The sequence below is a fragment of the Apodemus sylvaticus genome, chromosome 10 (genome assembly GCF_947179515.1).
Source record: "Apodemus sylvaticus chromosome 10, mApoSyl1.1, whole genome shotgun sequence".
Lineage (NCBI taxonomy): Eukaryota > Metazoa > Chordata > Mammalia > Rodentia > Muridae > Apodemus > Apodemus sylvaticus.
This window is the reverse complement of record NC_067481.1, coordinates 2173485-2298930: the sequence shown is the minus strand read 5'-3', so window position 1 is coordinate 2298930 and position 125446 is coordinate 2173485. Positions and strand designations below refer to the sequence as shown.

The window sequence follows — 125446 nt, the reverse complement described above, 5'->3', positions numbered from 1 at the left end:
CCTCTGCTTCCTTGTTGTCCTGGAGAGTGTGGGGCATCTGGCACACTCACGGGTCTGCACACTTGTAGGCGGTTTGTGGGATGGAGAACGGACAGCTCCATCCCCGGAGACAGGTGTCTACTTGCTGGTTGAGGATGAGCTGCAGGCAGGGGTTACAGTCATTCATGGTGAGTCCCAGAGACATTGGGGGTGTAGGGTGGCTTGGTCTCTGCCACTGGGGATCCAATTGTGTCTACTTATGTCACCTCCTTCAAGCTGTGAGTGGAAGGGCTCTGTGCCAGCTCCTCAGGGGAGGTACTCCGCCTGCCTGCCAACTTGGTCTCCCTACTGAGAGGGGCAGCACCCCTGTCCTGGGTCACACAGCAAGGCACTCTGGGCAGGCAGGGTGCAGCAATGATCCAGGACAACAAGGAAGCAGAGGTGTAACCCAGCTCAGCTGCAAAGCACTCTCCTCAGAACAGGTCTCTCTGGCCTGACACTCAGGGCTGACAACCAGCTTTCTTCGGATGTCTGTGGCTCTCGTCACACTCTCTGACTGCAGAGCTGCAGACCCCTGAGGACAGGAAGCCAGGACTTCAGAGACAGCGAGGAACTGCTGGACAATCCGCATCTCTACCGCTCGGGACCACAGGAAGCCCACCAGAACTAGAGGAGAAGCACGAGCCGTCTTTGGAAGCTGTGGGGGTGCCGATGCCAAGTCATACAACTGCCTGGGTGCTGCAGATGCCCGAGCTCTCCCATGACCAGCAGAGGCATCATGGGTGATGGAAGCCAAACTCTGCACGCCTCACACAGGATGCTACTGGTCAGAATGCTTCCTACAGTATGACCTGACCGCTTAGATACCTCACAGCCACCCCCATGGCCCCGCTCCGTCCCTTGGTCCCTTTGCCTCTCCTCCATGGGTCCAGAGACCCAAGTGGACTTTGTGGCCCCTGCATTTGGAGCCTCAGCTGCAGGACCCCTGTCCTGGCATTACTGCTGGTCCTGCCACCTAGGGCAGGCCTAGTTCCCACTCAGGCACCTAGCCTTAGCATTTGTTGGCTATAACTCCTAGGCTCTCCCTCCTCAAATGGGACAGGGTAAAAAAGGGAGGCTCTCTACAGTCTCTAGCTCCTCTGCCCAGTGCTGGGGCTCAAGAGGGTGAGCAAAACTCGGTCTGTCTCCAGCCGAGGACTCTGAACCACTTCCCAGGAGAATGTGTGGTGGGGTGGGACAGTGGACAGGCTGGGGTTTTGTCTTCTTTCCCTGGGGAAAGAGATGGAGACCTGATGCTGGGAGTCAGATACTCAAGCCCCTGGACTGGGCTGCCTCTTCTAACATGTCTCACGCAACTCCCAGGGGCTCTGGCTGGCCTGGAACTTCATATGTAATCAGGCCAGCCTCAAACTTATTGTAATCCTCCTGCCTCAGCCTTCCGGGTCTTGGCATTACCGGCTTGCTCTACCATACATAGTTCCAGCAGATGTTTTCTGCAATAAATGAAGGCTGAGGTCATCAGGAGGCCAGGAGGGTAGGGGAGGCCCTACCCCTCCAGCAGGAGAGCCCTCCCTCCCCGCTGCTGCCCCGTGGCCTGGCTAGACCTGGGCCCCAGAGAGTTGGGGGTGGCTCCACAGCCCAGGAGCCGCAAAGGGCAGAGAGAGTGCAGTGTGGCGGCCAGCCACCAGCAGGGCCGCCAACAATGTGGTTTCAATCTAATTGTCCCAAAATATTGTTACAACACAAACCACGTGTCATCCATTCACCTGCAACTGATCAGCCGCAAAGCTACCGGATAAACGGGCTGCATACTCTGGCTGGGCTCTGCATCTGGCCTGCTTTCTGCCTGGGCAAGGAGGGTCAGGACAAGGGGCTATGCTCTTCCTCTCTCTGTGGTCCACCAGCCCTGTGGTGGGATAAGAGTCAGGACTCTGGGCCTCGGAGGGTCAAGAAGGAGCCAGTGACTGCACCACAGCTAAAACCCAGTCAACAGAGGTGTGTTTGGGGGGCCCAAGAGCCTCACTGTCTTTTCTCTACCCGACCCCAGAATGGCAGTACTGGGATCTCCTCCCCCCACCCCCCGGGGGAAACATCTGCACAGCCATCACAGTAGCGGCAAGACAGGCTTCAAAGGCTCCTGGGCCTCTCTATCCATCCATCCATAAGACTCAAGTGACTATAGATGAAGTTGAAGACAGCCTGACTTAGCCATGGACTGAATCTCACAGAAGGGCCAGGTGCCCCACAGCCAACGACAGAAAGCTGTAGCAGTAAACACTAGGACCTGGCCCGGTACCTTGCTCTCCAAAGACACAGACCCCTAGAAAGAAACCTAGAGGCTTGATCTCCAGGGGGACAGGTTACAGAAGTGACCAGCAAGTGGTAGCATAGCCAGCAGCTCTCTCTATACCCTAGAGCCCAACCACAAGGCCTTTAGTGCTGATGGTGTGCTGGGAGGCGGGGAACAGGATAGCAAGGAGTCCAAGTGGGGTCATAAAGAGACCCTGATGGCTGGGGACAACCCAGCTTCTCACAGGGACTCAGAATCTTCCAGAAGGAATGCCCCATCCAACAAGGGTGCAAGGGTATACCTGATGCCACCGCAGCATGAGCAGGGGTGGCCACAAGCTCTGGAGGGCCAGCTGAAGGCAAGAGTCCACCCCACTCGGGGAGTACAGTGCTGAGAACGGGTCCACTGTGTGGACCTCGTGGCTGTAACACCTGATAACAGTCTGGGTGGCCTGAACATCATTTGTCCTCCACAAACATGAAGGACAACAAGTTAGGGTGCCACGGCTCTGGCCCCAGGGAGCTCTGGGAAGACCTGCTCTCACCTGACCCAGCAGCTGGGGCTGGGAGTCTGGAGTCCACTGGGTTCTGTCAGCATTACCGCAGCCTCAGCCTCTATCCAGCCTTTCTTTCCTGATGTGGGCCTTCTCTCATCTCTGGTCCTATTATACCATGTCCCATTGGATTTAGGGACCACTCCAACCCAGTGTGACCTCACCTCAAGATCCCTAAGTGAGGGACTAGACCAGTGTTTCCTGATGTTGTGATCCTTGTGTGGTGACCCCCCAACCATAAAATTATGTTGTTGCTACGTTAATAATTTTGCTACTGTTATGAATTGTAACAGTACAATTCATAACAATTGTAACAGTATGTTACAAAGAAAATACTGTAACATAAATATATTTTGGATACAGGTTTGCCAAAGGGATCAAGACCCACAGGTTGAGACCCACTGGGCTGGAGAGATGGTTCAGCAGTTAAGAGCACTTGCTATTCTTGCAGAGGACCGGAGTGCAGTTCTCAGAACTCATGTTAGACAATTCGCTCCCGGGGACCCGACACCCTTTTCTGGCCTCCATGGGCACCTGTGTGAGCATGAGTGCACACGCAGAGATGCAAAACAGAATGAAGTTTTGTTTTGTTTTAATTCTTAAATGGGACTCAGAGACATTAAGTAATCTAGCTTGAGGCAGCAGGGCTGTGAAAGAGCCGATTCCGTGGTCTGTGCTGTGCGGTAGAACAAAGTCTGAAAAGAATCGATGGAAGTTCAGTGCCCCCAGGTGCAGAAACATGGGCAGGGATATCTGGCAGAGAGAAGGGCAAAGTCTCTGAGTGCCGCTTCGAACCTGTGTGTCTCGTGTCTGTGTGTGTTGCTACCTCACGACTAGGGATAGCTCTTCTTGTGGCCCCAGAAGCTGTCTTGGGGGGGCAGCAATTGCCCCCAAGTGATGGACACTGTGAGAAATCAGAAGACCCATGCCCCATTTGCGCTGCTAGCAAACCCTGCTTGCTACCTACTCTGTGGCCACAGAGCAAAGTAGGCAGGGTTGCCTTGAATCTCCAGTTGAAGTAGGGCTAAATGGGGGATGAGCTAGGAGCTAGGACGACTCCTACCTATCCCTTAGAGGGACCCCAGGGGAAAGGCTCACGCAGAGCCTGCCTGCCTCTCAGGGACCTCGTACCCAGGCTTGCCTCAAACTCCCTATAGAGCTGAGGATGACCTTGGACTTCTTTTATTTTCTTTTAAAGGTTTATTTATTTATTATATGTGAGTACATTGTAGCTATCCTCAGACACTCCAGAAGGGGGAGTCAGATCCCACTAGAGATGGTTGTGAGCCACCATGTGGTTACTGGGTCCTGAACTCAGGACCTTTAGAAGAGCAACCAGTGCTCTTAACCGCTGAGCCATCTTTTCAGCCCGACCTTGAATTTCTAATCTTCTTGCTTCTACTGCGCTGGGATTACAAGCGCGCACAATCCCATCTGCCTTATACTAGGCGAGCGGTTTACCAGCTGAGCTATAAGTCAGCCCCAGGCCCTTTCCTTTTAACTCTGTCTTTCTCTGTCTCTGTCTGTCTGTCTGTCTGTCTCTGTCTGTGTCTATATCCCTGTCTCTGTCTCTCTCCCTTCCTCCCTCCACGTCCCAAGGAAGAGTTTCTCTGTGCAGTTCTGGCTGTCCTAGAACTTGCTCTGTAGACCAGGCTGGCCTTGAACTCACAGAGATCCATGTCTCTGCTGGGATTAAATACATGTGCCACCACAGCTTTAAATCCATTTGTGTGTGTGTGTGTGTGTGTGTGTATGTGAGTGTGAGTGTGTGTGTGTGTGTGTGTGTGTACCATTTGCAGAATGTCTCATCTTTCCAAACAGAAACTCAGTTACTCTTAGGCAATGGTGCTTCAGTCCTGATATCTTCTGTCTCCATGAATTTTCCTGTCTGAGATATTTCACAGGAGTGGATTCTGAGATATGCCTTTTTTTTTTTCTTCCTGTTTTCTTTCACTTAGCACAAAGATTGGCCCATATGCTAACAGGTAGCAGAATTCCTTTTCTTAAAATATTTTTTTAATTGTAATATTTTTAAAAACCAAGTGTTTCTATGTGTCTGTGCGTGGCGTGTGCGCATGAGTGCAGGGCCCGTGGAGGCCAGAACACAGCGTCAGAAACCCTGGAGCTGGAGTTACAGGCAGATGTGAGCTGTCCCATGTGGCCTGCTGGGACCCAAACTCAGGTCCTCTGCTGGAGGAGCAGTGTGTACTTCTAATCCCTGAACCATCTCTCCAGTCACGACTCCTTTCCTTTTCAAGGCTGTGTGCTATTCCGTTGTCTGGATCCACCAGTTTGCTATCCATGCCTCCTTGAACCGGCACACTCCTTAAAACAGCTCTTGGGTGTAAGGCACAACCCAGACAACAGTGTGGTCCTGGTGGTCGCATGGGAGTGGCATTTGTTAAGTTGTGATAATTCTATGTTGGACTTCTGGGTAACATCAACACCTCTCTCCCTTTGTCAACCCGGATTCTGGTTTTATTATTACGTTTTATCCTTTGCAATTTTGGGGTGGAACTCAGGGCTCCATACTCACGGGGCATGAGTTGCACCCTAGCCTGGCCCTCACTGCTTCCTTCCCTTCTCTGGCTCCAGAGGGTTCTTTAAGGTGCAGTGCTCAGGCCGGGCAGTGGTGGCGCATGCCTGTAATCCCAGCACTTGGGAGGCAGGTGGATTTCTGAGTTCAAGGACATCCTGGTCTACAAAGTGAGTTCCAGGACAGCCAGGGCTACACAGAGAAACCCTGTCTCGAAAAACCAAAAAAAAAAAAAAAAAAAAGGTGCAGTGCTCAGGAAGTAGAGTGTGCCTGTCTGCTCCACAGCTTCAAGGCCGAAGCTGGGAACTCTGCCGCTGGGCCTCAGACCAGGCCCTGCCCCTCAGGTCAGGAGCACAGGGCAGGTAAACCCAGTACTGACACAGAGAAGTGAGCATTTATGAGTGGCAGCACCTGCTGCTCATAGCCCAGGGCAGGGGAACAGACCGCAGGGTTGCCATCTTGATTTTCATTTGTCTTCTGTCTTGGTTGTTTGTGTTAGCCCCTCACAGTGTAGCCCTGGTTATCCTCAGACTTAATGTAGTCCAAGCGGGCCTTAAATTCTCTTTGTGGGGCTAGAAATGGGCTGCGTGGTTCAAAAAGCACTTGCTGCTCTTGCAGAGAGGGTCAGAGTTCAACTTCCAGAACTTACAGGGTACTATATATACATGCAGGCATAATACTTACATGCATAAAATGAAATAAACCTAAACAAATTAAAAACAAAACAAAAACATCTTTCTACTGTGTAGGTCGCACCGGGATTTTAGGCCCAGGCCGCTAGGCCTGGGTAAATTAAGATGCAGGGGGTGGGGGGTGCTCAGGCTGGACAGATGGCTCAGTGGTTAAGATCACTGGCTGCTTTCCCGAAGGTCCTGAGTTCAAATCCCAGCAACCACATGGTGGCTCACAACCCTCTGCAATGAGATCGGGTGCCCACTTTTGGAGTGTCTGAAGACAACTACCATATACTTATATATAATTAATAAATAAATCTTAAAAAAAAAGATGTGGGGGCCTCCCCTCTGGCGCAGCCCCTTTCCCATGATGCAGGGGCCTGGCTGGAGGAGGGAGAAGAGTGCCTGCCCTGAGGGAGCATCTCTGTCTTCACAGAGGAAAGAGCTGCCCAGCGCCCCCCCCCCCAGTAGATGTTCCAGGCTTAGCTCCTTCCCTCTGGTTTTGCCTGTTTCTCAGGCTAATGGAGGGATAGGAGGATGGATGAGTCACGCCTGGCCAGGCCCACTTCCCTGCATGCTTGCCCCAGGTGAGGTGAGAAGCTGAGGAGAAACCCCAGCTCAAGGCCCGAGGCAGGGCAGGTGTGGCTGGCTGTGGCCTCCCTCCCACACCCACACAGGCCCCAGGCCAGTGTCTGTCTGGGGCCAGCTTGGCTGTCTCCCAGGCCTGGAACCAGGAGTCTGGGTGGGCCTCTGGCATTCACCTCAGGCTCTGCCTTTGCTGGGAGCAGCCACTTTGACTTCTGGCCATAACCTGGGAGTCCAGCTACCTTCCACTAGAGAGCTGTGTGGCCTTGGGCAGATCGTATGGGCCTCAGCATCTTACCTCTGGATGGTTGGTTCCATGATCGCCTCTGGGCCTGAGACCCATAGCTGCTTCCTCTCGCCCCAAAATCAGAAACCAGGCACACATCCTTCACCTGCATCAGAGGGCAGGCGTACGGCGTCAGGAGACCAAGTCAATGCTGGGTGGAAGGGCCATGAACTGGAGTGCTCTCTTCCACAGCAAGTGGCAGGGGAAGGGGGAGGACCCTGGGATCCCGCAGCATAAGGACAACCGGGTTCCAGGGATCTGGAGACTTCCAAAGGAGAGTAAGACAAAGGACAAATTTCCACAGCCTCTCAGCCCAGACAAGGCCTGCTTCTGGGATCAGGGTGGGAACAGTGAGTGGTCAGTGCCTACTGGCTGACTTGGCCCAGGGATAGGGTGTCATTCATCCTCATGAGGAGGGAGGCAGGACTTGGATACTGCAAGATAGGTGTAGGTGTGTTCTGTCCCCGCCCCCACCATCACCAGAGCAGAAAGCACCCGTAACTCCGATGCTGGGTTCCAGCCGGGCCGTGGCTCCAGAGAAACACAGGCTCCTCACTGGGGAGATGAACCAATGGCTAGAATGCTTGCTGAGCAAACACGAAGGCCTGAGTGTGGCTCCTTAGTGCTCACACAGGCACCAAGCATGGCAGAACAAGTCTGTAACCCCAGCAGCACCGAGGGAGTCACACAGGGGAATACCCAGGAGCTTGCTGGCCGGACAGTCTGCTGAAATGCTGAGCTCCAGTTCCGGTCTGATCCGGTGAGAGACCCTGTCTCAAAGAATAAGGTAAAGTCAGGCGGTGGCCGGGACACAGGCATTTAATCCCAGCCAGGTGGCTCTCTGAGCTCAGCCTGGTCTACAGAGTAAGTTCCAGGACACCCAGGGCTATGCAGAGAAACCCTGAGAGAAACTCAGCCCCCATTCTCCCCTCCAAAACAACAACAACAAAAAAATGAAAGGTATGTTAATTAAGATATAAAAATGGAAGAAGAAGGGCATTTTGATATCAATAAATGTTCAAGGGAAGAAAAAGATGGAGTCAGGGTGGAGAGATAATCAGGAGTTCAAACACTTCCTGCTCTTCCTGAGGACCTGAGCTCAATTCTCAGCACCCAAGTCAGGCAGTTTACAACTGCCTGGAAGACTAGCTTCAAGGAATCTGACACCCACTTCTTGTCTCCAAGAGCACACGCGCACAAACACACATACGCACACACATGCATATACACATATGCATACACACACACACATACAAATAAATGCATATACACACACATACACACACATGATACATATTTTAAAATAAGATGCAGAGAGATAAAGGAAGGTATCTGTCATGAGCCTCTGCTACATGGGCACGCACCCTTCCATGCACACAGCATGCACACACAATACCAGGAATGTAAGCTCCCTCCTGAGCCTCCTGAGGCTGCAGGGGACACAAGAAGCAACACCTACTTGTTTAGGGCACCAACCAGGGCTTGATACCCTGGACAGCATTACCTCAACTGGACTAGAAAGAGACAGGGAGCGGTGGCTGGCCTCAAGGAAGGCCAGGCTAACAGTGTCTGTCTTTTGTTTTTGTTTTCTCTGTGTAGTCCTGGCTGTCCTGAAACTCTTTTTGTAGACCAGGCTAGCCTAAAAAGCATGCCCCACCTCCCAGCACATACATGTCTCTCTGCTTCATCACAGAAAAATATCAAAGGTAATCCTGGGATAACCAGGCCCTTCAGAAAGCTGAGGGGCTTCTCCAGGCTCTGTGGGATCCTGAGAAGCTGAAGGCCCCCAGCCCAAACCTGGGCAGTGATTTTGAGCCAAGGGGCCAAGGGCATATCACTATGGGGAAGTCCGAGCATATCCCAGAGGTTGACTGGTTCTCCTGGGGCGTGGCCCCAACTATAGTTAAGGAGTCAGGAAACACTGTCAGGGGACAGTGCTATGTGTAGTCTCACGGGACCCAAGTCAACCTGTGATTCAGCTCTGCTACCCCAGCTGTCTCCTCGCGCTGGCCATAGAAATTGTTTCCATGGCTGAGGTTTGGCTCAGCATCACGAAATACAGTGTCAGCAAAGTGGACTGGGCAGCCCCAGCAGGCCCTGGGTGAGCAGGAGATACTGTATTTGAACCAGCAGGCAGGTGCCAGTGTGTGGGGTGGCAGATGGGCTCTGGGACTTTGATGACTGGCAATGTCTCCACCTCTGTGTCCCTGGGGATACTGAGATGGAGGTGTGGGTGAGATTTACCCACATCCTCTCCCGGTGTCCCTATGCTTCCCAGCAGGCAGGTTTTGGGGTGCTGTCATCTTAGAGCATAGTATCTAGATTCCTGACATGCAAACTTTCCAGTCTTTGAATTGGGAATAATTGTGGTAAACAGATGGCCCCAGGCTAATGATGATTTGACCTAAGAATTTTGTTTTCTGCTATGCGGTGGTGGCGGTGGCGGTGGTGGTGGTGCACATCTTTGATCCCAGCACTCGGGAGACAGAGGCACATGAGTCTCTCAATTCAAAGCCAGCCTGGTCTCCAGAGTGAGTTCCAGGACAACCAGGGCTACCCAGAAAAGTCCTGTCCCAAAAAAATCAAAGAGAAAAATAATTTTGTCTTCTTGCTGGTGTGAAAGTGAGACACATTCAGAAGCTGCACTTTGAATTTTGACCTTTTCCTGATTTTTGCTAAGAGGTCTAATCCTGAGGACTGAAGAGGAGGCTCAGTGGTTAAGAGCATTTACTGCTCTTACGAAGAACACTTGTTCAATTTCCAGCACCCACATGGCAGTTCACAATTGTAACTCCATCTGTCACTCAGTTTCCCAAGCCCTAGGATCCGGCCTACTGCTGACTAAGGAGCCTCCAGGGCTCTGGCTACAGTGGCTGGTCAACAAGCCTGTTAGCATGGTGGGAGGGGCGACCTGAGCCTGTCTTCTGCTGTCCGCCTCAGCCTCGGAGTCGCCTCAAACACCCCAGCACTGCTCTCCTGTGCTTCAACATGGAAGGCTATCCCTGTGCCCAGGGTAGGTCAAAGAAGCCAGACAGGACTAAAAACTAGTAACATGTAGAGGTTTGGGGAGGGTGAAAGTCGAGGTGGGACCCCCAACCCCAGGAGGCATAAAAGACAAGGCTGAGAAGTGACCTTGACCTAAGCGAGATATCTTAGGCAAGGACAAAGGCTGGGTAAGGAAAAGGAGTTCCCAACATGGAAGAGGCTAGTCTGGGCACAGTGCTAAGATCCTCCAGTACTGGTGACTGAGGCCACTGCATCTGTAGTATCTGTCAGTGGTAAGTGTCGTTCTGGGGCTGAAGACACTGTCACCTGCAGGAACAGGATTCTCCAGACCTTGTGCAGAGGCCTTCAGCCACGCAGGAGAGAGAGTGGGAAAGAGAGCTTGAGCCAGCACTGCAAAGGACGGGACAGAGCATCTCACTCAAGCCTAAGGGCATAGCATGGAGAACGGTCACAACGCCTGTCCTACCCACAGGTCTCAGGCCCCAGAGCTGTCAGGTGGGGTGTGAGCTTTGTCCCTTGTGATGCCCTTCCTGGCCTGTCTAGCACAACTGCTTGTAACTCCAGCTCACGGAATCTGATACCCATTTCTGGTCTCCACAGGACACACACACACACACACACACCACTTATTCATCCATACACAAATAATAGGTTTTTTTTTGGTTTTGGTTTGGTTTGGTTTTTGTTGTTGACTTTTTGAGACAGGGTTTCTCTGTGTAGCCCTGGCTATCCTGGAACTCTGTAGACCAGGCTGGCCTCAGACGCATAGAGATCCATCTGCCTCTGCAACCTGAGTGCTGGGATTAAAGGCATGCGCCACCACTTCCCAGCAATACAGATTTTAATTTATTTTTTGTTTTTTGTTTTTTTGGATTTGGTTTTTTTGAGACAGGGTTTCTCTGTATAGCCCTGGCTGTCCTGGAACTCACTCTGTAAACCAGGCTGGCCTCGAACTCAGAAATCTGCCAGCCTCTGCCTCCCAGAGTGCTGGGATTACAAGAGTGCGCCACCACTGCCCGGCTCTTTTATTTTATTTTATTTTATTTTTAAGTTTTAAAAGAAGAGATATAAGGTGTAATAACTCTAATTAATCTTTAAGATCATATAATGCAAAAGACTGAATATCTCAGTTGGACAGACCTGCTTCAAATCCTACTGTGTGGCCCAGCCAAAACAATGACCTTCTCTGAATTTATGTACAGGGATAGGTCTCTGTTGCAGAATAGCCACGGGGCCCTTAGTTCTGTTGATGTAGAGATATCAAACCAGCCACTGCTCATGACAGCTTTCTCTTCCCTCTCATCTGGTATCCCTGTGGCTGAGGGATGCAGGCTTGGCACTCTCCAGAAAGCTGGCACCCTGGGCTGCCACAAACCCAGCAGATTCCAGGAAGGCTTGAGACTACCTGTGGTAGACTGACATGACCAACCTGCCTGGAGTCTGCAGACCAGAGGTCAAGCCTCTAGCCATGCCTGGAGTGATCTTCCTTCGCACCTCCATGAGCCTAGGGCCTAGGGCCAGGCACGTCCATCCCAGCTCCTCCAGGGCCGTAGTATTTGCCAGTGGGAGGCTGCACCCAGGCTGCTCACATGCCCCTGTCTGTCTGTCCCCTAAAGGTTGACTCTGCTCTCCGGGGGAGTTCCAGACGGGGCTGGAGATCAGCTTGGCTGGCAGCCAGCAAAGCAGCCTGTCAGGAGGCGAGGAGGTCATCAGAGGCCTCAGAAGCCTCCATCAGTAATCCATCCATTCATCCATCCATGCATCCACCCTTCACTCTACTGTGTGTGTGTGTGTGAGTGTGTGTATGTGTGCATGCATGCACACATGTGAGCGCACGTATGTGATTCTCTCCTCCCATCCCTCTGTGCTGGCCTATAGTCCATTCCAGGTCTTCTTGGACGGCCCTTGGACCACCTGGGTCAAAACTATTCAGGGTCTTTCGTGTCCACTCCTGTGTCTTGACGGCTAGACTGTCCAGATGTGTCCCTGAGAAACTGTCCCTGAGGATCTAAAGGTGCATCCAGGAGTCAGCAAAGCAGCTGACAGCAAACGTATGCTGGGGACTCAGCTGTGGCTCCCACAGGCACTGAGATGTGACCACCTGAGCCTTGTACGCAACCTGGTCTCTGCTGGCTACACTGAGAGGCCCAGTGGGCACTGATGTGTCAGGGATAGACCTTAAGACCTATGTGGGGCTGCACTTCCTGCAGGACAGATGCCAGGTCCTGCTCCACCTCTGAGCACTGAGGGAGTGGTCCCGTCCCAGGAAGGGGGGCTAGGGTAGTGGTGTGGTCTTGTTCCTAGCTCTCCTCAAGCTCCTCTTCTGGCGCCCAGCCCTACCAAGTCTGGGGTTTTGTAAGCCCCCCCTTTCTTATCTTGCCAGTGGAGGCGAGAAGCTTTCCAGGGTCACTGAGAGAGTCCACTGGAAGTACCCAAGATGTCCTGCTGACCCAGATCACAAGGCCAGGGACAGACCGCCTGGCCCTAGGGCAGAGAGGGCTGGACTCCGTCCCAGGCACTCCAGGCCCCGATGTTGCCGTTCCTAGCATCAGAGCTGCAGAACTGCTAAATTGCACAGGGGACTCCTCACCCCTGGAAGATCTCGTTCATATTAATGGCTTTTCCAGGGTTCTCTCAGACACTCGGGCCCCTCCCCCCAGCTGGCCTGATTAGCAATGAGTACAACACCAGGAAAATTATTAATTTTCATCCCTCAAGTTTACTTCTGGGAAAGTTTTGCCAATTAACTCAGCACACCAAGACTCCCAGAGTGGAAGGAAAAGGAGGCAGAGGCCCAGACCAGCCCCAGGGGGAGGGGTAGCAGGTGGAGGATCCATCCTCAGGAACATGGAAGGTCAGACACGGCCAAGGCCGCCGGCCAGGAGGCTGCTCCTGCTCGCAGCACACACTGAGAGGGGCCAGGCTGCCTCAATCCGGCCCTGCTCCTTCAGGGCTCTGTGGTATTCTGCAGATGTGGAGTGGGGGGGCGGGGTAGGGAAACAGAGGGGTACCAGGGTACCCTGGCTCGGACGGTTCTACAGATATTGCTGAAGCTAGGTCTGGTGCTGAGTCTATAATACTGGGACAAGCAGAGGCTGAGATGTTGCCCCCTCCGTGGCAGGATGCTTTAGGCATGGAAGGGTATCCCAGTCGATAGTCCCCAGGTTCTCTCTCGCTCTGTGGTGCTGCAATTGGAACCCAGCCCCACCCCCACCCCCAGCTAGGGAAGAGCCCAGCTCTGATACCCATCCCCCGCCCCATTTTCACCCATTTTTCTGTGCACACCTGGCATCTCCAATGCTGGACTAGGCCCTCCTGGATGGCTCCCACGCCTCTAACCTGCTAGAGTGGAGGGACGGTTCGCTTTGGTTTTATGACTGAAATTTAAATGTTGTTGCCACTGTTATGGTTCAACTGGGTCTGTGTGTGGTTGGGGTAGGGTCGGAGGGCTTTGCTTCCTTCCTAGAAGATCCAGGGGGTAGTTCAGACTGAATGTGTGAGGAGAGTGAGGAAACCAAGCAGACACCTGCAAAGGCCATATGGGTTCTTAAGCCCCAGAAATGCACGTGGCATCCTGGCCAGACAAAAGCCTCTGCAGGAGACATGGACTTCTCTGGGAGACTAGGAAAAAGGGAATCTCAAGGCAGGGTCCTGTTGCTATCACCTTCTCCTCTTCTTCTGGTCAGACCCAAGAGAGGTCTCTTACAGTGGGAGAGAAAGAGAGAGCGAGGGCGAGAGCGAGAGAGCACTCTCCAGCTACTTATGAACTAAGGGACCTGCCCAGCAGCCTGTGGAGTGGAGAAAGGCAAGCCGCCACCTTACCCACGGCCGGAATGTCTGTTAGGCGCTGTCTTCCCCAGCTGTCTTCTGGCTGCCTGGCTCAGGAATGCTACCCCAAGCTTGCACGGCCAGAGCAAAGGCCCCTGAAAGGCCTTTCTTTGCTTTTTTAAAAGGCAGTCCATAGTAATCTCCTCCTGAGCTGCCTCGGGGAAGGGATGCCCCCAGCACCCCACGGTCCATCCAGCCACTCTGGTCACTTGACCACTGGCCACTACCACCCAGCTCCAAAGCCTCCCTACACGCAAAGCTGGAACTGTGGCTTTAAATTGCAAATTGAGGGCACTTTATCTTTTTGTTACCACACAAGGACGTCGATTTGTGAAGTATTGTGCCTGTCCAAGCCTTCGGCATCGTCTCTAGCGAAAGTTGACTTCCCTGTCCACTACACAGCTGGACAAACGGAACTGTAATACACTCGCAGGCATGACAAGATGCCCACTGCTGGCGATTGTGCAGGTACGCAGATGGAGGGTCAGGTCAAAGGAATTCTGGGGACTTGGGACAGAAAGGGCTCTGCTGTAGGGGAGGACAGCCTCCTCAGCCAAGCAGACACTCCCTACCCAGAAGGCCAGTCAGCCAGCCAGCAAGTCAGGCTTTCACGGCCGCTTTCCTGGGCTCCTTGTCTCACTTGGGGAATAGCCAGGAGGGTCAAGGCCTTTTTCCACACGGTGGACGCACTGTCGTTTCCGGGGCTACACTGAGCCAGAGGCTCGGTATTCTGACTGTGGTTAGCAACCAGGGCTGTCGGTCTCCCTCAACAGACAAGGGGCCAGTAACTGTCCTCTCAGACCTGCTACTCAGCGCTCCAAATGAGGACAGGGTCAGGGACATTGGTGAACTGTAGGCAGAGGCCGGGCTTCTCAGGGAGGGGCACTAAGAAGGACAAAAACTGAGCCAGAGTCCCTGGAAGGCCCTCTTCCCCTCCCCCAGGCCTCTTAATCTTTAACTGCTTCAGGGCTAACCCTGACCCCTGAAACAAACAGGGCCAGCTCTTCCCAGTTCTAGGCACCTCCCTTAGGCTGGAAAGAGATATCTTAAAGGAGGGCTGGAGCAGGGATCACGTGGAGCAGGCATAGGTTAGGATGCCCCCGCGGATGCGGAGCCGAGGCACACCCAACTTTAACCCATTTTCTCCATTGAGAGCTTTGCCAGAGGCCAGCAGGCATCGTGGGGCAAGGTGGACTTAGGACCCTGACTGGGGTCCGAAGGCCAAGGAGCAGACATATCCGGGTAGGGGTGGCTCCAGCTTCAGTCAGAGGATATTGTGGTCCCTGGAGTAAGCAAGGGAAGGGGCTTCCTCTAGAAATCCGCTGGGCTATTGTTGCACTTTCCGAAACCGTGGAAGGTTTCCAGGAGGCAGTGACAACCCCAAATAATAATAACGCTCCTCCCCCAGCAGCAGGAATTCTGGAAAAAACAGCTGCTGCCGTTATGGCCCCAGGAAAAAACAAGGTCAGGCGCTGCAAAGATTTAATTTAAGGTGCGCCCCCGCAGCCTGCGGGCCACGCACCAGCACGCACGCATCCTTGGAGCGCGGGGGTCGAGGCCTGTGGGAACCTAGGGGCACCCAGGCTGTCTCTGCATCCACCCAGAGTCCAGCAAAACGGACCTAGCTCTAGACATCTCAGCAGGGAGTCTGGGGCCTGGCCGCAGTCGCCAGGGGCCATAAGCGGACCTCACTCGAGCTGCTGGCTGCCCCGAGCTTCTAGGGGGCTAAATCAGTCTCCAACAAAGCACTCTGAAATGAGGGGCGCTGTCAGGAGAACATAGCCCGACCTTAATCAGAAGTGACGGCAGAGTGGGCCGCAGGCGCTGGCAGGCCAGGTCGGCTGGAGCCCAAAGACCCTTGTCCTTGCCGGTCGCGGCTTGTAGGGCTGGCTCCCAGCGCTCGGGGGCCGGGTGGCTGGACTGGGGAACTCCTCGCGCTGCAGCCCAGTCCCCACCGACCACACTTGCTGAATGGAGCTCGGGTGAGGCACATGGAGCTGTCCGGGCCAGCTCTGGGCATCGCCGCCTACAGAGCCTTGGTGGTGGCCTTGGGAGTAGGGGACAGACGCTTCACTCCACGAGAGAGGGACTCCCAGGGACAGCGCGCGCTGCGGCTCAGAGCGTGCTTCCCTGGCGCTCCGCAAAAGCCTGGGGAGGCCTTGAAGTCACCAGTGTGGGCAGAAGAGTACCCGGAGATTCCTGGGCCTGTGCTGGGAGTGTTCATGTCTTCGACTACCAGATGGAAAGGTCTGGCCTGGCCCTCCAGGCCGCCAAGCCACCGCCAGGGTCGCCTAACTTCCAGGCAGAAACCAACCAACATCCATGATTCCCTTATTTCCCAAACTGGGGAATAAGGAGCAGGGGTTAGGAGAAAGGCGGAGGGGGGAGGGGACAGGGTCGAACCCATTGGTTTTTTACTTTAAAATTATATATTTTATGTCACAATCACTTTTCGTTAAGACCACAAGCATCCAATTTGGCTTGGTGTAATAAAATCAGCCGGAGCTCCCTTAAACGGAGCCATTGCAGAGAATTAAGTTGTGAAATCTAATCTATTATATCCATAAAGGAGAATGCTTTCATTGTAAATTCAGGTTATAAAGAAACTATACCTGGGCCGCCAGCCTCCCTTTCGGATTTGCTACTTGAAGGCTTATCAAATTACTTCAAAATGTTGGGCTCCCCTCTCTATCTCATGGCAACCAAAATTAAATGTGGCAACATTTCTTTAATACCTAAGGTCGGAAACAACTGCTTCAACAATAGGATATAATTTTTAAGACACCTCCATTCGCGTTGGGGAGCACTCTCCCAATTAATTCAAATTTTTAAAAACTCTAACTGCACGACCACTCCGTAAATTCTCTCCTGTTCCGGCGGAGGGCTCCCGGGTGCAATCCCGGGTGGATCGCACGTGGACTGCACACACCCGTGGCTCGTACCGCAACAGCAGCGTGCTGCACACCTGCGGGACCGGCGTCTGGGAGCCTGGCTTCCGCGCCCCAGTCCCAGGCGCCCCGCTGGTTACAGAAATTCCTGGACCAGACAAAGAAGTCGCCGACGAGGGGTTAAGCTGCCCCTCACCCTTCTCAGAATACCTTCCAGGCAGTTGCAGCAAGGGAAACGTAGCACCCTAACATTTCTTTGGTTTTACAAACGGGTTGGGGGTATTTGCTGCCCTTCCTGGGAGGGGGTTGGGTCCAGGTCAGTCTCTCTCCCTCTGACACCTTCCATTTCTGAAAATTAATTAACTCCGGGATTGGGCTGGGGCGTCCTGGGCTGGACATAAGTGGGGGGTCACCAAGGACTCTCCGTCCTCGATCTCAAAGAGGGGTGTCTGGGGGACGTCGAGGAGATCGATAAGTTTCTAGATTCCCAGGGAACTGGCAGGACGTGGCTTTTGTCAGGCCTGCGAAAAAGATTTATGAGGCGCCGGCGGAGTGTCGGGCCGGCTTCGCCCAGGCGGCCAGCGCACCCCGTCTAATCTTTGATTTCCATCTAATTATTTTTTTTCCTGCCTTCAACTCAGTGTCCGGAGAGGCGAACAAAGGGATGAGGATGGGGGATGGGGAAGAGGTTGGCGGTTGGGGATCCCCACATAAAGTTGGAGCCCCCAGGCTCGAGCCCCAAAGGCTAGGGCTCCTGTGAGAGTTCCGGGAGGCTGAGGGAGGTGACCGGACAGGATCTGAGGCCACGGGAGACCCGCAGCAAGGCCTGGGTGGGCGTTGCAATCCTCCAGTGCTGTTCAGAGCCTGAGCCCAGCGGGGGTTCTATGGAAAAGATCCGCAGAAATGCCCTAGAGTGGTGGGAGAAGGGGTGGGGGCAACTCTCCCCTAAATGCAATTAATCGGGGAATAGGGGGACAGGTCAGTCCTTGGTAGAGGCGAAAGATGGAGGCAGGATTCTTTTATCCCCACCCCCATCCCCGTTCAGAAAAATGGTCTGTCCAAGCGGGAGAGAGAGGCTGCGCAACTTGAATTTTTCATGTTAGCGAGAAAGAAAAATCCAAAATGGAAAATGATTTTATTGGTCACTACCCATAAGTCAAGTAAAAACAAGGATAATTAGAGAGTGGGGAATTCGGGGGCCATAAATCCGCGGCGCCTTCTCCACCGGAAGCTTTATGGCTTGATGAGTTTTAGTTTGGGAGAAGCGAAACGCAGGCTTTTGGTGGAAGCGGGTGCCCGCCAAGCGCCGCGCGGGCAGACAGACGCGCGCAGCGAATATGCCCGGGACTCTAGAAGGGGGCCACAGTTAAGGATCGCTTTGTCTCAGAAAGAGGGGCCTTCCCCACGCCGGGACCCTTCTCTCCATGGCGGGATCCGTGCTCAACCCGACTCTGGGTAGGGCAGTCCCATTCCTCCCCACCCAAACTACGACGAAGATAGACACTTGGTGTGCGTGGGGTCATAAGTTTTTAAAAGAGATTCATTTTCCACTCGCAGCCTCCAAATGTCCACCTGGCGCTGCACGCTTGGGGGCTATTTTGTTTTCCTAATTTAAGGGGTGGGAAGGATGGGACAAAAGAAAAACAACCCACCTTTGCAATCTTCCGCAGAGACTGGGAATCTTTTCATTCCACAGGGGTTCCTACCCCACCAGCCAGAGGCCCGTTTCCTCTTCTGAAATGGTCTTCTCACAAAGCCTCCCTTGGTCGACACCGTGTAAAATCCCACTGTGGGGTAAGCCAGTGGGGACACTTCTGGCTCCGCTGCAGCTAACTTGGGAGAAAAGAAAGTAAATTCTTCAAGAATTCCAAAATAAAAGCGCCCCTTTCCCGGCAACTCGCGCCTAGCTTCCCCTTTGTTTTAAGCACACATATAAAACCCTTGTCCTTCCTAGGAACGGGGGGCGGGGAGAACTGTGGGTCCACATTCAGAAGCGCTCTCCCCCTAAAAAAAATATTCTCGGAGGAGCTCTTTTGTTTGAAGTGGGTATGGGGGAGGGGACGAGGCCCGCTCCAGTTCAGCTACCAGGCTCTTCTGATGCTGAAAAATAACAAACCAACAACAACAAAAACACAACCCAGTCTGCTGAGGGTATCTCCTAGCCCCGCATTATCTGGGCTTCCCGGATCCTAGAGGGATTCGTTCCCTAACACCCGGCGCGCAGCAGGAGCCAAGCCCGGGTTTCCCTAAAGTAAACATCCCGGCTCGGAAAACGAGAATTCTAGGTTTTCGGGTTGAGGGGATAAGTGTATAAACTATTTTGAAATAGAGCCATCCCGCTGTGGTACCCACGGAGTCCTGGATGAATCCCGTGGGCCTCGGAAGAAAGCGAGCGACATTTTCCACAGGGACTGGCCCCATCCTGTGGGTGGTGGAGAGCCCAGTAGGGACTCCAGAACACAGCGCAGGGGCTACCCCGAGTTCGGCGCCGTCCCAGGACCCCTCAGACACGTTTGTTGCGAAAATCTCCTACACACCAGCTGGATTTGTATTCATTCCCTCCCCAGAGTGCGCTCTGGGCGCGCGGGAAACAAGGAAAAAGCACGTACCTGGCGGCGCTCAGAAGGCAGCTCGCCCGCGCTCGGTAGGCAAGGGAGTCCCCCAGAAGCTACTCCCTAACCGGCTGGTCGACCCAAGGCCTTTCCCTCCCTCCCTTCCCGGCCACACACTCCGCCGAGCTAATTCTCCAGGAGGCAGGAGCGGGATACCCGGCCCGCCTTTCTGGGAGCGGGATCCGTTTTCTAGTGCCAAGGCCCGCGCCAACTCCCAAGCCGTCGTCGGCGCGCAGGGTTCCAGTCGTCCTTTGGATCAGCGGAGAGTGGTGCGGCCTGGACGCTGGGCAGCGGCTCGCGCACCCGCTCCATACTTCCGCGCCCTTCTGCACCCAGGCTCCAGCGTGTCCACGTTCCCAACGGCGAAAAGGGGGATGAACTCTGAGCCCCCCGGGAAGAGAAGGCTGCAGCCGCAGTCAAGGAAGGAGCCCCAGGGCGGGAAGGGTGCTGGGCGGAGGGGCGGGAGAGCTACCAGCGCCCCACGGCCGCGGCCCTCGTGGGGGTGGGGAGGGCGCCCAGCCCCACCCACGTGGAGGCCCCCGCCCCGCCTCCACGAGAGCAGCTCCCCGCCCATCCCAGCGCTTCCGCCTAGCCCCGCCCCATCGCCTCCCGCAGCGACCGCTCCCTTTGTCTGGGCAGCCGGTGCAAACCAATGGCATTGCGTAGGCGGTGCTCAGGTTGGCCAATAGATGATCGAGGAGGTGTGGCCGAAGTGAAGGCTCTAACCCCCCCCCCCCCCCCCCCCCGAGAAAATATTGTAAACTGCTAAGCTTTTCAGGATACGAGCTCTGAGGCTGGGAGTGTCTGCAGCTTTGAGCTGACTCCGTCATGGAATTCCAAATTTTGGATCCCTTTCCACTATCTGGAAAGATGCCCCCAAATCCGGAAGGAAATGTAAGGGAATCACATCGGGGCTTTGGAGGGCGGGAAGTCAGTCCGGAAGCCCCAGGGAGCTTGATTTAGAACAGCCCTTGCACCCTGGACACGCAGTGCCTTGAACTTTGAAATTCAGGGTGTGCAACATCCCCGGAAGTCAGGAAGGTGATCTGAGATCGGATGGTAATAATGTGATGTTCTGATTTAAAGGTATCTCTGAATTCAGGGGTAGAGGTGCATAGGCCCTTTCAAGAAGGACTACAGGATTGGGGGGCCACTGTCCCAGATCCACCTTAGTGGGCAACGACTCATTTGCCATCTGAGCGGGGAAATATCGAGTGATGAAGAAGATTCAGACCAAAGTGGACCACACATGGCCAGAGCTATGGTGCTGGCTTGCCCCAGACAGGGAAAGATGCATCTCAAGTGTGCACCAAGCCGTGTAGGGTAGCAAGTATAAGGAAAAAACCAGAGTCAAGCCATACTTACAGGAGCAGGCAGGAGTCTCCTCTTGAGTTCACCACCTTGTCCTGGTCTCAGACCTGGAGGTGTTTCCCAACCTTTTCTCCTTTTCTGCGTCTTGGCTTCAAGTGAAATGGCAAACCAAGAAAAAAAGGAAACAGCCACCCTACACCCCTGATGTAGGGACAGTAATCTGGTGTCACCAATGGTAAAATGAGCCCTGGAGGTATATGAAGTGCATCACATCTCTGGATTTGCAGAGCTCCACCCGAGAGCTATCAATCCCGGCATCTCCCACGCAGTTGTCACAGAGCCCACTTCTAATTCCTTGTTGCTGAAGGCAGTCCTCAGTCACCCTTATGGCACTGTTTCGAAATTCCTCCTTTCAGAAGTCCAGGGATCCTGAGATAGCCTGTAGCTAACTGAAGGGCAGGTGGTAGCCCTCAGGAGCTAGGACTTGTCCAGCTATGTTTGCAAACCACAGATGTGATCAATACGGCCTTGAAGTTCAGCTCCCAGGGATTAAGCACCCCGGGGTGGACATGAACTGATTGTTTGAGACCGAGAGAGATTGAATCAAGATAGTGGTCAAGATAATCCCTAAGAGCCTCTCTTCCCACCCTCAAGGCCTAGAAATGATAGAAAAGTTTTAAAATCCATTACAACCAGAGAACAAGAACAGTGCTTGGAAGATAAGTCGGGGCACTGCTCTTGCAAGAGGGAGCACGGGAGGGAAACTGCTGGCCAGGAGGAGGGCTCCAAGGACAGCTTCTCAGAGGAAACTGGAATTGTGGGATAGCTGTCGGGTAAGGGTGGGAGGTCTGTGGGGACATTCTCTTCCATGCCTGTGCTCAGCAGCAGTGGACTGAAACTAAGCAGATGCCACTGGAGAGTAACATGTGAAGGAGGGGTTCTCCTGTCCTTAGAGCCTCTGTGATGCTCTCAGAAGCACACAAGGCCTGATACACAGCAACTGGACTACTTAGAGATGGGAACACAGGTGCTTACAAAGAAGAACAAGGTAGAACCATTGATCCTGGCTGCAGAGTTGGCACTTGCAGAGGACCTGGTTGGAGTCTCAGTAGCTACACGGTGATTCACAGCTGTCTGTAACTCCAGTCCCAGGAGAATCTGGTGCCCTCTTCTGACCTCTGCAGAAGTTGAAGGACCCTGGCCATAGTCTCATGAGGAATGAGATGGGTTTTGCTTGTGCTGTTGATCCTCGGAGCCTGTATGTTCAGGCAATTAAACGTGGTTAATTTAGCTTAAAATTATCTTAGCTTAAATATCTGAGCCTAGTTCTTGATTTCATGCCTACTTCTTTACTACAAGGGTAAGGAGCCCCGCCCCTCCTCCTGACTTAGGGTTTGGCACTATGGCTGGCTCCCTCTGATGCATGGGATTTTTACCACATGCGAAGTGGATAAAGTTTGAAAGGGAGAGAGCACCCCAGAGCATATCTCAGTCCCTTGGGCCTGTGAGGACGAGTTACCACTGTCAGCCGTGTTCTGAGGCTCTCTGAGCAGTGTGGCTGTGACAGCTGACTGGGATGGCTAATGCAGACCATACAGAAGTGGACACCGGGCAGCAGGAGCCTAGGGTATGTGTTTTCAGCTTAGAGGTTGGGTTGTGGATGACAGGGAAACTGAGGAGGTAGAAATAGTGACATTTTTCCTGGTTACCCTGCAGCAAACTGGGGGAAACTGAGAAGGCAGGAGAGGGCCATGCTGTCAGCCTGTCACCTGCAGAAGGTAAGGCCAGGTGTAACCAAAGGTTGCTTAGAACTGTGGAGTCGCTTGGCAGTGGTGGTGTACGCCTTTGATCCCAGCACTTGGGAGGCAGAGGCAGGCGAATTTGTGAGTTCGAGGCCAGCCTGCCCTACAGAGTGAGTTCCAGGACAGCCAGGGCTACACAGAGAAACTCTGTCTCGAAAAACCAAGAAAAAAGAAAAAAAGAACTGTGGAGTCACGGGTTGGAAGGGCTACGGTTTAAACCCCCCCAACATGTAGAAAGAGTGGTCATTATCATCCTGAGAACAATGATGAAGACTGCCTGGTCCAGCATAAGGACCTAGGCTTGGTTGAGCAAGGTGGCTGGCTCCACAGGTACAAGTGCCAATTGGTAAACTTGATGACCTGAGTTTGGTCCTGAGACCCACATAGAGAAGGAGAGAACTGATTCTCACAAACTGTCCTTTGGCCTCCGCATGTGTACTGGCTGGGTTTGTGTGTCAACTTGACACAGGCTGGAGTTATCACAGAGAAAGGAGCTTCAGTTGAGGAAATGCCTCCATGAGATCCATTTTCTGTAAGGCATTTTCTCAATTAGTGATCAAGAATGGGAGAGCCCAGCCCATTGTGGGTGGGGCCATCCCTGGGCTGGTATTCTTGAGTAATATAAGAAAGCAAGCCAGGGGAAGCAAGCCAATAAGAAACATCCCTCCATGGCCTCTGTATCAGCTGCTGCTTCCTGCCCTGTGTGAGTTCCTGTCCTAACTTCCTTTGGTGATGAACAGCAGTGTGGAAATGTAAACTGAATAAACCCTTTCCTCCCCAACTTGCTTCTTGGTCATGATGTTTGTGCAGTAATAGAAATCCTGAATAATGGCTGGGCAATGGTGGTGCACACCTTTAATCCCAGCACTTGGGAGGCAGAGGCAGGTGGATTTCTGAGTTCGAGGCCAGCCTGGTCTACAGAGTGAGTTTCAGGACAGTCAGGGCTATACAGAGAAACCCTGTCTTTAAAAACCCCAAAACAAACATCAAGCAAGCAAAAGGAAACCCTGACTAAGATAACATGGCATTCATGGCACTTGTGTGTGTACAAGTGCATGCAGGTACACACACACACACACACACACACACACACACCTTTAGGCCTATAATAGCCCCCAGAGTACCAATCAGATTACAGGGATGGAAGGCTAGCACCTAACTGAATGTGTCTCCAGCCAGGTGGAGAGACGCTTACTTGAGTGAAGCTGAGCTCCAGGAAGAAGCAGGACCCTGGAGACAGAACAGCCTTTTTTTTTTTTTTTTTTGAAAGTGTATTTGAGGATGTGGGCACTCACAGACATCTGGAGGCCAGAAAAAAAGGCTACTAAGTGTCTACCTTCCTATTCAAGGCTCTACATCTCGTGGAGACTCTGACTGGCCAACATTTTCGGGTTTCCTTGTAAAACCCGACACAATGTGGCAGGTACTAGGTGTACCCAGGCACACACAGGCCTTTCTGATGTCCCCTTCCCACACTAGAGTGCAGACAGCCAATCCCAGGTGTCCCATGGATGATGACAGGGCAGCACATCAGTTCTGACCCCTTGGCTGTGTGGAATACCAGCCTCGAAGTCAGACTACTTGCTTTGGGGAGTCCAGAAAGAACAAACTTTTGCTACTGTGATGGGCAGTCAAGTAAGTGTCTACTGGATATAGAGAGTTAGTCTGAGCTAACACAGGAAAGAGGGAGTTGTCTTTTTCTCTTCTCTTTTTTAAGATTTATTTATTTTATGTATACTAGTACACTGTAGCTGTACAGATATACAGAGCGAGCCATCCTGTGGTTGCTGGGAATTGAACTCAGGACCTCTGCACTCTCAGACCCCCCTCACTCTGGCCCAAAGATTTATTTATTTTTATATGTGAGTACACTGTAGCTGTCTTCAGACACTCCAGAAGAGGGAGTCAGATCTCATTACAGATGGTTGTGAGCCACCATGTGTTTCCTGGGATTTGAACTCAGGACCTTTGGAAGGGCAGTCAGTGCTCTTAACTGCTGAGCCATCTCTCCAGCCCTGTAAGAGTGAGTTTTCAAAGCACATCAGATATTATAAAAACAGCACTAGTAACATTTTTAGAGAGAAAAAATTGTAACAGGAATGCAGGCAAGTAAAGCGGTACCCAAGAGGCTGAGGTCATAGGATCATAAGTTCAAGGTTAGCCTGGCCTACTCAGAGAATGCCGGGCAAGCCTGAGCTATGTGTGACTGTTCAATCTTATCAGGCTGCAGGATTTGAATGAAATTCCATGATAGTGTGCACAGCATAGGTGAGACCCTGCCCAGACTCAAAAAGAATCTTAAAATAAGAAAAAGATAAAATAATAAAATAATCTGGGGAATAGAATATTCTGGTGGCATTTTGCTTTCTTCTTTTTACAGTTTTATGTATTATTCAGAAATTTACAAGAATACATTATATATTCAGGAAAAAACCCAAAATTATGTTTACAGGAAAGAAATAAAAATAAACTTAAAAAGATGCTTTCTGAAAGTCAGCTAGGTGTCTTGAGAAAGAAAATATTTCCCCCATTGAAATAAAAAATGCTCCTAGCAAGCCAAAGAGGAAGACAGGATAGGTCAGGGGTCACCTGTGAGGGGAGAAGTCAAGCTGAGGAATTTTGGAGAACACATGGTGAAGGACTCCCCCCCCCCCCACACACACACACAAGTGTAAAGTTAAAACTAAGCAACATGGAAACGGGCCATTTCAATGAGATTTCAGGGAACAGAAAGAAGGGAGGGAAGAGTTACGGAAATAATAAAACTGTCCAGGGCCAAGGGAGACCCCATGGAAACATTTCAGAACACAGGGAAGGGAGATGCAGGTTCCCAGTAGGAAAACATGCTACCTCCAGAAAAAAGGAAGGAGCTGACATCTAATGTTGGAAACTTGAGATTCAAAGACAGCGAGGGCACCTTCACCGTCCGGAGGGAAAATTAGCTGAGCCTAAAGTCCCCATGCCTGCTCTGACAGGCACTCAGTGGCGGCAGGGAAAACAAACACCATTTTTGGTTGCGCCAAGAGAATTCATTTCCAACAAATACTCTCTGAAATAATTGCTTGATGCCTGTACTCCAGCTAAATAAATAAATAATAAATTTCAAGAGGTATGCAGGGAGGGACATGGGGGCTGAGTCTGCTTCATCAGAGACTATATTGGAAAATGCTCTTGGTGGCATGGGAGGAAGATGCCAGTGACCTCAGGATGAGCAACCTTGGGATAGAGGACTGTGCACTGTGACCTTGGTGCTGGGGAGATGAGGATCCGTGTGAACAGCAAGCTGACCTTTGGGTTCATCATAAACAAATAAGGTGACGCAAACCCTTAATCTCAGCATGGGAGGCAGAGGCTGGTGGGTCCCTGTGTGCTAGAGGCTAGCTTGTCGACAAGCTGTTTTTTTTTTTTTTTAATTTTTTCTTTTTATTTATATGAGTACACTGTAGTTATTTTTAAATACACCAGAAGAGGGCATGGCATTGGATCCCACTACAGATGGTTGTGAGCTACCATGTGGTTGCTGGGAATTGAACTCGGGACCTCTGGAAGAGCAGCCAGTGCTCTTAACTGTTGAGCCATTTCTCCAGACCCACAAGTTCTAGGACAGCTATGTAATAGAGACCCTGTTTCACAAGAGAGACCAAAAGTGTGTGTGTGTGTGTGTGTGTGAGAGAGAGAGAGAGAGAGAGAGAGAGAATAAGATGCTTTAGCAGGCAAACTATTTACTATTGCAAGCCTAGCAATGTGAGGTCATCCCTGGAACTCTTCTATAGCTGGAGAGGACTGATTCCCAAGAGCGTCTCTGACTCCACAAGCACTGTCCCTAATCATAAACAAATAAAATAATAAAAGAGTAGTGAAAACTTCAAAGTATTTAAGGTAGAGAAAGATTGAAAAAGACACCTGATGTCAAACTCTGGTGGTCATGTCCCTGCCTGCATGAACACACATACACACACACACATGAACACACACACATATACGCACATCAACACACACACACCTCCCACATGAACATACACATACACACACACCCCTGACATGAACATACATACACACACAAACACACACATACCCCACACATGAACACACACACAAAACACACACATCAACACACATTCACATGTGAACACATATACCAGCACACACAGCACACACAGCACACACAGGAACACACACATGAACATGCATGCAACACATACACATCAACACACATGAATATGCATGAACATATACATGAACACACGAACACACACCACATACACACAAACACACACATGATATACACAAAACAGATTAACACACAGCATATACACATGAACCCAGACACATGAACACACAACACACACACACACACACACACACACACACACACACGAACACACACAGGGCTATTAGAAGGCTTGCCCATCATGTACCCTCTGAGTTCTGTCCTCAGCACCACGAAACTAATCATTCCGTTTAGAAAAATTAACCAGTGGACAAATAGAATATGATATAAATCTTCCAAATAAATGGAGCAGAAACTTGACAAATGTAACAGAAACAGGAAATGGAAGACAAGCTGGGTCATAGGGACAACAAGATAACATGTCAAATACAACCAAAGCCAATCGGGTGTGGTGGAGCATGCCTGCAATCCCAGGACTCAGGAGGTGGAAAAAGGAGGGTCAGAGTTCAAGGCCAGCGTGAAACTCTAATTTCATAAACCAAAACGGGGCCTGGAGAGTTCTCAGTGGGTTAAGGCACTCAGCGCCATGCCTGAAGACTTGAGGTCCATACTTGGAATCCACACAGTGGGAATGGAAAACTGGCTCATGCAAGCTGACCTCTGACTTCTATACACCACCTTAGTGTGTGTGTGTGTGTGTGTGTGTGCCTGCGTGTGTGTACGTACACTAGCTCACATACTCATGAACACACACACACACACACAAGAAAAAGAGAAAATGTAAAAACCCGGTAACAATGAATCAGGGGCTGGGAAGATGGCTCCACGGTTAAGGACAGCCATTGTTGTTCCATAGGACTGGGGTTTGGTTCCCAGAACCTAACATGGTGGTTCACAGCTGTCTGCAACTCCAGTTCCAGAGGAACCAACCACTTCTGGCCTTCACAGGCACCAAGCATTGAAACACGCACATAAAATAAGTAAATCTTAAAAGAAATGAGGAGGTATCACAAAGACTTTCGAAACTCAAAGCCTGTGCAGAGCCTGGAGGAGAAAGCCAAAATGTAACACTTCAGGAAGGTTTAGAAAACAGGAAAGGCAGAGAGGAACAAATCAAGGTTTACTTGAAGAAAGAAGGGAAAACGCTCCAGAGAAGCCCCAACATGTTTTAAGAGTTTTTTGTGTCTGTCTTCACAGAGGGGCTAGAACACAGATTTCATTTTTAAAATTGTGTGTGTAAGTACATGGGCTCACAGGTATGTGACACCACCCCGGCCGGCTGTGTTCTTAGAACTTAAAACTCATGTAAGTCTTGTTTTGTTTTATTTCGAGACAGCGTTTCTCTGTAGCCCTAGCTGTCCTGGAACTCACTCTGTAGACCAGGCTGGCCTCAAACTCAGAAATCTGCCTGCTGGGATTAAAGGTGTGCGCCACCACTGCCTGGCTAAAACCCGTGTAAGTTTTAAGCCAGGTGTAGTGGTGAGTATCTCTAATCCCAGCACTGGGGAGGCAGAGGCAGATTGAATTTGAGGCCAGCCTCATCTATATAGTGAGTTCCAGGATAGCCAGAGTTGTGTAGTGAGACCCTGTCTTGAAAAAAACAACAAAACTAAAATTGTAAGTCTGAGGCTGGGACTGTAGCTCACTGGTAGACCACTTGCCTAGCATGTCCGAGGCCCTGGGTTCAATTCCCAGAACTGAAAAAAACAAAATAGCAACCAAACTCCCTAAAACTCTGTGAGCCTGCCCTGTAGCTTTGATCTCCTTTTCCTTTCCTAGTGTAAACAGGGTGGGTGTGCGGGTGTGCACAGTGACCATGTGTGCAGGCACTGATGTGCACAAGGTTGCACAGCTCTTAACTTTTTTTTTTTAATCTCTTGGTTTTTTGTTTTTCTCCCCCACCCCCAGCTTAGGAGGTGACTTTATTCTGTCAGGTTTTTGTTGTTGTTGTTGTGATGGTGGTGGTGGTGGTTATGGTTGTTATGGTGATGGTGTTTGTTTTGGTTGAGGTTGTTGTTGTAGTGGTTGTTGTGATTGTGGTGGTTATGGTGGTGATTGTGGTTGTTGTGGTGGTTGTGGTTGTGGTGGTGATTGTATTATTGTGGTGGTTGTTGTGGTGATTGTGGTTGTGGTGGTTGTGGTGGTGGGTTTTGTGATTGTGGTGGTAATTGTGGTTGCTGTTATTGTGGTTGTGGTGGTGGTGGTGGTGGTTGTTATGGTGATGGTAGTTGTTATGGTTGAGGTTGTTGCTGTTGTTGTAGTGGTTGTTGTGGTGGTTGTTGTGGCTGTGGTGGTTGTAGTGGTGATTGTGGTTGTTGTGGTGGAGGTAGTTGTTGTGGTGGTTGTGGTTTTGGTGGTTGTGATGATGGTTGTTGTGGTTGTTGTTGTTTTCTCTGCTGCCTGTCATTTCTTTCTCAACCATTTTCCTCTCATCTTATAAACATGTCTTAAGTTTCTCAGGAGATAGATAAATATCATCACCATGACAAATACCATAAACAAGAGCAAGCCATAGACCCTTCCTCCACACCAAACACCCAAGCGACTCTCTCTCTCTCTCTCTCTCTCTCTCTCTCTCTCTCTCTCTCTCTCTCTCTCTCTCTCTCGCATCTGGAAAGAATAGTCTGTGCTCAGCTTCTGTTTTGTTTTGTTTTTGTTCCCAATCCATCGCAGACAAATACTCTTGTAAAATAAAATAAAACGTATTTCTAGAAAAAGGGGAAAAAATCCCCAAAGACATCCAAAATGTAGGCCCTAATTTTTTATTATTAGGTCCAACAAGCATAGTGCGTCTGTCAGACTGCTATAAAAATGCTAAATGCTGGCTTTCAATTCCCGCACTTATCTTGACAGGGACAAGGAAGCAGCAGCTTGGGTGGGCGTGTGTCTGAGGCCACACAGGGCCACCGGAGCTGCCCTGTGCCACCCACAAGTGCCGGGGTTGCAGCTTCAAGCATGCTAGTCAAGTCCCCCCTTACTGGGCTGCACCTGAGCCCCAACCCAGGTGATGACTTCTCTCTCAACCCCTATGCACTCTGACAAAGTCCCCAAAGTTGACCTATGGCTTCTCAGCCCCTTGCTAGTTTCTACACATTTTCTTCGCTGATATTGTCCTATCAGCCACCAGTCTGATTTCCATCCCTGGAACAAAATATGTCAGGCTGAGAAGTTGATAAAGCCTACTTAGCACCTGGTGCCGGAGCTGGAGAGTTTGAGAACACAGTCTGGCATCCCGGCTAGGCAAAGGTGTCTCGTGGCACGGAAGAACAGGAGAGTCATCTTGGGTCTCTCTAGTCTCCCTGTGCCACTGTGGAGACCTCACCTTTATGATCTCATCTAACCCTAATGACCTGTGACCTCCTAAAGACCTCCAAAATATCTTCAAGTGACTTTGGGAATTAAATGTGCAACATGCATTTGGGGTCCATGTTCAACAGCAGTCCCCCTTCTCCGTGTGTGTGTGTGTGTGTGTGTGTGTATGTGTGTGTTGTGGTGAATGTGGTATGTGTGTGGTGTGTATGTGTAGTGTGTGTGTGGTGTGTGTGTGTGTATGGTGTGTGTGTGTGATATGTATGTGTGTGGTGTGTGTGTGTATGGTATGTGTATGTGTGGTGTGTGGTGTGTGTGTGGTGTGTGTGGTGTGTGTGTGTGTTCCTAGTGATGGCTTCATCTGTGCAGCCTCTGAAATGGTTATCCGCACTGCCCTGCTCTGTCTCCTGATGTTTTTGGATGGCTGATCTTTTGACTTTGGTTTTTAGCCACACCAATGTGCAGAGATTTTGCAGATCCCACCTACAGCCTCACCCCCTCCTGCCCTGTCTTCCGGTCACTTCCCCTTGGATATCCACAGTGCCTTGTGGCCAACCCAAGGATCAGCATTCCTAGGGTTAACAGGGAAGGAAACCTGGACTGGCTGGTTGGTTAGAGGAAAAGCAGCAGATGCAGGTGTCCCAAAGAGCAGGAAGCAGGCAGGCTCCCAAGGTCAGGAGCCTGGGCATCCTGTTTGGACTGCGTAGTGCTTCATATCTTCTGTAGTAGGTAACATAACATTGAAAAACAGCCAATCCCGAGCTCACAGTGTGTGGCTTGAGAGACTGAGTGGGACCCTGTGAGCCCATTTCACTCTGTCGGGTGGAAAGACTTCCCCACTGCAGGCGGCTCAGGCAGGGATGGAGCCATCTGGAAACCTCTTCCTCTGGTGCTGGCTGTCAGAGAGGACCTAGGCGTAGACTCCCTCAGAGCAGGACGCCTTCTCTGGGCTCTGACTCAGGAGTTCTTAGTCCAGCAGCTGGGCCAAAGCTGCAGAATTTTCCTAGGCCACCAAGACTATATTAATTCAGGGGAAGGGACTTACAGTGTAAGAGGTCGGGGCAAGAGCATCTAACGCCAAGAGCCACCAGAGCTTGCTTTCAAAGTGCTGCTCATAGGAGGTGTTTTCCAGCCCCCCACCCCTCTGCCTTTGTCCCACAGTCTATAGGATCACCTCACGATAGCTTCAACATTCAGATTCTTGACTGGGAGGTTTGGGTCTTAAAGGCCCTATTTGGGCCCAGTGTCTGTCCTGGCATAATGGCCCATGGTCTGGTAGGGGTCGAGATCCAAGGACATGTTGGTGTGTTCTACACACCGAGGTTTTCCTGATCTCAGACTGTTGGGCAGCCATGGATCAGCCCAGACATGGGCTGACTTAGGAATCCTGGCCCCCTGGGAATGGAGAGGTGGCTCAGAGGCTAAGAGCACCGACTGTTCTTCCAGAGGGCCTGAGTTTAATTGTGCGCCAACCACATGGTGACTCACAACCAACTGGATCTGATACCCTCTTCTGGTGTGTCTGAAGACAGTGGCAGTGTACTCATATACATAAAATAATAAATAAATAGATAAATAAATCTTAAAAAAGAAAAAGGAATCCTGGTCACCAATGTTCCAATTGAGAGGCTCTGGGTGACCCCAGAAGCTAGTATTTTTTTTTAATCACTTATAATTTTAAAGTATGTGTAATGTATGTAATAAATATAACAATGTGTACTTGGCAGTTATATAAAGTCATACATGTATGATATATATCTGATTCATGTGCATACACATACACACACACACACACACACACATTTGCCAGGGTTTTTTTCTTAGCAAGCTATTTACTTTGGAATAATTGTAGATTCACACGCTCTTATCAGAAACAACACTAAGAGATCTGGATGGCCTTGGCAATGGTTCACCCTACAACGTAGCACTGCTGTGTGTAGCCATGACTCAGACTGTGCCAGCGGCGTGGTGGAGACTGCGTTCGTTCATTCCTCTCTGGAGCCACAGGCTCCCCCAGCCACCAGGATCCTCTCTGCTCAGCCACCAGGATCCTCTCTGCTCAGCCACCATGATCCTCTCTGCTGGGTCACCATGATTCTCTCTGCTGGGTCACCATGATCCCCTCCGCTCATCTGTAACCTTGTCGTGTCAAGGATGCTATATCAACAGTTTTAAACGGCATGGAAACGTCTCCTCAAGTCAGGGTTTTCCCCCAGTAGCCATGGCTGGCTTGGAGCTTGCTGTGTAGACCAGGCTGGCCTGAGACTCACAGAGATCCTCCTGCCTCTGCCTCCCGAGTGCTAGGATGAAAGGCTTAAAATGATACGACTCTGGAAAGCAGTTTGGCAGTTTCCTTGGAAACAGAGCTGTGAAGTAACACAATTTCACTCCAGAGAACGTAAGAATTTATCACAGAGACATAAAGATCTGTGTTCACAAGTTATCGGTGGTGGGAATAGACTCACCCCTTGTGGAACCACAGGCCCAGAAGAATCCTTCCTTCTGTAAGATGCCTGCTTTGATCATGTGTGTGTGTGTATGTGTGTTTTTTTAAAAAAAGATTTATTATTATATCTAAGTACACTGTAGCTATCTTCAGGCACACCAGAAAAGGGCATCAGATCTCTTTACAGATGGTTGTGAGCCACCATGTGGTTGCTGGGATTTGAACTCAGGACCTTTGGAAGAGCAATCAGTGCTCTTAACAGCTGCGCCATCTCTCCAGTATATGCATTTGTTTTTTTCACAGCAACAGAAAAGTAACTAAGGGGACAAAATGGCTATGGGGAATTTTTTTTTTCCTCTGTGTAGCCCTGTAGACCAGGCTGGCCTCAAACTCAGAAATCTGCCTGCCTCTGCCTCCCAGAGTGCTGGGATTACAGGCATGCACTACCAGCGCCTGGCGCAGATTTTTTTGTTTTGGAAAATTTATTTGTTTATATTTATTTTTTTGAGACGGGGGTCTCCCAAACTGTAGGGTTGGTTTGCCTGGATCTAGTCTTCTCGTGCTTCAAGAGGATAGCCTCCAACTCACAGAGATCCTCCTGCTTCAGCTTCCCAAGTGCCAGGACTAAAGGTGTCTGCCACCACACTCGGCAAAGATTTACTATTTTTGAAATGATCGGCACAACACGGTGGTAGCACGTGTCTTTAATCCCAGCACTCGGGAAGCAGAGTCTGGCCAAGCTCTGTGAGCTCCAGCCAGTCTGATCTACACAGAGTTCCAGGAAAGCCAGGGCTACATAACAGGGATACTGTTTCTCAAAAAACACAAAACAAAATGGCAAAATTGTTGTGTATGTGTGAATACAACGTAGTACATGCTGGTCCCAGCTGAGCTGCCTGGTGTGGGTGCTGGGACTTTGTCCTTTGCAGGAGCAGGGAGGGCTCTGACCACTGAGCATCTCTCCATTGCCTGTCGTGTGTGTTTCCCTCCAGGATGTTGTGTGAGCCTGAATCTTTATGTCCCTGGGATAAAGTCCCATGAATGCAGTTGGTGGTTATTTCATAGTATGTTTGATTCTGAGGAAACCGCTAAACTGTTTTCCAGAGTTGTGTCATTCTGCGCTCTTAACAGAAATGAATGACTAACTCTGTTTCTCCACAGCCGCACCAGCGTATGCTTTTGTGACCATTTTCTATTTTAGCCATTCCAATGGGGATGTGCTGGTATCTTCTGATGATTTTGATTTGCATTTCCCTGACAAAGAATGAGCCAAAATCTCTACATGTCCTCATCCACCATCTGTGTCACCTCTAAGGGCTCACATCTTTTTGCCCATTTTCCATTTTTTTTAATTGAGGGTTTTTTGTTTAATTTTGTTGTGTTTTTTTTTTTTGAGACAAGATTTTCTCTGACCTTGAAAAGCTGATTAAGATTTAATTTTAACCTTATTTATGTGTGTCTATATATGCCTAATTGTATGCTGCAGGTGTGCAGTGTCCACAGATACCAGAAGAGGAGACATTCCCCTGGAGTTGTAGTTAGAGCCACTGTGAGTCACCAGACATGGTGCTGAGAACTGAATCCTCATCTTCATGAAGAGCAGAACGTGCTTTTAACTGCACAGCCATCTTTTCAGCCCCATTCTTTAATTATAGATAGATAGATAGATAGATAGATAGATAGTAGACAGATAGATGGTAGATAGATGAATGATAAAGATTATAGATGATGATAGATAGATGGTAGATAAATAGATACATAGATAGATAGATGATAGATAGATAATAGGTAGATTGATAGATGATAGGTAAGATAGGCAGATAGATGATAGATAGATCAGTAGATAAATAGATTGGTATATAGACAGATGATAGGTAGATAGATTGGTAGACAGATAGATGATAGGTAGATAAATAGGTAGATGATAGGTGGATAGGTAGATAGTAGATAGGTAGGTAGATAGATAGATAGATAGATAGATAGATAGATAGATAGACAGATACATAGATAGATGGATAGGTAGATAGGTAAGTAGGTAGATATATGGGTAGATATATAGATAATAGGTAGGTAGACAGGTAGGTAGATAGATGGGAGGTAGGTAGATGGGTAGATAGGTAAATAGGTAGGTAGATAGATAGATGGATAGGTAGATAGGTAGATGGGTAGATAGATAGATGGATAGGTAGGTAGATGGGTAGGTAGATAGGCAGATGGGTAGATAGATAGATGGATAGGTAGGTAGATGGGTAGGTAGATAGATGGACAGGCAGGTAGATGGGTAGGTAGATAGATAGATGGATAGGCAGGTAGATGAGTAGGTAGATAGATAGATGGACAGGCAGGTAGATGGGTAGGTAGATAGGCAGATGGGTAGATAGATGGACAGGCAGGTAGATGGGTAGGTAGATAGGCAGATGGGTAGATAGATAGATGGACAGGCAGGTAGATGGGTAGGTAGATAGGCAGATGGGTAGATAGATAGATGGACAGGCAGGTAGATGGGTAGGTAGATAGGCAGATGGGTAGATAGATAGATGGACAGGCAGGTAGATGGGTAGGTAGATAGGCAGATGGGTAGATAGATGGACAGGCAGGTAGATGGGTAGATAGATAGATGGACAGGCAGGTAGATGGGTAGATAGATAGATGGACAGGCAGGTAGATGGGTAGATGGGTCCCATAGCTCTGGGCAGTGAGTGAGGAGCTTCCCAAGCACTCACCTCTGAGTCACATCCCAGTAGTTGTTTCCTCCTCCTCCTTTTCCTCCTCCTTCTTTTTTACAAAAAAATGTTTTAAGATACAATTATTCATTTTATGTTTATGAGTATACTGTCACTGTCTTAAGACACAACAGAAGAGGGAATTACAAATGTCTGTGAGCCACCATTTGGTTGCTGGGATTTGAACTCAGAACCTCTGGAAAAGCAGTCAGTGTTCTTAACCGCTGAGCCAACTCTCCAACCCCCCAATGGTTTTTTTGTTTGTTCATTGTTGGGACAAAATGTCTGACAGAGAAACTTAAGGGAAAAGAATTCACAGTTCAAAATTGTAGTCCACCATAGAGGGAAAGGGCGTGTGAGTGTGTGTGTGTGTGTGTGTGTGTGTGTGTGTGTGTGTGTGTTGGGGGTGTGTGGAATCCGACTGTACCTGCTTCCCAAGTGGTACCAGGATTAAAGGCATGTGTCACCACCAACCGGCTCATTCTCCCATTTATATGCAGCCCAGTGCCCGAGTCCAGGGAATGACACTGGCCTTCTCTAAGGTGGGTCATTCTGCCTCTGTTAACCCAGCTAAGATGTCCCTCATGGGCCAGCCTGGGGACTCACCTCCCGGTGACTCTAGAAGCTGGAACGGTGATGGCTCTGACCATCACAACTCCAGGCCTGTCCTTACTTCTTGTCTTGAGAAAGGGTCTCTCTCACTAAGAAGTCAGCACAGCCTGACACTGGTAATGCTCCTGCCTCAGCCTCATGGAGTAGTTGGGATTACAGGCCTCTGCCTCAGATTCCAAGAGGCTGCTTGCTTTTGGTTTTTGATTTTTTTTTTAAAAAAAAGCTTTTACTTCGGAAAAATTTCCAACTTATAGAAAAGTTGTTAGACTAGTGCAAAAAACCTACGTTGTGTTCACCCTGGTTCCTAAAGTGTCAACCGCTTTCCACACTTCTTATTCTATTTTTGAACTGTTTGGGAGTTTGTTGCACACAGATGTCCGCTGTCTCTGGTCAGCTCCACACTGAGGCAGCATAGCCACCCAGACGAGGCCAGCGATGCAGCTAAGAACCATCAGGCCCTGCTGCTGCTGCTGCTCCTGCTGCTGCTGCTGCTCCTTCTCCTCCTGCTGCTGCTGCTCCTGCTGCTCCTGCTGCTGCTGCTCCTTCTCCTCCTGCTGCTGCTCCTTCTCCACCTGCTCCTTCTCTTCCTGCTCCTCCTTCTCCTCCTGCTCCTTCTCCTCCTGCTCCTTCTCCTCCTGCTCCTCCTTCTCCTCCTGCTCCTCCTGCTCCTTCTCCTCCTGCTCCTCCTTCTCCTCCTGCTCCTCCTGCTCCTTCTCCTCCTGCTCCTTCTCCTCCTGCTCCTTCTCCTCCTGCTCCTTCTCCTCCTGCTCCTCCTTCTCCTGCTTCTTCTTCTCTTCCTCCTCCTCCTGCTCCTTCTCCTCCTTCTCCTTCTCCTCCTGCTTCTGCTCCTCCTGCTCCTCCTGCTCCTCCTGTTCCTTCTCCTCCTGCTCCTCCTTTAATCCTGGAACTCAGGAGGCAGAAGCAAGTAGCTCTCTCAATTGGAAACCAGCCTGGTCTACAAAATGAGTTCTTATTTATTTATTTATTTATTTATTTATTTATTTATTTATTTATTTGGGTTTTTTGAGACAGGGTTTCTCTGTGTAGCCCTGGCTGTCCTGGAACTCACTCTGTAGACCAGGCTGGCCTCGAACTCAGAAATCTGCCTGCCTCTGCCTCCCAAGTGCTGGGACTACAGGTGTGCACCACCACCGCCCGGCTACAGAGTGAGTTCTAAGACAGTCAGGGCTATACAGAGAGACTGTCTCAAAAGAAAAACCAAAATAAATAAATAAATAAATAAATAAATAAATAAATAAATAAATAAATAAATAAAACCAAACCAACCAAACAAATAAGAACCACAGCCTGGTCTCACAAGACCAGTGTCGTGTGATGTCCTTCATCTGAGAACAAATCTTCCTGAAAGACTTGGTCCTGTGAGGATTTTGTTCCCACAGTTTGGTCTGAGAGTTGGAGCAACTGCTTGGAATTCCGAGAGGAAGATGGACTGTGCAAAGAATGCCTAGCAGATGTAGACAGGAAGGCCAGAAGCCAGGGGCTCATTCCAGGCCTCACAGCAGCCCACAGGCTCTCCAGGGTCATTGTTCTCTTCCGTAAGATCACAAAGGCCTGCAGCTGGAACTCTGGAGGGGCTATCATTTGACAAGGCAGCCAAGGTGTGTTAGGTCACTTCCTAACCTCTCACCTAAAACAATCCAAGTTAGTCTTGGGCTGAGGCTGTAGCTCTGTGGTAGAACATGTCCTGTGACCCTGTAACCCAGGACAAACACCTTCCCTTATTGAAGATGGCTCTCACATAGCCAGGCTAGCCTCAACCCCCTATGTGACTGAGACTAAACTTCAGATCCTCTGGGTCTAAAGTCCAGTGCTGGAATTACAGGCGTGTGCTGCCACGCCCAGGTTGGTGGATCTACTTTTGAATTTTTCTGAGTTCTGAGAGTGCAGGCTGATGATGTGAAACACCCTGAGTTCAGACTGTCTGTCTCTCTGTCACACTGGGTCCCACCTCTCTCTCAGAAGTGATGCTGCATGCCTCTGCCACAGCGTGTCAGCAGGTCCAGGGTGTCTGTTCACCCCTCTCTGGCGATGCTAATATTTGCCACTTGGCTGAAGGTGATGTCTGCCAGGTTCCTCCATGGTGCAGTCAATTAATTAGTATTTTGAACTTACTAATTACTAAGTAATAATTAGCAAGTGCTTTGAGAGCAGATAGTCCAGGCTAAGTAAATAGCCTGCTTCCTTCCATCTTTCACCAGGAGTTGGAGCATCCGCTGTTGAGTCCCTGAATCAATTATTAATATGCTAGTTGCCAAATGGAAGCTCTCTAGTCCCATTATTCCTTCTACATTTGGGAGTCAGCTTTCTCCCCCCCATTCACGTATTCAATCATTTATTTTTTATCATGAATTATTTACATAGTAAATAAAGATAGGAATCCATTACTATACTGTGTCTTTCACATTGTCCCAGGTCCGGCCAAAGGGAAGCCCTTCCGGCCAGTTCCTGCCCTCTCCCTGCGGCTCCATTGTCCCTTGAGCACTTCCTGGCTTTCTGACACAAGGAGCATTGAAGCTCACCCTGCATAGTCTGTGTCCAGCCACACTGCCCTTGGCTCTTCCCCAGCCCTGACTCCAGTTAGCTCAGGATTGAGAAGGCGTTTCCTCAGCCGGGTCAGCTCAATGCTTGCTGGGACTTTGCTGCCGCTGGGCCAGACCTAGACATACATTCTCCCATGTCTATTTCTAGATCTGTCTATAATAAGAAACCCAAGTTCACGCCAGTGCCACAGCTGCAGCCCAACACTGTCCCCCTTTCAGGATCCACACGGGCACTGGGCACAGTTCGTGTAAGTCTCCATGGCCTCCTGTCTCCTCACTCAGCCAGCACCCACTCTCAGGTTCTTGGATCCCGTGAAAAGGGATAGAAGAGGAGGAGGCATGATGTCATCTTCTTGGGCCCCAAATGACCACAAACGGGGGTTAAACAACAGACATTTATTTTCACTGGGGTCTTGAAGCTGGAAAGTTGAGAATGTGGTGTATACAGGAAAGGCTTCTTGGGGAAGAGCAGAGAGAGGACTCCTCCTGTGCGCCGTCCTGTTCCAGGGTATGCCGTCCATTGGTGATCCTTGGTGCCCTTGGTGTGTGGGTGTGCAGTTTTCCTGAGGCAGCTCACTCTTCCTGCCAAGTGCTGTCACCTTATGGAGATCTGTCACTGAATCTGGACCGTGGTTCCGACGTCAATCCTGTTGCTCAGTTCAAAGGTCAACAGTTCTACCTTGACCTTGGGTTATAGCCCGAGGAGCCTGTTCCCTAAGACGCAGGTACTGGGGGCACCACGTCAGTCTCAGAATCAATCTCTGGCTATTTCTCTGTCTCTCTGCCCCTCTCTGTCTGTCTTGTCTCTGTCTCTCTGTCTGCCTCTGTCTCATCTCTGTTTTTGTCTCTCTCTCTCTGTTTCTTTCACCTCTGTCTTTGTCTGTCTCTGTCTGTCTCTGTCTGTCTGTCTCTGTCCCGTATCTGTCTCTCTGTCTCCATTTGTCTCTGTCTCATTTCTGTCTTTGTCTTTCTTTCATCTCTGTCTTTGTCTCTCTGTCTGTCTCTGTCTGTGTGTCTCTGTGTGTGTTTGTGTGTCTGTTTATGTGTGTGTGTCTCACCAAACTTGTTGTTCTAGAACTTACTCTGTAGCCCAGTGAGACACAATCTGAAGTACTCAGGACCCGTGCGTATGATGAGCCCTTAGAGCCTGCAACTGTCTCTCAGGACCTCTGGGCTTGGATCCAGGTTCACTCTAGAGACCAAGGCCATTACCTAAAGAGCAACGGAGCAGCTGTGGCAGGGGCTTTTCAGAGGCTAAGACTCCGGCCTGCTCCAGCTACAGAGCTAGGAGCCCTCTTTAGGGACTCGTCTGCCTCTCTGTGACAGAAGTGCATCATGTTTCCTCTCCAGTCCTTTTGGAGAACTGTCCAGCTGTGGAGGGACAGCCTCAGTTGGCTGGAGAGTGCTGGAGTTAGACCTTCTCCTCCTCATGTTGATCCCTCAGGGGTCAGCTGAAGCCTCCCGTCAAAGCTGTGCTAGACCAGGAAAGGTCAGTGCTTCAAGTAAGAGGAGGGCCTTTTAGGCTCAGACTTTCACCCACAAGAGGAGGGTCTGAGCAGAGGCCCTGCCTCAATCAATCTCCTGTGCGTATCCCCCTGTTGGGAGGCTATGGTTCCAACTTTATCAAATATCAGCCCATTTTATTATTTATTTATTTCGAGATACTACCTTATTTGTGTAGCCCAGGTTGGGCCTAAACTTGAGATTCTCCTGCTATCACGACACCTAGCTCTCAGACTATCACAAAACCTTCCTTCCCATACTACTTAAGACTACCCGAGCCCAGTGAGCGTGGGTCCTTATAACCATTCCAGGCCGACTTCCCCCCCATACAGTCAGGAGTGCCTAGGTATTGCCACACCAGGAGAGCTTGGGAGTTGCAGAATTTACTCTCCTGTCAGGGGTTAGCAGCCAGGCTGCTGATTCAGGGGTTAGCCAGGCTGCTGATGGTTTTTTTGTTTTGGTTTTTGTTTTTGGTTTTGGTTTTGGGTTTTTTTTGTTTTGTTTTGTTTTGTTTTGTTTTGTTTTGTTTTGTTTTGTTTTGTTTTGTTTTTTAGCAGCTTCAAGCCTATTCTGGCATCTGGAGTCCGAGAAGGACACCAACCAACGTTGAGCAGATCTCAGAGGCGGATCAGGAAGACGCAGACACTAAAAGACACGCTGAGGTCTGCAGGAGACCTACGCTAGACGCTATCTACTAGAGTCTGCACAAACCTGAACTGCCTCTACAGGGAATGGGTCTGCATGGGCCCCGGCCTCAGAGAAAGGCAAGAAAGGGCTTTGTCCCCTAGGCTGAGGCAGACTCGGCTCTCTGACAGAGGCCACGCCATTCTCCCCACTCAGGAGTTCATGTGTTTGATGAATTTGTCATAACTTGAAAGGCCTCAGTTTCTACACTAACTTCCCGTTCCAGTTCAGCTGCCCACATAACCACAGGCGGGTTAATCGCATGTCCATCAACAAGCTCAGGGAGCATGCAGGGCCTCCCCCCCACCCCCCGGCCCCAGGCATGCATTCCTGAAGTTTAGGCACCCTGCTCCGTTGTTGTTTCTCGGTGGGCAAGACTGGGCGTGGGCTTCTGCCTGTAAGAGCCAAGCTGAGGCTGTGCTATCGTCTACAGGAGACTGCTATCCTGGGAGCCATGGCCAGTGGCCTGCACTTCCTTGGAAGAGCCATTCCCAGTCTTCCCATGTAAGTATGAGACAGGCCGGCCAGACTCCTCTGTCCAGGGCCACTCACCCCGCGAGGGAGCGTGGAGACCCAGCAGCCCCACCGCTAGGGCTTGCTCTGCCAGTCTCAACCCATACAGAAGAGATGAAGAAAAGCTCACAGGGACTGGTTCACCACAGCTGGCCTGGAGTCCAGCACGGAGCCTGCAGAGAGGGGATTAAAGGAGTCAACCTAGAAGGTGGACCACAGGGGAATCATGTGGAATACAGGACACAAGGAAGCAAGGGGGAAAAAATCTCCAAAATACTGAGCCATGCAGGCTACGTCACTGGCAAAGCCAAGAGTGCGCCCGTGCTGACTGGCTGATCAGCGTTTCCGGGGAGCAGTGCACACCTGCATGGCTCTTGTCCTTTAGAATCTTTTTTGTCCTTCGAATTTTATTTGTTTGTTTATGTATTTATTTAATGTATGTGGGTACACTATCTCTGTCTTCACACACATCAGAAGAGTGCATTGGATCCCATTACAGATGGTTGTGAGCTACCATGTGGTTGCTGGGATTTGAACTCAGGACCTCTGGAAGAGTAGTCAGTGCTCTAAACCGCTGAGCCATCTCTCCAGCCCTCGAATGTTTTAAAAAAAGGTTTATTATGTATTTCATGTACACAAGTGCTTTGTTGGCATGTATGTCTGGACACCAGAAGAGGGAATTGCATCGTGAGCCGTCATGTGATTGCTGGGAACTGAACTCTGGTTTCTGGAAGAGCAGTCAGTGAATGCTCTTAAGTGCTGGGCCACTTCTCCAACCCCCCGTCCTTCAATTTTTTGATTAAAAAAAAAAAAAACTAAACAAAAAACAAAAAATGTGTAGATCTAGCTCAGAGGTAGGAAACTTACTGTGAATGAGGTCATACCCGGATTCCATTCCAGTCTTAGCACTGGGGGTCGGGGGATAGATATATAGGGAGGGAGAAAGGGGCGGGGGGGGGAGGAATTAAGGAAAGGAAGGAAGGAACAAAGGAAGAAAAGAAAGAACTAGGCGGTGGTGGCGCACGCCTGTAATCCCAGCACTTGGGAGGCAGAGGCAGGCAAATTTCTGAGTTGGAGGCCAGCCTGGTCTACAGAGTGAGTTCCAGGACAGTCAGGACTACATAGAGAAACCCTGTCTCGAAAAAACCAAATCCAAAAAACAAAAAAAAAAACAAAAAAACAAAAAAAAAGAAAGGTTAAAGGGGGGAGCCTGGTCAGAGGGCTCACCAGGTAAAAGTGTTTGCTTTCCAAACTTGGCATCTTGGGTTTGATCCCTAGGACCCTGGCGCCTGCAGAGCTGTGGTCCAGCCCCTGTCCTATCAGCAGGGCTGACTGTCTCAGGTTAATGCCTGGATCCTTGGTTACCTGGATGCCTGAGGACGCGGGTGTCTGGATACCTGGACACTTGGTGAGTTGCCGGGGCCGGATACAGCAAAAGGGAAGTGAGGATGTGCCAAGAATGACACCAGAAGGCACAGTGAGAGCACCTAGTGTGTCCCTCAGCAGCAGCTGGCCGTGGTGCATACCTGCAACCACAGTGCCTGGGAGGTGGAGGCAGGGGAATCCTAAGCCACCCTTAGCTAGGGCTGGAGAGATGGCTCAGCAGTTGAAACCACTTGCTGCTCTTATAGAGGTTCTAGGTTCAATTCCCAGCACCTATATCGTTGCTCACAACTGTCTGTAAGTGTAGTTCTAGGGAATCACATGCCCTCTTCTGACTTCTGTGGCCCCCATGCACACACATGATGTGATACACATACATACATGTAGGCAAAACACACTAAAAATAAATACCTTAAAAGTGCACTTATACATGGATACAAGGCTATCCTTGGCTACACAGCAGGTTTGAGGGCAGCCTGGATAAGATGAAATCCTGTCTCAAAATAACAAAGTAGTGGGGGCTGGAGAGGTGGCTCAGCAGTTAAGAGCACTGGCTGCTCTTCCAGAGGTCCTGGGTTTGATACCCAGCACCCACACAGATGTTTACAACCTCCTATTGGCTCCAGTTGCAGGAGAGCTAATGTACTCTTCTGGTTCCAGGCACCAGGCACCAAGTGGCACACAGTCATACATACAACATTCAAAGAAAGATGTTTTGGTTTGTTTTTTTCTTAAAGAAAAGAAAGTGTTAGGCTGTGGTACCATATACCTTTAATCCCAGCAAGTGGGAGGCAAAGGCAGGCAGATCTCTTGTGAGTCCGAAGCCAGCCTGGTCTACAGAATGAGTTCCAGGATAGCCAGAGTTACACAGAGAAATCCTGTCACAGAAAAACAAAAAAACAAACAAACAAATAAAAAACCCCACAGAACCAAGGGATAAAGGGCTGCCCTGGGCTCACCTAGGGCCATAGGTGAATGGCTTGGTACCTCATTGATACAGAGCAGACAGGTGACAGGAGCTGGCCAGGGATGACAAGAGGGAACAGTAGGGTGATCCACCGGTCCACATTTCAACAGACAAGCCTCATGGCTTCTCAGATATCTGGACTGATTCTGTTCTGGCCCGGCCTGGGGGAAGAGCGGGTGGGCTATCCGTCCTGGCCTTGTGGGGCTACTCTGGAGGTTTCAGGGTCTGTGGTGGTCCCTCTCCACACAGATTGGAGACTGCTGTGGCTCCGGAGAGGAGAGCGGAGGATCCCCCGCAGAGCATGGCTGCCTGCATTCTCCCACAGTAAAGGCAGGGTCTTGTCCACAGCACCGTGAAGGAGCAGAGCATGATAGGGCGATTTAGAAACCGCTGAGGAGCCTCAGCTCCACCACACTGATCTAAGGCAAGCTTAGGCAGAGTGTGGTGTCCTGAGGCTGCTGGGGTCAGGTCACAGGACTGGTAGCTGCTGGATCTCTCAGCTTACCACATCTTCTCTGAGAAGGGTGTAGGGTCATAAGGCTTGGATCCCACAAACTGCTAGCCCTCTGCAGACCAGATGGGTGCTGGAGTCCTAGGGGCTGTGAGCTACCTTGTGGGGATCCCAGGAATGGATCTCTGGGAAAGCTGGCTGACAGGCAGCTAGTGTCTCCATGAGAGGTCCCTCTGTAAGGAGGAAAAGGCAAGAGAGATATATGGTAGCTCTTTCTCAGGGTGCCACAGTACCAAAGCATGCCCCAGAAAGCTGCCTCTTGCAAGCAGTGCCTGGGCAGCCACAAGATGGCGCTGGATCCCCTAGAACTGGCGTTGTGGATGGTTGTGAGTGCTGGAAATTGAACCTAGGTCCTTGAACCTAGGTCCTTTGCAACTGCTCTCAACTGTCCAGCCGTCTCTCTAGCCCTGCCCTGGCCAAAACAAATACACACACACACACACACACACACACACACACATACACACACCCCTCTTAAAATGGTAAAAATGTGAATTATATAAATTTATTTACATCTATAGATAAAGTCACAGTTTTTTTTCTCATTTATTTATGGGGTGTGTAACAGAGTGTGTGGAAATCAGAGAACAACTTGCTGGGGTTTGTCCTCTTCTCAAACTCTGTGCTCCAATTCAGATTGTCTGGCTTAGTAGCATGCAAGTCTTGTGTGCTTCTGTAAGGATTTGGCAGCACACATCTCTATTTTCTGCATGGTCTTGCCTGCCCTAGCCACAACTTTGTTTTGGTTTTTGGAGACCAGGTTTCTCTGTATAGCTCTGGCTGTTCTGGAACTTACTCTGTAGACCAGGGAGGGTGGCCTCGAACTCAGAGATCTACCTGTTTCTGCATCCTGAGTGCTGGGATTACAGGTGCGCACCACCACCTGGGTTTCTAGACACAATTTTTAAGAGTGAATAAATAAGAATCACCTATATTGGCTCATGTTTGTTGTCCCCATACTTAGGAGGCTGGGGACAGGAAGACAGGCATGAATTTAAGGCCAGGCTAGTCTATATAATGAGTGTCAGGTCAAGCATAGCTATATAGCAAGACACTGTCTCAAGGAATAAGATATTTGCTTCTGGGCTGGCTTCTGAGGTGCAATACTAGGTGTTGACCTCTAATCCTACATGCACCTCACACATATGTGCATGTGCACACATATGCATGCATGCACATACACACCACTAATGCCAATAAGAACACGACTGTCGCTGGGCGGTGGTGGTGCATGCCTGTAATCCCAGCACTCTGGGAAGCAGAGGCAGGCGGATTTCTGAGTTCGAGGCCAGCCTGGTCTACACTGTGAGTTCCAAGATAGCCAGGGCTACACAGAGAAACCCTGTCTCGAAAAAACCAAATCCAAAAAACCAAAAAAAAATAAAAATAAAAATAAAAAAAAACCAAAAAATAAAAAAAACCAAACAACAACAACAAAAAAAGAACACGACTGTCAGGTTATCATTGCTGTGGTGAGACACCATGACCTAAAGCAACTTGGGAAGGAAAGGGTTTATTTCATGTGTACTTTCAGGCACCGGTTCATCCCCGAGGGAAGTCAGGGCAGGAGCCTGGGGGCAGGAGCTGATGCAGATGCCATGGAGCGATGCTGCTTCCTGGTTTGCCCCTCATGGCCTGCTCAGCCCGCTTTCCTATAAAACCCAGGACCACCAACCCTAGGATGGCACCACCCACAATGGGCGAGGCCTTCCCCACCAATTACTCATTAAGAGAAATGCCTGACAGCTGGATATTATGGACACATTTTCTCAGTTGAGGTTCCCTCCTTTCAAATGACTCTAGGCTGTGCCAAGTTGACATAAACCTATCCAGCACAATCGACCCTTTGGCAACTTAACACACAAATATGGCTGTCAAGCCGTAACCTTTCCTTTCTTGTTCATCCCCAATATCACACACGAGTATCAACATTACAATACAAACATTCCAAAAGCCCCAGTCTTTAAAATAATTCAGTTTCTTTAAAACATTCAGTCTCTTAAAATCCCAAATCTATTTTTTTTTAAAAAAAAAATCCAATGTCTCATTAAAGTTTAAAGTCTTTCAACTGTGGGGGCCCTTTAAAATACTTTATCTCAAGAGAGAAGAATCACAACACAGTCACAATCTAAACAAAGCAAAACCAATCTGAAGAAGTGTAAATAACTCAATGTCCAATTATCCGGGCTTCACTCATGATCTGGGCTCCTCCAAGGGGCTTGGGTGGCTTCTCTAGCTCTGCCCCTCTGAAGCATCCTTGTGGCTCCACTCCACCGCTGCTGCTGTTCTTGGTGGTCATCCCGTGGTTCTGACACCGCCAAAACTCTCTTCTGCTGCAACTCGGCTGCGCTGTCACCTCTCCTGGGCTCTTCTCAGGGACTCCAGCCCTGTCACACAGTGCCAAGCCTCCGCTGCCCTTCATGACTCTTTCTTGCCTTCAAAACCAATAACCTCTGGGTAACTCTTATACTTCCAAGTTCAGCTGCCGGATCAAGGTACAACCACCTCTGGAACACAGTTTCCATGTGCCGACTCTCAGGAAACCTTCCCAGAAGATATTGCAAGTAATGCTGGCCTCTTCCTCCTCCTCTTCCTCCTCTTCTTTGGTTTTTGTTTGTTTCTTTTTTGAGAGACGATTTCTCTGTGTAGCTCTGGCTGCCTGGGACTCACTCTGTAGACCAGGCTGGCCTCAAACTCAAGAGATCCCCCTGCCCCTGCCTGCTGAGTGCAGGGATCAAAGGTGTGTGCCACCACTGCCCTGCCGCTGGTCTCGTCTCAATCACAGCCCAATGATTTTCCAGTCCAAGCTGACCAACATCCATTGTCCAAACAAGGAAAAGGATTTATTTTAGTTGCTCTCGTCAATCACAGCCAATTCTTCAGCTCCAGCTAACCAGACACCACAGATTCTTCACAAAAACGGTTCAGCAGAGTCTTTGCTTCTCTCTGAAACTTCCAGAGCCAAGCCTCAACTGTCTGCATTACTCCCAACACCCTTTTCTTCCAAGATCCCACAGAACAGCTCACCTAACTTTGAACACTCAATGGCTTTTCTCATGAAAAGTTCCAAGATCCTTCACAAACCTCTCCAAAACAGGAGGGTCAGGTCACATCAATGCCCCACTCCTGGTACCAATTTCTATCTTGGGGTTATGATTGCTGTGATGAAACACCATAGCCAAAAGGAACTTTAGGAAGAAAGGGTTTAATGTCACCTTTGTTTCCAGGCAACGGTTTGCTACTAAGGAAAGCTGGGGCAGGTGTCACCCAGACTGGGTTGGGCCCTCCCCATCAGTCACTCATTAAGAAACATTGTCCTACAGCTGGATCTTGCTTTGTCTTTGTTTTATTTAAGGATTATCTATTTTATGTATATGAATACACTGTTGCTGTCTTCAGACACACCAGAAGAGGGCATCCGATCTCATTACAGATGGTTGTGAGCCACCATGTGGTTGCTGGGAATTGAACTCAGGACTTCTGGAAGAGCAGTCAGTGCTCTTAAGCGCTGAGCCATCTCTCCAGCTGGATCTTATGGAGGCATGTTCTCAACTGAGGTTCTCTTGAGGTTTCAAATGGTTCTAGCTTGTGTCAAGTTGACATAAACCTAGCCAGCCCAGCATTGTTCTAAGAATATACACACAGAAAGGAAAAAAAAAAACTTCCCTTGGGTTATATGATATCCCAACAATTATCAATGTACTCACACGCACTATTGAAGAAAAGTTTTGTGCTAGTGTAATAGAGGTAAATGCAGTTTGATAGCACAGTGTTTATGTAGATAAAGTCAAACTGATGGAACTCCAGTATGGGCCTCTGCAACCAGAAAAGTTGCTTCATTACTCGACTTTATTTCCTCATCTGGCAACATAAATTTTCAGGAAGAATCTGGAAGGCTAGAGAGATGGCTCAGCATTGGCTGAGCACTGGCTGCTTTTCCAGAGGGCCCGGGTTTGATTCCCATAACGTACATACATGGTGGCTCACATCCTTCTGTAACTCCATGTCCAGGGGATCTGACACCCACTTCTGGCTTCTGCACGCACCAAGAACACATGCACAGACATACATACAGACAAGACACCCACACACGTAAGACAATAAAAATTTTAAAATGTATACAGGAAAACCCAGGTGAGGCAGGGGGGCATCTGAGACCAAGGAACTGTATGGATATGAAGAGGCGATAGAGCCAGGCTTATACAGCTGACAAGCTCACTGGAGGAGCTGGGGAGTGTCGATCAGTCTGGCCCAGGGACCCACCCCTCAGCACCAGGGGCACCACCTGCCCACACCTCAGTTCCAGGTTTGCAGCTTCTGCAACTGTGGGGAAATGATTTCTGGTTGACAAATACACACAGGCTGTGGTCATCAAATAGTTTTCACTTATTTATTGTTTGTTCATTTAAGGTGTATGAGTGTCTTGCCTGCACATATTCACGTGTCGCAAAGTTGTGGCAGGAAGGAGACTCCAGAGCTTCATTCAGCCTGGTGCTTGGTGACCACGCAGCTGTCAGCTGGGACTTAGCCTGAGGCATGGATACAAGGAGGAGATGAGAGTGTCACCACAGCAGATCCAAGGGCCACTGCTCAGACCTCCTTTGGGAGTCTGGGGGTAACTCCCTCCCAGAGAAGCCTTCCTCTGCAGGCTTTCTGACGCCACCCTGACCTGCCTCATGGTGCCCCCTCGATGACCTCCCCCTGTGAGGCCCCATCCTGTCCCTTTCTGCCCTTGCCATGACCTGATCCAAACTGCTGCTTTCCAGTCCCTGTTATGGCCCTAAGTTCATGTCCCCGGCGGGAAGGGCAGGCTTCACACACCAACTCCTGACGTCAGAGTGGTGGACAGCCACAGGGCGCCCAGGTCTCTTAGAGGCTCTCCAACCCTTGACCCACAGCTTGTTGAAGTAGCCCTCGGACAATCAGGCCCAGGGCTATAGGCACGAGTGACGTTACACTCTGACCCCTTCAGCTCGAGTCCCCAGACATCATGCTAAAGCCACTCCTGGCCCTGGGCCTTCCCAGTCACAGCACCTTTTCTCTCCCTGACTATCAGATGTCCTCTGTTTCCTGGTTGCTTAGCATGACCTCCCCCTCCCCATCCAGTTCCAAAGGTAGCCATTGCTGTCCTTTTGTATACAAGTTCCTTCCCGGGCGCCCCATCTTTAGTCCTAAAGCTTCAGTGACCTTTGAGGACCTCTGGAATTCAGTGATTCTGTCATTCCTCCGACTCCCCTTCTTAAGCCATAGGGAGACCCCTGGCTTCCTTTCCCTTCTGGAAGCCTTTGCTTTCCAGACGCGCTCCTCATTACAGGACCTGCTCCTTACCTCTTGCAGCTGTCCTCAGATGTCAGCATGACCTGACTTAAAATGGCAGCCCCGCATGTGTGCTTTGTTCATAATCTGGCCCTCACTTCCTCATAAGCTCCGGAGTCTGGCTACATGTCAGGCCCCTGGGCCCTAGGTGCATGAATGCGGCTGAACCATAGAGCTAGCTGGCTGTGTAGCCGGAACAGGAAGACACGCCCCTTGCCTACAGCTGTCTCCTCGAGATAGACCTCAAGAGACCCGGCTTGGGACATTTCTGGAATAGGGTGGGCGAGGGGTCCTGCCTGGGTCAGATAGGGGAAGAGGCACTCCATGGGAACTGCAACGGGGTCTCAGTCAGGCCTTTGGCTGCCCAGCTGGGCAGCTCAGTTCACTGCCTGAGGATCACACAGAGGACAGAATCGGCCACTCTGAAGGGAGGGAGCAGAGAAGGCGCACGGGCCAGGACACCGATCAGCTTTGTAGCCTGCCTGCAGCCTCCTCGTCCTGAGGCCTCTCTGCTTAAGCCGGTGGGTGGGCTTTGAGTAGCCAGTAAAGGCCCAGATGATTGGCACAAGTACAGTCAAATAGACCAGTGGACAGGAGGGCGGGTCCAGGAAGCCACCCCTCCCCCACACGCTGATTTATAACAAAGACCACTGCAGTGCAGGGGGGCAGTAGAGCCCGTCCTTCCAGACTGCCATGTCAGCTGGACAGTGTGTGTGTGTGTGTGTGGGGGGGGAAATGCCTCCAGTCTAGCACCGCATTATACAGATATTTAAAAACAATTAGAAGTGCATCATGTACCAAAAGTGAAGGGTAAAATCCCCTGGTCTAGGATAAAATGTAGGAACTTTTCCAGACATCGTTCAGCAGAGATTTCTTCTGTGGGACAACAGTGGCAGTAACCACGAAAACCAGACTGAGGCTCATGGAACAAGACCTTGAAGAGCATGGGTCTGTGGGTAAAAGCCTGCCACCAAGCCAGCTGACCCGAACTGGATCCGGACCTCCACGGTGGAGAGAACCGGCTCCCACGTCCTCCTCTGGCCTCCAGCCGTCCCTTTGACCGCAGACACACACTGACACACAAACAGATTTAATGAATTTTTAATAATTTATTTTTATTTTATGTGCATTGATTTTAGGCCTTTGTGAAGGTGTCGGATCCCTTGGAACTGTAGTTACAGACAGCTGTGAGCTGCCACGTGGGTGCTGGGAATAGAACCCAGGTCCTCTGGAAGAGCAGCCAGTGCTCTAAACCACTGAGCTATATCTCCAGGCTCTGTAGCAATTTTCTTTTAACTGCTAGTAGGGTAGCCATGTAGTAGAATGCTCATCTAATGATGCACAAAGCCTTAGGTTTGATTCCTGGCCCTGTAGGGCAGGGACATTAAGATCTTGGAGATGCCATCAGCAGGGTGAGCCACATACCCCTTCCCACCTCTGTATCTCTTGACAGGTGGACAGAGAGATGTATGGTCAAGATTTTGTATCCACACCATACCAAGACCTCCTACAAATCAGGAAGAAACAACAAATGACCTCTTCAATCATTAGGGTAAGGGGACTTCCCCGGGGATGTTACTTCACAGTCCTGAAAAGAACTAAGCTAAGAAAGACAATTCTGAGCGAGGCTGGAAACAGCTAGCGTGCACGGCAGGATGACCACAGCCAAGAGTCATTGGCTGCTACCACACATCCCGATGCCTGGTGGTGACCCAGCTGCCCTATTCCTAGCTGTAGTTAACAGACTAGGACTAATTTTCTATGTCAACTTGACTGGGCTGGGAGATGTCCAGACACAGACTCTGGGTGTGTCTTTGAGGGTCCGTCTAGATGAGGTTATCCTTTGAAAGGGTAATGTAGAGTGAGCACAGAGGCCTGCCCTTCCTGATGGGGGTGGGCCTCATCAGGAAGAAAGGGCCAAATGGAACACAAATGCGGACCCTTCCAAGAGCAAGAAGGACTTTCTTCCAGTCTGCCTGAGCCAGAACATGAGGCACCATCTGCTGCCCTGGGCTGAGGAACTTATCAACTCCATAATCGTACAAGACAAGCCCTGTTAACACATTTCTTTGTGTGGACATCAACATAGGTGTCAGCATAGCTCATGTTAGCCGTGTCTGTCCAGAGAACCCCAAGATAATCCATAAGTCAAACAAGAGCTTATGACCAAATAAGTGTGTACGCACCAGCATCAGCCCCACAGGACACATTTAGTGCCTCCGTGTTCTGGACATAGAAGTCTGAAGTCCATTTGTGGGGAGGGTCGGGTCCTTTTGAAAGACCCAGGGACATTCTTTCCAGGTCTGTCTCAGGTTTCTGGAGGCTGTAGGATCTTTGCTTACCTTGGCTAGAAGCTAGACACTCCCACCCCTGCCTCACACCCAGGGATTTTTCTTCCTCCCTTCAATCTCCTCTCCTCAGAGCAGGGCTATTTCTTGTCACATGCTTGCTTTGCCAGGCCTCTGGGTCCTGTTTCTCTGTCCACAGCATTCTTCCTTCCTCTTTCAGAGCCTGAGACCCTCCAGAGACTGGGAAAGGTGTGGCAGGGACCTGTGCTTCCATCAGATGCTAGCCACAAGGACAACAGCACTGGTCACAGCATACAGTACTGATAGATGGGCACAGTGGCTCACATCTGCAATCTCAACATGTGGGAGACTGAGGCAGGAGGATTGCAGCAAGTTCTAGACCAGCCTGGACTAGAGAGTAAGTTTCAGGTCAGCCCAAACTATTTAGGGAGGCCCAAAATATAAAAAGTAAAAGTGATTAATTTAAATTATTTATAGGAGCTAATGAAACGGCAGAGTGGTTGCCTCTATGTACTGGAATGCAGGGTTCCGCCCCAAGCACCACATAGACAGTGTGGCATAGCCCTGGAATCTTGGTAGTTGGGAGGGGAAAGCAGAAGGGTCAGAAGTTCAAGGCCATCCTCAATTATATAGCCAGTTTAAGTCCAGTCTGGAGTACATGAAAATCGTCTTCAAAAATTAAATAGGGCTGGTGTGGTGGTGCATGCCTTTTTAACCTCAGCACTCTAAAGGCAGAGGCAGGAGGATCTCTGTGAGCTTAAGGACAGCCCAGCCTACATCACAAAACTATCTCAAAAACAAACAAACAAACAAAGGATAGTAAAAAAGAAAAAAGAATTAACAAAATATAAAACAGAGCCAAAAGTGATGACTCTAGACTGGTGGGGATGGGGAGAAAGGACTGACGGAGATACAAAGGATGCATGTGTATGTGTGCGTGCATGTATGTACATGCCTGTGCGTGTAGGTAGTATCAAATCGTCAAAGAACAAAATTAATCCTTACAAATTTAAATGAGTAAATACCAATTAATTAGATAAGTGCAGCTGTAGCCACATCCAGAGTCTTCCAAGTTTTCCATGCTGGGGGCTTGAACCAGACGATGCCCAAGTGGCTAGCCTCCAGCCCAAGGGACAGCTACGGCTAGATGAAAGAACCAAAACCTAAGCCTGACTGTCCCTCACAGGCTGTGTGACTGGGAACAAGTGACTTCCTCTTTTCATCCCATAGTCACCCAAATGTTCACTGAAGACAGCGTCGTTTCTCTATGCTCTGCAGGCACTGAAGGGAACTTTCTCCTGGTGAAGAAGGTGGCTCAGGCCTTCCCTGCCGGCCAGTGAGGACCTTAGAAGGTTGCTCTGCTCTCCAGCCTCTGGAAGCACGCCAGGTCTCCAGACTGCATCCAGGAAGAAAAGGAAAGCCGCGGCCAGTGTACAGCCGGTGTCTCCTTTCGCCCTGGAGGCAGCCAGGCAAGGGAAATGTAGGGACTTTGTTTTGTTGGAGGCAGAGTCTCTCACACCACAGCCCAGGTTGGCCGGGAACTTGTTATAGAGGTCAGGCTGGCCTTGAGTCTAGTTAGCTCTCTTGTCTCAGCCTCCCAAGTGCTGAGATTATGATATGTCTGCTGCCATGACAGTCTGAGAAGTGGTTATTCAAGAGTAGGGGCTACACAGGCACAGGTCAGTCCCCTCTGCCTTCTAAAGCTGCCCCTCAGCTGCCATCTCCTTGGCTCAGGGCACACCACTGAACCATCAGTTGTCTTCAAGACAAATTTCCACAGAAAAGAGAACGTTCTCTCTCTTTTTTTTTTTTGTTTTTTTTTTTAAAGACAGGGTTTCTCTGTGTAGCCCTGGCTGTCCTGGAACTCACTCTGTAGATCAGGCTGGCCTTGAACTCAGAAATCCACCTGCCTCTGCCTCCCAAGTGCTAGGATTAAAGGCATGCACCACCACTGCCTGGCTGAGCGTTCTCTTAAGGCTGCAAAGGCTGATTTGTAGAAATATGTGGAAGGAGGCAGCCCCCTCGCCCCCAGCCCCCCACCCCCCTTCCCAGCTGACCCTGGCATCTCGCTTCTGCCACCCTTTCTGTGTCCATTTGAATTGTTTCTAAATTCTGATTTAGAAACCTACACTTTAGCTGGGCGGTGGTGGCGTACACCTGTAATCCCAGCACTCTGGGAGGCAGAGGCAGGCAGATTTCTGAGTTCGAAGCCAGCCTGGTCTACAGAATGAATTCCAGGACAGCCAGGGCCACATAGAGAAACCCTGTCTCGGGGAAAAAAAAAAAAAAAAAGAAAGAAAGAAAGAAAAAAAAAAAGAAACCTACACATTTTCCAGCCTTGCCCAGACCGAATCCCACCCTCCCTGTTGGAGCAGGTCTTGAGACCTCTGTGGTTCCCTAACTAGTTGGTGGACATGCCCTGCATAGTGTGAACCCCCCACACTGATTACAGTTCTGTCCCTCTGGTTCTCTTCAGGGAAACACATCCATCCATACCTCTTCTGCAAGGACAGGTAAATTGCATCATGGGCCAGTGTCCTGGTGTATAACAAAGAGCTACAGCCCAGGCAACTTAACCTGAGGTTTACGCTCTCCTGGTCCTGGGTGGGGGCTGCAGTGCTATGGGTAAGTCACAAGAACAACACTGGGCCTTACCTCCTTCAGGACAACCCTTCTGCAGAGTCCTTCCTGTTGCCTCCAGTGGCCGGCAGCCCAGAGTCCTTAGCCTGTAATTGCCTCGCTGTACTCTCTGCCTCTCTCTCTCTCCCAGCCCCCACAAAGGATCTTCAAGGCTTTGAATCTCCCTGTTTCTCCCTTACATCTTCCCCAATATGCAGCGACTTCATCTCTGGATCCTTACTTCTCTCTCTACATGGAAAGACCCTTCTGCAGTTAGAGTTGGATACAGGCTCCAATGGACTTTAACTTACATTTTTCTTTCTTTCCTCTTTTTTAAGTGGGAAGGGCCACCATTTAATTCACTACAGTGGGACCTCCAAAGCACATGCCTGTGATTTCAGCACACAGACACCGCTCACACACACACTTACAATCTGTGTATCAGTTCTTGCCCCAACCCCCAGGGCTCCCCAACCGACCTGAAACCCTTCTGACCTGAGAAGGCCAGCCGATCCTCACCAATGGCCATCAATACACATATCTAGGGCTCGTCCAGCTTCCTAGGTACTGAGACAGAACTGCTTAGATTCAAGGCTGCTCTGAGTTGTAGCGTGAGACTCTGTCTCAACACCAATAATAATAATCCCCACCTTTGTCTTGTTGCTGGGCTAGAGTCCCTGATATGTGAATCCCTGACCCCAGCTAAAAAGAAGGGCAGACATTAGAAGTGTTTCTAGTGCTGCCTGCGGCTTCAGGGTTATAACTAAGAGGTGAGTCTAAGGGCTGTAGACAAGTCACTGGCAGTCAGAGGGACAAGTCTGAACAGGAATTGGGAAGCAGGACAGAAGACAAGGGCCTGACCATAGAGGTAGCTGTACCCCAGAAGGAAACAGGATTCTCTCTCTCTTTCTTTTGAGACAGGGTCTCTCTGTATGGCCCTGGCTGTCCAGGTATTTGCTATATAGACCAGGCTGGTCTTGAACTCAACAGAGATCTCCTTGCCTCTGCCTCCCGAGTGCTGGGACTAAAGGCATGTGTCACTCACTATACCGGGCCGGATGGTTCTTACCAACAGATAAAATGGGAAAAAAGAGCATCTGGTCAGGCAGCAGGGCTTCCGGTGCCAGTGAAGGCTTGTCCATCGACCAGGGTCCCACTGTGGGTGACCTGGGCAGGATGAGGTGGGAGATTATTCTCCAGACAATTCCTTGCAGACCTGGGCTTTGTGTCTCTCTCTACTGTGTGCACACGTTAAGTCACAGCACAGTCACCCTATGTGACCGAAGACATATCCAGACAGCCAGATCATGGAGGAGCTTGTGGGATGGGAGAGAGGGCCGCATGTGAGGGAAGAGAGAAGGGAGCACCCTCTGTGGAACTCCTGCCTCTGGAGCTGAGGGGGCCTAGTAAGTCTGTGACTGTCTGTTCTGGGCCCGGGGTGGTGTGGAAGGAGGGGTGTCTGAGGAGGACACGGTGACAGGTGTGTGGTGCTCCTGGTAGGGCTAACCTGTTCTCCACTCATACATGGGTCTTGCTGCCTTACCCCACCTGTGTGAGCACAGGCTACTTGCTTTACTACAAGAGACAACTCGCTTTTCTGTTTCCAGTTTCCCACTCCAACCTTTGAACCTTGAACCTGAGGTCAACTGATAATGTGCATTACCTGATAGGAGGGAAATGCCTGAATCATCCGGGCAGGACTTCTCTTTCCCCCTCTCGTGGGGCACCCCACCCAGCTCTCAGTCACTGTCCCTTAGAGCTTGGCTCCTCCTCAGCACCTGACTTAACCTGTCACAAACAGGAAGGTGTCCAACAGCAGGTGGCTGTACAGGTCCCCCGCTTGCATTTTGGGGTCTGCTTTGTGTCATAAAGGAACGCAGGGTTGGGCTCTGCTCAAGACACTCCCCGGTGCCCCCCTCCAGGCTCCCTGGATCCCTGTTAGATCCTTGAGTCAGTGGTCACAAGGCCCCTCTGGGGATCCACAGGGACAGCCCGAGTCTCACTGCTCGGGGCTTACAGGGCTGGGACTGTATGACCTCAGCCGTGCACGCGTGTCCAGGTCTGCTGCGTCTTCCCTGAGTTGTGGGAAGGAGCCTTGGCTCCTTCTCTCCTGAGTGCTGGGCCCCCAATGGTCTCCCCCCAAGAGAAGAGAAGCTGTAACTAAGAGGGGCGGAACTTGCTGTCTGCTTAGATTCCAAACTCCCCATTCTTTCGGGAGCTTGGATGAGTCTGAGGCCTATTCCCACTAAGCTTGAAGCCACTTTCAGGCCCTGTGGATCTAGGTCAGTGACCCCTGGGTCTCACCTCCCACCTACTTCCTGTCAAAAATTCTACAGTCCCCCCTGGAATGGTTGGGGCCGAACCCAGTCACAGGGCAGGCTTGAGGAGGCAGGTGTGAGATGGGGCGGGGGAGGGGGCAGAACATGCGTACAACTGCAAGAGCGTGGGGTCCTGTGGAAGGGACCCCAGCCTTGTCAAGGCCCACAACATGTGGCAGCCGTTTTCCTACCTGGTTCTCATCTTTAAGGAATCAGTGTGCCTCACCTCTGAATCGCTGGTGGAGGCCGGAAAGACCAGGAGATGATCGTTCTCGATATATCAATATATCGGATACGAGGCGCCTTTTCCGTCTCAGCATGCATATTTGAATGTTACCGGTGTGTCCTCCCCAGAGGCCATGAGATTCTCACGGCCAGGAACTAAAACTCGCTGAGGCACCTCTCTACATGTGCTTAGAAAACAACTGTCGGGCTGGAGAGACGGCTCAGAGGTTGAGAGCACTGACTGCTCTTCCAGAGGTCCTGAGTTCAATTCCCAGCAGCCACATGTTGGCTCACAACCATCTGTAATGGGATCCGATGCACTTTTCTAGTGTGTGTCTGAAGACAGATACAGTGTATTCACATAAATAAATAAAAAAGGGGGGGGGAATCCTTAAAAAAAAAAAGAAAAAAAAGAAAACAACTGTCGCTAGCCACACCATGGAGGCGTGGGAAAGAGGGCTTACACCTCCCCTATAAGCCTTCTCTGTGCTGGGAGCAAATTTGGGCACTTGAGGGGCCTTTGGGGCAAGAACGAGACTGGATGAATATGGGCCACATAGGGCTCCCCAGTAGGGCTAAGGCACCAGACTCATCCTTAGCAAGTCATTGATCTCCAGACCTGCACATTTTCTGGGGTAGTGTTGACCAATTGCTTCTGATTACAAAATAAATACATTTCAAGAGAAACTTGAGAAATATAAAAACTATATATATATATATATATATATATATATATATATATATATATATATAAATATAAATTCACCCACCCTTCCGTACAGGATAGTTACATGGTATGGTTCCAAGGATCCTCAGACTGTTGATTCATTGTGGACCAGTCATTACAGTCTGAGTTCCCAGGGTCCCGGTGTCTACACAACTCCAATCCTTCACTAACAATGCAGGAGAGCCGGGCAGTGGTGGTGCACACCTATAACCCCAGAACTTGGGAGGCAGAGGCAGGTGGATTTCTGAGTTTGAGGCCAGCCTGGTCTACAGAGTGAGTTCCAGGACGGCCAGGGCTACACAGAGAAACCCTGTCTCGAAAAACCATAAAAAAAGCAAATAAACAATGCAGGGAGAACCCCACTTCCTAAACCAGGCCCACAACTGCTATTTATCATCAGGCCTCTGTGAACCTCCCCCACCTCCTTCTTCCAGGAAGTCCTCTAGGATTGATCCACAACCCACAAGGCCCTCTGTAGGTGGGTCGTTCCTTTATCAAGACTGAGGCTTGGCCTGTCTGCTCAATGCCAGGAATGATGCCTCTTTCTCCAGATGATCAAGACTTCTCAGGAGGCATGCCTGCTCCATGCTCCAGATCAGACTAGGTTTCTGTTGCCAGCACAGAAACCTGAAGGGCAGCTGAGCAGCTCGGGCGAGCCAGCTCAGGCAGATCCTTCACCCCGCACATTTACCTCCACCACTGGCTGCAGTCACTGTAACAGAAAACCTGACTTGAGCAACGTTGTTTCAGACCCTGGACTTCAGGCTGGATTTTCATCTTTCCGGCCTGCCCCAGGCACATGGCTGGGGAGACGTACAACCAATATCTGTTTAAGAGTAAACCAAAGCCAAAAAGCCAGAATGCCGCCAGTTCTCGTTCTGAGGCCCACTGATCCTCTGGTCCCGTGGTCACCACGGGGTGTGGGTTCGGACAAAGCTGTGTTCATCGAAGCCCTGGGCCTGATGACAGTGGCACAAGGAACCCATTCTCTACTGTCCCCAGCTGTGTCCCCTCCCCCAGTGGGCCTGACTTCAGAAGCTTTGGGCCAGACATCCTGGGAGCCCCCACCCTTGGGGCCAGGCTCAGCTGCAGGAGCTCAGGGGAAATTCACAAGGGAGCTGGCTGGGAATAGGCGTGTGTGTGTGTGTGTGTGTGTGTGTGTGAATAGGTGTGCGTGTCTGTGCGTGTGAGCAAGTGTGTCCTGAATGAACCATGCAGCAGCTGCGGTAGGCTCCTCCTGTCCACAGCGGGAAGCCGCCAGCATTTTTACAACCGATTTTTGAACCTAAGAGTCGAGGTTCCCTTCCAGCCTGTTAAACATAACCTTGTTGGTCTCAGGCCAACCTGACCCTTTGGAATCCGGCTTCCAGATTCCCACTGTACATTAGCTGAGCCTCCAGATTCAGACAGGGAGACCAGCCCTGCTAGGTTTTATCCCAGGGATTCAGTGCCTGAGTGAAGCCTTCAGAGGGGCTCACCTGGGGGAATGCATTTCTGCCACATTCTTCCTTGGGTGTGGTAGTCCACAAAACACCTAATGCTGGTCTCACGGCCCCCACATTTCTGGTTCTGGCTCTCAAGACAAAAGGTGCAACTCCATGAGTTTCAGGACCCAAAGACTTTGTCCTGTTTTGTGGAAGAACTCAGGGTCCATATATTCAGTCCTGGGTGAGGCCAATTTCTTTGGTGACTGTGAAATGGGTATCACTGCATCTTCTTGCTGGGTGGGTCCTGACAAGTCTAGGGGTTGTTTAGGAAGTCTGAACCTGACACGCACGTTCTCATAGGTCAGTGAGGTGAGCAAGGCGCAAGTTGGCTCAAGTCTCCTCCCCTGAAGCCCAGGGGAGCTCTCACTGAAAGTTCAGACTTTGGCCAGCTGTGCCAACACAATCCAGCTGCTAACACCTAGCCTAAAGCATCTGAGTAATGTGTGGCCCAGGGCAGCTGGGCCTAGGTTTCCCCTCCGGGTCCCTTGGGCATTGTCCTGACATTCTCTTGGAATGACCTCCTTCTAGACACCGACAAAGGCTTGAAGAAAGGCGGCTCCTTTAAGGACAGTTTTGTGCCAGGAGGTGATCCTCGCACCTCGGGAGCTATGCAGCAGTCAATGGAAGGGTGTGGGCACTCATGGCCACGGTGGGGACCCGGGGCTCCCCTCTAGATGGGAGTGTTTCTGGGTGCTGGGGCTTCCGAGAGCACCAGAGATATTATGTGGTTCTGGAGCCTCAATTACAGCATTCCACTCGAGCGCCAGGCTCTGAAATCCCACCAGAAAACGCGGCTGCGAGAGGGCAGGCCACGGTCCTCTAGCCCACCTAGCAACCAGGTAGAAAGAAGCCTCTGGCCCAGAGCTCCAAACCCCAGGCAACCGCGGTCTTCCTCCCGCCCCAGGCCCTCTCCACAAAAGCGCGAAGAGAAAGAGATTAGATTTCGCTCCCCTCTCATCAATTTTCTGTTTAATGTCACCAGGCCTCATTGTGGGAGAGGGAAGCACGTCACCCAGGCCATAAATTTGTGGTTATGGTGCCTCAGGCCGCTTTCCTCCTCTCCCAGGGACAGGGATGTTGGAGAGCAAGAGGGGATACTCGCGCGCACCCGCCCGCCTGTTCCTTCTCCGGATGCGGGTCCCACCCAGGCCGCTAGCTCCACAAGTCCATGATGCGCTCCAAAGAGCTTTTGTTTCTGGCTCTGTCGTCGTAGAGGCTTTGATTTTTTTTTAACCGCCCACCTCAGGAGGCTTTTCTTGTTTGCATCTTAAAACCCTGCTACTTAAAAACCTGGTGGGAAGACAACTACCCTGTCCCCCAGCTGTGTCTGCAGTTGAGCAGGAAGGGAAGCAGCCAGTGGCCTTACGTTGGATGGGGTCCATGCCGGGTCTGGCTCAGGGATATGCAGGGTGTGTGTAGAGAGCGCTGCGACCGACCGCATTTCTGCGCCTGCCCAAGTGGACTATGCCAGAAATGAGTGTGGGAACCGGGGTTAGTGCTGGCCTGGCTGCAGGGCGGGCTTGTTTCGCCATCCTGGCTTCTGTGAGAAGACCATCCCCCCGGAAGTTTCCTTTTGGAACCACTTGTGGAAACCTTCCTGGGTTGGAGAGTTAGCGCCTCAGCTGGTATCGATGCCTGAGAACGAGGGTGGAATATGTCTTCATCCGTAGAGGTCAGGAAAAAAAAAGGGATCTATCGACTGATTTTTAATTGAATGGATCAAATGCCCGGCTAACATTAGAGGCAGCGGATGTGCTACACTTCAGCCAGAAGCCAGCACTCCAGAGGTCCAGCTGCACCCCCCCCTCCCCGGTTGGGAAGACAAGGCTGACACAGGCCCTGCCTCTCAGTGGGAACGTCCAGAGACATTTTATTTGGTTTATAAACATTACAGGTAACCAGACCAAGGGCTCAGATCTCCCCAGAAATTAGGGAGAAGGTGCAAAGTGCTTGTCTCCCCTTACTGGTTTCTCTCCAGGACGGGGATCTTCTGCTGTGTGTGGAAGAAGGCAGAGCTCCAGACAGGTTGTGGGTTTTCCTAACTAGGAACTCTCTGCAGGGCAGAAATGGTGGTGGGGAAGTCAGGCCAAAGCTGGCTCTTCCCAGTATGGGGTCTTGGAAGAAACAGTGGCTGTGGATCCTGCCAACCCTAGGCCTAGAGGCCAGCAAAGCCAGGTCACAAGTATCCCTGACATCAGCCTGCATCTGTTTCCCTAGGGACAAGATGAGGCTGGGGCATCCTCAGGTGTACCTGCCACTATAAGACAGTACATCAGAAATCTGGCCCCAGAGACTCAATCAAGACATACCCTGCCGTTTGACCCATGTGAACACATTTGCACAGTTGAGATCTGTAATCCTACCGCCATTGTACGTCCCTCCAAGCCAGGCTGGGCACAGCCACACACACAGACTGACCGGGTACTTGTTCCTAAGCAGGGTAACTTCTTCAGCCTCTCATCCAACCTGACCTATCCTTGAGTCTCTCTGGTGGTCTAGGCTCTCCCTCCTGGGCTATTAGAGTCGTGGGTGGGTGGTGGGGGTGGGCAAGTAGAGGGTACTTCTGCCCTGCCGAGACTGAGGGCTACCTGGGTCAGCCTAACAGGAAGATGGACCACTCCCTCCTTATTGAGGCAGACCTCCAAAGCTATCCCCCCCATGCCTCCAAAGACAACCCTGTTCCTCCAGAACCTTTCCAGGCATAACAGAAGCCACATCTAGCCTTAGATGAAGAGAGGGACCTGGGAGGCCCGATGGAGTTCAGGCCCCGGAAGCTGCTTCCTCAGCTCTAGGGTAAGGTCCCGGGCGTCCTCCACCTTCCCTGATCCCCTGTGGTACTAATACCGCACTATCACTAGTAAAAGAAGCCTGGCAATAGATGCTTCTGTCCTTTATGAAAATCACTCTAATTTACCCCAGATGGGTCTCCTCACTGATAACCTCCCGCAACAAGCCCTCCAAATCATGCTTTCCATGCGAACACACCGGGTTATATTTAGCCACAAATTACGACTGTGTTTAACAAGCACCTTTCCTGCGCAGGGAGGGGGCTGGGCAGCCTCCTGACCTGGTTGGAGGAAATCGGCAACAACAGAATTTAAACCTCCCTGGGAGGAAGCCGGCTGGCCTGGCGGCCGGGGAAGCTGTTTATCCGACTTCAAAGTGCGCTGGGGCTTCTCCCCTAGCTTTTTAAAACTTAGAAGCAGGTCTGAAGATCTGTCTATACGGCTTTGAAGGGAAAACCTGTGCCTCCCACAGGGGTCCGTCTGGCTTGAGCCAGTTTCAGTTTAGCAAAGCTCCGGGCTTGGTTTGCAGCCGCGTCTGGGAATGCCTTGGGGAGGACGTTGGCTAGGGGCATGGCACAGCCAGGCCTCCAGAGGTGTGTGGGGAAGAGAGACTGTGAGCAAACCAGGATCCTGCAGCCCTTCCGCTGCTGCTTCTGCGTTTTGCCCCTTACCTGGGCGTTAGCCCAGACTCCAGTTGGGAGGGGGCAGGAGCCCACAGATCAGGGCAACACCCCGCCCCCTCAGCTCTGTGCCCAGCTAAGTAGTCGGACTGTTTGGAAGTTCCCTGGGGAGGGGGGGGGAGAAGCCCATTCATCTTGCGATAGGCACCTCCACTCTCTCACTCCCAGGCCGGTACCTCAGGGGAACACACGTACTGAGGACTTGGCCACACTCAGACCCTTCACAGTATTCTTATCCCGGCCTCAGCAGTGCTGCTAGGAAGACCCTGGCATGGTTAAGAAGCTTCAGGGAAGGAACGGGAATCCGAGACCTTCTCTTCCTACGAGTACCATGGAGCGGTTCTTGAATTGTACCCCTTTGAGAAAGATGTATATATATACATATATATATATTATAATCTTAATGCCCCAATTATCTCTTCAAATCCTGATTCTAGACTGAGGTTGCAATCCGGCTGCCATTCTCTGAGGAATATCTGCCCTACCCAGGCCGTCCTGTCCCATCCTTCCCCAGCTGGACTCTAACCTGCATGCTATTGTACTGCCCACGTACAAACTCCCCTCCCCCAGGGTCCCTGCCCCTCCACACCTGAAGCTGCAGCTCTCAGGCTCCGGCCTTGGGCCTGGCCTCTGGGCTTGGTCCTTCCATTTCTGGTGGGAAGAATTAGGAGTCAATTTTTTTGTCGTCAAGAAATTGTTTCTAATTTGCCCTCTGACTAATGGTCCAGGGAACAATGGAGAGACACCCAACACACAATTACCCCGCAGAGCAGTGCGCTGTTCTCTGGCCCAAGCAGGCATTTACAATTTTATGTAACTCAAGATAGACCCCCACCCCCTTGTATTAAAAAGTGATTATTTATTCAATGAGCTCACACAGTAGGCTCTCTGTCATTTGGGAGCTGGGAGGCCTAGGCCAGCTTCCAGTCTCCTGCTTTGTAAGGGCAGTGGGAGTGCTGGAGGAGGGACCAGGGCTTGTGGGTAATGGGCTGCTCTGCTACCGGTTAGGCAGTTGTAATTGAGAGTGCTTGTACATGTGTGATGTGTGTCAGTGTGTTGTGAGATTCAAACTGTCTTTTTAAATTACATTTATTTATTTTTATGTGTGCCTGCACGCTGAGCTGCCTGCCCTGCCTGTTGCAAGAGTCAGTCCCTCCTCCTACCGCGGGAGTACCAGGAGATCCTAGGATCTAACTCAGGTGATGTGAGGTGCTCTCTCTCTCTCTCTCTCTCTCTCTCACACACACACACACACACACACACACACACACACACACACACACGGATGATGTGTGAGCCCACAGAATTCACGTGTAGACAGAGCACATGTTCAAAACTGCACAAGTGTTCACAGGCACACATGCTATTGCCTGAAGAAGTCTGATGTGTGAGCAGCCCAGCTGCCTATGTAGGGTGTCCCCAGCCTAGAGGAAACTAGGAAGGGTTTCCTGCAGGCTGTGGAGGTGGCCAGTGCGTCCAGAGGCCATCGTGCCCTGGGGCTAGCGATTGGGTGTCTGTGGTTGCAGCATTAATAACGCATTAATAACGCACTTTCTTTTAAACTTCAGGTGACAACAGAGACGCCGGTGCAAGGGCTGACCTATATGGCTTATAGTCCTGTCTAGTCTCCTCTTTCTACCCCCACACCCCCCTTTTCCCTCGGATCCAGCAGTTCCCCAGCTAAGGGTCATGACCCCTTTGGCAAACCTGTATCTCCAAAAATATTTACATTACAGTTCACAACAGTAGCAATATTGCAGTTACAAAGTAGCAAAGAAAATAGCTCCACAGCTTGAGGAACTGTATTAAAGGATCGTAGCACTCGGAAGCGTGAGATCCACTGCTCTAGAAAGGACCCCGAGCCTTACGCCATGTTCTTCTAAAATGAAAACCATTTGTTAGTTTTGGATAGCAGGAAGTCAAGGAGGAAACCAGGATGGTTTGCTCCGAGCAGATAGCGAGCCCAGCCAGACATGCCCGGGCCCGCCCGGGAGGCCGAGCCCTGTGAGAGGAACACGGGAGCTTATTTTGGTCTTGTGGAACTGCCGGGGGCTGTGCGCCCGCGCTGGGCAGCTGCCAGCCTCTGGCGGCATCCAGAGGCGCGTCGGCAGCTATTTGCTGTAACAACTATTTTGAAACAGTATTGAGCGAAGGAGGAAAAAGGCCACTAGACTTAAGAGAATGCTGAGGTTAGAGAGGACGCAGAGGTGGGAGCGAGACAGCAAGGAGCCGAGGCCTTTCACACCCTGGGAGCCTCTCGGGGATGTGAGACGACACAGAACGGGGGAATGGGGGTGGGTGGACACAGCACATGGCGGGGGTTGGAGACAAACCCTCATGCCCATTTTTTAGGGATCCGGCGGTGCCGATCCCCATGATTCTAAACCGGCTTGAAGAGAAAAGAAACCTCGTGTTCTCATGTCCAGCAGCAGGCCTGAGTGCGGATGGATTACCGGTGTATCCTTCTCACTGTCTCCACCCGCCCAGGAAGGCTAGATCCCAAGCTCAGAGATCTTTCCGGCCCAGCCTAAAGGACCCGGGTTACGCAAAATGGAAAGGGGGAGGGGGGTGCAGAGCTGTCTAGGCGCGCCCCTCCCCCACACCGGTCTTCCGGGTCCCCTCCAGGTTGCAGCAGCTCGGAGGATCGGCACGCTGTGTCCTTGTAGGATCCAATTATTTCACTCTCGTACTTTTCTTTTCTCCTTTTTTCCCTTTTCGAGAGAACGGATGGGGTGAGGGAGAATACTTTAAATGGGGAGACAGATTCCTGAATCGGTAAACAAAATCAGTGAAAGGAAACAACGAGGAACTCGAATTCCAAGCACTCAGAAAATCTGCGGCTTGTAAGGGATGCTTACATCAACCGAGAACACGGGCGCTCGCGTCCGGGGATCTCCCGTTGCCAGCAGCGGTTTCTCCCGAGCCGGGAAGCTCCTCTCTGTGCGTGCGAAGCGGGAAACGGCTGCCCGTCGCCGGAGGGACCAGAACAACGGAGCTCACCTCAGGCCAAGCCCGGCCGGCGTTCGCCGTCGGGTCACCATAGAGCCACCGGGAGTCGGAATCCGCGCCCATCCCGCACAGGATGGCCTGATTCAGTCGCGCACCCGATCTCCAGGAGATGCGCCTCCCCGCAGCTCCTGCACCTCGGCGCGCAGCGACCACCGCACTGGCGAGGGCGGAATCGCGGGCTGGCCTGGCGTCTTCACCCCGCAGTCAGGCTCGTGTGTCCTGTCCGGTGGCCTGCGGAGACCCAGGCTTACCTAGAGCGGGCGCCGGCCGAAGCCCGGTCCTTAGCGAGGGGGAAATCCCGGAGTCCCCGCCCGCCGCCCCCATCCTCCCAGGTCAGCGCGGCCCGCAGGGGGCCAGGCCGGCCCGGCAGTGCGCCCGCTTCCCCTTTCTCTTCAGATGCCTTTGATCCCCGGGCTCTCCGCCGCACCTCGGCTCGGGAGCTGCCTGGGTCGGCCCGCGGGGATCCTGGAAACCGTCCCCGGTTTATCTCCTTTCATCAAGCGGCCTTGGGCAGCCTTGAAACCGCGGAGCCAGTAATTGCTTTTTTCAGGAGGCCCGGTGCGGACTGGATAACAGCCAATCAGCGCCTTGTTTACACTTAGTGATGGACAGCCCGCTGGCAGAGTGCCAACCAATCATGACCGTTTTGCAGAAGCGAGGGAGGCGGGGAAAGAGAGGAGACCACAGATCGCTAGTTTAACTCCTTTGTGTCCACGCAGGAAAGAAAGTGGAAAAATCCAAAGGAATATAGCTGTGTCGTTTGGCATCTACTTAAATATCCCTTCCAACACACACAGAGAAAGAGAAGCAGAAATTATGTATTCATCGCCACTAAGACATCACCTCTACTTCTTGAGAATAAATAACATTTGGGTAGGCAACCAAATTCTAACCGAAATATTTGCTTGCGGAATATTTTAAAAGCACTTTGATTCTGATTATGATAAAGAGAATTGTTTAGAGGCTGTTTTCCATTGTAGAGAGAATTTTGCGAATATGCAGGGACAGGCACTGAGAAATGCTAAGCGTAGTTTTCACACCATGACAACCACCCCTAAAATTATCAAGTGAAGATATTTTTAAAACCTAAGGGGCTGATAGAAAAAGTAAATCCTTATCTTGGCAACAGAGCCTCGATTTTCTTTTCGATTGTTGCTGCGCTGCAAAGTGTGGTCCGCGAACAGATAAGATGACTGGCGAAGAAAGGTACATCTGCCTCTCGGGAGGGGGAGGGGAAGGCTTTTATGGAGTCTTGTGGGCATGCCTCAGGCCGAAGTGTATTCCCAGTTTGGATGGGGGGTGCCTGGGGGTGGAGGTACAGCAGGGCAACTCGGAATCTGCGCTTGGAAGTTGGGCCTACATGCAGCAGGTTCCGCCACCTGCCACACAGACCTTGCCTTGGTATGGACAGGGCATCTGGTTTACAGCGTGAGGCTATTTCTTTTTTACTCTGTGCATAAAAACAAACAAAAGTCCCCCAAACGTTACAACTGACAAATTATGGGAAAACAAAACCCCAAGTCTCTCCTGGACACCGACACCCGTTCTCACTACCCGGTGCTCCTCTCCCGCCCTGCGCCACCACATTCCCATTCAGCAGCAATGATCTGCGCAAAGGAGCTGCGCAGTCGCTGGGCTTGAATTAGGCGCCATCAGGCTTGGTAGTAGCCCTGCTGCTCCCTGATTGGCAGCTCCCTGGCCCGGCGCCAGCCTATTGGGAGGCCTGTTTACGCCGAATGAGTGGCACGAGCTCAGGGCCGTGGAGGGCCGAGCGGCCAATCAGCGCTCGGGCTGTTCCGGGCTGAGTGGCACGAGCTTATTAGTATGCAGGGCCCGTGGCTCGCCGCGCCGGGCTGCAGGTTTGAGAGCCGCTCTGGATGGGCTCGCTAGAGTCGTTGTTGTGGAAGCCGTGCATTCACAGTGCAACAGTCAGCACATTGAAAATACCAATAGGAATACAAACCAAAGTCACATTTACTGATTTAATTGTATTGCATTCAATTGTATCCAGGAAACAGCCTCCAGTAAGTAACTCAAATTGCTTTCATTTTTAATTTTTTTTGTATTTTTATTATTTTATTATTTTATCTTGGTTTTTGGGGTTTACATTTTTAAGCAAAAGAAATTCAGGATTGTGATGTTAAATAATAGAGCTTCCCTTTTAAAATCCGTTATGATGTTAAAAGGCTTTTTTAAAAAATTGACTATATATATATGTATATATGAGTACGATATTTTTTCCTCTGAAAAATTTTATCGATCGGTTTAAAATTCCCCCCGTAATGCGTCCTTGCTTTGCTCTGAGCGCTTGTTGTCTCGATCGACACCCTGCATTAAAAATAAATTATCGAGACAGGACAGAGACCGCCAAGCTTCGTTCAGCCAAAGCCTCACGGGTAGCCCCGAATGGGCAGTCTGTGAGAGCCCACCTCTGGAGGAACCAGGAGCGAACCCCAATTATTTGCTCCCCCATCTTACTCCCCTCCCCCAGCAATCTTGAATGGGCTCCGCCCGGTCGTTCAGTGGCGCAGGGAACGGTCGGCTCTCCGTGGCCACGGTCGCTGCTTTCCGGGCCTCAGTGAGGGGACAGGAGATTAGAGGGGTGCTGGCAGGTTTTCAGGTTCCGCTCCCCACAGATTTAATTCTTTTCAGAACATTTCCTTTTTTTCCCTCCCCTCTGGAGGAGTTGGGGTGGAGGAGGGGGGCTGAACAGTGGGGCGTCTTCATGCGGTGCGTTCAGGGCAGCACGCGGGCTCAGGCCAGGACCCGCGTGGCGTGGTCCGGGGACCGGTCCATCCCCCAGAGCGGGGGTCTTGCACCACTCAGTCCCGGTTCCTATCTGGGCTGATGGGGGGGGCGGGTTTCGCAGGGAGCGGGTTGTGCAGCGACGCCGGAGCCGTTCGCTCCCGGAGCGCTCCTGGCTGCGGCCTGGCCTTGCAGGCCCCACTGCGCCCACCCGCGCGAGAAACTCGGCAGGAGGGAGCCCACGGACCCCAGGGCCTGGCCTCCAGCCGAGGACAAAGGCGTCTCAGACCCGGCGTTTCGATGCGAAATTTGAAAACAAAGCAAACCTTGAGGAGCTCGGGGTACGAGTGCTGGCCAAGCCTCGGGAGGGACCGCAGTTGTGGGGGTCACGCCCAGCCACCCGGGGAGGATTTCTGGGGTTCGGGTTCTTTAGAAGTGTTCTTGTGGGCGACTCTCCGGCCGCGCGCGGCTCTCTGTACGCTGCCACTGTTTCCTCTGCTCCAGCCCTGCCCGGGGTCCATTGCGGTGTCCCGTCCCGGGGTTGGGCTTGGGGAGGCCTCGGAGCCTCGAGATTCGGCGAACTGCGGCACCTCAGCTTCCGGCCGCCTCTCTCCGGCTGTGGCCTCAGCTTCTGCCCTTGCTCGCTCGGCATGGAGCTGGCTTTCCCAGGCCCAGCGCGCGAGCAGATCGGGGCGGCGCAGCTGCTCTCGGGCAGGACAGGACACAAAGAAAAGTCCCCTCCGGTCAGGTCAGAAGCGCAACGGCGGGTCCCGGAGACCTAACCCACCCCTAGTTGGCGTAGAGAGTCTGGCTGGCTTGGGAGAAAGGCACGAAGGAACCGGCGATCGGCCCGCAGGGGGTGGAGAGGAAAGCTGCGGCGTGAGCTCAGAGCCCGCGTCCCGAGAATCGCGGGCAGCCCCCACTTTCGCTCCGACTTTGAAATGTCTTACTGGGGGTGGGGGCCCAGAACAAAAGCCCAGCGCACACGACTCCCCGGAGGCCGTCGCCAAGCCTTGTACAGCGCGCGCAGCCTCCGACCCCACTCCGGCCCTCGGCGCCTTTGAAGCGGCAGGTTCCTGACCTCCCTCCCCTTCCTCCTTTCCCTTTGTCCTGCTCGGCGCCCTCCGGGGTTCGAGAGGCGCCGGCCTGGGTTGGGGCGCGCAAGTCCCTCTTCATCCCCTCGGCAGTCCATTCCCTGATCCCGGCGCCAACAACGCCTCGGCCTTGCTCGAGCCTTCCGCGCCTTGGCTATGGCCGGGTAGGCCCGCGAGGTGGAGAAGCGTTATTTGTTGGACCCGGGGAGAGTAACGCTCCCCAGAGGGAAGAGAGCCCCAAACCCCTTTGTATGCAGGTCGAGCACAAAGAGAAGTCTTTGTGTAGTCCCGTTTATTTACAATGCAAAATTCTCCGAATAAATATTAAAAAAAGCTTATCAGCTGAGCAAATATGTATTCACTTAATACATTATGTTTTCGGTTATAGATTAAATCAGACACAAAATAGTGTGCAAATAAGACAGTGTAGAACCCAGAGCATAAAATATAGCAATTTTAAATGGTATTTACGAAATAGAAAACATCTTAATCGCTTTGTTGTCACGGTGGGATGGCTTTAAAAAAAGGTTTTGATTGTCTGCAAAGTTCGCAGTTAAGAATATCTCCGTTCTACTGGAACTGAGACAAAGTATTAAAACAATGCGTATTTCGGGAATAAGGAGAAGAGTATTGGAAATGGAGGAGGGTCGAGAGACTTTCGTCGCACGTGCATGGTGGGGTACAGTTTATTTCACTTGCTGGGTTGCTCCTCTCAAGAGTTGAAATTGTCTCCGATTTCGCCCGGGAGCAGACTTCCGCAGTGGGAGGGGTAGAAGAAAAGGGAGAGGAGGGTCATTTTAAGCCGGCCCTGCCCGAGCTGGGAATGGAAGACCCGAGGACCCGGGTCTGCTGGGACCCAGACGCAGAAGAAGCCTGAGCTATGCTCGGTCTGAGCTTCTTCCCTGCAGGGTCGACCTAGGTGCCAAGCGAAGACCAGCCTTGGTTAGGTGGTCCTGGGCAGGCGCTGAATGGTGAAACATTGTGACCGATTTGGGAGGCAGAGAGAAAACAATTTCTGACTCTCTGAGCCCCCTCCCTCCCAAACCCCCAATCCGCAGAGGAAGATCCTGGGCGAATTTGATTGGGGGGCGGGGTGATTGTTCCAGCCTCACCGGGAAGCTCCGGGCTCGGGGACAGCAGGCCAGGCACTGCGGCGTAGCGGCCCAGGTGATGCCGGTGGCGGTCGAGGGGCGCCCGGAGCTCCGGGACGCCAGTTTGGGGTTGTGGCACAATGCTGGGGTGGGGGAGCGGTCCCACTGGGGCTGAGTGGGGGACGACATTCAAAAGAATGGACTGAAAGACGCATGGGGGGGATGGGAGAGAGGAGAAAAGGAAGGTTATTTAAAAAAGAACTCTTGAGTTACAATCAATAAAATTTCTCGCTTAATTAGCATGGTTATTCGGTTAAGCGGAATGTAGTAAAAGCTGGACCTCAGAAAGACGGGCGGGGGTTGGGGGGGCGAAGCGTGGACTCCGGGCTTTTTCCTCCGAGACACCTTTGGGCAGCGGGGGAGGGGAGAGGGTGTGCGTGTGTGTGAGTGTGTGTGTGTGCGCGCGCGTGCGAGTGTGCGTGATGGCTTCGCAGATTTGGGTTTTTATCACCCAGCGGAGCCAGCAGCCTCTTCGCAACGGCGCCTTCGCCGCAGGGACTCTCAGGGACCAGAAAGGGAAGCAGCGCGCAGCGCTGTTGGGTTGCCTCTGGCTCTTGCAAGCCAAGCGTGGCTCGGACGGTGCGTGTGTGCTGCTGGACCCGCGTGCAGGGCGGCTCCAATGACCCGGCGCGTTAGCGTGTGCAGTAGGGAGTCCTCGGAGCGCTCCTAGCCTCCCTGTCCGGTCTGGATGCCACTCGGGTTGGCGCGCGAGGAGGGGGCCGGTAGCGGGAGGGGCGGGTACCCCGGGCGAGAAGAACCCCCTAGTCACCGAGTCTCTTCTGCTTGCCTCTGCAGACCATGGACCTGCACGGCGGTCGCCGGCTCGGAGCGCGGCCGCCCGCGGAGAAGCCCAGTCCGCCGGTGTGCTGACCGACTCGGCTATCTGTGCCTCCGGTGACCCCGGACGCCGCTTCCCGCGCGCCGCCCGCGCGCCGCCTGCACTCGGAGCCGTTCCCAGGCCCCGGCCACGCTGCTTGCTGGAGGCGGCGGCGGCGGGCCGGGGCCAGGGCCCGGCATGGATGGCCGAGACTTCGCGCCGCCGCCGCATTTGCTATCGGAACGCGGGAGCCTGGGCCACCGCAGCGCCGCCGCCGCCGCCGCCGCACGCCTCGCCCCCGCCGGCCCCGCCGCGCAACCGGCCGCTCATTTCCAGCCCGGAAAGTACTTCCCGTCGCCGCTGCCGATGGCATCGCACACAGGTCAGTGTCCGGCCGGGGCGGGTGCGGTGCGGGAGGCCCTGCCGCAGCCGGCAACAGTGCCCAGTGAAAAGAGCGCCGGCCCCTCCGCTCCTCGTAGTAGTTCTCGGAGCTTTGGTTTCATTTCCCTGTGCAGCGCCGAGCGGGCCGCGCTCACGGGCTTGCTCGCGCCGTTTCCAGCCGCCTTTCCCGGACTACCTCGGGTCACGCGGGGAAGCCCGAGAGCAGGCATCAAACCAAGCCTTCAGCTCCCAGTCACCCTCCCCCACCCCTTTCTGCAGAAGTAAATTCTGCGGAAGCCTCTTTTCTGCATTTTGCATTCACCTCGTTTAAGACGTTCGTTCGGCGTCTGAGACACGGTGGCGCTTTCTGCAAGGACAGAACGACTCTGTGGCTGGGGGAGGGGGCCAGGGCGCGTCCGGCCCGCGGATTAGAGAGCAGTGTGTGCCCGGGGAGTGCTAATGGGAACTGCTAGTGTAAGACGAGAAAATCCTGTTTCTATATAAAGCCTTGAAGTGTCAGGGCGAGAATGGGTTTGCAGGGGATGCATGCGCTTTAACAAGTGCCTTTGGTATCCTGCTAACGCCGGACTAAGCGTGGCCCGAGTGCGTAACGCATCCCGCACCGCTTGGGATTTCGGTGCAGGCGAGTCCGTGCGCTTTAGCTTCCAGACCAGAGACCCTGAATTGTTCTGATCATTCCCGGCACGCCCCCTTGTTTCGGCCCACTCATGTCCCCTTCCCTGAGGGGTCTGTCCTTGGTAGCACTGACCCTGTCTCTGGAGCGAAGCCTCAGCTGGCGGGGAAGTCACTGACCAGCGTGGGCGGAGCTGGGGGAGCCTGAGGGACTGCTCGTGGACCTGCTGGGTCACCCTCGCAGGTCGGCTTGCTTTTGTTTACAGTTTATTCTAAACATCAGAAATATTATTTGCTGCTTTTATTTTTTAGTTTGGCAGTAACAGTTATTATTATTAGCTTGATGAACCATGAATAGTAATAAAATTATATCTGCTTTAATGGGATTACAATTAGTTTGTGGATTAAAACGGATGGGCTAGAAGGGAAAATGTTGGAAGGGAAGGCAGTCAAAAAGAAAAAAAAGTAAATTTTTAAGAAAAATCCTTGAAATTGCTTAATTAATAAAGGGCCTCCAATTTTTGCCGCACGAGGTTGGTGTGAGTGAGCAGCCTTGGGCTAGAGTGGCCAGCCTCCTGCGGGGTCAGCCCCACGCCACCAGCTTGCCTTTCCAGCTGGCGCCTCAGCAGGCTCTGCCTTCCTCTCTGTGGATCGTTTTTCTTTTCACTTTTCCTTTTCCTCTCCATTTTTACCCCTTCTAGATTTATACTGGAAAGAAAAAGAAAAGTACTTGACCGAGCAATTGATGAATTTAAAATATCTTTTCCCCAATATCCCTTGTGGTTATTGTCTAGGCTTACCGCTGCACTGAGATGCCACCCACTCATGTCTGACCCACTGGGGAGCGGAGGGAGGGCTTTGACACGATGGTGGCAGCAGCGGGGTCAGTGCCCAGCTTCCCCACCAGCCTCGGCTTCTGGCGGCAGGCAGGAGAGGCTGAGTCTGCAGGGTCGAGGAGTGGAGAGGCCGCCTCTGCCCTCTTCCTCCACTGTGCAGCCCTCCAGCCTGGTAGGTCACGGTGCTGCAGAGAGCAAGTTTCCACAGTAGTACCCTGGCTGGCTAAGGCTGTGCCCCTGTAGGGGGGCAGCTAGGCCAAGCCCAGCTCCCCATCTAGTTCAGGTCACCGCTGCCTCCTGCCCCCACTCGCCAGCCCTTAGTTAGCTCTTGGTCAGCAGCTATTTCTGCTTTTTCCCAGAGCTAGGTAATACCCCGTCAGGTGGGAATGTGGAGAAGTGGCCTGGACCTTTGTCTTTCTCATGCTAACTTGGACCACGTGGTTCTTGGACTACAGGCCTCAGAGAACTGTGAGAAACTGTACCAGGTCCTAGTCTGTGACCCCACACCCTTCCTGCTTCCTTACACTGGGGGCCCTAGAGAGCTCCTCTCTCAGTGCTGGAGGGCCGTGTGTCTCCTGATTCCCCAGGCCCAGCCCAGTTTCCAGCCCCTTGGGCACCAGAGGATCCTATTGTGTTTGGAGAGGCTGGACTGGGCGGCCGTGCGAAGCCTGGCCGGCTGGGCTGTGTGGGGCTGGAAGCCTTTTGCAATTGTCAAAAGCCAGGGTAGCCAGGATTTCGAGTTCATTTTTAGAGTCTCGCTACATGTATTTTTAAAACAGGAGTTATACTCAAGATCCCTGTACTTCAGTCTGCTTCTGCCTAGGCCCTCATTTAGAAAGAGAGAAAGATGGGATGAAGTTAAGGAATTTGTCTCTAGATCTTGCCGTTCAGATTTTGTGTGAAGATTTCCCAATGGCCACCTTCTCCTATTCTCCCCGTCTCTGTGGATGAATAGCCTTGGCCCACAGGCCAAGGCTGCCATAGTCCAGCCTGCCCCTCCCTGTCCCAGCTGCTGAGCTGAGAGCAAAATTGCTGTGGAAGAATCTTCCCTGAGCTTGCGTAGGATGCAGACATCCAGGCTGCGGGGCCGTTCCCCGGAACGGCTTCCCTGTGTGGCTTGCTGTCCCCACCTGCCTGGCCAGCCTGGGCTAAGGGTCTCTCCACTTCCTCCCCTGCTTCTTTCCCACCTGGTACATAGACGGTATCAGCTTGTGGGACCCTAAGGGGCGGGGGCGGGGGCTGATGATGGGCTCCCTGGCGCCTGCCATTGTCCCCCCCTCCCCCTTGAACTGAAAGTGCCGGTCGCTTTATATCCGAGCTGTAGGTTTATGGAGAGAGCTGCTCCCTTAACCCTGTCACTGAGAGGTGCAATTAAAATGTTTGGAACTATTATTTTTAGTTCAGTGTTAGATTTTTTTTTTTTTTTTTTGTCTTTAATACAGATGGTCCGGAGGCAAAGCTGTGAAATCTAGGGATGGGGGAACACACACACAAAAAGGGAAAATCAACATGAACTAATCTAGGTTTTCTCCCCCGTGCTACTGCCTGGAGTTACTTGGGGGATCTCTCCTTTCCCCGAACGGGTTTAATCAGGAGGCAGCTGGCTCGGGAGAAACTCGGGAGCCTTGTGCTCGCACGCCCCGCCCCCCTTCCGGCTGGGTCAGCTCCTGTCCGATCCTAGAGCTCCCCCCAGGGCTGGGGCCTCACCAAGGGGCCGGTTTGCTTCTCGGTGTGAATCCTCTTTTTGGGCTCCTCTCCACCCCCTTTGGCTTTGGGATGTGATTTAGCTTGGCCTGTGCAGCCATGGGTCTTGGCTACAGCTTTGGGGGGATTCAGGCAGGCCCTTTCTGGAGAGAGACTGCCAACCTATTTCCTGTTAAAGGCGCTTTGGTTGACCAGTCTCTAAAGTAAAATAAAATAACCAACCACCCAAACTCCGCCTAGCTTCATAGATTTAAAAAATAAAATGAATAAAAAGACAATTTCCTGTGTGAAAAAAAAAGAAAAAGAAAAAAAGACCCCATCAAAGGTGCCCCGCTCATCTTGTGGGATTTTTTTTTTTTAAAGAAAAAAATACATTTTCGTAAATACCTCATTAACTCCGCTGCACGATAGAGTGTCTCTGCAGCAGTTACCAACATTAAGTAGGTGTGAAAAGAGTTCCTTTCCGAGCTTCTACCTATCCGGCTCCGTCAGTGACAGAGCTAGACATCAAAGCTGCCGCGGTACCCAACCGAGCCGCGGGGATCCGGGAATCTGGCGGCTGCATAGACTGGGCCGGCTGCGGCAGCCGCGCCCGCTCCACCAAAGCTGTTTTTGGAATGTGGGTTTTTTCTCAGTGGGGCCTAGGCCGCCACCATGTCTGATTATTCCTATAGGGAAACATCGAGTTCTCCGGACGGAATAGCTTAGGCACGTGAACAGTAAGGCGGATTGGTGGCCGGGGCAAGGGTGACACAGTGCAAATGGCACATCTCCCCGGAAAATACCGCACCCCAAACACTACTCAGTTATTCTTAGAAATCTCCCTCGGTTCCCTGTGAGACAGGGTTCAACAGCCCGCACAGACAGGACAAAAAAACGCATAGGAGGCAGTTAGGATAACATGGATGTGGCTAAAAATACCCCTCAGAAACACACATAAAAAAGCCAAATCCAACAACAGAACGAGCTAAAAATATTCCAGGCTTTGGCAAAGAGCACAGAGTTAAATAAATTATACAAGAACCATTCATGGGAGCAAGTTGACTTTCTCTCTTACGGGAACTTGGTTCAAGCTAATAAAAATAATAATTTACTAGCCACTGAGCTTTGCATGAGTTTAAATTTAATTGGTGGGGCTTCTGGCGTTTGTCACTTCTTGGCGATTAGTGGGCTTGCCCTGGCCTGGGGCGGGGGTGGGGGTGGGGTTGGGGGGTGCTGAGGCCAGGGTCCCAGGCATCGGAGAAGGGTCTCTGGGGAAGCAGAGCTCAGTGCTAATACAGGAGGCCAGAGGAGGCAGGAGGCGACTTGGGGGTCCTTCCAGGAAGATGGAGAAGCAACAAGCAAAGCCTGGCTATTTTAATTTGATAAATGATTGTACACCTTTAAGAGTGTGTTTTAACAATCAAGATACACTCCAGCAAGTTGATAGGATGTTCGCTGTCAACTTACATATGTCATCAGAGCAGGCTGTGAACATAAATAACGCGGGCTTCAGGATGCTCACGGGCTCTTAGAGGGGAGGCAGCAGGTCTCACCCCAACCCTACCTCTCACACACACACCCACACACACCCATTCTCTCTGTGTGTGTCTAGAGGTCCTAGCCAGAGGAGTGAAGGGATGTGAGAATGAATGCATCTTCCTATTTGTGAGATTTGGTTGGGACCATCCTCTCGGAGGAGGTCTCTTGCCAGAATTAAAAGGGGTCAGGACTTCTTGTTCAGAAAAACCATGTGGAGTTAGGCAGTGGATTTTTAAGTGAATCCAGTTCCCTAGCATTTTAAACTTCCACTCTGGTGTGAGTGCCAGGGTGGCATCCTTGGCTCTTGTTCTTCCCTAACTAAACACCCCCCAACTCCCCACTCTACTGACCCCTGGAGCTCCCCAAGGACTACATTTCCCAGAATGCCTTGGTCTAGCTCCAGACTCTGAGCCTGGGACCCTCTGGGTCCTTGAACTGGGAATTCCCAAGCACAGATGATGAAGTTCAAACACTACTACTGGGAATCAGGGCTTTCCAGGCAGCGAAAGGGAGCCATGGTGGTCACTCCAGTGCCTCTTTGCCCTTCTTCCTCTGAGGCCCCAGGAGTCCTGCCTGTCTTCCTTTTACCACAAACATCTGACTATAAGTCCCTGCAATGGGATATGCTGCTGCCCTATCCCCTGGATCCTGGGTAGATGCCTTCATTGTGGAGGGCAAAGTCCCAAGAGAGTTCTTCCCTGCAGCCTCACCCCTGCCCCAGCCCAGTCCCTGTGCCCATGTCCCCCTTCAGAATCACATTGGAGGGGCCTAGCTAGCAGCCCTGTCCTAGGCCTGGCACAGCAGAAGAGGTCATTGCCTGGGGAGTCCTTGAGGAAATGCCTTACGGGTTATTGACCAATACAACTCTGGAGATTTCCCAAAAGAATCCCAGGACACAGCTGCCACCTCAGGCCCTTTGGCAAGCAGTTGCCTGGAGCACCTTTGTCCAGAGGTTCTGAAGTCCCTGGTCCTGCAGGACTGGGAAGTACCCTGCCAAGGAGGCCTCCAGGTTGGGTGTGTGTATCTCCTTGGTTTCAGACGATCGGTAAACTAGCTTCAGAATTCAAAGCACGTGCCTTGTCTCTTTGGCAAATTAGGTGACTTACTCTGTCCCGTGTCCAACCCCTTTGCCTGCCAGAGAACGTCTCCCCTGGGGTTCCTGGTCCCCATTAACCTCTGGGGCTGCATTCTCCTCCCCGGTAGACATGGTATAACAAGCAAAAAAACAGAATCACAAACACTGTGCAAGGCCTAGAAAATCACCTCACAGCCCTGCCGTGCCGGGAAGGAGGGAGCAGGGCCTCGAAGGGCCTCCGGCATGGGACGGCACTCCGCTTTGGCTCCGACGCTCTGCCCGCTGACGTTTTTATGGGATAATATACCGTTTAGATCACGCAGGCCTATTTGTCAGTGGGCTGCCCCTGTTTGTCGTAATATATAATACCACTGCCTCCTGTAGCCCTGAGAGCTGCCACCGCATGTGTGGGGCGTGGGCTCAGGGGAGGTGTTGGTGGGTGCTAAATAAGGGGGCACCCTGGCCCTGGCTCTGGACCGGCTCTGGGTTCACAGTGGACCTCACGCCTGGAGGGGAGGTGTCCAGTGTCCAGGCTTAGAGCCACCGAGCCGCAGTTTGCAGGCTGCAGCTGTCTACATGATTAGATTCCAGATTCTGTGGGCCAGGAAACATCTCTTTCATTCTGACCTAGGGGAGCGAACAGGTGGGTTGGCTCCTGTCCCTTCCCCACCCCCGCCCCCAGCCCCAACAAAGAGTCCAGTGTCTGCATGGGAAGGCTTTTCGGCTGGCTAGAGGCACTACTCGCTCCGAGTTATTGGGAGGATATCCACTGTGTGCCTGGAACTGGGAAGGCAAGGCAACGAGGGAAGCAACTCCGGGAGAGGGGTGCGGTTCTCTCAGGGGAGGGCTTTAGAGATGAGGAGGACAGTGGAGTGGGGAATGCTCCCAAGGGAAGGCTTCTGAACAGCACCCAGGGGTACGCAAGGCATGATGGGAGGTGTGATTCTGGGGTGCCGAGACCAAGAGACCAAGAGCAGAATCAGCTTTACCATGTGAGAAAAGAACCGGCCGGCTACAGTACTCCAGCAGAGCTGGGCTCTGGGTCTACGGACATGTCATTCCTACAGCCAGATGGGTCTGGGCTCCTCAGGGCCAGTGGCCTGGGAGTGGAACAGGGCAGGGTGAGGACTGCATCAAGGAGGAAGTGGGAGCCTGAGGTGAGACCCCGGACACCATGGAGAAAGAGCCTCCCTTTAGGGTAGGTTCCTCTTAGGCCTGGCAGATTTGTTCCCCCTTTAGAAGCAGAGGCCCAAACTATATACCTGGATATGACTTCCCAGCCAGCAGCTGGCTGGTGAAAAGCGCGCACGCACGCACGTACGCACGTACACACACACACACACACACACACCAAACATACCTGTGGCAGTTCACACCTGCTCACTGTCCTCAACACTTTGGGATAGGTCTTCTCACTGATCACTGCTACATTTGTGCTGGCTCCTAGTGGCCTTCAGGGGATGACATTCCAGGGGCTGTTGGAGAGCCAGGTCATCTACTGACAGTGAGTCCTTCTCCTCCAGGGCTTCCTGTATCGCCTGCTCCAGCCTCTGATTTCTGCCACCTACAGAGGGAGCAGAGCTGCGGGCCCCAGGACCCTCTGTGGCATCACCTGAGGCCTCCCCTAAATGTGTCCAAGTGCCGGGAGCCCCCTCTGCCCCTCTGGGCTCCCCACGAAGTTGGCTTTGCTCTTTTCTGAACTCCTCACAAACATGTCCCCGTGTTGAGTGGACCGACCATGAACAGGTTGCGTAGCCTATTCCCCTGTGTCAACTGCTGGTCAGTCCTCACCTTAACCCTCTGCCTAGCCCGCGCTGGGCCGCTGGATCTAGAGATGCTGTCTGGGCTTAGCTCTGCTGTCTCTCTCTCTCAGATGCTGTGTCTACTTCATCCCAGACAAGCACAACCAGCGAGGCCTTTCCCAACTAGCTCTTCACTGTTTCTCTCGTGCTCCGGTTCAATCACTGTCCTGATCTTGGCCTCTGTGCCTGTTACAGGAAGGACTCCCTCTCAGCCTGCCCGACCCCCTCCCCCAGGCAGGCCCCTCCATCCCTAGCTAGTGATCTGGTCTCTAGAGGACTGGCCCTTCTTGCCCTGTGTCATGGCCCTCAGTCCCTGCCAGTTCTGTGTAGCAGAGTAGCTGGCCACCCTGACCCGCCAGTATTTGCACGCACGATATCACCCCGGGCCATCAGGTCACCTTGTGGGAAACTTGCCCGGAAACCAATCCCCTTTTTTGAGATTTTTTTTAAATAACCCTTTGGGTATCCTAAAAATAAACTTTTAATTTTCTTAAAGTAATACTAAAATTGAAACTAGATTAAATTACAATACATCTTAGGCTAACCTGGAACAAGCCCTTATCATTGAGAAAACAACAACAAAAAATTGTACACGGCATCATATTTGTCTTTTATAACACTGCAGATTTGTGGTAAATAATAAAAAAATCAGAGTGATCAAGTCCAGAAGGGTCTTCAGTAGGAGGTGAGCGGGAACACTGCTTCAGATATAGATTAGGGAGGCGGAGCCACAAGGACCCCCGGGACCTTCCCGCTGGCCACCGAGGGACACTGGATACTTCATACCTGAGTCTGTGCTTCTGTCTTCTGCAGAAGCAAGTCTGTCCCCTGTGTTGCTGGCCACCCTCCAATACCTCCCTTTGCCTTCTTGGGGGTTCTCTGTGTGCTCTGGGCTCTCTGTGGGGGCTTAACTACCCCGTGGTTCTGTCTCCTCTCCATACACATTCGTTGGCTCTTGCCAGGACAGTTAGCAAATAGCACTGAATTATCCTCGACGTCGATAATTTAAGCAGCCAATGCTTATCATTTCAGACTCTGAGTCAGGAATCTGGGGCACGGGGTGGACTGAACTGCAGGTATCTTACCGGTTCTTGCCCCTGGGGCTGTCAGGCGGCCTTCAGCAGGGGCAGCATTTTTGCTCAGCAAACAAGAGAAGGGGGGCAGGTTGGACAGAACCCACAGTTTCTGCAAGCTCCCCGGAGGTGATGGCCCCTGTCATGTTGTCAACCTGAGGTCCCACCATTCTTGTGTGCATGTTGGGGTACAATAGGGTACACCGGAAAAACCGGGGACTATCCTAGCACTCGCGTGGCCACACTGGGCCCCTGCACCCCTCACCCCCTGGTCTCTGCATGCTGGCTCCCAGAGACTTCTTAGGTTTTATTCCTTCTGATCGAAGCCTCTCTTCCCACTAAGGCCTTCCTGCCTCTCAGCCTTGTTCCGGCCCCTAGGCCCTTCAAAGCTGACTCCACACACACCCCTCACCCCACTTCTCTGTCCCAGCTTGTCTTCTGGGTCCTCCCAGGATTGCTGTAGACCCTGTTGTGAGTTGTCCCCAACCCACAGGACTCTGGGGAACACCTGAAATGTGTAAACCGTCCCTTCTCCCAGTCAGAGCCCTGGCAGAAGCCAGTTCCCCAGCTGCGCCACTACCTAGAGGCTTGTATGGTTTGTGTGAGATAGAGAGCCAGGCTACAGATGGGGTGCAGGGCAGCCTATGGCTTCCCGAGATTGCAGGCAGGGCAGGGCGAGGGGGGATGAGCCCAGGGGCCACACGGGCACTCGGAAACTCTTGATGACTGAGTTGGGGTAGAGCCGCCTCTGGATGGTACACGAGTCTCTCATTCTGTGGCCTGGACAGCGACAGTTCGTGTCCTCTGATCTGGGCAGTTTCCTCTCGTCTTGCCTTTGCCAGCTGTCTGCCCAAGTGGGGTCAGAGTTTGCCCCGGGCCACCTTGGGGCTTCCCCATCCAGCCTTGAACTCATCCAGACTCCAGGGAAGGCCCTAAGCAGACCCCCACCCTGTCCTTGGCCCCGCTTCCCTGGAATAGGTAGTTGGCCCTGAGTCTGATGCTAGAAAAAGCTAATCTGAGCACTGCTGTCCATCTAGGTGTCAATCAAGATCAAGCTCCTCCTCCAAAGCTGCTGGGGGACACTTCCAAGGACTGTATTCTACCTTTCAGGGTAGGAATCAGTGGGTGCCTGACCAACCCTGCCCTGAGAGCAGGACCTGCCCAGCAGAGCAGGGACTCAGGGAGAGCATTGTCTTGCTTTCCCACTATATATGCACCAAGGAGAGAATTCTTCCTGTTGTGACCCCTGACCCCATGATTTGTGACCTGTGGCCCAGCCTGCTGTGGTAAGCAGGAGAGCACACCAGAATCGGGCAGTCGCTTCCTGCGTTTCCTCGCCCGGTGTCCTGCGTTCTGAAGCAGAAGGCAGCTGTGTTGCCTGCTTCCTTCCCAGACCTTTCCCCCTCCTTTCTTACTGCAAGGTCCTTGTGTCCTGGGTTAGCCTAGATATGACGTCTGGTGCCAGGCCAAGAGCCACAAGACACAGATGCCCATTCGGGCTCTTGGACATGCAGCAGAAGGCTAAGTGGAGGGTCCTGTGGTGGTGAGGAATCCAAGATGGAGCCTCCACTGGGACGGGGTCAGCCTGGGCTCTTCAGTGAAAGCCTTGAGAAGAGGAGTTTGAGGGGGCCACCATCATTTCCCTCTGAGCGAGAACACAGTATGAGTCTCAGTGGCTGGAGACAGCCATACCTGAGGCGGCTGTCTGGGAAATGACACAGTCTGGCACTGGCAGCATAGATCCAGAATGCCCACGGCCCTGCGGCATCTCTGTAGACTATAGTGTCTGTCCCTTCGCCTCCAGGGGGATACAGCTCTTCCAAGTCATGCCGGAATCTGGGCGCTGGGTACCTTCCTTCCAGATGGTTCCTGCCGTCAGCTGGAATTCTCCCAGCCCAGTGTGGCCGTTGACCCAGGGCCAGAGGCCACTATGTGCATGTCTGTCACTGCTGCTATGCCAGCTCTTGGACACGGATGGGCTGCTGTCTGCTCTGCCTAGGTGTGAGGTACCAGAGGTGCTTCACAGGTTTGGACTTGGTAGGTGTTACAGCGTGAGTCCTTAGTCCTCCAGGAAGTACAAGCCAGCCCAAGCTTTCCAGGGAACCACATGGAGGGAGCTAGCCTCTGGGGGTCGAGGGAGAAGGGTAGCAGGAGACACAGGCAGAACACTGGCGCCAGTTCAGGGACTTCAGTGTCTCTCTTTGTTCCTGTAGTGCTATGGGTCTGCGCTGGTGGCTTCCATAGAACCATCACACTCTGGCCACAAGGACCGCGGGATCACAGCTCCTCCGGGCCAGGAACTGTGTGAGTGTGAGCATGGATGGAGCCACAGACTGGAGTCACGTGGAAGGACCTGATTGACGCCTAGCACCTCTAACCTCCCCTCCCCCGTAGCCTTGACCTCTCAGACTACCCTGTCTCTGGAGTGTCTGTGCCGCTCCTGGCACCACTGTGGGTCCTGGATGGGACAAGGGGTTACATGCACCATCATAGACACTCGCCCACTTGGCAGAAGGGGAAATTCAGCCAGCCTGGTGACGTCATTACCCACAGACACTCAGCTAGGAAGAGTGGACGTTTTCTGTGGACATAGTTCCAGGGAACCTCATGCTGCTGGCGGCATGAGCAGGCGAGGGTCTGTGTCTCTGTCCAGGTGTCCGTTGTCCTCTCCCTGAATGGTGGAGGCAGGCCATATTCAGGGTTATCCTTGAGGGTTCCGGGCATGGGTGAGAGGCTGGATACCAGAGAGCAGGGTGGATGTCCAACGCCGGGTCAGAGTTTCCAGTCCCGACTATGGGGCTGTTGCTTCTCTGAGAAGAGATTCAAGCATCGGTAGGTCCCCGAATGGATTTGTATAAACGTGTTTGTGTGAGTGTGTACCGTGAACATGGATGTACATAGCCTTACGTGCAAGTGCGCACGGGTGGGAAGCCCTGATCAACTACTCTGGGGTGGCCTTCCTTTATGTGGCCGGCTTATTTCAAGGCAGTGGGAAGGGAAGTGCCTGTTCAGTAGTGGAAGTTCTCCAAGCTGGGGGGTGTGGTTCCCAGGAGTGGTGTTGAGCAGCTCTACTTCCCTCCTCACACCCTTGCTACCCGCCCGCCCGCCCGTCTGTCCGTCCGTCTGACTGTCTGTCCATCTGTCCACCACCCTGAGGAGCACCCCGGGCAGCTGGGAGAGGCCCTGGATTCCCAGCCGCCCACACGAGAGGGAGGCACACACACAAGGGAAGGTGTGAAGGCCAGGAGAGGGTCCGTGCCCTCACCCCCCTGCAACCCCAGCCCCCGCCTGCCTGTCCTGGGACACTGAATCACTCTGGGAAGAAGTCCAGTCCCCCCTTCCTCCCCCCCCCCCAGTGGGGAGCCTTGGCCACCCCGCCTCCCGTCCTAGCCAAAGGGCTAAATTTACTCTTTTAATAAGAACCAGACTTATATCCGATTTTCCTTTTCTTTTATTAGTTCTGGGCTGTCGGTTGAGCCTGTCCCTTGTCATCACTGCCTCCCGGCCCTTTCCATGGCTGCCCAGTTGAGTGGTTCAGCAACCACAGAGCTTTCCTATTATGGCCTGAGAGTGACTTCCTTTGGGACTTCCGGAAGGTTCTCTTGGACTGGCCAAGGGGCTTCCCGGGTTAGGTGATCATTCCCAGGCCACCCCTGTGTCCCAAGGATGGGCCAAGCCCAACGCCCACTGCTCAGCATTCTTGGCCTCTTCAGCCCCCGCCCCAGGCCGTGGTTACAGGGCCTTCCATCTCTGCTTCCTCCTCCCTTCTCTTCTGTTCCTCTCTCTGGGCCTGTCTTAGCCTCTTCTCCAGCCACCTCCATAGAGCTGGCCCATGGCGTTTGTGGTGTGGGGCCCTGCGAAGGCTGGGTGTCCTACCACAGCTCTGAGGGCTGAAGAGGAAGCTCAGGGAAGCCGGATGCTGCACTGCAGGCTGACACCTGCTGGCAGTGGGCTTGAAGCTTTAGGGGATTCTTGCCCCAGTTTAAGATGGCCTCTGCTAGCAAGCCTGCTGGTGAAGAGGGGTCTGAGATTGGAGTCTGAGGGAAAACTGGACCTTGCCTCTCGAGGTGCTGCGGGGAGACAGCCTTGACCGTGTGGCCTGACTTCTAGAGTGTTGCTAATTCCTCAACCACTCTCAGGTCTGGGTCTTTCCTGCCACAAGAGAGGGGGCTGGGAGGCCGTGCTGAGTCAGACAGGTCTTAAAGCTGCTGTCTGGGGCTGACGTGAGCCGAGCCTACCGTTGGTTCCCTTCCTCCCAAAGCTGGCCTGGATGTTTCTCTACATCAGGGGAGGCGGTAGGTAGACTTACCAGGGTCTACCCAGGTCAGTGAGTGTGAGAGTCTGGACACTTGGGAAATAGCTTTCTGGAGAACACGCAGTCTGTGTGCCCTCGTGCTTGGGAATGGAGTTCGTAGAGGCTTGTATGTGGCCATGGGTGCACACTCGAAGCTGTGTGATCTAGACGGGCATGCACAGCCAGGGCTTGCCCCACCCCAATACGTGTGACCCCCCAACCATGCACACACACACACACACATTGTCAGAGACGTGCATTAAGAGAGAAGTGTGGCCGGGCAGTGGTGGCGCACGCCTGTAATCCCAGCACTCTGGGAGGCAGAGGCAGGCAGATTTCTGAGTTTGAGGCCAGCCTGGTCTACAGAGTGAGTTCCAGGACAGCCAGGGCTATATAGAGAAACCCTGTCTCAAAAAAACCAAATCCAAAAAACCAAAAAAAAAAAAAAAGAGAGAGAGAGAGAAAGAGAGAGGGAGAGAGGGAGAGAGAGAAGTGTGCACACACTAGGAGACACACCCTTTGAGTGTATGCATAAGACCCGTTCCCACCTCTGCCATGGGAGCAACCCATGCTCCCCACGCCGTCAGGTGCTGGGGCAGCTGGTTGACTCCAGCAGATGGGAACGCCAAGGGTCTCTGCAGGCCCACAGACCAGTGTCACACCAGGGGGCAGCCTCGAACCCTGGTCCTGCAGCCTCCAGTCTCACCTGGCTTGGGGATAACTCAGAATTGCTTCTCTACCAGGGCCTGGCACCCCCACTCTTTACTCCTCCTCCTCTTCCTCCTTCTCCTCCTCCTCCTCTTCCTCCTTCTCCTCCTCCTCCTCCTCCTCCACTGAGCAGGAGGGTTAGACAGACATCATCCAGCTTCCAAGGCTAGACTGGAGCCTTTCTTGTCTTTCTGCACAGAGTTGAAGTTCTGTTCTCCCTGGGGTTCCTGGAATGAGTGGAATGCGGGGTGGGGCAGAAGGGCTGTCTCTCCTCCCTCCTCTGCTCCCTGTGGGATAGGCGTGGTCGAGGGGAGAGCTTTGCCCTTTTTCTTCCCCTTTAACTGCCTGAGGATGCTCCCCTCTCCAGTCCGGTGTCTCCTGGGTAGTTGGCCAGCTAGATGCCATCACTGCCTGCTTAGCCCTACAAGGACCTTGGGAGGCAGAGCTGGAAGCCAGTGCCTGAGGAAGAGGGGAGTCTGAATGGGTGTGAGCAGGAGGGTGGGAGCTGGCACCGGCAGTGGGTGCAGCTGCCAGACCCAGAACCCAGAAGGCTTATGCCAGCAGCCAGTCAGCTGGGCTTCCAGAAGCAACAGGAGCCCAGGGAGCCTGGGAAGAGACTTGCTTCTCTGGAACTGCCGCCATCTCAAGGAGCTGTGGCTTGCTTGCTTGCTTGCCTATTTGTTTGTTTGTTTGTTTATTTGTTTTTACAACCCATTTCACAGTTTCCAGACGAGGAGGACACTGTCTCAGAGGCTAGCTTAACTCAAAACAAATGCTCTCTCCCCGCACTCTGCTTCTGCCTGTTCCACTGCCTCAGGAGAGGGTCAGAATGCCAAGACAGCCTGGCCGGAGAGCTGGTACACAGGCGTAGCCATCCAGCCACTCAGGACTGGGTTCTGGTGTGCCAGATCCTCGGGGAAGATCCTTGGCACTGCTCTGTTCTCAGGGCTCTTACCAGGTGTCCAGACGCCCTAAGGTGGTCTGATAACACCATCTGTGGACTGTCTTGGCCACAGTGACCAAGTGGGCCCGGCCCACAGGTGAGCAAGAGGAAAGGGGGCTGTCTGCCTTTCTCCCTCTGCTCGGGAGTTGGTTGTGCCTAGCCATGCGTGCCACTTTTGCCTCCCAGGCCCTGCAGATAGTTGCTGGCCTGACGGGCCACATAGTGGCCTCAGTGGTCACTAAGATCTCCAGGTTTTCTGGTTTCATTCTCTTGCTGTGATTAATCAGTCTGGTCCAAAACAACCTTACTATTTGACTTACTCAGCTTACACTTCCAAGCCGTATTCTGTCTTCAAGGAAAGTCAAACTAGGAACTCAAGCAGGAAACTTGATGAAGAAACCATGGACACACAGACACACACACACACACACACACACACACACACACACACACACGTTGCCCAAAGAATGAGGCAGCCAGCCTGGACCCTCCTATATCAACTAATAATCAAAGCAGACCTTCACAGACACACCCACAGCCAACCTGATGTAGGCAGTTCTCAGCAGAGCCTAGGCTTCTCTCAGTTGACTCTAGGCTGTGTCAGGTTGACAGGTAAGGCTGACCAGGGTATCCCAGGACTGCAGCCTCTGCAACCCCAAGTGAAGTCGAGGGGTCCGGTCTCCCCACGTGCTCCTGCTGATGATCAGCCCTCCCTCCAAGGAGCCGCCTGGCAAACTCAGTGACTGAGTCTCTTTCACAGCGACACAGCATCTTCCCAGAAAGGGATGCAGAGCTGTGTGGGGCCTGGGCCTCAGAGCAGGTCATCCGTCCTCTGCTGTCTAGCAGTTTCCTGAACCCTCCTGCCGCACCTCCAGGTGTGGCCCCTGGCCCCGTGCAGGTCATGGCCTTGGCATGGGGACAGAGCAGCTTCCCACGAATGGGGCTGTGCCTTCTGCGCTCATTGCCTAAGGTGTGTCAAGTAGGCCCTCTGTCATGCTGGCTTCCAGAATGGTTTTCTCAGCCAGCCAGACAGTCAAGCCAGCCCTTCATGGTGTCCTGGGCAGAGCTGAGGTGGGCCTGGAACTGAGACCAGAGCTTCAGTCCAGTAGAGCAGCTGGTGGGGTCTGACATGCACAGAACTGCCTGTCCGGGAGGCCACCGTCCCCTCATACTTCCCAGATCTTTCCCGAGAAGATATTCAGGCAGTGGAGTCGTCTTGTCCTGCAAAAGGGTGCCTGGATGGTCAATGGCATCATTGTGCAGACCTACGTAGTTTGGTCCTTGGGGCTGTGGGCTGGTACTGTGCTGTGCAGGGTGGAACGTGTTCTGTTCTTTAAGACCTGGGACCAGTGTGGTTGGTGAAAAGATCTGAGAGCCTGACATGAGGAGCTCCCACCCCGCCCCCACCCCACTCACTGTCCCGGGAGCCCTTCTGGGTCTCTCCACTGTACCAGGCTCCTCAGTGTCCTCCAGCACTCATAGACAGGGGACTTTGCCAAGAGGAAAGAGCCTTCGGCCTAGTTCCTGGCTGGACTTGGCCTGAGGCAGTGGCCCTGGCTGAAGGCCCGAGATGAACTGGGATCCCAGGCAGTCACTGCACCAGCCCTGTCTGGGGTTGGCTCCTGGTCAGCAGGCAGAGTTTAGAAGGTGGCTGCCAGGTCTGCCCAGGGCTCTGTTTGCCTGGCACACCGCCATCACAGCAGTCCTCAAAGGTGCAGGTGACAATAGGAACACAGATCCCAGGTCCTGGGTTTTTTTTGGGGGGGTTGCTTAGAGACTGGATAGGCTGAGGAAAATCTCAAGAAGCCAGCGGTGTCTCTTACCCCACAACAGTGACTACCTACACCGTGAGGCTGTCCACCTGGCAAGCCTGCCGGATCTCCCACAGTTTTCCCACCAGAGCAAGGATGGTGGGGGGAAGCCCTCTCCTCCACAGGCCGAGTCAGGATCATATGTGGTCTATGCTGGGCCTGCCGGGACCGCCCCAAACTGCTTCAGGGAACAAAGTCCCCTGGAGCACTGTCCCAGGAAGTTGGCTGTGCCATAAGAGAGCTCTTGCCAAGGTCACCAGTGCCCAGAAGGGGGTCCCTTGAAGCCTGTGGCAGTGACCTCTGGGCTGGGAATTTCCGCTGCTTTTACTTGCTTGGACAGATGTGGCATCTGGGTGAGCACACTGTGTTCCCCTGGAAACCCACCCGCAGGAAGGGGAGGGCTGGGACCCTGCCCCCACCCCTTTAATCTCACCGACTCCACATATAGCAGCCCCTGCTCTAACTGGCTTGGCGGAAACCTACAGAGAACTCCCTAAGAGACCCCCACGTCAGAATACAGGCCAGTATGGGGTGACAAGGCCCCCAGGCTGGAAGACCTTGGCACAGGCCTACCAGCCTCACTGGAGCAGCCCCTGCCCTTATTCAGCTAGGGTAGGGGGCTGACCAGGCTGCTGTATTGGAGCAGAGCATCAGCTGTGGTGTCTTTCGGGGGGCAGGATCAATCTCCTAGATTGGGCATGGTGGCCTAAGGAATACTGGGCTCTGACTTGAGGGCCTGGTTGCTCAGACACCCTGCTAGCTGCCCAGACCCCCAGACCCAGTGGCTGGCTCTTGAGGAAGCTGAAAGATTTTAGCCAGTGAGTTTTCCTGCTGATCCACTTCCTTGCCAGGGGACGGTGGAAGAGCTGTCGCCTCAGTTTTACAGATCGGATCTGTGGGCCCTGCGGCCACCTTGTCCGCTGTGATGTGAGAGAACTCCAGGTGCTCCATTCCCAGGCCCAGATCCTGGAGAAATTGATTTTGCAGACCCAACTTTTGGACTCCATTGCTTCCCATGGGCGGTGCTTCCCTAAAAGGGTGCTGGGGGCGGGGGCGGGGGCGGGGTGAGAGGAGTAGAAAGGCCTGGAAGACTTGGGCTGGCTAGGCGGGCGGGCGGGCAGAAAGTCTGCAGCTGGAGCAGCCACACTCAGCCCACAAGCATGGCCCCCCACACTCCCTGGAGCGGGCAGAGAGGCCAACACTTCCCTTCCCAGCCTGGAGTCTCCTCCCCTGGCGTGGACACGCCTGTGGTCTGGACTGGGTCCCTTGGCAATCTCAACCATGTGGTCTTGTCCGGGAAGTCCCTGGCTCTCGGGGTCTTTCAGTGTGTTCTTCCTGGGCCTGCACAAGGCGGAGGACCCCTATTAGCCCTGCCCGGGTCAGCACTCATATAGCCTTCCTCTGGCCATGTCTAAGACCTCCTCCGTTGTGCATCCCATCCCCTTAGACCAGGAGCGGAAGAAACCACTTTCCAGCCACTCGGTAGAGATGCCAGGGTCCCACAGGGGCAGTCCCCTCCCCTGCTGACTGCTTCTCTGCTGAGTCACCCTGTGTTTTGGAAGTTCCCAGGGCCAAGCCAGGCGAGATGAGGCACCACCAATACACCAATTCCCCTGCCTCCTGGGCGGGAAGCTGCTTCTGTGACTCACCTAGGGCTGGCCAGGCTCCACCCTACACTGCTCTGCCCTCCACCCCGAGATGGCCATGGACTAGGGCTCCCTGCCCAGGGACAGAAGTGGCAAGGTACCAGGGCAACTTGCAGGGGTAAAAGACCAGCATCGCAGCCCAGACCACCCACTGATGAACAGCCCTGTGTGCAGAGGCTTTCTGTGCACGTATGTGCTGTGTGGACAAGAGCCGGTAGCCATGACAACCAGGGAGCCTTACTTGGCCTGGCCCTGACTGCTGGACTCTGGCAGAGACGGGGCATACACCATGACAGCCACCAGGGAAGGATGCAGCTGGCTGGTGGGCAGGGGAAGAGGGTAAGCAGGCTGGCCTAGGGTCAGGGGCAGCCCACCATCTGCTGCATTCCCAAGCCACCAAGAAAAACGCTGGCCCAGCCCGAGAAAGCTGCAGCTCTGACTGTCAGATAAGTGACCGTCTTCTGCTCAACGTCAGCTCCATCAGAACCTGGTCCCGAGTGACCCACGGAGGGCTCGAAGAGAGGCTCTGTGTAGATCCAGACTCTTCCCCTAACTAGTCCATCTTCCTCCAATCCAGTCTCCCCTGGCTCACTGGGACTGGGGCCTCTTGTCTATCTAGCCAAGTGGTACTGAGAAAAGGAAAAGAACATTTTCCCATGCTACCCAGGACAGGGCAGGGACCTCTGTCCCTGCAGCACTGGCCCACAGCCTCCAGTCGGGGCCTTACTGGTTCTAGGTACCTCACCTGGGTGAGGCAAAGGCAGAGCCAGCTGACAGGTCCACTGGCCTCGGAGAAGCCTTCGGGTGCCAGTGCCAGTGCTGCGGCCGGGGAGCCGTGCTAATGAGGAGGCCCACGGGGAGCCTGTCCACCGTGCGCCTTAAACGTGGTTTTGACGCTGCACTAAGCACCTAGTTGGTGGTGACGATGATGGTAATGTAATTAACTGATAGTGATACGGTTATTACGGCAGAGGTGATGCGTGTGCTTACGACAGTAGAAGCGATGACTGCTAGGCGACGTGGTTACTGATGGTGATACTGATAGAGTTATTGGTCGTGGTGGTGGTAATAGCCATGGCAGCAGCGAGGGAGGGGTGGTCCATCTGTTGTTATTGGTGGTGTGGTTGTTAGTGATGATAGGAATAGTATCATGGGAGTAGATAGTGATGGTAGTGATGTGGGTGGTAGTGGTGATCTGGGTGGTAGCGGTGATCTAGGCGATGGTGGTGATCTGGGCAGTTGTGATGGTGGTGATCTGGGTGGTAGTGGTGGTGATCTGGGTAGTAGTGGTGATCTGGTTTTTGGTGGTGGTAAATACATGATGGTGTCCAAATTATGTGGATAGTGGTGGTGGTGGCGATGTGGTTGGTGGAGGTGGTGTGGGTTTTGATGGTGGTGGTGAGGTGATAGGAACGGTGGTGGCTGTAACATGGGATGTCGTGTATGGTTATGGGTGGCGATGGTGTGTCAGCGGTGGTGGCGTGGGTGGTAGTGCTGCAGATGGTAGTTTTAAAGAAACAGGGATTTACTCCTAAGACACTGGAGGCTCAGGTCAGTGAGTGTGATTGTCAAATACTTGAGGGGGCAGCTTTTCCTGCAGTGGCTTTCTTGGAAGTTTGAAGACAAAGGCTCTGTGGGAACGAGGGTATCTGAGGGCACCCTGGAGAAGGGCTTTGAGGAATGGCCTTGTGCTTCTAATCCTGTGCCCCGGAGTGCCCAGGCGCTCACTCTGGTCCTGTGTCCACAGCCAGCAGCCGTCTGATGGGAAACCCCCCAGCCTCCTCCTTCATGGGCAACTTCCTCACCAGCAGCCTGGGCTCCGCAGCGTCTGCACACTCCAGCGGCCCCACATCCTCTCCCTCTGAGCCGGCCTACCGAGGATCCCACCCTGCCACTTCTCAGATCTGGTTCTCCCACTCCCACGAAGGTAAGTCAGGCCCCAGGCTCCTGCCGATCGATCCCCCGGGGGTTGTAGGAGACCATCTGGAGGAGAAGCCCTGCTGGCGGGCCCTGTCAAGTGTGCTAGGGCTACCTCCCTGCTGAGGAAGGCTCTCAGGGGGAGGTGGTAATTGGTTGGAAATGGGATGGCCCTAGTAGGCACTGGTCCTGGACAGATGTGTGCTCCAGATGTTGGGCAGGGAGGGCTCCAGGGAGCTGAAGAAATGTGGGATGCAGCTGGGCCAGCCGGCCTGGGCTGTGCCCTCCACCATGGGCCGCCCCCACCTCCCCAGACTCAAGCAGGCAAGGGTTCCAGATGTGTCAGCTGGGAAGGAGAGACAGGGAGAGGAGAGCTGTCAGCGGGCAGAGACGGCTGTGCTCCCAACCCCCACTCCAGTCCTGCCTGTGACAGTGCTCCTCCCCTGCCACCACCAGCCTTGCACTCAGTGCACTCTGGAGCCTCAGAGGTACCTGTTGCCCTCAGACACCATGACATAGAATGGCCTCTAGAGCCCCGTTGGGACCTCCAGGCCTCTCCTGGGCCTTTCCCAGAATACAACGCACCTTGTCCAAATGTTTGAGGTCTGCTTTGCACTTTGGTTTTATGACTTGGGAGGTGGCCCCAGGTCCCCAACATCCCTAGCCTGGTCATTGCTTGTGTCTCCCTCGACTGTGCATCCCCCTTGGTGCAGAAAGGGTTAAACCCACCCCCCCAGGGCTGGCACGCTGGAGGTAATTGCAGTTGGCAGCGGGCACACAGAGCTCTCGCTCCTGGCACCAGGCACTGCCGTAACTCAATGACTGCTGCGTTCAGGCGTCGTGTTTACAGAGCGCAGTGGACCCACACACGGCGTGGCGCACAGCCCGCCCGCCCGCCTGCCCTCGTTCTAGGCTGAGAGATTAGCGCCCCGGCACTGCTGGAAGCCTGAGAAACCTCTCTTTGTGCAACAAGAAGGGGCTGTTTTCCAAACAGGACAGGTGACAAGTAAGGGACAGTTGTCAGAGTAATCTGGCCTTTGGGCTCCGCTCAGAGCACACATGTTGGGCAGGTGCTAAGACACGGCTCTCTCCTGGGCTGAGGGTAGGCCAGCCTGGACTTGAGAGCCAAATCGGCAGAGTGGGATCTGCATCCCAGACCCACCTGTGATGCTCTTCTGCCTTCCCAGCAGAGTCGTGGGTGGAGACTGGCAGAGCTGGGCCCTGGTAAAGACGTTCTCTGGTCAGCTGTGGGTGGCCCCAGGCCCTGCAGGGAACACTCACTCCCTATTCCAACCGGCCTGGTGGGCATCTCCCAGCTGGTCACAGCATCTGGCTCCTGGGATGTTTGCAGGAAGGGGTGAGGGTGGCCAAGCAGGAGAGACAGCAATGGAGGCTGCTCAAGAAGAGCTACATCGCCTGGACTGACCACAGGCACACTGGGGGACCCAGGCCACCTGACCTGACTTCCGTCCTCGTAGTCAGCAGTGGCCAGTCCGTGCCCAGGAATGTCGGTCTACCTCCTACTCAGTAGAGACACATATGCCTGCTTCCTCTCCATCCTACCCCAGGAAACCCCACCAGCAAGAGGGGCACTTTGTGGGTGGCACCACCTGCCCTGGAGCCCAGGCCCGTTCCCTATTGGGCTGCGCACTCCAGAGGGTGCTGGAGACCCGTTGGCGACACCACACCACTTACTTCCCCCTGTATCAATGGTTGTCCAGTAGAATCGCTTACGTATGACCCACCCTAAGCACCTTCGGACCTCAGACCCCACCTGAGGCCCAGCCTCTGCAGGTCCTGTTTTCAAGGCCAAGCCCCGAGGATGCCCACTCGGCTGGTGGAAGCCGGTATGCAGGCAGTGCGCTGACTGTGGATAGTTCTTGGCTCTGCCCTGGGACTTGCTCATGCCCTGTCCCCCATCCTGATTCAAGATTTTGTCTCTGAGACCAGCTCTAAGGGCAGCAGGACTCTCTCGGCCTGCTGCTGGACACCCACTGTGGCAGGAGCAGGACAAAGTTCCCAGAGCCAGGTAGAGGCGGGCCAGCACAGGTGCAGGCAGTGCATGAGGCAGGCTGTTCAGGGCTCCTCACGGCTGAGCACAGGCCCCGCCAGCCGGCCGCGGGCCGGAGACAGGTGTGTGGAGAGGCAGCTGCAGTCCTGGAGTGCGCGCTCGCTCACAACCTTCCAGTCCCACGAGAGGGGCGGCAAGTCCACGGCAGCCTGGAGTCACATGACAACGCATACCTCTCAGGCCTGAGCCTCAGGTTACCCCTCCACCGGCCTCTCCTCTCCTCCCCACCCTAGGATGTCCTCCTCCCTCCCCGCAGGGGTTCCCCAGTCTTCTACGTCTGCAGCCTTACTCCCTGACAGGCCACATGGTGCAGCCGGCTCTGTGCGGTAGAGGCCAGGGCGGGCGGGGTAGGAGCGAGTGGCAGTCTGGCTGGCTGCCCTGGCAGCGTGCCTGGCTGCTAGTCTGACGGGGTGCCAGCTGGCTCCACGTGCTGGGCCTGTTTCTCGGCCATGTGTGTACAGGAGGGCGGGGGCAAGGCAGGCAGGGGGCACGCGACAGGGCCAAAGAATGGGGGCCATCAGCATGGGGGCTTCTTGGGCAGTAGGCCAGGAGGCCCAGCCTTATCCTTGTCCTGTTCCCTTAAACCACCCGTAGAGTGGAGAGAGGCAGGGACTCAGCCTAGCACTGCCCCCTCCTCCCTTCCTGCCCTGAGCCTTCTTGTGTCTCGGGCAGGTGAGCCAGGCAGATAGGGCTGACAGACAGTGGCTAGCTTCACACGGGACTCAGTCGTAGGTGCCCTCCTACTCCTGACAGGGACTCTCAGCCAGAACGCCCTCTGCTCACCATCTGTAAGGCAGCTGCAGAGCGGGGGCCCGGGCTTCCTGTATGCCTGGAGCAGCTGGGGGTTCAAGGGATGCACCCTAGTGTTGGAGGAGCCGCCCCGGAACATCTGGCCCAGAGCAGGACCTGCTTGTTGAGCCCCAGGCCTTCTGGCCCCTTAGCTCACCCAAGATGATGGGTCTTGGCAGAAATGGACGGCAGGGCTTTGGGGTGGGGTGGACAGCAGAACTAGCCTGGGGCAGAGGTGAGTGGACAGGGGTGGGGTGGGGTGCAGCACAGCTGGTCCTGTTGTCAGTGAGCACCCCGCCCCCGCTTGGGACCACCCACAGGGCAATGAGAGAAGAAGCTGTTGCTAGGGGCTTGGGGATGGATACAGGAGCTTGGAGCTGACTCAGCCCCTGTGAGTCGTGGTCTCTCATGCCACCTGGAGGGGGAGCCATGGGTACACGTGCCAGCACTGGCTGCCTGCCTAGCCAGCTTCTGTGAAAGCCACACCCACCCTGGTGGCCACTTCTCCCTCCGCATCTGGCTGGATTCCAGTGAGAGGAGCCACCATCAAGTGTGCCCTGCTCCTCCAGACCCCACACACTCCCTCGTTTCTCCAGCTGCCTCCGCCTCCCTCAGCACCTTCGGAGGCCCCGAGACTTACCACGGGGGCAGGCAAGCAGGGGCTGGAACATGTCCATCCAAGAGACAGGTCCTATCCAACATCGCCCTCATGGGTGGGCTGAAGGCTTCTGTGGCCCATCAGGCTCCATCCCCTGGGACCGCCCCCTAGCGGCCGCGCCTGCCCTAACACTATTTCTTCAGACCCTGGATGCTCTCTCCCTTCCTCTTTTTATTTTGTTTAGTTTTCTTGAAACAGACTGGGCATGTAACTCTGGCTGGCCTAGAACTTGCTGTGAAGAAATCTGGTCTCTGAACTGCAATGATCCCTTGGTCTCTGCCTCCTACTCGCCGCCGTGGGAATGAGCCCTTGCAGCCTGCAATCTCTCCTTTTTCTAATTTAAGATTTATTTTTAATTATGTGTATAAATGGGTTTCTCTGTGTGGGTGTGTGCCCATGTGAGCGCAGGTGCCCGTGGAGCCCAGAAGAGGGCATTGGGTCTTCCAGAGCTAGGTTGCAGGTAGTTGTGAGTCATCAGATGCGAGTGCTGGGAACAGAGTCCTCTGCAAGAGCAGCACGCACACTTAAGCGCCAGGCCGTCTCTGTACCTGCGCTCTCCTTGAGTGAAATGTCCCCTTTCAGAGCTCTGTCCACCCTTACCCACAAGGAACTGCTGGACATGTGAGGACAATCTGGCCACCGTAAGATTTGGAGGACATCATGGAGTGAACCCTGGGAATCGGGGCATCCCACTGGTGTGAATACCTCCAGCCAGTCTTACCGCAGCCAGCAGGCAGCAGCTGCAGGGTCTCAGAGCGTCACGGCTCTGGTCGTCACAGCCTCGAGACCCCGTTAGCCGTAGGTTCCCATGCTCAGAGCCTTTGAGCCTGTTTGCCACCTGTAAAGCCCACTGGTTATCGGAGCTGCCCGGACACACAACAACACAGGTGCTGTGTAGATAGCTCCTTCTCTCTGCCCCCGTCCTCAGATATACACAGGGGGTAAAGGGGTAGGCAGTGGCCATGGTCATCAGGCAAAGTTCCTCCTGATCCTTGAGTCCAATCTGGCAAATCAGTTGCCAGCCAGACACACATGCTCCCTGCCCATGAGTGAAGTCCCGGCACAGTGGGCCACCCAGGATTGTTACTGAAGCCGTGGGTGGCAGAACTGTTGCCCTGGATGCCAGCAGGTGTTGGGGCCACATCCAGGATACTCCTGTGCCATGGTTTGCCCAGCATCAGTTGAGTTCCCCAGCCCCCTCCATCTGCCTGCTGGCCAGGCGCCTCCCTGTGATGTGGAGGACTGTCCCTCTGGATCCAGGGCAGCCTGCCCGTGGGAGCCTGGCTCCTTGGGCACTTAGTTATTCCTCTCAGCCCGGGGCTGTGGAGACTGCAGGGCCCTGTTCCCTGCGCAGTTGTGGGTCAGCACTCTGTAAGCCTCAGGGAGGAGAACAGGCAAGCACTCACCCTGAAGGGTGGCATTCTATCTCCAGCCACTTGGGTGGCCAGCCCTGGGAACTGCACTTTGAAACCCTGGCCTGGTGACTAGGGGTCCGACCAAATAGAGACCCTCCTGAAGGAGGGGCACTTGGCCGGGAGATCTTGGCTTGTTGCTAGGTTACTCCCTTCAGTCACTAAAGCAGGGATGGCAAGTGTCCTGTGGACTGGCAGCCACATCCTGTCTGCTCCCAGGGCAGACATCACTAGTCGATTAAGCGGCATGAGAATCTAGCTTTGGGATTCTTAGCGCAGCACTCCTGGTCTGCCAGTGAATGAACCAACCACAGTGGAAATCACTGGCTGTGAGGGAAAGGCAAGCATCTGGGAGAGAGAGGGCTAGCACCAGGTAGCTGCTGTGTGATCCTCCTGTGGCAGCATCCTAAGGAACAGGAAACACGAGACAGGGCACTTGAGGAGCGGGAACCATCCCTCACGCCCCAGGAAAGCAGAAGTTTGTAGCGCATCTGAGGGCCTTCCACGTTCCTGTACCTTCTGGGTGGGCAGAGAGAGCCCCTACCTCATGACTTCCCTACCCAGGTGCTCATTCACTTGCCTTGTCTTTTAAGTGCTGTTTCTAGGTGGCCTCGCTGCCAGCCATCTTTTCTTTTTCTGCCTGTTGATCAGGAATCCTCACCTTCACTATCAGGGAGGCTTTGGTAGTTGCTGCAGCAGTAGGCCAGAATGGAGCCTGCTAAAGCCAACTCCCACACCTACCCAGGGCTGCTTCCCCAGTCTGCCAGGAGTTCCAAGGCAGCAGGTGGCCTCAGAGTGGTCATGTGATCACTGGCACGACCACAGGGGCTGTAGGGAAAGGGAGGTCCTGGGTCTGGACTTTGCAGCATGGGAATGGGCTAAGCAGACCTGGTAGTCGGAAGTGTGAGCTGTGAGGCTCTCCCTGCCTCAGGGTCCTCTCCCTGATGCCCAGGCCGCCCCCACCAGGATCCTCCCAACCATAGCCCCCCGCCCCAGCCCAGGCTTAGTCTTCTTGGTCCTTTTAGGACGCTGACTCTCCCTGTTGTGGCTTCTGGTCTCAGAGCAGCGGCTCTGATTCGAAAGTCAGTTTCTGTTTTCCTCTTCAGTTTGTGGAGTAGTGGCCTTTCTGTTGCTGGACCCCTCCTCACTGTGTTCCCCGGGGCTCCTTGCCTCTTACTCCTGCTCGCTCTTCTTTCTCCAGACAGTTCCCCGTCTCAGGCCTGGGACAAGAAGGGCCTCCATGCCTTGAAATGGCCGGTAGAGTTCGGCCCCACTAGCTGGAGTGTCAGCCACCAACCTTTTCAGGCACCCAAAACACCCTTATTCTGTTAACCAAGTGTCCACTGCCCCCAGAGAGCAGGGAGAGGCCCTGGCCTCCTCAGGGGGTGCAGGGGGGGTGTCTGTGCCTGGAAACGTTGTCTGGGAAGGAGGAATTTACAGACTTCTGTTTACCAAAAAAACGAGGCCCGTAAAACATTTAACAGCAGCCAATTACGGGGGACAGCTGCGAGCTCTACTTACCCACCCCGAGGCCCCAACCCCCTGCCCAGCTGCTCCCACCCAGGCCTCTTGGCTTTTGTCAAGTCTTTCAGGAGCTGAGTTTAATCTGGCTAACATCTGCTGCAGATGTGTCCACACACACCAGGCCAACGGGGTAGCTCTTTCAGCCTCCACTTGCTCTTCAGCAAGAGGGGGACAGGCCTGGCAGTGGGCACTGTCCCCAAGTCCTCCCGTGTGGTCTGAGGGTGTGCTCCCATCTGGGCAACGGCGGCACACCATGCAGGCAGGTTTCTGTGTCACAGAAACCTCTTGAGTCTCACATGGCCCTTTGCCGTGTGACGCAGATGGAAAGATCTCTTCCCAGCACGGTGCCAAAGAGCCACCGAAGTAGGGACTGTCCCACAGTTGTCATTAGTCAGGGGTCTGAGGGTTCTAGGTGGTCTCCACTGTGGACATGTGTGTTTGCTGCCAGCTGTTTTTACCAGCTGAGTGTTTTCCCTGAGCCGGGTGCCGGCGATGGTCCAGAGCTCAGCTCCAGTATCCGGGCGAGTGGATCAGCTCTGGAAACAAGGGACAGACAGGCGTTCTGTGGTAAAAGGATGAGGAAAACAGTAAACTGTCCTGACTGAAGCTGGGCTGCGAGACTGCCCGTGACCCCACTGTGACACTGAGCTGAGTCCTGGTGCCTGTGGCTCAAGTGCCCTTTATCAAATAACAGCACTTCTTGCCCTGGGTTCCTCCCTGGGGACTATGGCCGCCTCCTCCCCTCTGCTTGTCTGTAGTCGAGGAGACTAAAGGACTCCCTTGTCCTAGTCCAGCGCTGCCTGAGAAGTGAGACTGTTGGGAAACTCTTGGGACAGCAGTGGTATCCCCAGAGAGAAGCTCTTCTAGAGTCTGATCTCCATGGGGACAGGCGGAACAGCAGACATACAGAGCCCACCTCCCGCCCAGCCAGGCTGCTTCTCTTCCACTATGTCTGTGGTATGGGGGAAATGCCGGGCGTACCCGAGCAGGCGTTGGGCGTTCCGCAGAGCATCTCTGCCCGTCCACCCTCGGTCTCCGCCTAACGCTCATGTCAGGCCTTAGAGTGCTCCAGCCCCACTTACACCCCACTAGCCTTTCAATTCATGCTGAGTTGACTGAAGACCTTGGCTTTGAGGACATGCAGTCCCTTGTATGAATACTTTCAGTGTGTCCCAGTCTCCTTCAAGCCCCCTCACCCCATTTGGCAAGGAAAGCCTGAACCAGTGAGCCCTGCTGAAGGAGACTTAGGTTCCCTCCCTGTGTCTTAGCAGCTGTCTTGGTGACAGCAGTAGGTAGGGTCAGAAGCTACCAGCCATCAGCCAAGACTCCCGGGTGGGTTTGATGGAGGTCCTGGCCCCTATGCTCTTGTCAGGCCTGATGGAAGGGACCAGCCAGGAAGCCATAAACCTAGAGGCGGTGGCCCACTGGTCCCAGTTCAGAGCCTCCCAGGGGAGCCTGCGCAGAGCTGCACCTTTTTCTCCTGTTTAAAAGTATTTTAGACGGACTGGTTTTATTTTATGTGTGTGAGTGTAAAGTATTTCAGACCAACTATTTTATTTTATGTGTGGGAGTATTTTGCTTTGCGTGTATGTCTGCACCACATATGTGTGCCTGGTACCCACTAAGATCAGAGGATATTGGAAATGAGGTGATAGGTGGTTGTGAGCCACTCTGTGGGCGCTAGAATTGAACCCAGGTCCTCTTTGAGAATATCCACTGTTCTTTTTTTTTTTTTTTCCCCTCTAAGACAGGGTTTCTCTGTGTCGCCCTGGCTGTCCTGGAACTCACACAGACCAAGCTGGCCTCCAACTCGGAGATCAGCCTGCCTCTGTCTCCCGGGTGCCTCCCTGGAAGGGAATTGAAGGCAGCCTCCCCCCTCTCCAGCCCCTAGCCTGTCACCCCCTCTCCAGCCCCTAGCCTGTCACCTCCTCTCCAGCCCCTAGCCACAGCCAATGAGAGCTGCAGCTTTTGTGCCCACGCCCACCCCCAATCCCCCACACCCCACCCCCGCCCAGGGCTTGCTGCCAGGTCTCAGTCATCTTTCTAGCGAGCCAGAATCTCCTGGGGCAGGGAAAAGAGACATTGTTCCAGGGGACAAGAACCACTATAGGCCCAAGGTCACACCAAGTGCTGTTGGAAGGGAATCGAAGGCAGCCTCCCCCCTCTCCAGCCCCTAGCCCGTCACCCCCTCTCCAGCCCCTAGCCAGTCACCCCCTCTCCAGCCCCTAGCCAGTCACCCCCTCTCCAGCCCCTCGCCCGTCAGCAATTCAATTTGTGCTGCACCGGAGGGATGGTATTAGTCGAGTCAGAGTTAATATGATGTATTGATGGGTTGATTTCCCACTGGTGGGCTATGAGCGGCCCTGCGGGGTGTTGCTCCTGGGCTGCCTGCCTGCTTCTCGCCTCCTTGGGGTCAGGATGGTAAGGGCCGGGGAGCTAAGAATTGTCTCTACAACCAGTGCTTTGCTTCCCTAGCTCCTGCGTACCCCAGATTTTCGGGGAGTCTGGCATCTACCTTCCTACCCGTGAGCCACTTGGATCACCATGGAAACAGCAATGTTCTCTATGGGCAACATCGTTTCTATGGAACCCAAAAAGGCAAGTGCTGTGTGGGGCTTGGTGTGGGGTGCCTACATCCTGAGGGTGAGCTTTAGGGAGTACCAGTAAAGGCGGGAGGCTAGGTGAGCCCTCCTCCTCAGGCTAGATGGGACCCAGAGGAGGATGTCCTGCTGGGTACGGGTGTAGGTGCAGGTATGGGTGCAGGGTGCAGGTGTTAGGTGCAGGGTGCAGGTGCAGGTGTTAGGTGCAGGTGTTTGCAGGTGCACTGCTCATTGAGGGCACTCTGAAACAGCCACGCTGACCCATATCTGCTCGTGGACTCAGGGCAGGACGTGTTCTGGGGGATGGCTGAGCTCTAGATTGCCAGGAGCCCCTGCCCCTGCCCCAGCCCTACCCTTTATGACAGTTCCTCAGATAGTTATTGCAAGAGCAAGAGATTCAGCTCCCAGCTGGGAATCTGCAAGAGACCTGACTAGAGGAGGCTGAGGGAAAGAGCAGAGATCTCAGGCTCTGTCGCTAGGTGGAGGTGTTTTGGTTTTGAGGGTCTGTTCGCATTTGGGGATGTTGTCCTGTGGTGTGGCCAGAGGCCAGGACTAGAATAGTGACCATGTTTCAGTTTCAGGTGACCCCATGGTGAGATAAGACAGGAGCCCAGATGAGTCCCATAAGGTCAGAATTAGTGATGCCAGGGAGTATATACCAGGGCAGAAGTATGCATTCCTAATGACTCTAGTTTCCAGCCCAGGCTGTGGGAGGGACCACCAGTTTGAGGAGGTAAAGCCAGCTTAGAGACGGAGGCCTAGGGGCCTTCTTGGGGTGCTGGACAGGTAATCCCTACATAACAGGTGTGCAGCAGGTGGAGAGCAGGTGAGGCTGATTTCAATAAATTCCTAGGGCGCCCCAATTGGGGGAGATGACAGTGCTCTCTCCTTGCCAGGAGCCATGAGGAACTGAGATATGGGCAGAGCACAGGGTGCCTTTGGGTGGCTCTCCCCGACCAGGAAGGTGAACTAAGGACCTGAGGGTGTCTGTCTGCCATGTCTGGATCCTTGAAATGGTTCACATTTGGGCACAGAAGAGTCTTGGAGCCATGAAGCTCAGAATAGCCTTGGCCTTGCTCAGACTGGGCTAGCTATGGTTGGTGCAGGCTGGCCTGCTTGGGGTGTGGCCAGGAAGTCTACCTCAGCCCCACCCAGAGGTCTGATGTCATCCTAGATGGCCCTGCCACATCCTCCTGGGAACCACACTTGAACACTTGTGGGCCTGGTCCACTTGTGAGCCAGCCGAGCCTTCACTCACCCAGCCTCTGGTCCATCCCCCATGCCTGCAGCTGTTTTGACAGCATCTGTCAAGGGTGGGCAGGTGGCTAGTCTGAGCCCCAGCAACCAGACTAGTGAACCAGGGCCCAGGACTCCCTCTGGGCGGCGGTGGGGCTGACTGGTGTCTTGGCGGCTGCTGGCCAGGCCTCTCGGCTTTCACAATACTGTGGGAGAGCTTCGTCCAAGAACATTATTTGGTTTGGGAAATTAAGCTAATTGGGTTTCTCCTGGGCTACCCCTTTCCTACTCCCCTTCCCCCTTGTTTCTAATTAGAAGGAATTGACAAGGAATTTACATGACTGAGGACAGTTTTACAAGTTGCGAATGTTTTCTTTTGTTTCCCTGCCTAGTGCCCTTCCTTAGCAGGGCCTCACCCCACTGCCCACCCACCCAACCAGTCGGGGAGGCAGGGCTGTCCCCAGAGTCTGCCAGAGGTTTGATGTGGCTCCAGTTTGACTGGCAAAGAGTGGGTGACAACCTGGAGCTGACCCTCCCTGAGTAGGAAGGGTTTGCCCCAGAGCCAGGGCCCCGCCCCACTGCACAGCCTGTCCTTGGAAACTCCCTCCCCAAGCTGAGGGTCCCACAGCTGCCAGAGTTAGGATGCGAGTAGGAACAGTTGATTCTCAGCAGAGAATATTTTTCCTTTTCCCCTCCCCCAATCCTATTAGCCTGCAATAAGCCAGCTAGGACCTTTCAGTCTGGGGACTCCTCAGAATGTCCCAGAGATGAATCTTCCACACTACCCACCCATCCTCAGCCACCCTGGGCTCACTCTTACGCTGGCAGTCACAGCATTTGGTGTGGGAGACGAGCAGGAGCCACAGGCGTCACTGCCCACTCTTCTGATGTGCGCCTGGTTCTAACTGCAGCCCTTTTCTGGGCTGCACATGGCTAGAACTCTGCAGAGCCATCTATACCTATCTCCAGTCTGAAGATCTCTGAGATACTGAGCTGGCTTGGGAACCACCAGGACAAGGCTCTGCAACTCCAGCCTCCTAGGGCTAAAGCACAGGGGAGGCAAAGGAGATGGCCAGCTTTAGAAAGGGAAACTTCGCCAGGCGGTGGTGGCGCACGCCTGTAATCCCAGCACGTGGGAGGCAGAGGCAGAGGCAGGCAGATTTCTGAGTTCGAGGACAGCCAGGGCTACAGAGTGAGTTCCAGGACAGCCAGGGCTACACAGAGAAACCCTGTCTTGAAAAACCAAAAAAAGAAAGAAAAGGAAAAAAAAGAAAGGGAAACCAATTTGGAAAGACGGCAAGGCTCTGGCTGTGGACGGTGGGGATGCTGGGACCGCGTGGCTCAGGCGCTCAGTTCCTCAAACTGAACACTCGAAGATGATTGATTTATGTTGTATATATGTGTCTATGATTTTAAAAATATCTTTTAGATCTTTAAAATTTCATGTTCTACGCATGAGTATTTGCCTGCATGTATGTACAGGCACCCGGTGTGTGCCTGGTGCCCACAGAGGTGAGAAGGTGTTAGCTCTCTTGAAGCTGGAGTCATCGATGGTTTGTGAGTCACTGTGTAAGGAGCCAAACATGGATCAGTGCTCTTAACAACTAAGCTATCTCTCCAGCCCCCTCTTTGATTTGAGAAATAAAGCAAAACAAAAATCCCGGGTTGGGGACACTAGTCGAGACTCATCGCTGCCCTATACTTCCTGATGACCTTGGCACTCTGGTTCACAGATAACTTCTACCTGCGCAACCTGCCCCCACAGCCTACAATCCTCCCTGCCAACCACAACTTCCCCGGAGTGCCCCGAGCCACCCCTGCCCATCCCATCGGATCCTGCAGCCGGGACCGCATCGAGGCTGCCTCACTGCAGAAGGGTCCTAAGGAGTTTGACCGCTTCCTCATGGGTAAAGAGCTGGGCAAAGAGAAAGCTGGCAAGGTAGCAGAGGGCAGGGAGCGAGCTGTGGCAGAGGAAGATGGCAGTAAAGAGCGACAGAAGCTGGTGCCTCCCATGCCCGCTGAGGGGCCCTGCAAGGAGGCGGGTCCTGCACCCCGGGGGTCCTGTGAGGGCCGCCCCAAACACCTCACCTCCTGCCTGCTCAACACCAAGGTACTCAATGGAGACATGGGCAAGGCCTCGCTGGCCAGTTGTGCAGGGGGCATGCTGGGCAGGCCCGGAACAGGTGTGGCAGCACCCGGACGCTGTGCCAAGGAGGTGGCGGGCCCTGTGGAGCCTGGGCCAGCCTTCAGCGAGTGCCTGGAGCGGCGGCAGATGCTGCATCATGCCGTGTCCTACACAGTACCCTCTGGCCTGCCTGCCGGGCCACCCCCGCCCCTCAGCACAGGCCCAGCAGGCTCTTTCCCCTGCCTGCAGCTCCACGCAGGTCCAGACGGGCTCTGCCCCCTGCAGGACAAAGTCTCCCGGGACCTAAAGGCCAGCGGGCCCACCTTTGTGCCTTCTGTGGGACACCTGCCTGACAAGAGCCACTCTTTCCAAGTAGCAGAGGCCTGCGCCGTGGCAGGTGACGGCAAGGACCGGCACCTGGACGGGGCCATGGCCCCCGACCACGGTGCACCCTATGGAGTCTCCTATGCCCACCTGAAGGCCGAGGGTAAGGGCGAACGGCGACCTGGGAGCTTTGAGGCAGCTCTCCACCCCCGGCTGAAAGGCCTGGAGTATCTTAGTTCAGGCCCCGAGGCCCCCTTCCCTGGGCTTCCCAAAGGCAGTCTGGACAAAAGTGGGTACTTTGAGTTGCCCGCGTCACAGGACTGTGCCCGGTCCAATCACCAAGACCCACTGTGTGGGAAGGCCACCCAGGCCTGCTGCACTTTAGACAAAGTGGCCAACAAAGAGGCCCCTGCTGGCCCTCCTGGGGGCCAGAAGATAGCCAGGATCCGGCATCAGCAGCACCTGGTGGCTCCTGAAGTGGAATCAGGAGGCAGCGGGGCTGAGACTAAACGCAAGTCCGTGGAGCTGGCTTCCCTGGGTTACAGCGGGCACCACATGCCTCCATGGGGCGTTCAGACAGGCCACGACACCTCCATGGCCGTCCTCGAGGAGCGGAAGGGCAGCGCCTACCTTGACCCTTTTGGAAGTGGCCTGCAGCAGGCAGCTCTCCTGTCCCAGGAGCTGCCCACGCCACCAGATGAAGTCTCGGCCATGAAGAACCTGCTCAAGTACAGCAGCCAGGCCCTGGCTGTGGGCCAGAAGGCTCCGTCCGTGGGCCTGGGGGGCCTCAGAGCCAGCTGTGTCCAGCAGGAAGCCAGGTTTCCAGCCACGAAGGGCCCTGGCCCAGTGGAAAGGCCCGACTGTGCCCGCAGCAGGGAGCATGAGGCCTCACACGGAGACGGGGAGGTGCGACAGCCACCTGTGGGCATCGCCGTGGCCTTGGCACGGCAGAAGGACACCGTCAGCCGGCCCGACGCAGCCTACAATACCAACAGTGGGCGGCAGGGCAGGGCAGCCCCCACCTTCAAAGGTAGGATGTTCCTGGTCAGGGAAGCGAGGTAGATCCACAGTGATTCTTCCTGTGACCCCGTGGACTCCCTACTTCTGCTCCTCCAAAGCCCCCAGGGCCGGGGGACCGTGCCTTAGTTCTTCAGCCCTAATTCAAGGCTTGAGGTAGTCAGTGGCTCTCTGACTATACCACAGCCTGGTTTCTCTGCCATCTTACCTTGGTCAGCTAACGGAGGACCGCGTGCCACCCATGCACTGGACCTGGAGAGTGAGGAGGAGAGGTCGCGGGCCAGCGATGACCGCCTGGGGCTGCCTGGCCGTGAGCTGCTGTTACAGTAAGAGCTGAGTGGCGGGCCTTAGTGGCTCTGCCCTCTCAGAGCCCTCCTGGGAGGAAGGGAAGTGTCACGCCCGGGACATTGGTCATGTGCATGGCATCCCAACATTCCCAAAGGGTCCCACCCGCTTACCCCCTGCCAGCAGCGCCACTGCTGGAAACTGAGGCTCAGAGCCTGGGCTCTGCTAGCAACCTCCACCTCCGTTTCCTCTTGCAGGTTAACAGTGTGGAGGGGCTGGGGTTGGGCAAGGCAAGAGAGGGGGACAAGCTGGTTCTTCATAATCTTACAGAGACAATAAAGACCTCGTGGAATTTGCCCGGATCCACCCTTCAAGCGGTTGCCCTGGAGACCTCCCCCCCCACCTCATGATGCAAGGCAGCCAGCTGGGCGGGGACCCAGCCCCTCACCCCCATCCTGCCCACCCCCACTGGCTGCCCCGCACCCGAAGTCCCTCCTTGTGGATGGGGGGACATTCCTATGGTGAGTGCTCCCAAGAGCAGACTGGGAGGCGTGGGGTTGGAGGTTATCCTGCCCCGGCAAGCCACCTGAGAGGCTCTCTGGCCTGAATGCTGCCCTTCTGCCCCTCAGGCCTCGGACACCCCGCCCTGCACCAGAACCTGCCCCCTGGCTTCCCAGCTTCCGTGCCCGGCTCCATGCCTTCAGTGTTCCCCCTCCCCCAAGATGCAGCCACACAGCTGGTCATCTTGCCCTCGGAACCCACACCCCATGCCACCCCTCACACACTCGGTAAGGACCTCTCCAGTCTGCACATGGGGACCATTAGCAGTGGATTTGAGAAGGGCAGCAACAGTCTTGATAATGGGGGCTGGGGCGAGGCAGGAATACAGCCGGCCAGGACCCAGGAGAGAACTGTAGCTTATCTCCCCAGGGTCGGGTCAGGATGGGCTGAGAAGAACTGAAGTGAGAGGGAGCTGGTGGGTCAGAGGGAACCTGGCCCAGGTGGGCCCTTCCTCTCTGACTGGAACTGAGAGTCCTCTGGCCCTGCCTGCAGCTGAAGCTATGGACCAGGCCTCACTGTGGCCCCCCATGTATGGGGCCCGGGGCCCTGCCTCACACATGCAGCACCCTGGCCAGCTCCCTGTATACTCTCGATCCCAACTGCTTCGGCAGCAAGAGCTATATGCACTGCAGCAGCAGCAGCAGCAACAACAGCAGCAGCAGCAACAACAACAGCAGCAGCAGCATCGGGTCACGCAGGCCCTGGAGCTGCAGCGAGTTGCCCAGTTCCAGGTACCATGTTCCCAACAGCCACCAAACCTGAGATCCAAGACAGTGCTACCCCTCCAGATCCCATGCAGATGGGCCGCAGGGGTACTGAGGGTGTGGCCGTCTGAGTCTCTTCCTCCCATCCCCCCAACAGCGCAAGCCCGAGGATCGTCACATGGAGCTGGAGGAAGCTGTGCAGGAGAAGGCCCCAAAGTCCACCCACAAGCCAGTTGCCTTAACCCCCATGGCCAAGGGCACCCCCCCATCCGCCACTGCGGGCCTGGTCAAACTGTCCCCCTGCTGCCAGTCACCCACTCTGAAGACCCCTGCGAGCTGCCCCACACCGCCACCTCGGCCCGGCGCCCCCTGCACTTTATCCACCTGCCCTTCTGGCAGCCCAGGGCCTGGCTCCAAGGTGCCTAATACCAAGGACAAGAGTGAAGAGGGCCAGCGGGCTGGAACCGACCTTACCACGATGGAACCAGGTGAGGGAGGGAGTCTCTTTGGCCTGGCCAAGTCCTAACCCCTCCCGGGTAGACATTCTAGTCCTTAGGCAGTAAAGCTCTTCTTGCGTTTCCCTCTCGGCAGCCTTCTTATGAGCCTCCAGGTAGTGCAATGGCCCAGCCCTAGGCCCCTCTTTGCCCTGGGTGGATGGGGCAAAATAAGAACCAGACTCACACCTCGGCGCCCCGATCACCAGCTTGCCACGGAGGGTGGCATCAGACTCGGGACCTGTCCCCAGCCAGTGAGCCCAGATTTTAACAAAGCTGAGACAGAGGACAACATCAGTAGCTGGGGCTAGAGAAATAATCTGCCCTGCCGGGGGCAAGGAGAGGTGGCTGTGCCGGGGTCTTGTGTCTCTTAGCCTATGGTTTTCTTTGTCTGTCTGTCTGTCTGTCTGTCTAGAGTTAACTGGGCATAGTGCCTCTCACATGCTGCCAGCTTGTTCTCGTTCAGGGAAAACCCGATTCGAGCGCCGTGGTTTAAAAATCCCTCTTTCCAGACAGCCACAGCAGAGAGGCCCCCAGGATCTCTCTGCGGGTTCCTGGTTGGGGTGGCGCTGGTTCTGAAGGCTGTCCTCTTGTCCCTTCATCCCCGTGTCTCCTGTCCTCTAGTCCAGGAAGCCTCCGTCCTCTCTCGGGCGTGGGACTGCACTGCCTGTGCTGTTGGCGGCTGGCTCCTCACCTGCGCTTTCTTTTACAGACCCGCCTCCAGGATTGAGCCCCACAGCTGGCGTGGACTTCTCCCTCCCTTCAGATGTGCACTCCTCTGACCTCCCAGACCCCAAAACTATGCAAACCACTACCCCAGGGACTCGGCCTGAGCCCACAAGGACGTTCCTTCCTGGGGAGCCACCCCCCTGCAGCCCCAGGAACTTAGAAGAACCTGGGCTGCTCTCGAGGGCCAGGGATGCCACCCAGGACCTTGCCATCCTACCCCCTCCTGTTGAGGGGGGACTCCCACCAGGGAAGGCAGAAGACCTCAGCCCACTGGAGGGGTTGCAAGCACTGAAGTTTGGAGACCTCCTCGACGGAGGGGGGACTGAGGCTACTGGCCAGACTAATTCTACTCAGGGAGGGATGCAGAGCGAGAGGGCTGTGGATCGGGGGGTACCACAGCCCCCTTTGGGAGCTACCCCTCAAGCACTGGAACAGGTAGCAGCGAGCCCAGCTGCCCTGGACAAGGACGAAGGTCCACAGACGGTCCCTGATGTGGCCCAGCTACAAGAGGAGGAGGCCCAGCTGGAGGAGAGCGGGGGAGACTCAGAGGTGGACTGGGGGACTCCCAACCCTAGCCACCCACCCAAAGCGCTGCCAGGCTTGGATGCCTTGGTGGCTGCTACTGTGGACTTAGGGGACCTGCCTGACATCAGCCTGCCAGACCCTCAGACCCCAGCAGCCCCCGTGCCCGTCAGCACGGCTCCTCTGTCCCATAGCTCAGGGATTCATGGGATTGCCCTGCTCAGTGAGCTGGCTGACCTGGAGATCCAGCGGCAGAAGAGCGAGCTGGCCTTGCAAGGTGAGCCTCGGCTGCAGCATCCTTCCCTGCTACCCTGAGCTGGGCCCTCAGGGTCAGACAAATGGTAGCCTTTGGCCTGGAGCAGCTGTCCCTAAAGAAATCCTCAGGGAAGCCCCAATAGGTCTTCCTTCATGGAAATCGGATGAAGGTGTACCACCTGCCACAGGGTACACTCACTCTAGCCTAGAGGAGCCACCTGATCCTGGACAGGGCCTTTGAGGCCAGGATCACTCCTCTGTGGGGCGTTCAAGCCGTAGGGGCGCTAGGGCAGCCCTCTATACTGTCTTCACTTCTAGGAGGGCATGTTGAGGCCTAAGGCAGAAGTTTAGGTGAGGTCCTGGTAGCCAGGAATCTCCAGTCTACTGCTTTGTCCAGGCAGAGACACCAGACTTGGAGCCCTGAAGCCCCTCAGGAGGTTTCTCACACACCAGGGTACAGGCTTTCTGTTTCAGGCTGGTTTGGGGGACAAGAGTTCCCAAGCTCACCCAGCCAACCACCTCAGGGCCCTAAGATAAGGATAATAGGATGAGACCTGAAGCCTAAGCAGTCTCTACTCATCAGGGAGACCCCACACAGCTCCGCACTTGAAACCCCCCTCCTTGCTGCCAGAGAAGCAGCTCACTGCCACCCCTCGTAGCTGCAGAGGAAGCCCCTCACTGAGGAGTACTGCTGGCCGTAGCCCAGCAGAGTGTTTACAGAAAGACAGTGAAGTCTTCTGGCTCAGCCGTTTTCCTGATGCCTAAAGCTCCCAAGACCCTTGTCCTCAGCTACACCAAGGGCTGCAGCCGTGGCCTGGCCTCAGACCCACCAGGGCAAGAGGCATGAGGAAAGTGGGTGGGCAGTGCCAGGAAGTACAGACTGGAGGAGCTGCTGGGCTCTGTAGGGGGAAGAGACTCAGGAACCCTGGCTAGATCCCTGCGGGGGCCTCACTTGAGTAATGGGGAGTCCCAGAATCAAGGCGAGCGGCCAGGGCCTCCCATATAAAGGGAAATTCATGGCCACCAATCAGATGCTGGGTGCTGTGTTTGCACGTGCCGCAGCCGCCTGGGAATGTTGGCAAGACCGCAGCTCATTCGCTGAGTGACTACCTTTAAAGTGTGTGTGGGGGGGGGAGGCGTTGTGTAACCAGGTGTGGGTGTGGCAGCCAACAATCCAGGCCTTACCCACCATACCCTACCTTCTTCCCGGCCCCACAGTGGCTGATCAGAAGGCAGCTAGCTGTGGCTGAAATCAGCCAGGTCAGCTTCTTCCACCAAACCATCTGAGAAGAGACAAACAGGGGACATAGGGACAGAGCCAGCTGCCGGCACCAAGATGGAAGGGAGACCCTCGGGCGGCCCAGGCCTGGCAGAGCCATCGGTGCCAAGCACTGGCCTCGGGTACCAGCAGCAACGGAAGGGCTCACATCTGACCTAGGTTTACAGCGGGCCTTCCCTGGTGATAAAAAGCCTACCGTCTTCCTAGGGAGAAAGCCAGACTTCTGTCCTCTCGTTGCTTGGGGCCTAACCCTGTCTCTAGGCTGGAAGGTCTCCCGAGTAGAGAGCTTGGCAAGGGAAAAAAAATTATGCCCAAAAGTTTGAGCATTTGCCAGCAGCCCCTCCAGGCACCTCCTGGCATGGCAGAAGCAACCTCTGAGGGAGGCAGCTCCTTAGCCTGTCAGCTTGGCCATGTGTTGGCATCCCCGTTACCTCGTGTACTTGACACGGGTAACTGCCATCACTCTGGGGTACCATCACTCTCCTCCTGTCGAGATTCAGACGGTGAATTTTTGGTAGGTCCTCTGGGGCACCTGTCAGCTGTCGTCAGCCACCTGTGTTCCCTGGTGTAGAAGGTTCACAGCCCCTCTGGCCTGCCCCTCAGTAATGCAGAAGCACTGTGGGGCCGTGGAGGCCTCCTTTTCCTGGCATACCCCACCCCCACCCCGCACTGATATCCTGGCCTTGTTGCCCTTCCTGGATTCGGAGCCTTTCCCGCTACAGTGGTCCGTTGCTGGCACTACTCTGGTAACCAAGTTGTGTGGGTTCAGACGCCCCACCCCTGTGTACTTTCCATCTGCCCCCGTCTCCCCTGGAGCACGTCTTTGCTCTCCAGAGTCATCTCACAGTCCTCAGCTCCGGCTGTCTCTGAGGAGCCTGATTTCCTTCCAGTGGAGAATGGTGTCAGATCATGACCAGAGTGATAGGGTACCCATTGCCACGGGGTCGGTTTCTAAGAGGATACCTTGACTTCTGCTCAGACCCCACTGGGCTCCACTGATCCTTCTTACGTGTCCTTGTGGGATCAACTCAATCACCCGCAGTCTTTCATGGTGTCTCTGCTCCAAGCTTCTTCCCTGAACCTGTGCTACCCTCTGCTGGCCCAGTGTTGAGCCAGCCCTTGCTGTCCCGTCCAGGTGTTCCTTCTATGTTCTCTACTCCTGCTGCCTAGACAGTACACATGCCGTGGGAGGGTGGATGGGTCGTGGGTAGCTTCTTGTGACTGTAAATCGGTCTCTGGAGCACGGCTCGGTGCGTGGGCCTAGGATTTGGGGAGCATGGTCTGCCTGATTGTGTGCTTGGTTCGTGGCCTCAACATCCTCCGTCTGCTCACTCCCCAGAGTCCGAAAGAGTGGGCACACACACACTTGCAGGCATCTACGGGACTTGCCCTGCGCTGTGGCCTGGTGGTAGATGTCCCCAGCTGTATCCTGGCAAGCAGGCTTCTCTCCTCCCTTGGTTCTCACAGCCTGAGGCTGGGACTGTGCTGGGAAGGGGGCTGACTTCAAAAGTCTCTTGGGAGGGGGCAGCAAATGACCCGTACCTCTCCCTCCAGCAGAGGATGAGGATGTGCTAGCCTTCAACCTGCAGCATCTGGCCACACTAGCCACAGCCTGGTCCCTAGTGGAGGCTGCTAGCCTGCACAGCTCAGTCACTTCACTGCAGGCCCCAGCTGCTGACCCAGACACAGGCCCCAGGCTCACCGCTAGAATGCAGATTCTGCAGCGCAAGGACACCTGGGCCCCTAAAACCAAGCCCGTAAGTGAGAACTGCACTCATCCGCTCATGGATAACAAGCCCCGTGCATGCCTGGGCTACGTCCCACCCACCACACCATGCCGTGAGCCTCGCAGCACTCAGGTTCCTGAACTCTCTCGCACACAGGTATGTCCCCTGAAGGCTGCCATCGATCGGCTGGACACACAGGAAGTGGAGATGCGCATGCAGCTGGCAGAGCTGCAGCGGCGCTACAAAGAGAAGCAGCGGGAGCTGGCTCGCTTGCAGCGCAGGCATGACCACGAGTACGACTCTCTGGAAGGGGTAGCACCATGGTCCCTACTGGCTCGGCGTGTGGGGAGGCACTCTGGGGCGGTTACTGGGCCCTGTGCCACCTTGTAGGCGGTGGCCATGCAGGAGCAGCCTGGAGACTGGGCTCTGCCGGGTGCTCATGAGACCTGGGCGGCCAAGCAGAGGGGTGAAGCCCGGGTGGGTGGTCATTTGGCAGAGGGCAGTGGTGGCTGAAGCAGCTAAGAGTGTGACCGAGGAGGACTCAGAACCCATGTGGTAGCTGGGACCTGCTGCAGGAGCAGAAGAAACCTGCTCAGTTGCGTGGTGAGAGATAATGTGGGCTTCCCGACCAGTGTGGACAAGGCAGTTAGATCCCAGGGTAGAGCAGGAACCTAGCTGAACCTGACTTCACCCTGACAGCCATTACACTGCGAGCACTCCTGACCCTGTGTTCCTCTGCAGGGCGATGCCCTCCAATAGCCCTGGGGGTGGAGTGTTTTGAGGTTTTTTAACATCCTTTCTGTGGCCCCCAGGAGAGAGGAGAGCTCACGGAGCCCTGCACGGAGGGGGCCTGGCCGGCCGAGAAAGCGCAAACACTCAAGCTCTCTGCCTGCTCTGCGCCCTGGGGGCCAGCTTGCCAGAAGTGAGAGCAAGAAAGCCAAGTGAGTCTGAGAGCGACCTGCAGGGCAGGCCGGGGCACCACGAGGGTCACAGGTCCTCTCTGGCTTTAGGGCCTGCTGGCTCCCCGCACACAATGTCTGAAGGCCTACTGTGTCCCCTACCAAAGCCTGAAGCCGTGACAAATGTCCAGCAGATAGCCCTCCGTGTTGGGGACTGGCACGACCCAGTACAGACGTCCTCTCTCCATGCCTGGCCGTCAGTATCAGCGCCCCCTCCTGGGAAGCCACAGCCTAGGCTTGGCTGCACCAACTCTGGGAACCTGGCTGTGGCTAAGGTTGTGGCATCACCCCACCGGAGCCACCGGCCAGCCCTGGCCCCTTGCACGCAGGGCAGCGTTGCGTAAAAGGCTCTTTATCTGCACTGTATAAAGTCGTTGGTCACGCTGCGCTGCTGCTCACGGCTGCCGCGCGATGTTATTATCCATTACCCGCCCGGCGCAGTCGTTGGCGCACTCCCGGGCTGGGTATAATTGTCCTTCTCGGCTACAAATTGCCTCTCCCGGCAGGCCCATTTGCATAAATCCTCCGAGCTCCTCCAAACACGATTGGCGAGCACGCGTGTGCACGGCATCAATCCTGATGATTTGGTAATAATAGTTAAATCGGCACTAAACGGTTCCTTCAATTAAGACAGAGGCAAAAAATTAATCTCAGGGCTTTATGTCACAAAACATTAGCAAACGTGGAGAAGGTTATGGGGTGGGGGAGTTTGTGTGGGCTACAGGCAACGGAGTGGGCTCACCGTATGGCTGGGGGCCTCACCAAGATGTCCTGTTACCCTACCCAAGCCAGGTGTCACCCAGCAAGGAGCATAGGGGGTCCCTCTGGGACCCTGCCTGAAGCGTTGGGGCTGCTGAGCAGGATAGAGCCACTGAAAGTTGGGGTCCGGTGGAGGGCATTGGAAGACCTGCTAGATGGCTGTGACAGACATAGACTCCCCAGTCCTCGCTCTCTGCCTCTGGCCATGTTGCCATGCTGGACTCTATCCCAGATCCCAGCAAGTAAGCTTAACCCTGTGGCCAAGTCACCTATGACCCAGAGAACCCAGAAGCCTTAGGATAGGGAGGATCCACGACCACAGCCCTCTCTTTCCAAAGAGCGGGTCTCCTGACACCGCACCCCCCAGCCCCAGCTCCGGCTCCTGTCCAGGCGCTCAAGCTGCTTCCCAGAGCCCAGGGAGGGCAGTAGGCCTTGGGCCTGAAGACTGGGCCTCCTCCATGCAGGAAGTGGGGCCAGGAAATGTGGCAGGAAGCTGGGGTCAAGGAGGCCCCTAGAGCTGCAGAGGCTTCCTGCCTGGCCTACCCTGCCTTCAGAGGTCTAGCCTCCTTGTTGGACAGGAAGGTGGAGAGCAGAGTCTGGTCATCGGAGGTCAGGGCCAGGCCAGGCCCTTAGTCCCCGACTGCCACTCATTTCCACCAGCAGCCAGTTTCCTTCTGTCTCTGAGGGCTAAAGGGTTGGAGGGTTGGGGGCCAACTCCCCAGCCGCTGGCTAGCTGTGGGCAAGCAGGCAGTGATGGTTTCCTCATGGGGAGGGAATACTAGGAACTGAAATCACTCATTGAACCCACTGGGGTGTCTGGGAGACAGGTCTGCCCACGTGGCATGAGAGTAGAGGGGTGTGGGGGTCAGGCAGGATCCCCCATACGGTTTCCTCAGTAGTTGCTTGACCACATTGACCCCTGAGCCCAACTACCAGCCTAGATGAACTAACTTACCATGGAACAGGGATATTGAAGCTGGAAGAGTCAGGATTCGAGGGCCCCAGGGGCCACCGGGAGCAGGTGAGACAGGAGGCTGTGTCCTGCATGATGGCTGCCCCTCAGGACACACCTTAGTGGCTGTATGTGGGGTCCTGCTGCCCAGGCCCTGGCGCTATGCCAACCACTGCCTTCCCCTAGGGCTGTTCGCGCCAGCCTAAGTCTGCTGTGTGCTGAGCTTCGTGGTGACGAGCCCCCAAGGAAAAGGAGCAAGCTGGGAAAGAGGCCCTACGCCGGCCTGCAGACGGTCGCCTCGGTGAGTCGCCGTAAGACGTCAGGCAACACCTCATCGTGAGACACTGGTAATGGGTGCCGGGTATTGAGCCTGGGTGAACCAGCTAGGGTTTGGTGAGCTTTGGATACCTTGGTTAAGGGAAATGATGCCACAGATGTGCAGGTATAGTAACCAGGGGCTGTTGCCTCCAGCACACTGGACATAGATTTCCAAGTGTGGCTGGTTCTCTGGTGTATACACCACATACACACACACCAGTAGAAGTAAAATATGCACAGTAGTGTACTGAAGATGGGAACCCACAGCCAGAACGCCTGGCTCTGAACACCATGTCTACAGTACCCGGTGGAATCCTGGGTCCTTACCTGCTTTTCTCACTCTCCAAGGTCCCAGACCTATTGCTACCTGCCTGTCCCCTTCATGTCAGAAGGCTGTTTTTCTTGCTTGCTTGATTTTGGCATGGTTTGGTGGTGGCGGTAGTGGCAGCTTCAGCCTCCATGTTCCCTGACTTTCTAGAACTTGCTCAAGGTCAGGCTGTCCTTGAACTCGCAGCCTCCTCCCATCTCTGGGCTACTCTGCATAAGGAACTCTTCTTTGTAATCCTTCCGTTTCACAAAAGCAGATGGCGTATACCCAGGATACACAGAGCCTTCCGGCTCCTGGGTCCGCACTTTTTCGCACTTTTTCTACCATATAAAGTCAGACGCGGGTGGAGGGGGCGCTAAGGTAGCCAGGCAGGTGTTGGCTCCAGCAGGCAGGATGTCCTCAGAGCCCTTTTCCAGACAAGTCTCCAGTGGTGCCCCACCATGGAGGAGGAAACCCACAGGCCCTGGGCTGATGTGGGGCCGTGACTGTGGGCGACACTTTTTTTCAACTCTCGTTCACAGGAGAAGGTGCGGTGCAAGAAGAGCTGTGGACAGTCTGAGTTGTCCTCGGTGGCCCACAAGGTGGCCCAGCTGAAACCAAAGGTCAAGAGCAAAGGGCTGCCTGCCGGCCTCGGTGCCTTCCAGCGCAAAGAGGCCGCCCCAGGCGGGCGCATCCGGAAGAAGCTCTCTAGAGCAAACAGTGTCAAGGTGTCAGGGGCGACGAGGCATGTGCACCCCGATGGGGACAGTGGCAGGGAGATGCCCAAATTCCAAGCCCAACCAGCAGTGGCTGCGGCACATGAGGCAGGTGAGTTGTGTGTGTGTGTGTGTGTGTGTGTGTGTGTGTGTGTGTGTGTGTGTGTGTGTGTGTGTGTGTGTGTCTGTGTGTCTGTGTGTGTGTGTGTGTGTGTGTGTGTGTGACTGGAGCATGGGCGCCTTGGTCACCCGTAAGGGGAGGGGGCCGGGGGCCGGGGGCAGGGGCGGAGCTGAAGGATGGGTGTAGTACAGGGTACTAACCACCAGATCAGGTGAAGTCTGAAATAGGCGGCTCCAGGGACAGCTTTTTGAGAAAGCTTTGGAAGGAGCCTTTGTCCCCACATCAGGGCGGAGAGAAGCCCTGGACACACCCTGGAAAGCAAGTTAAAAATAGCCCCTCCCCACCGCTCCCCTGCAGTGTCCGGCAGGTTGGTGGGGTATCCCTTCCTTCCCCAGCAGACAAGTCCAGAGGCAGCCTGGAAAAATAGATGTTTCCTCCCTCCCAGCCCCTCCTCCCGGGGCTGAGGCCGAGAAAGAAGGAAGTACTGTCCTGGGGCAGGAAGCAAGGGGCCAGCTGGGCCAGAGGGAACCGAAAGAGGGACGGACTCCCCAGAGCAGCTCAGTTCTGCAAAGTGGGGCTACAAGAGAGACAGCCCTGGTCTCCACTCCCTGCCAGACACTCTTGATGACAGAAGATGACAGCGTCATTGGCCATACTCCCTAGGTCCACCCCCAAGTAGCCAGGTCCAACACCAGTCACCAAGGCCTCTCTCTGCTGTCCGCAGGCAGCGGCTATGACAGTGAGGACTGCCAGGCACTCCTGGGGACAGAGGCGGCTCCCAGGGAGCCCGGGCTGGTGTTGCACCCAGGGTCTGGTGTTGCAGTGCTGGGACCCTCACCTTCCTCCGTGGTCAAGATGGAAGCCAACCAGAAGGCCAAGAAGAAAAAGGAGAGGCAGGGCTTGCTAGGTAACTGAGAGACCAGAGCAGACTGGGAGCAGGGGCCTGTGTAGCCAGGGTCCCAGTGACCGCCTCCCTCCCTTCCGCAGGGGCCTGCCGCCTCTCCAGCCCCGAGGGCGAGGTTAAGATCAAGAGACGAACGGTGAAGACCAAGGTGGGCCCGAAGCTGGAGCGGGCGCCAGGGCGGCGGCCCCCGGGTGCGCCGGGCAAGAAGAAAGCCAAGGGCAAGGCGAAAACTGGCCTCCGGACGGAACCTGGGACCGCCACCAGCAGGGATGCCCTCTTCAGCCCCACCCGAGCCTTTGCCTGCCGAGAGGAGGGCAGCAAACTGGCCAGCGAGCGCCTCAAGAGAGCCACCCGCAAGAGCGCCATGCTGCAGCCGGTCCTGAGGGTAGGTTACCGGTCAGTGGACCTCGGAGTGGTCAGTGGGCGTGACGCGGCTTCCTCCTCCCCCACTCAGCTCTGAACCCTGAGTAACAGCCCACGCTGGCTGGGGAAGCCATTCCGACCCTCACTGCTGCTCTCTGTCCACCCCCTTGACCAGCGGAAGAACGGGGCCTTGTCCATCGCCCTGTCGGCCCGCAATGCCAAGGCCATTCTGGGAAAGAGCAGGAAGCTGACGAAGGTGAAGAGAGAGGCTGTCAGCAAGCAGGTAGCAGCCCTCCCAGGCCAGGGCCTAGTGGGGGCCCAGACCCTCCCAGCCTCCTCCCCTCACCCCTGTGGTCCACCCAGGGCCAGGGCCGAGCTGTGAGCCGGCTGCTGGAGAGCTTCGCTGTGGAGGATGACTTTGAGTTTGACGATGACAGCAGCTTCTCCGATGAGGAAGAGGACGAGGAGGAAGCCAGTGTGCAGCTCAGCGCAGAGCAGAGTGCCGCCCTGGGTAAGAAACAGACAGCGGCTGCCCCAGGAGGGAACGGAATGGTAGGCGGGCGGGCCCAGGGCCCAGGACCGATGCCGTCTTCCCCGCAGCACGGTCCTGCACCATCCATAAGGAAGACCTGCAGGATGGACTGCCCGTGCTGATCCCAAAGGAGGACAGTCTGCTGTATGCGGGCAGTGTCAGGACTCTGCAACCGCCCGACATGTGAGGCCCGGGCCTGAGAGGGAGGAGGGGTGCATGCTGGCTTTGACATGATGGGCAGTGAGACTCCCATCCGCGGGAACCTCACACGCCCCGCCACGCCCTCAGCTACAGCATCGTCATTGAGGGAGAGAGAGGCAACCGGCAGCGTGTCTACTCCAGGGAGCAGCTGCTGCAGGAGGCGGTAAGTGTGGCCGTGCCCGGGAGAGTGAGTCTGGATTTCCCCACCACCAGGAGGACCGAGGCCTGGCCCTACACTGATCCTTGCGGCCAGACCCAACTGTTCACAGGCTTCCACTCTGCCGCTCCCTGCAGGTTCTCGATGTGAGGCCGCAGTCCAGTCGGTACCTTCCGCCCGGTACCCGGGTCTGTGCCTACTGGAGTCAGAAGTCCCGGTGCCTATATCCAGGCAATGTGGTTCGAGGTAAGCATGCTCCAGGCCGAGGCCAGGTCTAGGGGTTGAGGCCCCTCAGGGACCTTTAGGGTTCCTACCCACAGCCCAGCTACCCTGGAGGGTGGAGGAAGACAGACATGGGTCTGCTCTAAGTGAGACCAGTTAAGATCGATTCAGCAGCAGCCAATGAGGAAGTGGGGGGGGGGGGGCATGTCCAGCTAAATCAGAGCAGGCCCAGCTAGCAAAGGACCCAGAATCCCGTGCCTGGGTTGCATAAAATGTCCATCCCAGTACACCTGGACAAGACAGCATGTAGGGCCCTGGGGTGGGGTGGGGGATAGGACTAAATAAAGGTCTCCAGATGAATAGGCAGATAGGCCAGAGTCTATTGGACACATCTGGGAGGAAGTGTAGAGAGGTGTCTTTGCCCCAGTGTATGTGTGTAGAGTGTGCTTGTATGTGGGACCAGGGGATATAATACCAGGTAGCCAAGGGGAGCCAATGAGAGCCACCCCACCCGCCCAGCGAAGCCCACACCCACTTCCAGCCTGTCCATCAAAGTGCAGGATGGCCCTGAGACTTCTAGGGCCCCTGGGAAGAAGTCTGGTTTATCAGGCTGCCAGTGTAGTGAGGTTGCAGAAACACCCTGCTCAGCACCACGCTTGTCCTCCTGCCTGCCCGCCCCTGCCTTCTGGTGAGCTGGGCTGGCCATATACGCGGGACACGCCCTGTTGCAGGTGCCTCTAGCGATGAAGAAGACCTGGACTCTGTGGTGGTTGAGTTTGATGACGGAGACACGGGCCACATAGCTGTCTCCAACATCAGGCTACTGCCTCCGGACTTCAAGATCCAGTGTGAGCACCCCGGGAATATCTAACCTTAAGAGTGGGACACCCCCTGCCTGTAACAGCTCCCAGAAGCCCCTCCTAGTCGGGCCTCACCAAAACCAGAGATGTTCCCAGCGTCCCACAAAGGGTGGGAGACACCTACCCACAGTCCCGTAGTGAGCCCCTCTGTCCGCTCCACAGGTACAGAGCCCTCGCCAGCCCTGTTGGTGTCCAGCAGCTGCCGGAGGACCAAAAAAGCAGCCAATGAGGGCCACCCACCCAGCGAAGCCCCCACTCCCAGCCTGTCCCCTAAAGTGCAGGATGGCCCTGAAACTTCTAAGACCCCTGGGAAGAAATCTGGCAACAAAGACAAAGCTGGTATTTGCAGAGCTGTGGAGAACTGGGAAGGGAGAGCCCCTGGGGGTGTGGTCACTGGGAGGCGCATGGGGCCTGCTGGGGTCAGGGAGGGGTGAGAGGAGACAGCTGGGTGGGCCCAGCAGGTACAGCTGACCCTACCTGGCTTCCCCCCCCCAGGCAAAGTCGACCTCCTAACCTCAGGTGCCAAGGCCCCCACGGGGGCCTCAGACCACTTCCTAGGCCGCAGAGGCAGCCCCCTGCTGAGCTGGTCAGCTGTGGCTCAGACCAAGCGGAAAGCGGTGGCTGCGGCCGCGGCAGGTGGCAAAGGGCCCGGGGTACTGCAGAACCTCTTCCAGCTCAACGGAAGCACCAAGAAGCTGCGGGCTCGGGACACCCTGTTTCCCATGCACAGCATGGCTGCCCCTGTGTTTGGTAACAGCTTCAGAGCCGACTCCTTCAGCAGCCTGGCGAGTTCCTACACACCCTTCCTCGGTGGGGCTGGGGCCGGCCTTCCTGGAGGAGCCCACAAGCTGCTTCGGGCCAAGAAGGCTGAGCGGGCTGAAGTAGAGAAGGCTGGGAGGCGGCGGGCAGGCAGCGAGTTTCTGGTTAAACTAGACCATGAGGGTGTGACCTCTCCCAAGAACAAAAACTGCAAGGCCCTGCTCATGAGCGACAAGGACTTTGGACCCAAGCTGGGGCGCCCTCTGGCCAGCCCCAGTTACGCACACCCAGCCCTCATTGGCAAGGACAAAAAGGGTCGGGCCCCTGTGCATCCGCTACCCATGGGACTGGCTCTGCGAAAGTACCCACTGCCCTGTGATAGCGACTGCCCCAGCTCCTACTCCGACGAGGATGAGGACGGGCCGGGGCTCGCCTCCGGGGTTCCCTCCCGATTCCTCACCCGCCTGTCCATGTCATCGTCGTCCTCCGGCTCGTCCACGACCTCTTCCTCAGGCTCCGTGTCCACTTCCAGTCTCTGTTCCTCAGACAATGAGGACTCATCCTACAGCTCGGATGACGAGGACCCCGCCCTGCTGCTGCAGACCTGTCTCACCCGCCCCGTCCCCGCCCTCCTGGCCCCACCCGAAGCCCTGCGCTCTAAGGGTAGCAGCCCCCACGCCCACACCCACGCCCAGCGCTGCTTCCTGTCCAGGGCTGGGGTGGCTGGCGCAGGTGCCGGCCCCGGCCCCGGTGGTAGCAAACCCAACTTCAAACGCAAGGAGGCCCTGAGCTTCTCCAAAGCCAAAGAGCTTTCTCGGAGGCAACGGCTGCCCTCCGTCGAAAACCGGCCAAAGATCTCAGCCTTCCTGCCTGCCCGGCAGCTCTGGAAGTGGTCGGGAAACCCCACGCAGGTGGGTGGCCTGTCTCCTAGCACGCACATAGGGCAGCCCACCACTGTCCCCAAGTAGCTACAGGGGCATCTGCATGTACACATAGTTCTTGTTGTTTTGGGTTTGGTTGGTTAAGGGTCCCGCGCCCCATCCCACTCCCCACCTCACCCCATAGAGTTTCTCTGTGTAGCCATGGCTGCCCTGGAACTTGCTCTGTAGTCCAGGCTGGCCTCGAACTCTGGTCCATCTTTCTCTGTATCCTGAATACTGTTGTTTTGTTTTGTATTTTAAAAGATTTATTTCGTTTATATGAGTACACTGTAGCTGTCTTCAGACACTCTAGAAGAGGCCATTGGACCCATTACAGATGGTTGTGAGCCACCATGTGGGTGCTAGGACTTGAACTCAGGACCTCTGGAAGAGCAGTCAGTGCTCTTAACCGCTGATCTCTCCAGCCCTGTTTTTGTCATTGTTGTTGTTTTTGTTTTGCTTTTTAATTTTTATTTCTTAAGCCATTTGAAAACCCCCAACCAACAACAGAAAACCATCAGTAACCTAATGAGACAACCAGCCGGCACTGTGATTGGCACGTTAGAGCCACGTTGTCTTGTGTGTGTGATCACACACTTGCCCTGCACACTGGGAGTCTGTGTTCTGTCTGCCTTCCATGCTGCTCTGCCCATTGGCTCTGCTGCTGGAGGAGCCTCTCCTGCTGACCAGTCTGCAGGGGACCCGTGCCTGTTTGTGGGCTTGTGTTTGTGTTGGCTTTTTGGTGTTTGGTTGTGATGGGGTCTCGCTGTGTAGCCCTCCTGAAACTTGCCCTGTAGACCACGCTGACCTGGAATTAAAGAGATCCGCCTGCTCCTACCTTCTGAATGCTGGGATTAAAGGTGCAGTGTGCCTTCCTCAGCTACCTGTGGGCTTTTTATACCCGTGTAAGCCCAACTGCAAAGAGCATCTCGTGTGCAAAGTCTCTGCTTTTGGACTCTGCTGCAGTGTTTCTGTCATGACCAGTGTGCTGAGATATTCTGAGCGTGGCCCACCTCAGAGGGCATCTGTGGCGGCAGTGACACGTCTCCATGCATCCTGTGCCCCCTTTCTGCCCTCCCAAACATATTCAGAGACACAGCACCCGCCCCCTCTGCGCGCTCTCAGTTTCCCTGGCCACCACCTTTTCTCAAGCTTGCTGGGTCCCTCCTCACCCTTCCGTATCCGCTGGTCTGCTCTGCAGAGGCGAGGCATGAAGGGGAAAGCCAGGAAACTCTTCTACAAGGCCATCGTCCGAGGCAAAGAGACCCTGCGCATCGGGGACTGTGCCGTCTTCCTCTCGGCTGGGCGGCCCAACCTGCCCTACATTGGCCGCATCGAGAGCTTGTGGGAGTCATGGGGCAGCAACATGGTGGTGAAGGTCAAATGGTTCTACCACCCCGAGGAGACCAAGCTGGGGAAGCGGCAGAGCGACGGGAAGGTGAGGTGGGGGCCCAGCCCCTGCACTGGGTCTTTGGGGGGGATGGGCGCTTTTCCTGGGCCTGGGGTGTTTCCGGCTGAGGCCGGCCCCAACGCGATGTCCCCTCACCCGGCAGAATGCGCTCTACCAGTCATGTCACGAGGACGAGAACGACGTGCAAACCATCTCCCACAAATGCCAGGTGGTGGGCCGGGAGCAGTACGAGCAGATGATGCGGGGCCGCAAGTACCAGGACCAGCAGGACCTCTACTACTTGGCAGGCACCTACGATCCTACTACTGGGCGCCTGGTGACGGCTGAGGGCGTGCCTGTCCTGTGCTGAGCTGCCTCCGCCTCTGCCCGCGCGCCCGCCCGTGCCCACGGCTGCAGCCGAGCGGTCAGCCAGCCAGGAGCTGGTCTGAGCAAATATGCAACCCCCCCAAGGCGGATCAGGCTTCTCCTCGAAGTTCTCTGGAGAGAGCTCCTAGGACGGACCCCCAGTCCCATCCTAGCTGCTCCAGGGGGAGAGCCAGGCCGGTCCCACGGGGACCGACTGCTCTGCCGCTGCACCGCAGTTCTCGAGAGATTAGAATCCAAGCCATATTTCCCTAGTACCTCCGACTGTCTCCCACCAGGGAAAGCAGAAATCAGGTGTGTTGTCTATTTATTTCTCTATGTAAATATTGTATTTCTGTGGGGAAGTTTTATGGGGGAAAAAAGTGGAAAAGGAGTTTCCCCACCTTTGCGACAAGGGTGGATGCGCGATGAGGGTGTGTGTGCGTGCGTGTGTGTGTGTGTGTGTGTGCGCGTGTCTGTGTGTGTCTGTGTGTGCGCGTGCAGGGTTTTGTCCTGGGGTTTTCTTTGGAAATGCACTGTTCTCAGCCTAGTTGAATTCCAACAGGGGCATCTGTGACTGCAGAGGCTGCTGGAATGGGGGCGTGGCCAAAGGCCGTGGGATGGTCACATGAGACCCAGTCATACCTCCAATCTCTTGGGGGCCAACTGTGAAGGAAATTACACTGCAGTTTATTTCCTTTCAATACATCCTATCCATGAAAGTATTGGGGTGGGGGCAGTGATGGCGGTCCCCTGAAAGGACAGGGGTTCCAACCACAGATGAAATCCAGGATCAGCCTGCAGGCCAGCAGCGGCCTGCCCCACTCTCCAGCCCAGGAGTATGGCGGCAGCCACGCATCTCTTACCTCTGTTTAAAACAAAACAAATGAACAAATATTTTGAAATATCAATAAGAAAAATGGGTGTTTAGACTTTCTTTCCTGAATATTCCAAGTTATTTCTGGTTTCCGTTTCCTTGGCCTGTTTGATGCAGGGAGAGAAGGCTGGTCTCACTCGAGCAGGGTGTGGGTGGCCCCTGGCCCCCCTCGGTCCCCACCAGCTCTCAGCCCCTTCCTCATCCTCCAGGGCGACAACTGCCTTCCCTCAAAAGCTGCAGGGCTCCCACATGGTGCAGCTGGCCCAGGTGCCTGTCTGGGCCAGAATTTGGGGCCCGCCTGGGGCTGGTCCACAGTTATGCATGAGTACCTTCTCACCACTGAGAAGCACACCCCTTTCCCCACCAGACACTTTCCCTGGGGCCCCACCACCTCTGGATAACCTCAAGTGTGGATAGCGATGAGGTTCTGGAGTCAGGCCGGTGCTGCTCACCCACGGGGGGGTGGGGGGTCAGGAGGGAGGAGGCCCATCTGGTTCCCCTTCTCTCAACCCAAACCCCGACCCTGGGGCCCCTCTGCCCACCCCACCTCCAAACAGTTTCTGGACCTTTTTTGTAGCCACTCAGCAGGGCAGACAGCATGCATGGCGGCTCATGCACGGAGTATACAAGGGTCACTCTGGCCTCTTGTATACACATCCTGACCCCAAGTACCAGGAAAGCCCAGTGGTCCGTACTTCTCCCATGATGGAAAGAGCAGGCTAGACCCATGGACCAAAAGCCTTTGTCCTCAAAATGCCTTGTGGCATGCATGCTCCCCAGTGTCCCACTAGGCCAAGGATTTCCAGGAAGCAAGGAGTATTGATGGGCACCCAACCCCCAACTGGGAACCCTCGGCCTCAATTCCTCTGCTCAGGCCCACCAGGAGTCCGTCCCTATCCCAGGGACTCTCTTTTTCTCACTAGTTGCTCCAAGGGTCACTCTTGGGGGCCCACAGGATAACCAGGGGTGCCCGTCCATGGCTGTCCCACCACCCTGAGGCTTTCTGTTCTCCACATGAGTGCAATATTCCATTCTTGGTGGTCGTCTGAAGAGATGGCCACCGAGGCCCTGCTCCCAGCTAGGGAATCGGGAAGATGGTGACTTGTGTCAAGACCAGGGTGGCACTAGGAAGGCTGCCTGGAACCCCGGAACCCAGGAGCCCCGGAGCAAGCAGAAAGGCTGGCTGCCCTGTGTGCCGCCTTCTCCGTGCTGCTTCTGCCCTCTGCTGAGCTGTCCTCTTATCTGTCTCTCTCTTTAGGTCCCCCCACCTTTTCCCCTCTTTCTGTGTGTACACCCAAATGGCGTGTCCCCAACTGTGGCTAACAACGTGGTAAAAAGCACGATTCTTGTAAATGTGTAAACTAAGAGGCCGGTTGGATTTTTTTTTCAATGTAAACACTAAATACAAAACAAAACAAAAAACACAAAGGTTTTATGAACAGCAGACTCTATGTAAAGGCATTTTACTATTAAATTTTTTATTGATAACTTGCTTAAGAATAAATATATGACTATTGTACAGGTGCTCAGTAGTCCAGGTTGTGACTGTGCCTGCCTCCTGTATGTGTGTCACATGGTCATTCCTGTGTGGGCTGAGGGGAGACTGGCTAGCATGGGTTCGGGTGGCCTTTGACTTAACGACCCTACCCTACCCCATCCCTGGTCATGGGCCTTTTCTTGATCCTAGGGCTGGACTTGTTAGTCAGGTATTAATATTAGTCACCTGTCAGCCGGGCGGTGTGGTGCACGCCTTTAATCCTACCACTTGGGAGGCAGAGGAAGGTGGATTTCTGGGTTCGAGTCCAGCCTGGTCTACAGAGGGAGTTCCAGGACAGCCAGTACTACACAGAGAAACCCTGTCTCAAAAAACAAAACAAAACAAAAAAAACAACAACAACAACAAAAACAAACAAAAAGGCAAAAAAAACAAAAAATTAGTCACCTGTCCAGCCTGAACCAGTTCATACAGCCATGGTGGAATCCCCAAAACACAGGGCACGGGGGCAAAGACCCCAAACACTCCCACTGTGTACGCTGCTGCCTTGGCAAGGACTGAATGGATTTGTTCAACAAAAAAAAATTTCCTGCCAGACA

The 125446-nt window shown here is 53.9% G+C and overlaps 1 protein-coding gene and 1 long non-coding RNA gene across 4 annotated transcripts; one reads left to right on the top strand and one right to left on the bottom strand.

Annotated features, from left to right (window-relative positions):
• Positions 1-17743: 17743 nt before the first annotated feature.
• LOC127694201 (uncharacterized) lies at positions 17744-19750 on the bottom strand. Its single transcript, XR_007979804.1, has 3 exons — positions 19235-19750; positions 18278-18458; positions 17744-17974 (listed from the first exon to the last, which is right to left on the bottom strand). It is a non-coding gene; the product is annotated as an uncharacterized LOC127694201 (long non-coding RNA).
• A 47253-nt stretch (positions 19751-67003) lies between these two features.
• Bahcc1 (BAH domain and coiled-coil containing 1) lies at positions 67004-124871 on the top strand. 3 transcript variants are annotated; one of them, XR_007979743.1, is made up of 29 exons: positions 67005-67233; positions 70995-71398; positions 91191-91370; positions 100290-100412; positions 103384-105129; positions 105334-105442; positions 105732-105922; positions 106031-106189; positions 106455-106693; positions 106824-107154; positions 107873-108688; positions 111500-111702; positions 111829-111965; positions 112485-112613; positions 114529-114643; positions 115510-115795; positions 116529-116711; positions 116792-117093; positions 117247-117354; positions 117435-117582; positions 117672-117786; positions 117892-117967; positions 118099-118207; positions 118915-119031; positions 119206-119382; positions 119539-120713; positions 121924-122160; positions 122276-122790; positions 123041-124871. XR_007979743.1 is itself a non-coding variant. In XM_052194834.1 (28 exons), exons 2-28 carry the CDS (start codon positions 71215-71217, stop codon positions 122480-122482), a joined length of 7899 nt encoding a protein of 2632 aa, XP_052050794.1. In that variant the 5' UTR covers positions 67004-67233; positions 70995-71214; the 3' UTR covers positions 122483-124871. The 3 variants fall into 3 exon arrangements, 2 of the variants coding, with proteins under 2 accessions (XP_052050794.1, XP_052050793.1); XM_052194834.1 differs by having other exon boundaries at positions 67004-67233; positions 111503-111702; positions 122276-124871; XM_052194833.1 differs by having other exon boundaries at positions 122276-124871.
• Positions 124872-125446: the final 575 nt, after the last annotated feature.

Bases quoted from the DNA above. Each gene is read 5' to 3' on its own strand.
- Bahcc1 (XM_052194833.1), top strand. From the start codon at position 71,215: ATGGATGGCCGAGACTTCGCGCCGCCGCCGCATTTGCTATCGGAACGC. The intron at 112,614-114,528 runs GTGAGTCTGAGA...GCCTTCCCCTAG, and splicing joins AGTGAGAGCAAGAAAGCCAA to GGCTGTTCGCGCCAGCCTAA. The intron at 118,208-118,914 runs GTAAGCATGCTC...GCCCTGTTGCAG, and splicing joins TCCAGGCAATGTGGTTCGAG to GTGCCTCTAGCGATGAAGAA.